Here is a 119,145-nt window from a genome sequence, read left to right as displayed (position 1 = left end):
GAGGAGCCCTGGCCTAAATAGTGAGTTCAAGTTCAGCCTGAGTTTTTAAAGATATTTGCCTTGCAAATGGGAGGACTGGAGTTTGGATCCCAGAACCCACATGACTTGCCTGTAGTTCCAGCTGACATTACATAGTGAGACCCTGTCTCAACAACAAAAATGAAGCAAAAAGGTTAAGGATGAAATGGGATCTCCTGAGCAAGCTGGCTTGTAAGGCTAGCCATATTGGTGAGCTCTGGGTTTGACTGGGAGAACCTGCCTCAGTGAATAAAGGTGAAAGGGCTATACAGGATGGTTCCTGACAACCACCTCAGGCCTCCACGTACATGTGCACATACATGCACTTGCAACCACAAACTTGTGTGCCTACACAATATGAACAATACACATAAACACCAAAAAAAACCAAAACCAAAAACAAAAAATCATTCTTTTTTTCATTGTAAAGCTTTACTTTCAAAATGGGGTTGGGGTGTTCATATTTCTTCAGGAGCCCTTATGCTCAGCAACATAGACCAATGGGATGCTCTGTATATTGAGAAGGAGAAGGCAGACATTTGATAGGCAAGACTGAGCTTCCCAGTTTGTCTGATCTTAGTGTCTTGACCATGGGACAGGGCATAGGCTTCAAGTACAAGGGTCAGAATTTGAGCATTGGAAATACAAAGGATTTTTTTTTTCTGATAAGCCAGGCATAGTGGATCACACCTTCAATTCTAGCGCTCAGGAGGAAGAGTCAGGCAGCTCAATGGGAGTTCAAGGCTAGCCTGGTCTACATTACAAGTTCTAGGCCAGCCAAGGCTACACAATGAAACCCTGTCTCAACATTAAAACAATCTAAGTTCTAAAGTAATTCTTGAGTGTAATTGAATGCTTGGAAAACAGAAGTTTGAGATTATGCTGCTTCTTGACTTAAGTTGAGGCATTAAAGCCCCTAGAGCAGATTGTATCATAAGTAAGGCTGAGGATGGCAGTTCATGTCTATGATCCCAGGATGTGCCAGGCTGAGGCAAGAGAATCAGGAGCTCAAGGTTATCTTCAGCTACATAGTGAATTTGAGATCAGCCTGGGATTATAGGAGACCCTGCCTCAACACACGCACGCACGCACGCACGCACGCACGCACGCACAGAGAGAGAGACAGAGAGAGAGAGAGAGAGAGAGAGAGAAAGAGAGAGAGAGAGAGAGAGAGAGAGAGAGAGAGAGAGAGAGAGAAGACAGACAGACACACAGAGAGTGTGTTAGTTCATGGGAGGAGTAATAACAAGTTGCCTTCAGGTTCCTACCTTGAATTCCTACCTTGAGTTCCTGCCCTGACTTCCCTCATTAATTGATTGTGATCTGAACATTTAGGCAAATACCACCCCACCCCTGTTGTTTTGGTTGGAGTGTTGTATCACAGCGACAGAATGAAACTAGAACACTCAGGAAAGTTAGCATGAGCCATGGATAATAAGTTGTCAATACCTGTTAATTGAGGATTGATTATGATACATCTCAGCAATGTGTAAAGTGGGTTGTATCTGGCAACTAAGATGTTTTTCATTTATTTTATTTTTATTTGAGTGAGTGGAGGGCCCACATTTGTGTAGTGGTCAGAGGACAACTTGTGGTACTCTCCTTCCATCATGGGATTCCTGGGGATGGAACTCAGTTTATTAGGCCTGGTGGCAAGTGCTTTTACCCATGGAACTGTTTCTCCCTGACCAAAGATTTTTGGCTTTGATTTTTTTCCTTTATTCTTATTCTATGTGTATGGGTGTTTTGGATGCGTGTCATGTCTGTGCACCACGTGTGCAATGCCCAGGGAGACCAGAAGAGGAGGTCAAATCCCCTGGTACTGGAGCTGCCATGTGGGTGCTGGGAATTGAACCCAGGTTCTGTGGAAGAGCAGCCAGTGTTCTTAACTGCTGAGTCATCTCTCCAGCCCCAAGATTTTTTGTTGTTGTTGTTATTTTATTTTATTTTTTAAGAATTTATTTATTATGTATACAACATTCTGCTGTCATGTATATCTGCACACCAGAAGAGGGCACCAGATCTCATAACGGATGGGTGAGAGCCACCATGTGGTTTCTGGGAATTGAACTCAGCACCTCTGGAAGAGCAGCCAGTGCTCTTAACCTCTGAGCCATCTCTCCAGCCCAAGATTTTGTTTTTAATTATATTTCCCCAACACACATGTGTGCTATAACCCAAAAGAACAACATCTGTGAAAACAGAAGAACTGATCTCTTCAAGTCTTCCCGGGGAGCTGACTTCTGATTGAGCCCCTCACCTACTCCAGACCTCTATCATCTATATGTCCTCACTCTATCCCACTTTCTTAGATCACCTCTCCCTCTCTTGTGTAGTTAAATGACAACTTTCCAAATAAGAGAAAGTTATGACCTTTATGCAAACATAAAAATGAACACCTAGTTGGACCGGGCATGCTGGCACATACCTGTAATGCTAAAACTTGGCAGACTGAGGTAGGAGGGTCAGAAGTTCAAATCTGGTCTGTGAGATGGCTCAACGGGTAAAGGTGCTTACTGCCAATCCTGATGACTTGAGTTCAACCCCCAGGATCCACATGGTGGAGGGAGAGAAAATTTTCTCTTAAAAGTTGTCCTCTGACTTTTCACACATGAGTGATGGTGAACATGCAATCTCAAGTGCCTGTGTGTGCATGCACACACACACATCTATTACTATTAATACTAACAAATGCTAATACTGCTATTACTAACAATTAAAGGATATAGTGTATAGCTTAATGACTACCTAGAAAAATGTGGAAACCCTGTCTGACACTTAACCTTCAGGCTGCTTTTTCTTCTTTAAGCAACTTGTGTGCACCTTCCTGAGACTCGCCTGACCTTGGAGAGACTGAGTTAGGAACTTGATTTGTGGGCATCTGTGTAGTAAATGACACGTTGCTTGGCAAACAATAGGCATTTTATATGGGCAAATTTGATCCCTTGCTAGGTCAATTATCCATGCGAGGGTGCTAAGAAAGAAGGTGGCGCCTCTCCATTTACTTACTGGAAGACTTGGGTGTGCGGGGTTATCAAGGTGAAAGAGGAATGCTGACCAGGCAGGGCCAACATGTCAGTTCTGCACATCGTGTGCAGCCTGCACTTGTGACCTCGCCACTCTTGGATCAGAAGGTATTGGCATTCTGTTTTCTATAGTAAATCTTTAACCATGAAAGATTCTGAGGCTACTAGCCAGTGATAAAGCCTAAGTCACAGATGTCACCTTCTGCCCCTCAACACAGACAATCTAGGCTCTTGACTAGAGACCTCAAGAATTCAGAGCTTTGGAGGCTTGTAAAATTTTACATTATATTTCATTTATTTATTTTATTGTCTATGTTTTCACACATGCTCATGTTACAAGGCAGAATAAGTAAGGGGAGGTCGCAGGAGTTGTTTCTTTTTCTCCAGCGTGTGGGTCCTGAGGATCAAACTCGGGTCCCAGGCCCTGAAGCAAGCTGCCATCTCACTAGCTCCCCATTTTTTCTTTTTTCTTCTTTTTATTTTCCCAAGAAAGGTTTCCTCTATCCCAGATTAGCTCTATACTTGCTATGTAGTTAAGGATGACTTTGAACCTCTGATCATCCTTCCTTCAGTCCCTCCCCATGTGCCTGTTTCACTCTAACTTGTACCAACAGTCTAGCCTTGGAACATTAAAGGACCCAAATGACCTGTAATTCTGAGACCAGTGATGTGGAATTACAGGTTGTGCAGGCTTAGCCACCTCCTGAAAAAGCAGGTCTGGGGCAGAGGTGGAAAGGGTCCAATGAGAGGTTCCCTGTTGAGTTCTAGGGATGAGGGAGGTCGACATCCCTCATGGCATTTATGAGACACAAAAACGGAGGGACCCATGTGCTGTCTTCTGACTAGAGCCCCAGTATAAGAGAAACGATTGGATAGCAGCCAAGACCTGACCTTCCTCAGTGCAGTCCTATAGATCCAGAAAGCCAGGATGTTCAGTGCTAAGGAGCATTCCCCTGGCTGCCTGGATTAGTTTACAAGCCCCCAATAACAGCTACAAAGGATCCCTTTAAGGTTAATAGCAGCTCAGTGTTAGGATCAGAGACAGGAGCTTCTAATAGCACTGGCTCCTCCACCTTCCCTGTGGGTGTTGGCCTCTCCTAAGGCTGGTTCTTTCCCTACTATTAGTACAAAATGATTTAATGTTAAGTAAATAATGACCACATCAGCTCCTGGCCTTACCCATGCCTGTTCAGAAAGGAATTTCTCTTCTCCCAACCATTGGAAAATACTCAACTTGGATTTGGACCAACAGCCTTTACACAGTCACCCTCAAAGGCCACTGTGAGTAAGGAAATGTCATCAAGACAAGGATAGGATGATGCCCAAGTGAATGGTGAATGGGACTCTGGGAGGCAAGAGAGTGGCTCTGTCAACCAACACCAATGTCCTGAGCAACAGGAATACAAGAATGTCAACCATGCAGGTGGAGACAGCCAAAATCCTAAAAGTGTTTCATGGACAGGAGTGACAATCTAAGTAGCAACTTTTTGAGCAGCTGGCCAGAGACCACAAGGGAATGATGTCTTAGCATATGTCCCAGTGGGTTGATAATAACGGAGCACTAGGTTCCCTACTCATCCCATCTCTAATACCTTGCTTGGTATTTCCCCTTAGAACTTAGATGTAACCATGGACAAAGGAGCACCCCCCCAAAAAAAAAATCTAAAATCTAGTCTCCATTACTTTCAGAATGGTGAGAATATGGAGAAGAAATTAAAATATAGAAAATGTTGTGTTCCTTTCCCACAGTCTATGGTTTAGGCCTCTGCTGTGTCAATTAGCACTCTGACCTCCACAGATACTTTCAAATGAGTCCCTTGTTCATAAGCAGGAAGACACCCTCTTCACATGTGTCTCTTAACATCTTTCTTGTTTAAGTGACATGTTTTCAGTGAAGGCTCACCTAGCAGTACTTTCTCCCTGCACTTTTTTGCCCATATATATATATATATATATATATATATATATATATATATTAAATTTTAATTGAGTTTCTTTTTTCTTAGACAAGGTCTCATGTAGCCAAAGTTTGCCTAAATATTTGCCTTAAATGTCGAGAATGACCTTAAATTTTATTCTTTTGCCTTTACCCCCAGAGTTCTGGGATTACAAGAGTATATCACAATGGTTTGTTTATGCAGTGCTGGGTATCCAACCCAGTACTTTGTGCAAACTTTAGGTTCTCCATTAATGTAGCTACATCTTAGCCGCCCCCCCCCCGCTTCTATGTTTGCTTATGGTGTTAATGTTTTTAATGATTTATTTTAAGTGTGTGTGTGAGTGTGTGTGAATGTGTGTGTGTGTGTGAGTGTGTGTGTGTGTGTGTGTGTGTGTGTGTACAGGTGCACAGAGAGAGGTCAGAAGTGGGTACTGATCCACTGGAGCTGGAGTTAACAGACAGTTGTGAGTTACCAGATGTGGGTACTTGTAGGGGACAGTGTAAGCCACACCTGCTAAAAGCTGGCTACAGGTGTGCCTGACCATGCCTGTCTGGGCGTGTGCCTATCTGGGCATGGTCAAGGTGAGGTCAGGATGACACATGATAGGATTTTAAGGGGGCAGCAAGGCACATGGAAGCCCCTTTACTCTGGCCTGCCTGTCTTGCTGCCCCTGGCATGCTCTGGCTTGCGTTTGGCTGGTGTTTTTCTAATAAAGGATATCTTTATTCCCAAGCTCCTTTTATTTCTTAATATCTGGCACACAACAGAAATCCACGACCCATTCTGGCTCATTGCAAGCCCACTGGGGCCTCTGCTTTTGGCCAGGAAAGGCTGCCCTGCCTCACCAAACCCAGACAGTTTTCCTTTCTGCAGAGCTACCATTGCACCTTCTATGGCTTGCAGCTGCTAGCAGAAAAACCGCAGTCCTCTGCACCACCCATGGCTGTGTTCCCCGACTGCCCTAACACTCCCAGCTCCCGGTCCTGAGCTGTGCTTGGTTCCCGCCCGGTACTATTTGCAAGTTTTTCCCATACCTAGTACACCCCCCCCCCAATCTGTTCTTAACACACTCTGTGAGGGTTTTTCAGGAAATTTCAGGTCCAACTCAAAACAACTGCAACTGAACACCTGCACCACCTTCTGGTCAAAAGTGGTTATTGCATCTGGAGTGGAAGCAGCCTGATTCATCTAGCTGAAAACCTCCTACTGTATCTGGAGTAGAAGCTAACTGGTAAATATGGCCGAATATTTATCGTTTGCCTCAATTGATAACATTTTCACTTCTTACGTGAATTCAATGTTTGAGGAAGGTGCTGATCTGCCAATAATTGGCCTGTATGCCTTACTAGCTGTTAGCGTGCTAATGCACACATTATCACTAGCCAGAGGTCTCAGGAACAGGGATAAAGTTAATTTCACCACCTGCCTACAGGACATACAAGCTTTATGTAATGAGGTTCTGGAGACCAGAACAGAAGCTAGATGATAGGCTTTGCTTTATGTCTTATACGATATGGGCAGAGCGGTCAGAGGACCGTGATGAACTAAAGAATATATGTAGCCAATTAGAAACTCAGATAGGCTCTCTGTCCTGTAATTTGGATACTAAGGTGCAAGATACCCAAGATAGGGTTAAATAATTAGATAATGCCATTAAATCAATGGCTGAAAAATACAAGAGGGTAGATGATAGAGTTGAATCTAGACTCGAATGTTTGGAAGATGGCCTACAGAACAGGGCAGATAGATTAAAGAGGTCCATCAGGTCGATTGCTGAGGAAAATCCTGACCTCGAGTCTAAACTTCAATTCCTGGATGGCAGTTTCCAAGCCACCCAGATGCTGGCTAGAGACGAATGTATTAAACACCTAGAAAACCATGTGGAAGAGTAGGTACATCAATTTACGAATTTGCTGTCATGCCTAGAATCTTTTATGATTAAGGAAATTGAAACTTTTCATGAGGATATCATTACTAGACTCAAGGATTGTTGGGATAACTCGGAGACAGAATCACTGCAATCCGAGGCACCTACTCCACCCAGGTATCTTGATCATTCTAAAGTCTTTACGCATACACAATTGGTCTACCCAGCAACAATGGTAGGGAAGCCACCTACTAAAAAACACCCCCAGGGACAGGTGGCTTATGTATGGCAACCTATACAGCTGAAGGATCTTAAGCATACCAAAGAATCAGTTGTTTCATATGGTCTTCATAGCCCATACATAAAACAGCTATTACATTCATGGGCAACCTTTAACAGGGTGATGCCCACAGATTGGGAAGGATTGGTATCAGTTGTACTTGAGAATTCTTGTCAAATCCAGTGGAAGGCATTGGTAAGAGAAAAGGGAAAGCTTCTTGAGCATCAGGGCATAAGAGATGGTGATGAAGCCACTTAGGGAAGCAAATGTACAATTTTTGGGAATTGGAACTCTATCTATAGTTCAACAGAGTGTTCACTCAGTGGTCTACATTGGACCGGATGGACAGAAAGGGAGACTAAAACCATACATGGCAAATAAAGTATAAATCTCTGGGGTTGTGATCTCTTACAGCAATGGAACACTAAGATTAATATCCCTCCAGTGTCAGATACGAATTATGTATAATCTCTGGATAGTTGAAAAGACCTGGTAAGATGCTATGGGGAAATGGTTACCAACCATCCAGGCTGTACAGAAACTAAATACAAATGATACACCTTCAGAGGAGCCAAAGGCCCTGCCATTAAAATGGCTTACAGTGAACCTGTCTGGGTAGGAAAATGGCCTTTGACTCTGAGAAGCTAGAGGCTCTAGAAAAATTAGTACAGGAACAGCTAGAGGTGGACACATAGAGGAGTCTACCAGCCCTTGGAATTCTCCTGTATTTGTTATCAAAAAGAAGTCAGGGAACTGGAGAATGCTGACAGACCTGAGAGCCATAAATAAGGTAATTCAGCCTATGGGCTCTCTACAGCTTGGAATGCCATTGCCTTCCTTAATACCTAAAGGATGGCCGATCACACTGGTGTGGTCCAGGTGAGGTCAGGATGATGCGTGATAGGGTTTTAAGGGGCAGCAAGGCACATGGGAGCCCCTTCTCTCTGGCCTGCCTGCCTTGCTGCCCCTGGTACGCTTTGGCTTACGTTTGGCTGGTGTTTTTCTAATAAAGGATATCTTTATCCCAAGCTCCTTTTATTTCTTAATAGGTACTGAGAACTGAACTCAGGTCCTCTGGAAGAGCAGGAAGCAATGTTAAGTTCGGAGTCATTTCTCATAGCCCCTGATATTAAAAATATTGTGTGCTTCTGATACTAAACATATTGTGGGGGCTGGAAAGATGGCTCAGCACTTAAGGGTTCTTCCTGCTCTTGCAGAGAACTGAAGTTCAGTTCCAAGCACCCATATCAGGTGGCTCACAACTGCCTGTGACTCCGGCTCCATAGGATCTGACTCTCTCCTCTGGTCTCCATGGGCACTGTACTCACATGTACACCCCCCCATGCATGCACATATATTAGAAATTAAAATGAAATCTTCAAAGTATTTTGTGTTCAGAGTGTGCCCTCTGAGAGGTTCCTGGGAAAAAATCCCAATTTTTTAAATCAAAAAGCTACAGAGAAGTGAATTGATGATTCTGAAAGCATCTTGCAGACTGCCCTTCAGTGAAAGATCCTGTGATGGCTGTTCTTGGTTGTCAACTTGACTACATCTGGAATTAACAAAACCCCAAGTGGTTGGGTACACCTGTGAGGAAATTTTCTTAATTACATTTGAAAGTGGGAAAGACCTATTTTTAATTCAGATATTTTGAGATGGGAAGACATACCTTAATCCAGATATTTTGGGTTGGGAAGACCCAACTTTAATCTGGGTCACACCTTCTAGTGGCAGCCTCTATAAAAGACATGGAAGACAGAAGCTTGCTGTCTTTTGCCTGGTCACCCTCACTCTTGCTTGTAAGTCCATTTCTTCTTCACTGGCATTAGAGTCTATTTTGGTATTGTATGAGTAGTAAAGACTCGCTGAGACATCCAACATTGCGGATTGAACAACTTCTGGATTCTTGGACTTGCTTGGACCACAGACTATTAGCCACTGTAATAAGTCCTGTGTGTGTGTGTGTGTGTGTGTGTGTGTGTGTGTTGTATATGTATATGTTTATTTTATTCTGTCAGTTTTGTTCTTCTAGAAAACCTGACTACTACAGAATACAAAGAAAGAAAGCATTCCAAAGAAAGGGGAAAAAACAATGGGGGTGGAGACAAGGAGGGAGAAATGCCTCCATCGTATATCTGCTTTAGGCAGAGTGAGCCTCATGGTCTCATGTCTCAAGCTTTATGTTTCCAGTGGCATGCCATTGGTTGTGTTGCTTTTACTTTCTAGTTTTCAGACCTGAGCTCTGTGGAATACACTGAATTTAGATCCAGACAAAAACAAAATAAACAAACAAAAAACACCAGTCCACCATGAGAGTGGGAGGCCTAGACATGAACCAACCTCAGACACCACTGGAGGAAAAAACAAACAAACAAACAAAAAAACAAAGGCCAAATTTTGAGGCTGTTTGAAGCTGTGACTACAGCCCAGCCAGCTGTGTAGGTTTCGGACAACTGTTAGTACATTAACAAGATTTCCAATTGTGAGTAGCTATTTTCTATGCACTAGGTTAAATTAGAATTCTCTTGTACAGTACAATCAAGGCCTTGAAAGTTGAAAAAACCTAACAAGGAAAATGGACCAGGCTTTTATGAGCTAACTTTAAGTTCTAAAGTTAAATTATAACTTTTCTCTTTAAGTTATAACTTTCAAGTTATAAAGCCCATGTGTTGAGAGAAGATAGGAAGAAAAAAAAAGCAATATATGTCTAAGAGCCAGGAAAAAGAACAGAAGGCAATGAAGTGCTGTTTCTTCCGAGGAGAATGGAAGAGAAACGACCCAAAGTGTCACGTGGGGGTGGAATGTGTAGTTCCTGTGGGAGTCAAAGGCCTCATGTCTGAGCTGTGATATGTGAGTGACAAGCTGAGGTGGAAGTGGGTGGTGGACACTTGGAGAAGGGTAAAGCTCTCCAGCGCTGTGTGCCACTAAGATCTTTAGCTAATGTGAGGTATACAGCTACTCCATGGAAGAGGTTTTCTGTTGTATCCATTGTATATGTCTGGCCTCTGAGTCCCCAGAAAGACTATATCCATGTCTATATCTCTTGTTCATTTTTATTCCTATGTTATGGAACCAGATTCAAAAATGAGGTTGCCTGACCCCGAAATCCAGTCTCTACCACATCACTCTACCCCCACTCTTTAAGCATCAGCTGTCAGAAGAGAAGGGGGAGAGAACAAAACTGCCCAGAAAACTTACGGTGGTGCCTGCATATAAACCCTGCACTGGGGGGTCAAGGCAGGAGGACTGAATTCAAGGCATTAGGGAGATTTGGTCTCAAAGAAATGATAGAAAGAAAGCAAACAGGGCAGAATTCAGTCCTTCTGTTTTCTAACTCCAAACAGACTGGAGAGCTCTGGCCAGGGATAATAAAATAAAGTTGCTGTCTGATGTGTTCTGTGCTTAGATTTTATTTCTGTGTGTGTGTGTGTGTGTGTGTGTGTGTGTGTGTGTGTGTGTGTGTGTATGTGTGTATGTGTGTATGTGTGTATGTGTGTGAGTGAGTGAGAGTGCCCATGGAGACCAGAAGAAGGTGTCAGGGCTGCTGGAGCTAGGGTCATAGTCAGTGTGAACAAATAAACAAATAGTGTTTATTTGCTTAAACTTTTCACAGAGAAATGAAAATTATAATGGCTAAGATAGCACATAACGTAGTCAGCAAGATGACTCAACAGATAAAGACACTTGCTATGCAAGCCTGTTGATCTGAGTTTGATTCCTAGAACCTGAAACCCACACAAATATAGGAGGATAGAAGTGACTCTACTCACTCAGTGTGGCATGTGCATACCCCCATCATATACACATGAGTCCTCTGGAAGAGTAGCAAATGCTCTTAACCACTGTGTTGTCTTTCCACCCCATAAGTGCTATGTTAAAAAATTACCATACAATTATTATTATACGTTAATGACATGTTGAAGACATTATTGGTATTTATTTCACTGCCACAGAATAGATTTGCTATGATGCATGTGCTGGAAACTTGACCTGCAGTATAACTGTATTGAGGTAGTGAGATATTTAAGAGGTGGGAGGGAGATGAATAGATTATGAGGGCTCCAGCATTGGGAAGAACTAATGCCTCTCTCAAGAATGAGTTGCTATGAAGCGAGGCTCATTCATGTGCTAATTCACATGCAGCTAATTCCTTTCCCTTTGTCTTCCATGTTGTAATGCAGCCAGGGCCATTTACCAGAGAGTAGGAATTGGGCTAGACACAGGAGATAAATGAACCTGTTTGCTTTATAAATTATGCAGCCTCGGGTGTTTCATATGGCAACACAGAATGGCTTATCATAAGGCTCATGCATTCTAATCATCTTTCTGGAACACAAACATACTTGATACCTAACTGTGAGGTAAGGTAGCAACAGTGAACATTACAGATTTATCCCCATTTTCATCCTTTTCTTTCAAAATGAGTCTGAAAACATCATCCTCCTTTTCACAAGCTAGAAAGTGTCCTTTGTACAGTGAAGATTCAAATTGCATCTTGTTATGTCCTGGAACACCTCTCTCAAAGAATATGATATCACTTTTTGTATCATCGATATATTCAGGTGGATCCATTTCCTGTGGAGAAAACACATGTTACATAATTTTTGTAGCTGTTTGTTTTTTTGAGACAGGGTTTCTCTGTGTAATAGTCCTGGCTGTCCTTGAACTCATTTGTAGATCAGGCTGGCCTCGAGCTTACAAAGATCCACCTGCCTCTGCCTCCCAAGTGCTGGGATTAAAGGTGTGCACCACCCCCGCCTGGCCAGACATTACACAACTTTTGAGGATATAAACAATTGGGGCTGGAGCAATGGCTTGCTGCTATGGCCTCTCAGAATCTGGAATTTGGCTTCTAGTACCCACATGGGGTACAGCTCACAAATGTGCAAACTCCAGCGCCATGAGATCCAACTCCCCCTCTGGCCTCTGAAGAAGCACACATATATACAGGCATGAATACAGAAAATGAAATACTTTTTTTTAAAAAAGGATTTTAACAATTTGAATATGTGCAGTTTATTTAGAAGTATATTACTAAATATACCTAAAGCAGTTTTACTTTTTTCAGGGGTTAAGAAAACAAAAAAACCCTCTGAATATGGGAGTAATAAGAGTACTGACTGACCCTCTTTAATTCCTAACTTGCTATTTTCTCATCCGGTCCGACCTTTCCCACCATGGCATGCTTATCAACACACAGGCCTTCTGGTTCCCCTAGGCCCAGAGAGCTTCCTTCTGTTCTTTTCCACCAAGTGGAGTCCAGGTCTGCTAATGATGAAGTAAAGTTCTAGCAGAGACATCTCTTCCGGATGGTTGCAATTCTTGTCTTCAATCATCCTTAGCTAAATACACTAATATGAAGAAGACTCTGCAGGTGTGCTTTCAACTAAACTAGTTAAGTTGACATCCTTAGTTACTGGCCATTTCCCAAACTAGTGTGGGCTGTGAATTGATGGTAGTATAAAGTTCTCTCTTATTAGCATCTCCTTCTGAAGCTGTGCCTGGTTAACCACAACGCAGGGAGATACTTTTTATTTTTTTATTTTTTTTTTATTGGTTCAAATTAGGACCAAGCTTGTTTCACATATGAATCCCTTCTTCCTCTCCCTCCCCTCACCCCGACCCCTCCTCCCCTACCCCTGACCAATCTCCCACCCCATCCACTCTCCACTCCTCAGGCAGGGTAGGGCCCCCAACGAGGGCTCCCCAAAGTCCACCACATCATCCTGGGCTGGGCCTAGGCCCTTCCCCATGTATCCAGGCCAAGAGTGCATCCCTTCATGTGGGATGGGCTCTCAAAATCCCTTCTTACACCAGGGGAAAATACTAATCCACTACCAGGGGCCCCCTAGAGTGCAGAGGCCTCCTCTTTGACATCCATGTTCAGGGGTCTGGATCAGTCCTGTAGATACTTTTTTTTTTAAAGATTTTATTTATTTATTATGTATACAGCATTCTGCTTCCATGTATATCTGCACACCAGAAGAGGGCACCAGATCTCATAACGGATGGTTGTGAGCCACCATGTGGTTGCTGGGAATTGAACTCAGGACCTATGGAAGAGCAGCCAGTTCTCTTAACCTCTGAACCATCTCTCCAGCCCTCAGGGAGATACTTTAAGCTGCAGGAGATGATCTCGGACCAAGCTGAATCTTAAAGTCTAAATGAGAAGTAATCATTGGCCACAAATGAAAGGGAAATGAAGTTGGGTCTTACCCGAACCCAGTCTATGGCAATGAGGAATAAGATCGGCATTAGTGGGAGACCCTGAGCATGACACCCGGCACAGTGATATACACCTGTAATCCTACTACCTGGGAGTAGAGATGGAAGGGTTAAAAGTTCCAGGTCACCCTCAACTATATACTGAGTTTGAATACAAGAAATCCTGTTTAAATAAAAGCATTCAGCTGTTTCTTCCTGTCTGATAGGCTCAGAGACAAAATTAGACAACTGAGTATCATCACTAGGCCAAAGCCTTGAGGATTCCCTGAACTCATCCATTCTAGTGGTTGTCTCTGTTCTTTGGGATCTAGATAAAAAGTTGGTCTGAGGATATCTGGCTTTTATAATTGGGTCCATTAATATGACTAAAACCAAAGTGAAGGTGTCTCTTACCTGAAAGGAGATGACTTTGTTCTTACAGGAGAGAGTAAACATTTTTTGATCCTCCACAGAGAGGGTTACAGCCATTCCCCCTGCATCAGAATCTTTATACATATATATTATCAGTCTGGTATGGGGTTTATTAGCTGAAACAAATATTAATAAGTGAGGCCATTAATTAGCATAGTTCCCCCCTACAAGAAATTGGTATCTGTAGAAATTTAACAAAGGATAGATCCACCTTAATAGATCAGTCACAACCCTTACTCAGGTTTGGCCAGACAGTTAACAGATATGAGGTCCAGCTAGCCATACACTCTTAAAACACACTTACAGGGAGTTATAAACCATTGGGTGGGTAGCATGAGTGTGTCAATGTATTCTGACTGTGGTAAAGATATTCTGATTTTTTTTTTGATTTCTGATATTTTTCTTGAGTGTTAAAGATACCCTGCTAGGTGTTATACACCTTTAATTCCATCACTCTGAAGGCAGAGGCAGGCTGATCTCTGTGAGTTTTAAGCCAGCCTAGTCTACAAAGTGAGTTCCAGGACAGCCAGGGCTACATAATGAGATTCTGTCTCAAATAAAAAATAAAGCTAGCTCCAAAACAGAATGTTATTCTGAGTCTAAAGACTACATTTAACTGTTGGATGTCCAACAGAGTGTTAAAAACATTTGTTAAGGCAAAAATCTTAGGGTAGGATTTTTTTCAAGAATATACATTCCGCTAGGTCCAAAACTGTGGTATTTGGAACTTATATCCAGAGAGGTACAGTAAACTTGTTTATCTTGAGAGGCACTCTCATGTTCTGGAGGAAGACAGATTTATTTAAAATGCTGTGTTTCACTTTTCATTTGAGTTTTGATGGTGTCAGCAGTTTGTTCAGCTATAACCAATGGGGATGAATGATCAAACTTGAAAATTGAAAAGGTTCTTCTATCGAGAATGCAATTGATATGGGGGACTTTAATACATACATAGACTCAGAGTGTTGTGACTTCTACCAGTGTCTTTACTGCATCACACTCCTCACTCCAGCTAATAAAGGGGTGTTCTCTAAAGTGAAATTATATTTACTACTGTGACTTTCCATCTAAGGATGGGATCTGACATTTGAAAATGTGGACAGTAAATGGAGTGGGAAGAATTCGTGGTCACCTTTGTATTTTTAAGTAAGTAGAGAAAAGTACCCCATATGTCAGCATCAGTCATATCCTCAAACACAGGTGACTTTCTTCTGTCAACGAAGAGAACTTGGTCATTCATATTACGTACTACTGTGCTTACACGGTCAAGCCTGCCAAAGTGGTCTGATTCCAGGTCTCCTATAATATACATTGAATCATTAATGGTAAGTTGTTTTATAAGATCAACAAACAGACCTAATAATACTGTTTCCAGAGTCAGCACAACCCTCTGTTTTAGAAGCAGCAGTGAGCAAGCTGCCTTTTGTGTTTCAGTCTGCTTCTAACAGCACACCAAAGTGTTTCCTGTTTGCACTCAGAACTACTCTCCCTCCACAGGTTCAGATATTTTAGTTTCTGGCCAGTCTCCTTTATTTTCCTACACTTTTATTCTTGCTGTCCGTTTTTAGACATCACGAAGCCTTCCTCTATTCTCCTGTCTCTGGAACCTCTTCCATAGCTGATCTTCTGCCTGCTTTTCCCTTCAGAACTGCACCTGGTGGTGTTTCATTAGAGCAGTTTTTTAGTACCTTAAGTCTTTAACCAGCTGCAAGGTGGTGGTGCCCCTCTTTAATGCCAGCACTCTTGAGGCAGAGGCAGGCAGATCTCTATGAGTTTGGGTCTGGTCAACAGACTGAGTTCCAGGACAGCAAGGGCTACACAGAGAAACCCTGTATTGAAAAATCCAAAACAAAACAACAAAAAAAAACCCAAATCCTTTTTTTATGTAAATTTGAGAACTGTGCCACCACAGGCTCATCAATTGTCAGTACTTTGTTTTCCAATTGAGCTCTGTGTCTCACAGTTCACAGATGTAGTTTCTTCTTTCTCTCAGGAACTTTACCTAGCATCTCTATTTTCCCTTTCAGGGAATACGTCTCTCTTCCCCCCTTATCCCCCCCATCTCTGCTTTTCTCTCTTATTGCAGAATATTCCTTTACAGTGTGAAGATGTGTCACTGTGATTGGTTTAATAAAATCTAAATGGCCAATAGCTAGGCAGGATTTCTGGACAGAGAGCTCGGGAACAAGAAAGGAGGAGTCAACAGCCAGACACAGAAGGAACAGACATGAAGGAGAAGAGGTAAAAGTCATGAGTCACATGGCAACACATAGATGAATAGACGTGGGTTAATTTAAGTTATAAGAACTAGTTAGCAACAAGCCTAAGCAAAGGCTTAGCTTTCATAATTACTAATGAGGATCCATGTCGAAAAATCCATCCTCTCTCTCTCTCTCTCTCTCTCTCTCTCTCTCTCTCTCTCTCTATCTCTCTCTACACACACACACACACACACACACACACACACACACACACACACACACACACACACTTCAGTACAGGGTTTCTCTTTATAGTTTTGACTGTCCTGGGACTTGCTCTGTAGATCAGGCTGGCCTCAAACTCAGAACTCTGCCTGTCTCAGCCTCCCAAAGTGCTGGGATCAAAGGTGTGTGCCACCACACCAGACTAGGGAATTATCTCTTACTAGTACACTTATAAACTCAATGGAGGGAACATTTCTTTTCCTCTAACAAAGAAAAATACAGGAAAAAAGTGCCCTCCAATGTCTAAGGCAGAGCCACTTGCACTCTGTGTGTAATGGACTGAAGCTTTGATTTGCCAGTTATCCCCTTTCTTCTACCAACCTGGCATTTCTACTCCCTGGATTTTATCCTGAACAAACAGTGAGACACGTGTGCTTACACTGTACAAGAATGCTGCTGAGTGTGCTGCTGCTCACTTGTGGCCCTAGCACTGGAGAGGCTAAGGCAGGAGGATCACAAATTTGAGGCCAACCCAGTAGTTAAGGTGACATCTGGGCTAGTCTAGGCTATATAATAACAACCAGTGTCAAGTCAAACCAGACAACAGAAATCTCCAAGAACCCTGCATGGGTGGTGTAAACAACAGTAGTAAGATGAAAATAACCCAAGTCCATTAGCCGAGGAACTGAAGTTTTTATTATGTTCTCACCATAGAATAATCTGAATTTAATATAACTGTGATTATTAACTACCAAGGAAACATCTCTATGGACAGTTTCTCCCAGCAGACAATGGATGTGTCAAGTGCCTTCTAATTTGCAAAGAGAGAAAAATAAATTTATACTTTACCGTCATCATCTTCAGCTAAAGGGAGGAAAAGAGAAACACAATATATTAATTTACATAGTACAGCTCAACACGTCCCCTCCTTGCCCGTTAGCAACTCTATTCTTCTTCCACCACCGCACCCAGGGTTTTAATATTTAATCTCTGTCTGTCCTGGAACTCATTTTGTAACCCAGGCTGTCCTTCAACTCACAGAACTCCGCTTACCTCTTTCTCCTAACTGCTGAGATTAAAGGCATGTGTCACCATGTCTGGCCCCACTCCTTACTCCCTAACCTCTGTGATAGTGATGGCTCTATTGGCCTCCATTAGGGATATCACATGACAAGCATTCTGGAGCCCTTAAAATTAAGCGCATTAGGGTTTTTGTGTTTGGTATAAAACTTAAATCCTGGGCTGAGGAGATGGCTCAGTGGTTAAAAACACTGTCTGCTCTTCCAAAGGACCCAGGTTCAGCTCCCAACACACACATGGCAGCCCATAACCCTCTGTAACTCTAGTTCCAGGGGACCTGACACCCTTTCATGGCCTCTAAGGGGACTTCCTGCACCTAATGCTCAGGTAAGCATGCAAGAGAAACACTCATGCACATAAAATAAAATAGTAATAATTAAAACATTTAAATCCAGGATTTCTAAATCTCAATACATAGCTAAAGTATTTTTTAGTGAAGTGGAAAACTTTCCTTTTAAAATTATTGTTTAAATGACAAGCCATCTAAGGATTTTCCAGGAAGCTGCCAAAGAAAGCTGAACTTTGAGTGAAGTCAAATCACCCATGGAATCTTAGAAGGTTTTTTTTTTTTTTTTCCAAATATATTCACATGAATGGTGTATACAGAATTCTAGGTCTAGAATATCATGAATTGCATTTCTTTTGGGAAGCAGTGTTTTCTCAATGATACATTTTCAGGATGGGCACCAGATATCATCTTGGTAAGCTACTACTGCTGGAGTGCCTCCCCATGAGGTGGGGCAGGGCACTGAGACCTTGGGAATCTGTTTTTGTTTTTGTTTTGTTTTGTTTTGTTTTGTTTTTAAGCGAGGGGGTTCATTAGCATTACAGTAGAATTTGTTGACAAGCAAGAATCCAAGCTCATTTCATGATTTCCTTTCTAGCTGAATACCTGTAACCGAGCCTTGCATTTGTCTCATTGGTTTAGACTTACGTGTAAAGTAAAGTGTGTTGTCAATAAATGCCATTTCCCTGAAGTTGATGCAAGAGCCTTCTTCTTGTACGGCAGCCATCATTATTCCTAATGAAAGTAAAGAGTCACTCATGAAGAGGCAAAGACTGCAGTTTGTACACATAAAATGAACAAAGCCCTTACCTTCTAATTTTTTTAAGATTTATTTTTGTCTTATATGTTTGGTATTTTGCTTGCTTGTATGTCTGTGTACCACATACATGCAGTTCTCATGGAGGCCAGAAGAGGACATTGGATCCCCTTGAACTGAAGTTACAAATGGTTGTGAGGCACCATGTGGTTGCTGGAAACTGAACCCCAGTTCTCTGGAAGAGTAGCCTGTGCTCTTAATTGCCAACCCATCTCTCCTGCTCCTTAATACTACCTTTTAAACTTCTGCATTTAGCCGGGCGTTGGTGGCACATGCCTTTAATTCCAGCACTCGGGAGGCAGAGGCAGGTGGATCTCTGTGAGTTTGAGACCAGCCTGGTCTACAGGAGCTAGTTCCAGGACAGCCTCCAAAGCCACAGAGAAACCCTGTCTCAAAATAAATAAATAAATAAATAAATAAATAAATAAATAAACCTCCATATTTGAAAGTCATTTATTACTCAATATGCTGATAAATCTGTGGTGTTTAGTAAAAGTGAAGCATCCATCAATAATACTCACATTTATGTCCTTTTACAAACTGTTAGTTGTTTGTGGTCAGGAGAGTGCTGTTTCATAATATTTTAAAGGATGAATATATGGCTCACTATTGAATGATTGGTTTCCTGTTCACTGGTGATGCTAGAAATACATCCTCAACTGGGGACCAGTTCGATCTGAACTTAAAGCCCAGTGACCTCCTGTAGATGAAATGCTGAAGGTTCATGTTCTCTCTGATACAGTGGTAAAGGAGAGATAGAAAGTGGTATTTCCACCTGGCGTCTGGGGCAGGGTGGGAGAAGTCTGAATGTCCCTGACAGTTGGTGGGTTTCCTCCGAAGGCAGCAACAGCTTTTGTTCTGAAGTTTGGCTTGTCTATGTTTGTGTTGAGTAATACATAAATATAATGTTTCTTCAAAAAACTCAATTGTGTTTGCCTTTTCCCTCTCCCTTACCCTACTCTGCACTTACATGTGCTGATCCTTCCAGAACTTTTTCATAGAGTAAGGGCTTGTTGTGGAGTTCTAAGTATGAGAAATCTGTGACTTTGGGTAGAAAAAAAATACACATTTATTCTTTTATTTCTAAGCTGAAATGTAGTACCCCTCCTGTTGTTATGTAGGAAACAAACTATAGTGCCCTGGCCCTGCTACTAATGCTCACGTATTATCAGCTACCGTTGCTACCAGGCATCTTGAAACATTGTTTAAGATATGGCTGTTTATCATTTTGAAATTACCCTAATAGATCTTGTTGCTTAATGTATAATAATGAATAAAAACCACTATTTAAATTGTTAGATTTCTTTGGCAGCACTTGTCAGGTTGAGCCAGAAGGATCCAGAGTTGGAGGCTATGTAGTAAGATTTCTACCTAAGGCTCTGTCTCAGCAGCCACCTCCTCAGCTTTTAATAACTATTCTAATTTAATGAGATTCCTCCATGTACTTTAATGTGAAAATAATGGGTCAGACGAAAGCAGCATCCTTAGGGGCTCTCTGCTCCCTTCCACTGTCACTGGCAGGTTCTTTTGATCCCTTTTTCTCCTAAAGGAGGAAAGAGACTTCTCTGTTCACTGTCTCCTGAAGGTGGGTCCACTGAAGAGTAACACAATTACCTTCAATTGTTTTGTTTTTTTTCTCTTTTGAGACAGGGTCCTGTTGAAATCATAATCCTCCTGCCTCAGCAGCTTGAGTGTTGAGATTCCAAGTGTGTGCCACTGAGTCCACATCTGACTCTGGGGTCATGCTCCCTCCCCCAACAGTAATTATCACTCTTTAAAGCCACCTTTAAAGTCACTGAGTATGGTTTACAAACCATACTCTACTTCCTCTCTTAGGAATGTATCCAAACTTAGCCTCTCCGGCTTTCAGTAAATTTTCATGTTTCATGTAGCTCAGGTGTTTGTGTTAATAATCTCTTGATTTTAGTCAAGATTTTTATTGATTTTGGTCAGTAAATCTTGATGGTAATGATCACAGTCAATCTCTTTTTAAAGAAAAAAAGGGGAATAGGATATAGAAGTGAATACTCTGTATTGGTATGGATTTTACTTATTGACACAACTTTAAGGTCAATCTTGTGATATGTACACTTGTTCAGGTATTGTATTTAAAGAGATCTCTTAAAATGTAATGCATAATTAAATACAGATTGTATATAGTCAGGTATAATGCAGTTAGGTTAGTTAGGTTTTCTAGATATACAGAGATGTATTTGAGATGGATGGATATTCTTTAAACCTTTCAAAGACCTACAGAAATATGGCATTTAAATAGTTTAGGGTTTTTCATGACAGTGAGACACAACTGCTCCTGGCAAACCAATTACATCAGAACGCAGGATAGGCATCGAAGAAACTCGTTATGGAGTTTGCCTTCAACATGGCAAAAATAGCCATTTGGGCAAAAAACTGCTCTTGCCTAGACTGTTTGATAAACTGGACATGCAGGACCCACAGGAAAGTGACTGCTGAACTTGCAAAACAAGACAGTCCTGAAGGGTTCCTGCTTCATGGAGAAGTCTGCCAGACACATTGTGGCCTATAGGCTGAAGATGGATGCCCCAACATTACAGAGGAACTTAAGTCTCTCCCTCTGTTTCATTTCTGTCACCCTCCCTTTCCTGTGCTGCCCTCCAACTGCCCCCATAAATTGTCTAGCTTTAGGTATTGTTACAGCTCTAGAAAACTGACAAAAATAGTAGTATTTAGACTGTGCTCTTAAGAACTCCCTAAATTTCTTTTAAAATAACCTGAGATCAAGTACTTACAGTAGAAGAAGGAAATTAAAACTCAGTTGAAAAACTTAATTTTAGTGAGGCTATCCTAAAGTATTTGTTATGTGGCAGACATTTTAACAATTAGACCTAGGTTCAGTTCCTTATATCCAAATGTGAATAGTTATTAAATGTATTTTATATTCCAATAAATAAATGGGTAAAGGAACTGAACATGCAGTTCCCAAAAGAAGTACAAATGACTGATAAATACATGAAAAAAGGCCCACACCTTCAGCTACCAGAGAAACGCAAATTAAAATACATTGAGGGGCTGGAGAGATGGATCATTGGTTGAGAGTATGCACTGCTCTTGCAGAGGATCTCAGTTCAGTTCCCAGCACCCACATCAGGCATCTCACAATTGCCTATAGTAGCCTATAATCACAAGCTGCAGGTGATCTGATGTCTCTGGCCTCCAAGGGACCTTACACTTACATGCTCATACCCCTCCACAGATGCACAAGCATACACGTATAAAACAATAAAAGAGAAATATTGTAAAAGTTACATCAAGTTTACATTTCACCCAAGTCAGAATACCTATCATCAAGAAAACACAAAAACAAAACAAAACAAAGAAGAAATTCCAAACAAAAGCCAGCAAGGATGTAGAGAAAAAGGAACCCTTCTACATTTCTGGTAGAAGTGTAGCTTAGTTTAGTCTCTACGGAAATAAAAATGGAGGTCCCTCAAAAAATAGAATTATCATATTATCCTGCTATATCACTCCTGGGTATATACCCAAATAAATCACAGCCATACATTGTGGGGACAGCTGCATATCTGTGTTACTCATGGCACTGTTCACAAGGGCCAAGTTATAGAATTAGTTGGTGTCCACCGGCAGGCAGATGAATAAACATATATACTTATACAAAGGACTATTATTCAGTCATACAGAAGGATGAATTACATTACTTGGTGGAAAAATGGTTGGAACTGGAAGTCGCCATCTTAAATGAAATAAGTCAGACTCAGAATGACAAGCATAACATATTTTCTCACAGATGCTGAATCTAGATTTAAAAACTATGAAAGTAGAAGGGAGATGATTTGAAGGAGGAAGGGGACCCGAAAAGTAAAGGGTGGGACTCTATTTTGATTTGCTATTAGTGAATTAATGGCTTATGTTGTCTTCTCTAATATTCTATAATGTACCCCCCCTCTCTCTCTCCAGGGTTTCTCTGTGTAGTCCTGGCTGTCCTGGAACTCACTCTGTAGACCAGGCTGGCCTTCAACTCACAAAGATCCACCCACCTCTGCCTCCTGAGTGCTGGGATTAAAGATATATGCCACCACTGCCCAGCTCATATTTTTCAAAAGCAATTTGCCTGAAATAGAGCAAACATTATGGATTTTAAAATTACTATTATTTACTGTAGTGAGTGAATGGTCTTAGAGAAGGACTCAGGTAACCTAAAAATACTACTCCTATGACTGGAGACACAGCTCAGTGGTTATGAGCACCGACTGCTCTTCAAGAGGACTCAGATCCATTTTCAGCACCCACATGGTGGCTCACAACCATCTGTATCTACAGGTCCAGGGAAGCTGATGTCCTCTCCTGGCCTCCACAGGCAACAGTGGTACATGCAGGCATAACATCCATATACATAAAATAAATTATTTATTAATTTACCACTCCTAAATGGGTCTGGTGGTCCAGGTCTGTATTCCCAACATTGAGAAGCCAAAGCTATAGGAACATGAGTTAGCAAGGTGCCTCCCTGGTCTACATAGTGGGGCCCTGTCTAAAAAAAAAAAAAAAAAAAAAAAGAGGTTAGGGATGTGGCCTCAGTGTTTGAGAGCTTGGCTGGAATGCTCAAGGCTCCCCCTTCAAAAATCACAATAACAACATCCAAACAAACAAAACACTCTTCCCCATACTTCTTGTACTTGTTTACCATTTAATCTCTCAACATCTAACATGAGTCAACTGTGGGACTAGAAGCTGAATGAAACTTTGGTCCCATCTTCCAGTGACTCAGACTCCAGTGGGTGGGACAAGGTGTGATGGGTGCTGTAGGAGCTGGAGTTGGAAGAGATTCCTCGTGGTGGTGTAGGAGTTAGTGTGGTGATGTTAATCTAATAAGGACAGAGGAGTAGCCTTGTCAAGTGCCAGGGAGCGGGGAGGCTGGGAGACCAAGGCTTGCTTGAGGTTTCATCATTTTACCATACAGAGTGTAAATGTAGTCAAAGCCTTCAGAAAGGATTCTCACATACTTCCAAGACTATTTTGTCCCTGGTAATAAGTGTGGCAGTGTGGAGGTACCATTCTTTGGGTGCACATGCTGACAGCCATCAAGGTGGACGCATGCCTTCGTCCCATGCACCTTCTCAGCATTAATAACAATGCTTTGTGGAGTGCCTTCTCTTCACACCTTATCATGGTGGTACTTTGGCCCTCTTAATACTGTAGTCTCCCATCTTGCTTGTACTAATATACTTAGAGATTGTTCATATCACAAATAGTAACATTGTTATCAGATCTGAAAATATTTAAACCTGGGTGTGTTGGTGTACACCAGTAATCACATTTGGTAGGTAAAAAGGGCTGGGGTTCAAGGTGGAGGCAGGAGGTTCAAGATTTTCTTCAGTGACACAGTGAATTAGAGTCCGGTCTGGGTTTTGTGAGATCCTGCCTCAAAAAGGCAAAAAAGAAAATAAAAATCATTTTGATGAAACATAGTATTATATGGCTGGTGAGATGGTTCTGGGCACTTGCCACCCATATCTGGAGATCTCAGTTCTATTCCCAGAACCTACATAAAGGTGGAGAGAACTGACTCCACAAAAATTGTCCTTTGTCACACACCTGTCTCATGCACACATTGTAATAAAATAATAACTTAATAATAGCATTATAATCCAGTGTGATGGCATAGACCTGTAACCCAACTACAAGTGTCGTTAAGACAGGAGGCCTGCTTGGGTAACTCAGAGTGAGTTTAAGCTTAGGTAATTTAGCTCCTGTCTCCAAACTTTAAAAAAAAAATGTAACAAAAGGAAGGTGGAAGGTTGGAACTAGGGCTCAGTGTGACAGCTTCTGAAATATGAAGGGAATAGGTTAATTTATACCATAGTGATGGAGGTGGATCATCCCACTAGGGTAAGGTCTTCTAGTTGGCAATAGTGCAAACAGCTTACAATCCCCTTGACCTAGCAGCTCTGAAATTATGCCAATCTAGACGCAGGATTTTATTTAATTCATTTATTTATCTATTTATTTATTTATTTTGGTTTTTTTCAAGACAGGTGTGTAGTCCTGGCTGTCCTGGAATTCTCTCTGTAGACCAGGCTGGCCTTGAACTCACAGAGATCTATCTGCTTCTGCCTCCGGAGTGCTGGGATTAAAGGTGTGCACCATACCTCCAACCTAGACCAACGTTTTAATTTGAAAATATTCAAATTATTTTCAATTATTTATAAAGTTAAACTGTTATTTTCCTATGTCATTATTTGGATTTTGCCTAATGTAATTTAGAGGAACTTGCAGTGAAGTTCCTTTGATGAAAACCAGGGAAGGAGAGCAGGTAGTAAGTCTTGTTTCCTCAGGCTGAAAAGGTCAGTCTCCTCAGGTAGGAGGAAGACAGGTTAAACCCGAGTTTTTAAAATGTCATTCTATTTGGGGACACACCTTAGAACTTTCCTCAAAACCCGGTGAAAGGAAGAAAACCAGGGAAGCCTGAAAACAAATTGATCAAATGGAAGACTTTCTCACTCTCATATTTCCTAATTTATATTGTTCTATGTATTTACTTTGAAGTTTTCACTTACATTGTTCCCACATCCATTAGCTCTAATGCATCATGATTGCAAGTATAATCTCTTCTTCACTCCTCTCCCCATTTTTCTCTGATTCCTTCTCATTCATGCTTCTTTGCTTACTCAGTTCTAATCTACGAAATACAGTTCCCAGTGGATAAGAATGTCATGAACATTTTATCTAATAGTTTATCTAATAGTCTCTTGCATATGTATTGTGTAACTGTTCATGCATGCATTCCTCTGTGTGTGTGTGTGTGTGTGTGTGTGTGTGTGTATGTGTGTGGTGTATAGATCAGAGGACAATTGTGGCTATTATTCATTAACTACCATCCATCCTTTTAGAAAGTGAAGAAACAATATTTATTTTTATGTATGTGTCCACATGTCTAAAGTCAGAAGACAACTTGGAGAAGTCATTTCTGCGGCCAGGCATCCTTATCCTCTGAGCCAATTTGCTGGCCACACCCTTTTTTCTTTTTTTGAAACAGGACCTCTCAGTGCCTTGGAACTTGCCTACTGGCTAGACTGGATGGTGAGCAAGCTCCAAGATGGATCCACCAGTTTCTGTCACCTTAGCACTGGGATTATGAGCTCACTGCATCTCTCAGTTTTGCTTGCTTTTTAAACTCGAATTCTGGGGATTGAACACAGCTCCTGGAGTACTTTTCCAGAGTTGTCATCTCTCCAGGCATCACCTGATATTCTCATAAAGAGTCTCCCAGGAGCATATAGCAAGAATTGAGTCTTCCAGCAATACCACTCTTGGGCATATACCCAAAGGAAGCTCATTCATATCAGAAGGGCATTTGCTCAATTATGTTCATAGCAGCATTATTCGTAATAGCCAGAACCTGGAAACAACCTAGATGCCCCTCACCCAAAGAATAAAGATGTGGTACATTTACACAATGGAGTATTACTCAGTGGTTAAAAAAAAGAATGACATCTTGAAATTTGCAGGCTAATGGATAGAACTAGAAAAAAGCATCCTGAGTGAGGTAACCCAGACCCAGAAAGACAAATATGGTATATGTATTTACTCATAAGTGGATATTAGATGTAAAACAAAGGATAACCAGGCTACAATCCACAGTCCCAGAGAAGCCAGGTAAAAAGGAGAATCCTAAGAGGGACACACAAGGAAGGCCCCTGGAAGAGGGAATAGTTAAGATCTCCTGGGTAAACTGGGAAGGGGTTGAAGGGAGGGGATGGGGGATGGGAGCATGAGGGATCCTGGAGATGGCCAAGTTGGGGGAGGAACAGAGAGGGAGAGCAATGAAAAAGATATCATGATAGAAGGAGCCATTATGGGGTTAGGGAGAAACCTGGTGCTAGGGAAACTCCTAGGAATCCACAAGGATGACCCCAGCTAAGACTCGTAGCAATAGTGGAGAGGATGCCTGGACTGGTCTAACACTGTAATCAGATTAGTAACCACTCTAGCTCCCATCATAGAATCTATATCCAGTAACTGATGGAAGAAGATGCAGTGATTCACAGCCAAGCACTGGGCTGAGCTCCTGGAGTTCCGTTAAAGAGAGGGAGGAGAGATCATATGAGCAAGGTTGGTCAAGATCATGAGGGGGAAAACCACAGAGACAGCTGATCAAAGCTAGTGGGAGCTCACGGACTGACACCTGGGGAACCTGCATGGAACTGAACTAGGCCCTCTAAATGTGGTGACAGTTATGTAGCTTGGTCTGTGGCGGGGGGTGGGGGTGGGTGGGGGGGGGGGGGGGATTGGGGGTGGGGAGGTGGGGGGAGGAGGGGTTAATAGTGGGACCAAGACTTATCCCAGGTGCATGAATTGGCCTTTTGGAGCCCATTACCTACGGTGGGATACCACCTTGCCCAGCCTGACTCAGGGGGAGGGGCTTGGTCCTGCCTCAACTTGGTATCCCAGACTTTAGTGACTCCCCATAGGAGGACTTAATCCCTCTGAGGAATGGATGCTTGGCGGGTAGGATGGGGAGAAGTGGGGAGCCAGGAGAACAGAAGGAAGGGGGAACTGGGGTTGGAATGTAAAATGAAAAAAAAAAAAACCTTAAATTAAAAAAAAAAAGAATTGGGTCTTCAAAACAAACAAACAAAAAAATTGGATAAATGTATGAAAACTAGCCCACAGAGTGAATGGCAGAATAGCATGATGAATATTAGGTCACATGAGGTCCAATTTTGCCTGGGGCAAGTTACTTAATTGGGGGAAGGGTCTCAGTTTCCTCATTTGGAAAACAAGGAAGCTGGAGGGCAAGGTTTTTTTTTTTTTTTTTTCCCCAGCCCCAGCATTCTGCAATTCTAGGCTATAGCTAAAGCTGCCAAGAAAGAGCCATTTATATGGGGCAAATGTCCTAGTAGCTGCTTCCTCCTATGGTGGTTCTTGACCCGTGGGTCTTAACTCTTTCACAGGGGTCACCTAAGACCATCAGAAAACACAGATTTTTACATTATGATACATAACAGTAGCAAAATTACAGTTATGAAGTAGCAACGAAAATAATTTTATGGTTGGGGGTCACCACAATATGAAGATCTGTATTAAAGGGTCCCAGCATTAGGAAAGTTGAGAATCTTTGGAAGGCAATACACAGCTATAGAATATTATTCAGGTAGAATTTTTAAATTGCTAGGAGCTTTAAATTTTAGTATTGTATTAAAAGTAAAATGCCTTGAACTTGAAAAGCAACTATGACCCCATTTACCCTGTCTGTGGAACTCCAGTTCTGTGGAATAGGTGGGCTGAACCGGGGGGCCTGCTACATGATTAAATCTCTACAATCAGGTGGGAAGTCATCTTGACAGCAGCAAGATCAACACTCAGCATTTCAATTCTTTAAAAAAACAAACAAACATGGGATTGACATGTAAAATAATCTTGTTTCTAATTTAAATAAAAATGGAGAGAAAGAAAAAACAAACACAAAAACAATCAAACAAAAACAAAGCAAAACAAAACAAAAAAAAGCCTTCATTGTAACCAGGTATAGCAACACAAGCCTATAATCCCAGCACTTGGGAGACAGAGGCAGATCTTTGTGAGTTCAAGTCTACTCTAGTTTACATAGTGAGTTTAAGGACAGCCAGTGCTACAAAATGAGGTCCTGTCTCAAAAACAAACAAACAAAACAAAAACAAAACACCTGTATTTTGTGTGTGTGTATGAGTGTATAATGGCATATGTGTGGAGGACAGGGACAACTTTGTGGAGTCGATTCTTTCCTTCCATCTTGATATGAGTTTCATGAATCAATTGCAGGTCAGCAGGTTTTGAGGCAGTACTTTTATCTGTTGAGCCACCTCACTGGCCAGGTGACATTTCAGTTCAATAAGTCAGTTAGCACTTGACAATCATGCTATCTTACAAATGTGTGTACGTGGGATGTGGAAGCAATGGGGGGCAGAATACAACAGGAAATTAGATCATTAATAATAGGTATATTTAATCAACTGTTAAGTATAGGCTTGACAAAAAGAAAAAAAAAGTTCAAATGAAACTGAGATACTTGGATACTTGGAATGAGTATGTGTGAAAGGAAAGTCAATGTTAATTTTGAAGACTGCTCCATATTTGAACAGAGGGACAAGGACATTGGGGAAGAGTACTTGTGTGATGGGGAACAGTGATGTGGTGGGGGTGGGACGGCGGGTGGAGCAGTTCTCTCCTGCAGTGAACAGAAGAATATGAAGGGTTTTGAGAGTCTCGTGGAAGAGTCAGACCCTGGTTAACAGCATAGGGAAAGCGCTGCAGGTAAGAGGTAAGGCACTCTGCAGGAGTGTGTCAGAATTTGGTCGGCTGAAAATAGGCAAAAAGTAAAGAGATTAAAGACATCTTGGTTGGTTTTATTATTTGACTTCAAAATAGAGATAATTTTATTCGGCCCTTCCCATGTGAAATAGTCTTCCTGGGGAATGCTATATTATCCAAGTACAGACCTGCCCAAGACTTCTGCTGCAGATCTTATGATTATCAGCCTTGTGTTCCCTTTTACTTTGACAGAAGTGGTCTGGGGTTGAGACTTCCTTTATCGCTCCAAAAGCAGAGGTTCTGAGCGGTTCCTAGGGTAGCTGAACCTGATTCCAGTAATCCCAGGGTGCCACTTGCCTTTTAGAGCTCATATTCTTAGAAGTGGACCAGAGAGTATCAGAGGTGAAGTCAGTGTACCATCGAAACAGTCTGAAAACAAAGCAAGAAGAACTCTGCCCTCTTCCTTTGGGCTGAACAGTAAAGAGGTTTGTAAAAATACGAAAGGCTGTCTCTAAGAATGTTATTGAAGAATACATGTGATGTACTTTACAATAAACCACTAGGTGACTACTTGAAATTTTTTCAGCTTTCAATTTTTTTCTAGCACAGTGCATTACAGTAATATGGAAAATAGTCAAGAGAAAGAAAGGCTCTCCAGGGTCCTTAATAATCTTCACAAGATAACAGAGACTCTGTGCCCTGAAGTGACACTTTCCCACATCTAGTAGAGAAAAACAACCTGTTCCCCACTTCTGTTCCTTATGTGATTACTGACTTCCTGTCTTGGTGATTGAGGAGACGAAATTCTCTCAATAGCATTTTTAGCTTATTTACCCCTAGTTGTTATGCCAGTGTTTCCAAGTAGAGAGAGACATGTCTTACCTGGGCTAAATAGTTGGCTCCAAGAAGAAGTGATCTGGAAGCTGAGGCCTCTTTCCTCTTCCTGATACTGGAGTTGTAGAAAGGAGGTGGCAGTCCTGTCAGCCGCTGGAGGAGGCAGCCAGGAATACAGAGAGCATGGAGGCACAGAGAGCTTGCAGTCTGGGTGTGGATCCAGCAGTCTGAGAAGAGGACTGAGGCGTGAGGAAGGAGGAAGGAGGTAGCAAAGGGAGGAGACTGCCTGGCACGCCTCAGACCCGCCTCCAAGCTTGCCTTTTCCCAAGGCACACTTGCAGCAAAGTGTTAGAAAACATTCCTTTAATGTAAACATCACTATTGGGTGAATCATCTCTTCTGAAAAGCTGGGGTATGGCCCTTCCCAGGTCCTTGCCTCCTTCAGAAGCTTAGGAAAGCGACACAAGGAAATGAACCTGCTTGGTTAATTAGAGCATCCTTTTTCACATCGGCCTCTGTTCTGAGGCTCTTGTCACACATGAAATGCTTTTGCCTTAACACACTGTAGAATTTCTGTAATCTAGTCATTATACCTAAAATGCCCGTAAAATATATTTTTGGGGAAATACGTAATTTGTATAGTATTTTCTTTCTTTCCCTTTAAGACTTTATTCAGGATTTTTCCTTCCCATGCTCAATGTGGTATCACATGACACATGATAGGGGCTGTTCAGAGTTACTTCTCAATGGCCTGGAAACAGCCCAAAGATATTCATAAAGCCTTTTTTTTTTTTTTTTTTTTTTTTTTTTTACAGTCACATCAAATGCCAGCCCAAATCTATATCATAGAATTTTTCCTGTGTGTGCATATGTGGGAGTTGTACATTCATGTAGAGACAGAACTGTCCATAATGATTTTTGAGACAGGGTCTCTTACTAAGACCTAAAGTACACATGGGATTTGGCTAGCTAAGCTAATATGCTAGTGAGACCCAGAGACCTGACTGTCCCCACCTTCCCAGTGTTGGGGTTACAAGTGTGTGCCATCATGCTAATAGGCTTTTTAAAAAGTTTTTTTTTCCTGTGTGTATATGTGTGTGGGGGTTGGGAAGGTAATTCATGTGCCATAAGTATATAGATGGTCAGAGGACATCTTGCAGGAGCAGGTTTTCTCCTTCCAGCATGAGGGCCCATGGATTGAACTCAGGCTTTAGGCTTGGCAGTAAGTGCTTTTATGTGCTGAGCCATCACACTGGCCCTATGTCAGGCATTATTATTATTTTTTTTTTAATGTGAGTTAGTTGGGGGTTGAACACAGGTCCTCACACTTGTGTGGCTAGAACTTTACGCTGAGTGGCCTCCTCTGTCCCACCATTTGATTTTTTTTTAATAAAAAACTTGAGTAAAAATAGACTAAAAGCTGGGCACAGTAGCTCCAGTGTCTAATCCCAGTGCACCTACAGGAAATGAGAAGTGTGGACAAGAGAGTCCCCAGAAGCTCCAGGGCCAGCTAGCCCGGGTAATTCAGTAGCAAGGACACCCTAGGACTGACATCAGAAGCCTGTCTTCTCACTGCCACATGCATACTGTGGCATGTTAGCACTTGCAGGCTTCCTGTCCCCAAGACAAAGGCAAACCAGAATCATCTATTCCTAGGATGAAATATGACTTAGGGAGATTATTTTGTAAAGTTTATCTTTAACTCATCAATACAGCTTTCTAATTAACTCATTGATATAGTCTTCTAAAATGTTACTTCTAAAGACAAGAGTGCAAATATATCTGTGAAATAAAAGCTAAATTGTTGCTTTGTTAGCAATGGAATCAGAAAGTGACTTTTTTTTTCCAGTACAGAAATGGAAAGAGGGCTTCTAAAGTTAGGAAACAAAATGCTGTGTAAGCAGGTAGTTTTGAAAGAAAAAAAAAAAACAGGGTAGAGTTTTAATTTCCTAAAGTCATGAAAACATCATGTCCATAGCCATGATTACAGAGGAAGTTGGTGGTGAGATATTTGGAGGGACTTGGTGTGATACAAGGTTCTTTTTTCTATGATATAGAGTAAGCTATATTTCTGCATCCTATATATTTTATCGACCTGTTGCCAGTCCTTGGAAGATTCTAAGGCTCTGGCTAACCAGAACCATCCACATCTTCTCATTACCCATACAATGAGGGAAACGTTAAAACCAGAAAAGAATATAATATGGTTTTCTTTTAATATGATGAAAACATTTATGCATTAGGATAGAATCCTTTTTTTCCCTTGAAATATTTTAAGAACCAAACGAATAATTATGTTTAGATATAATACAATGTGAAGGTTGGGAGAGGAATAGACCAGCATCACTCAGACTTTTTGATTTAATGGACTTTAAAAAATAACAGTGCTAATAAAAAAAGAACAGTGCTAATGATAATGATATAGGATAGTTAAGACTTAAGTAGGAGGATTGATTACAAGTTACAGTTTGTCTCAAAAACAAACAAAACCAAATAAATAGTGTAGAATATTATATTTGCTGGGAATGTCTAAAAAGTTCAAATCCTTACATTTTTATTTTGTGTTTATACAAAAAAATTAGAATAAAGTCATCGTCTTGCTTTTTGTTTGTTTTTCAAGACAGGGTTTTCTTTGTGTAGACCCAGCTGTCCTGGAATTCACTCTTTAGAACCGGCTGGCCTCGAACTCACAGAAATCTGCCTTCCTCTGCTTTCCAAGGGCTGGGACTAAAGGCATGGGCCTCCACTGCCTGGCTTTAGTCTTTCAATAAAAGATGGTCTTTAACTTTGATATAATGTCATATATCCCAGGATAGCCTCAAAATTAGCCAAGGATGACCTTTTAAATTCCCGATCCTCTAGCCTCCACCTTGCCAGTCCTGGAATTACAAGTATACACTGATTTATGGGTGCTAGAGATTGAACCCAAAGGCAGCAAAGTCCTGTAAAACGAACATATCCAGCTTTATAAAAAGTTTATTACTTATTGCAGGTAGTAAAAATTTCAGAAGAGACAACACACTTTCAAGTACCTGCAACCTCCCATATCGGGGAAGGAACTAGTTAGGCAAAATTAACAAAAGTAAAACAAAAACAAAAACAAAAACAAAAGACCACGTGTTAAATAATAGCATTTTAAAATGTAAAATTATGTGCTCAGGGTTCATTGGAGGCATGCCATTGACCTTTGTTTTAAGAGGGAATACTGTTTCTACACCAGGTTGACTAACCGGAAAGAATTTAGGAAGTTTGTCTGTGAAACCTCAGGTCAAAGTCAGCATGTACAAGCACCCAGTAAAGTTAAGCCTCGAGTGTGTGAACCATGCGGATTACTAAGTACTTTTTGAACGCTAATTAGGTCAGCTACACTTAACTGACATATCCATAAAGTCACTTTCTTTTTAAGGGTGTGATTCAGAGTTTGGTCACATCAAAGGGACGCAGATGGAGACTGTGCCAAACGTGCCCTTTTCCTGAGAGGAGCAGGTGGGAAATATTTAATGCTCATCTGCTGAGTACCTCCCTCCTTCCTAGGGACCAGTTTCGAAGTTTAACTCTAACTTCTCCACAGCGTGGGAAGCGGGCTTTCTGTTTCTCGAAGGTTCCAAGTCAAGAGAAAAAGGCGGGAAATAAACGGAAGCCAGGCTCTAAGCGGACCCTGCCAGCGAGGCCGTCACGTGACTCACGCGCTGCCTGCTGGGAGCCGTGCACGGGGCGCCTGCGCAGAGGAGCACGAAGCCTTCGCTGTTGTGCCGCCGTTCTGAGGGAGGCAGGTCGTGGCCGAATCCCGGATCGCGAGTGGGACAAGAGGGTGAGCGAGCGCGCTGCGCGTGACGGGGAAGTGGAGTGGGAAGGAAAGCAGCGGGTGGGGGGCCTGGTGTGGGCCCCTGAAGGTGTGAGGGAGGCGAGGGAAAGAGGCGGGGAAATGGCGTGAGGAGACAATAGCGTTTGCGAAGAGAGCACAACAGAGCGCCGGAGCAGCAGTGGTGGCACACACTCGGAGCACGGTAACAGGAGGATTGCTGCGAGTTTGAGTCCAGCCTCGGCTATCCTGTGGGTTCCAGGCTAGCTTGGTTTATGTGGTGAGTTTCAGTTCCGGAAAATCTGAAACCAAACCAACCACCTCCCGCAGAAGAAAACCTAGACAAACAGCCGCAAACACTTGCACCAAGGTGCCGCCTTAGATGTGTATAGCCCCAAGTCACCGACATTTTCGTAGAGTGAGGACCTACCTGCCGGTAAACCCAGACTTTGGCTAGTTAGGAGTTTTAAATTATGACATAAATCACTTTTACAGGCACAGAATTGCCTAATTATACAAGTTTTATTGTGTGTGTGTGTGTGTGTGTGTGTGTGTGTGTGTGTGTGTACATTGTTAGTTTGAAAAAAGAAAACAGCAAAAAAGGGAAGAAGACTTTTCCCTTGTGTGGTTTCCCTGAAATACTTTCTAATTTTTAGGAAACTCAGTGCATCCACGCGTGCATTTTCTGCACGTTACTACACTAGCTTAATACCCTGAAGGTAATGATAGGCATTTGGAAGTACTGTGCTGAAGTTTGAAGTGTCTTTATAATCTGCTTTTTGATCTTGTTGCCATCATATGCATATTATAAGTATCTGGATTCTCTATAGTTTTAATCTAACTCGTGGTATTTAAAAGAAACATCTACGCGTGTGGCAAAGGCCTTTAATTCCAGCACTCTGGCCGCAGAGACAGGCAGAACTCGAGTTTGAGGTTAGCCTGGTCTACAAAGAGCGTTCCAGGACAGCCAGGGTTATACAGAGAACCCTGTCTCAAAAAACAAACAAAAGAAGAGAAGCAAATACTTTGAATGTATAAAGTTCTTCAACTCTAAGATATAAAGCCCATCCTTTAAAATTCCAATGCCTTTTCAAGTTTAAACCTTAACAGTTCAGAATTTATTTGGTGCCTTATTAAGGTACGGGTAGTGTAATGGAAACAATCTCAGACTAGAAGAACAAAGAGATCCTGTTTCTGGAATAACCTAGTTTTATTTTTTTTATTTTTTTATATATTTATTTTTTAATTTTTAAATTTTTTAATTTATTTTTTTTAGCTTTATTTGTTTAAATGTGATCAACCATCTCTAGAGTTCCCCTCTTTCTTCTTGAAAGAACAAAAGGAGGGGAGCTCTAACCTCTACATTTTAAGAATGTATTCTTCTTTCATATATTACATTCCAACTTAGTTTCTCACCCTCTACTACTCCAAACCTCTCTCTCCCACCTCCCCTCTCACCCAGATCCACTCGTCCTCCCATTTCCCTTCAGAAAAGATCAGGCCTTCTAGGGATCGAAACCTAATATGGCATAACAAATTACAATAAGACCACACACGGAGGAAAAGAGTCCCAAGAGCATCTAACCTCTACTTTTAACAGTAAAACTTTACAAAGAGAGAAGAATCTTAAATGTTCTGATGCTAAAACAAGATAGAATTGCTAATGAGGTTAGTTGAGCTCATTTTATATAGACAAGTAAGTTGAAAGTGGTCTCAGATAATGGATGACCTTGGATGCCATGTGATAAAACTTGAGTTTACTGACCCAGCAGGTTTTTGAATGAAAAATTTTGAAAGATAGTATGAAATAGAGAAGAGAGAAATTAAGTTTAGGTGGCAGATCAGGAGAGCAGAAATTAATTATGGTAGAAGTGGGAAAAAGACTTGGGTGAAGAAGACTATAGTGTGGAGCTCATACCTAAATTTGACAAATCTCTAAACTTTATAGCTTGTGCTTCCAGAGTATAATGGCAAACCACCTCGTAAAACCTGATTCTAGAAACTGTAAGAGATCAAGAGAATTGGAGGTAAGCTTTATCTTCCTGGAGCATTTTATTGTATTTTACCTATTTCTGGTTTCTTTTCTTCAAGAAAGTGCCTTTGATAAGTAAAACTTAGTGTTCTCATAATCCCAAGGGGGAGGACAGTACTAGCAGGAACTATGTTGACTCTACCTAACTTTTCCACTAAGAATAGACCTATAAAAATCTACTTAGGAATTTCTTCTTGGTAGTTTATGGCCTTAAAAGTAACCAAAGTGAGTCCATGTGTTTTTGATACATGGGACTTTACATGCATAATTATTTTGCTAAGATGAGTAAGATCCTTACTATGCTGTAGGCAGGTCTAGGGATTGTACTTAGATAATCAGATTTCAGTGGTTAGTGCTTTCTTTCACTGCTGGAGCCATCTCCACAGTCTTATATTGCAAAATTTTGCAACAATTTGGCTGTTGTCTGAGTTACAGTTATCATGTTATAAAAATATCCACTGGTGCAAGATACAAGACTGTTTTTTTATTAAGAGTTAAAAGCCGTTTTCAAAATCTCAAAACTGCACAAAATTCAGTATTTTGAGCAAGGTGTCTCTTGTGTCTAAAGGTTTCCTTGATGATAAAAATGTAAATAACTGGTATAGAATCTCTAGCAGTCGGCTTTTTAATTTTATTTATTTATCTTTTCAGTGCTTTCCGAGTCTAGTGCTTTCCTATTAACTAATCCCCAGCCCCAAGCCTAGAGTTTCATTTATAATTCTGAAATACTGGGAATTAAACCTACAGCCTTAAGGATGCTAGGCAAACACTGTAGTAAGAACCCTGTCCCCAATCCCTCTGAAAAGGTTTTGTTTGCTTTTTTAATGAACAGAATATATGTGTCTTAAAGATCTTACCATTGATCTGTTTTCTTTCTTTTCTTAGCCCCAGGTATCAGATAGTTCACAGGTACCCTCTCTTGGAAAATCGGATTCTTCTTTCTCTGAATGTTCTGGACTCCTTTATAAAGAGGATGCCCTGGAGAAGGATTTGAGTGGTAATGTATAAATAATGCTTGTATTTATGTGTCTTGACTATATCACGAAGAAACTTCGTTAGATTTTACAACCTACTCAATTTTTTGAACAGATATGAGCAAGGAAATTAATCTGATGTTGTCTACATATGCAAAGATTTTAAGGCAAGTAATTATGATACTTTGAGTATTTTTATTACAAATCCCTTTGTCCTGAAAAATCAGTAATGAAAATTTAATTTCATGGCTTAAAAATCTATCTGATAATTAGAAATTTGAAGTCACAATTTTATCTTAATTCCTTATAATAGATGAGTTGATTATTTTAAGGGAGTAATCCCCAACTTACCTATCATAATTTGTCATATTTCTATCGCTAATACCAGAATGAATGTATTTTGGTTTCTAGATGGTAGTATCTTTAAATTTTTATTCAGATTTATTCTCTGAGAATATTATTTTTTTGGTGAAATTTGTGTTAATGGGGTTGTATTAAAGATAAATATTTCATATATTTATATTTTATTAGTATACATTTCAAGGCTGAATTTAAATATTGGCCTGAGAATTTGAATTGTTACCAGGTGGTTTATAAGCTACTGGACAGTCACTATACCTGCAAATAGTTTGTTTAATTTTAATAATTTATATAATTTATAATTAAAGGTAACTATATAAGATGCACTTTCTGTGTGTCAGGAGACTTTTTAAATAGCCAAAAATATTTGCCGGACTGATTTAACTTTTTCTTGAAGAATGTTAGTAAATTAATTAAGCTCTATCATAGGCAAAGCCATGAAACTGAAATAGCTAACAGATACAGTATAAAGAACATGATAATGATGGCATGTCTAGACTATAACTCATTTTAATATCAAGCCTTTTTCCCTATTAGTGAGAGAGCAGCAGTAGATGCATCTTATATTGACGAATTAGATGGACTCTTCAAAGAAGCCAATATTATTGAAAACTTTCTGGTACAAAAAAGAGAATTCCTGAAGCAGAGGTTTACAGTAATTACCAACACCCTGCACAAGTAAAATACCTATACCAACTGAAAGTCGGTTCCTATTATTGCTGTATTCTACTTGTTAAAGAAAATATATGTAGTAAACTGTAACTTTTTCTAAATTTAAAAGAGGTTTTAAGGTGAACAGTAATATGAAATTTGTAATCTTTCTTTTGAGGGTCAAATATTTGGCACATTATATAAAAATGTAAATTAAAAATTATATATGTGTTCTTTTCTTTCTCCTTTACTCCTAAATTGTGTAAACCTTCTTAAACTGTGAAAGAGAACTCTGTTAATTTGATTATGCTTAACAATATTTGTTTAAATAGCAGCTAATTTTGGAGATAGTTTTAGAATGTTTTTCTTGGTTAGTATTATAAAACAACATTAAACATTAAATGTAATTTATGTCCAGTTTTTCAACATATAATAAAATATAACTATGTGCTACTGCTATTTAATATTACCATTTAATTATTTTTACTTATAATCATATATTTGACTAAAAAGTTTGGCTTGAAACAATTTCATGTGATAAAAGTAATAAAATAAAAATGGAAAGTTACTATAGCCTGACTATTTTTTAGGTGTCATGTTCTATGGAACCCAGGTGAGTTCATACATTTGCCTCAACCTCCTTAGCATCAGCACTAAGGTTATATACCACCAAGTCTGATTGTCTAAGTACTTATTACCTATTAACCACATTGATTTGTGAAGTTGATGAATTATATTTAGAAGCCTTAGCTGTAAGGTTGATGAGATGAAGATTAGTACTATGGAACTGAGGATGTCAGTTTATACATGGCTTTGGCAGACCACTTCAATCCTATGAAAATGTGAAGTTGAATTTGGTCTAGAAGATCTCTTATGAGACTAAATAACTCCTCTTTGTATACAAATAAAGTATGGCTATGATTTTATTCAAAATGGCTTATGTAATATATAACTACATTAGTTGGATCAAAAAAAGTCATAATCTCTACCTTCAATCATATAGACAATTTGGTTTTCCAATATGTATTTTCCAATATAAGGAATTAGAACTTGGGTACATTTGCATAGGGCACCACAAAGAATTTGTATTTTTAAATTAGGCAGAATCTTACCTTGCTGCCTGTAAACTTCAAAATAATTTTTTATTTCATCAGGTTTCCTGTTTGTTTGCTTGAGGCAGAATCTATGTAGCCTTGACTGACCTAGAACTCACTGGGTAGACCACTCTGACCTTGAACCCTCAGAGAGATCTAGCTGCCTCTGCCTCCAGAGTGTTAGAATTAGAAAGAAAGGAAAGAAAGAAAAGGAGTGGGGTCCTGAACCCTATTTCTTGGTAATTTTGCTTCCTAGCAGTGTTAGCTACTTAGATTCTCAAAGATACTTGTGAAAGTACTTCATGGTGTTCTGTCTGTGCTTTATTGTGAGAAAATGCTTTTTTATAAGATCAGTGAATGTAGAAGAAAAGGGATTAAATGAAAAGGAGAAGGGTGAGCTGTGGCCTACTCGTCTAAATTTGGACTTTATACTGTGTTTGAGTCATTCAGAAGGAGAGAAATTGTGTAATGAACCCCTGAATCTGGTTCCATGGACTTAAGTACAGGTGGGGACAGATTCCAGAAAGGGATGGCCAAGGAGGGAGAATATAATTGGTCTGATTTTAATGTCGAAACAAAGATTACTTACAGTTGGTTGGGATACATGCCGTGGAACTGAGACTAATTTTACCAGTGTTTTGAGGCCCCACCTCCTGCCTGCCCTTCCCCCAGTCCCATTTTGTTACAGAGCCAGAGACAATTCAGGCTCATTATTTACTTATTAAGGCCAGTGGCTTCGGATTTGGAAATTCTGAGACCTGCCTCCTGCCCCTGAACTGAGTGAGAAAGTTTCCTCAAATCTTTCTCCGTTTCCCCAGCGGCCTTCCTGCCACTGCAGTGCACCAGGTAGGGGACTCTCCCAACCACTCCCTTTCCTAGTCCCCTTCTTACCAATCTGCAGGTGGACTGCTGTGCCTGGCGTCCTGAAGATTATGGCAGGCTTCTGAAGTTATTCCCTCTGTGTGATGCAAACAGCAACTCCACAGAGGGAGAAGTGAAAGTAGGCTGACAGAATTGGTTTACTCATCGTAAACAGCTATTGTGTTCACTCAGTTAATGCAACACACTGGGCAGGAGTAGGTCTAGAGATTTTTCTTGGATGCCTCATCAGAAGGGGTTTTTCCTTTTCTAACATTTCCCAACTGAAAACCACTGCTTTGTATTCTGATGAAAATGTTTGGTTCTCCTGTTTGCATTCTCTGAACTGGTTTCAAACTCTGTTGTTTTCTTTTGTAGTTTTCTATTATAGCTAGTATTTCAAGAATTTATTTTCAGTAATCTTTTTGATGTAGAACTTCCAGAAGTTGCACTGATATACTCAGTAAATTATAAAATTGTCTAATCAGTTAGTGCTTGCAGTGTGTAAGGCAGTGTGTTAGGTGCTAGGACAGGGGAGACGTAAACTAGACTTTGTGTTCCAGGAGTACTGCTAGGAGAGGTCGTAAAGTATACTTACTTATCTTTATCACACAAGACAGCAAGCAAGATAAGGAGCACAGGAAAGCTATCAACAGCTGCAGTGAGGAAATGGGGATGTGGTGCTTAGGAAGCAGGTGACCCAGAAACTGGAGCTTGGAGGTTAAGTCACATATGCAAATTTCATGTAAAGGAAATGGGGGATATTCTGGGTGAAGAGAATAGAATGGTCATGAGAAGAGACTGGAGAGTAGCCCAGTTGGGCTGGAATAAACAGCTAGCTAAGTTGGGCTGAGACCCTACAAGGCTTTCAAGTGCATGGTCATGCAGATTCAACAATGACAAGTGACTTGTGAGTTATGGAGGGATAAATGATGCAGCCAGATTTGTATGTAGGAAATTTGATTTAGTAGTAGTGCATCTCTGCCTTTTTCTTATCATTGCACTGGTGGAAAACCATCTCCCCTGCTCAGCCAGATAGACTAGAATCTGTAGTCCTGATGAGATATTAGGAGCAATTGGCCTAATGTTTCCAACCCTTTAGATGCCAAGGGGTTCAAGCAACTCACTAAGTAGGATGTTGTGGTGTGAGGAAGACTTCATTCCTCACAGAGTTTCTCTTTCCAGTTTCTCCTCCAGCTGGGAGGCTATTAATCTAGTTAAGAGTCAAGGGCCTGAGTTAGGCAGTATGAAGGAAGTGACATATAAGAAAGAGAAGTTGAGGCATCTGTGCTGAGGAAGATGTGCTTAGGTTAGGAAAAAATGTGTAGTCCCAGGGAAGAGAGACTGGTGAAAATAAAGTTACCCATGCAGAATTTTGAGTTTGGGAAATTTATACATAAGCTACGGAAGTCTTCTTTTTCAGATTTCCCCTACTGGCCCTGTGCTGCTGTGGTCAGAAGAACTGTGTTGTAAGCTCAGGGAACAAAGATGAGTTCAGTGCCCACAGAGAAACTGAAGTGAGGTGTTTCAGCTGGTGGAAGAACTGATTCAGAAGAGAAGGTGAAGAGTTGAGAGTCATGTCTAAGAAATAACTGGAGAATTTAACAGCCAAGATGAGATTACTAAGGAGAATGCTGAAATTAAAGAGTAAAGGTCCAAGGTTATACCTTGACATTTAGGTGGTGATAAGAGGGAAAGGATCATTATACTTAATTATGATGATAGATATAAGCAGGAATCATTAACTTCTCTTAATCCTTATTTTACTTGGAAAAACTTGAGGTTTGATGGGGTTAAGATGTTTGCCTAAGGTTGCCAGCTAGTGATAAGGAAGCTGACAAAAAGCAGCACAGTTAGAGGGTAACAAAGTTAAAACAGCAATTAAATGTTAGAATAGCTGGTCTCCCAAGCTAAGAACAGAAACAGGTGTAAGGAGATGGTAACAGCCATATCAAATACTAGAATTTTGAAGAGTGTAAGATTGCCAGTAACATGGAGTATAGAACATACAGATATCTAAATATAATCTAAAATCAAGGGCCCAGAGAGATGGCTTAGTGGTTCAGAGTACTGGCTGCCTTTCCAGTTGGTCTGGGTTCGAGTCCCAGGATACACATGGTGTGGCTCATAACCATCCTTCATTCCAGTTCCAGGGCATCTAATACCCACTTCTGACCTCTGAGGGTACCAGGTATGCACATAATACAAAGACATGAAACATGAAATATTTATAATTCATGTGTATCTAGTGGACTGTTCAGTTTAACTCTATGTAAAATAGTTAATCTGCTTTTTATTGGGGAATTTTAATCTGAGAGAATAAGATAAATTCACCACTGTTTATAAAAGTAGAGTAGGAAAAAAAATCAAGATTTCTCTTTGCTTTTTTCAAAAGCATTTTCTTAATACCCCTAAATAGTATCTTTCCTTCCCATCATTTTGTATACCTGCTTGATTCACTCCAAAGACTATGTGTTGTTATGTGTGGAGTGGAGTCTAGGAATTTGGATTTTAGCTCCTGTACCCCTTAGGCAATGAGTTCCTCTTGTTGAGTTTGGAGGCTTTTTAGTCTTTCAGCAATGTCTAGCTCTTTGTTGAAAAACTAAAATAATTCAAAGCAAGAAAATCCGAAGTGCATCTTATTGTATTGAACATTAAAGGTTAAAGAAATAATACTAAATATTTGGGGGATATTCATTGTGTTTAAAGCTTCCCATAAACTTGCATGGCCACTTATTTTCTTAGGCATGATAAGAATTCTTATTTCTCTGTCTTAGAAAAGAAGAAAAGGCACAGAGAGGTTAAAAAAAACTTTAGAAACGACTTAAGAGTTGAACCTAGGCACTCTGACTATGTATGTTCTTTAAAGGAAGTAACATTTGAGTTAGACCTTGAAAAACAAGTAGAATTCTCTTTAATTTTTCTGGTGTGTGTGTATGTGTGTGTTTGCATGTATGTGTGCACAGGCAGAAGCTGGGGGTTGGTAGCAGGTGTCTTCCTCAGTTTCTCTCCACTTTTATTTTTTGAGATAAGATCTCTCTCTGACCGAGAAACTGATAACTAATTGAGCTAGACTGGCTGCCAGTCAAACCTTAGACTCTTCACTGTCCCAGAGCTAGTGTAACAAGGCTTGCTACTACACCCAATGTTATTGTCGTTCTTTATGTGGGTGTTGGAATTGAACCCATGCCCCATATTTGCACAGTAAGCAGTTTATTGACTGAGCTACCTTCCAGTCCTCCAGCTTCCCCTGCTCTCCTCCCACCCTTCTGAGACAGTGTCTTACTTTGTAGCCAAGGCTGGCCTCATATGCTTCTCCTTCTTTACTTTTCCAGTGCTGGGATTACAGTTGTGTGCCACCACAACTGCCCAACATTCTTCTTGTCTTTTTTATTTTATTTTTCAGTGATGGAATCCAACACTTCCCCTTGTGCATGTTGGGGAAGAAGCACTGACCTACATCCCCACCTGTAATTTTCTTAGGGAGAGGCTTTGGGAAGGGCATTCAGGGTGAAATAAATATTGTTTGGGAAAACAAGAAAGAGCTGAGCCTGACTGGATTGTTATATTTAGAAAAGGTCACATGTGCTTCAAACTTAATATTTCAAAGAATTGGACCATATATTATAAAATAAATTGCCAATTACATCTCAGATCTTTGGATGTTTATCTGTTATCTTTTTTCTAGTCTAGACTCCTGTACCTCTGACAAAAACCTCTAAGAAGTAAAGGATTATAGCCAGTATTATAAGTAACTTTGTTATATCTAAAGTTATATTTGACCACACCTCTCTGCATCTTGTGAAGTCTTGTAAGTATGAAATAAATAGGGATGATGTGAATGCCATCCTGATTTATAGGATAGGATTTTACTCTTGTAGCTTATTGATTTCATGTAATTTTATAGATTATAGTTTTATAGAGTATAATTCATGATACCTTTCTCATAGAGACCACAGTTCTATCTTTGGGGTTATGTTATGGCTTATCTAAGGTACCATGATCAGTGTAACTATGGTAATATTGAATGGCCACCATTTTTGCTCTAACAGCTAGATTGCTATTAGCACATCTGGGGTTAAAATGTGGGGTTAATCTAGAAAAAGAAAAGCATTGTTTCAACTATGAAAAATGACAATAGTAGTAAGTAAACTATTGAGTTAACACTTTGGTAGATTATTACTGAGAGAAATCTAAGGATTGTTATGGTTCGGAATGGAGAATCCGTGTTAACTTGAGAATAAGAAATGGAGAGAGGAATTCCTTGAACCAGACCAATGACTCATTGCAATGAACATTTGCTAGTAAAGCTAGTTGGACAAAAGGGTATATACTGTGTGACACACCTCTCCCAATGCCGCCAGGATGAATTCAGAGGTGTGGGAGAGGTGGGAAAGATGGAGAAAGGAAGAGGGTTTTGTTTTTTTTTCTTTTTGGATTTGTTCTTTTGTTTGTTTTGTTTTGTTTGGTTTGTTTTTTAAAAAAATTTTCATGCAGGGGACACTACAGGAGTGAGGGGGAGGATATGGAGAGACTGGAAGGTGAGCAGAATTAGGGTGCATGATGTGAAATTCCCAAAGAATCAATAAAGAAATTATGCTAAAAAGAAGAAAAAGAAAAGAGGAATTTGGAGACTATTTGGTTTAGGTTCACATTTCCCTCAAGCAACCAGTCCATAGAATTAACTGCAGGGAATAAACATGTTAACAAGAGATCCTGTAGCACTGTGTGTATGCACTCACCTGTGTGTGTGTTCACATGTGTGTGCTTGTGTCTATGGGGGGATAAACATGTTAACAAGAGATCATGTAACAATGTCTGTGAGCATGTGTACATATGTGTGTTCTGTTTTGCTTCTCTTTCACAGTTCTGAAGAAGTAGGTGGGATATACCAAAAGCCATGTTGAGACAGCGCAAGAGTCTGCCGTGCATTGCCCCATTGTTGACCACTGTAGAAGAGACTCTGGACACTGTGTCTGCTCGGGTCCGAGGACACATTCCTGAATGGCTCAATGGCTATCTACTTCGAGTTGGACCTGGGAAGTTTGAATTTGGAAAGGATAAGTAAGCCCAGATTTTGGAGGCCAATCTGGGCTTTGTGGTGTGGTTTGATTTTATGGAACATGCATTTAACTGTCTTTCTTCACTGTGGTGATTATTCTAGCCCTTTTATTATAGATACGGAAATTGTTGCCTAGAGGAGGAAGAAGGTTATTGGTTTTTTTTTTTTTAAATCATTGTGTTCCCTCACCCTAGCACAAATTGTGAATTTGAAGTTCTCTTTGGGTTTATACCCCAAGAGAGCCATGCAAAGGTCTCTGTGAGAGTACTGAGCTATTTCCCCATAAGGTCGTGAAGGAAGGGCACCACCTTCACCTCCTACCTCTTTTTCTTTGCCACCCAAACCTCCCAGACACAATGGCCTGTTTTAGTTCCTCATATTTTTGCACGGCATCTTGGCATCAATGCTTTCTTACCTGCCTTACCTCATCTCTCAGGTCTGATTTTTGCCTTTCTGATGTCAACTCCAATCTCACTTCCTTTAACTCATCCTGTGACTTCTTATTCTATAAACACCAGACTGACTGCATTACCAGTTTTATATACAGCACTATTGTTGCCAGTGTCTGATTACTCTGTTGGTTTGTTTTTTTAAATGACTTATTTATCATTTACTTTATTTGTATGACTGTTTTGCCTGTTTGTAAGTATATATATCCTATATATGCCTGGTGCCCACAGAGATCAGAAGAGGGTATTAGATGCCCCAGAAACTGGAGTTATGGATATTGTGAGCCACCATGTGAGTTCAGGGAACTGAACCTATATCCTCTGTAAGAGCAACAAGCACTATTAACCACTGAACCATTTCTCTAGCCTTGTTTGTTTTTCCTTGTTATGTATGTTTGCTGTGTTCCTCTGCTAGGATATAAATTCCATGAGGGCAGAAATGCTTCCTAATTTATCCAAACATTCCCAATATCAATAGCCTGTAACTATCTAGCTAGTATTCAGTAGGTAGATACACTGGGTGAAAACACAGTAAATCTTTAGGATATCATTTCTTTGAGATGATGGGCACATATGTCTATGGCTAGGAAGTAATATGCTTTGCAACATTTTTAAATGTTGGAAAATGTTGTATGAAAATTTGATGTTATTGGGGCAGTGTAGGGGTGGGCATGTATTACCTGATACATTCTCTCTTAGCAATTTGTGTTATTCTATGCCAGTATCTCCCACTATTTCTATAGACTTACTTTTTTTTAAATTGCAGTCATCTGGGGACCTGGAGAGATGGCTCAGTGGTTTAGAGCACTTGTTGCTTTTGCAGAGGACCTGTGTTCGAGCCCCAGCACCATATAGTAACTTACAACCATCTGTAACTTCAGTTCCAGAGCGTCTGATGCCCTCTGCTGACCTCCCAGGCATGCACGTGATACGCATATATACACACCAGCAAAACACTAATATACATGAAACAAAATATATAAATCAAAAACAAATTCAATAAGAAAAGAATTCTGTAAGGAGGTGGTGGCACATGCCTTTGATCCCAGCACTTGGGAGGCAGAGGCAAGTGGATCTCTGGGAGTTCGAGCCTGGTCTACAAAGTTACACAGAGAAACCCTGTCTCGAAAAATTCCCCCCAAAGGAAGACAACAATTGCAATCACTTTGCTTTTTAAAATTTATGCTATCATAGCAGCAAGATACCTTAGTGACTAAAGGTATTTGCTAACAAGCATGATGAACCAAGTACAGCCCACATGGTCAAAGGAGAGAACCAATTCCAACAAGTTGTCCTTTGACAGTCACATACATTCTGTGGTGTGTGTGTGTGTGTGTGTGTATGTGTGTGTGTGTGTGTGTGTGTGTAGACACACACTTAAAATTCACACTATGACAGCTTTATGTTGCTACAAAGTAGGGATAGTCATTAGTTTTAATGACTTGATATTTCAGAGCTTATTACCTTTTAAAAATTGAGCTATATGTGTGTATATATATCATAAACTTATTATCTTAACTACCTACAAGGGTACAAAGGGTACAGTTCAGCGGCTCTGAGTTCATTCATCCCATTGTGCCACTGTCATTACATCCATCCACAGAACTCATTTCACTTTACAGAACTGAGCACTCTACTGTAAGAGGTAATTCCTTCCGTTCCTCCCTTCCCCTGCCAACTACTATTCTGTGCCTGGCTATCACAGTCCATCACACCTCTCCATCTGTTTTTGGAAATAAGCCTAGGACCAAGAGACTGAGATATTCTCAGGATAATTTTAAGACATATGTTTCATACTTGCAGCTATTTTAATTTTCTGAGCCTTGTCTTCAGTGAATAGTATGCATGAAATGCAGTGGAGCTCCCCACCCAACTGCTACAAGAGACATTCAAATAGTTAGAGATCATTGCTGGTGGGCGAGAGAGGATAGAGACTGAGGTAGAGGTTGAAAGTGGAGAAAAATCGAAGTACACAAACCAATAGGTAACATAGTGACAAAGGACAAGTGGGAGAGCACAAATAGACAAAAGTGAGAGAGAGCAAAGAAGTAGCCATTGAAACAGAAAAACTGTAAGAGAGTTTGTAGGTCTCAATGCAATACATTTGAAAACCTTGAATAACTTTCTAGGGAATATGAATTAGTAGAATGGATAGAGATAGAAAATTTCGGCAGATTGACCTTTAGGCATGCTAAATACACTTATTATGGGTGTATTCTTAAAAAAAAAGACATAAGGTTTAGACTATTTCAAAGATGATTCTATCAAAAATTCACATATGAGGTAGATTGATACTGTTTTATAAATTATTTTAGGGCCCCAGAGATGGAAGGAAATATCCCAGTCGACTTTATGAGAAACGTTTCAATATATAAAAACAGTGCAAGAAAGGAAACATCAAACTATATTTATAAGTACATATGCAAAATAACAAAACATAAAACAGCAATTTGACACTAATGAATTGTTTATTAACCAACAGAATCTAATATCACATTACAAATGAAATTCACAAAGATCGAGTAGAATTAAGTCCAAGAAAGCAAAGTTGTCTCATCAATAAGAAATCTACCCATATCACATTAATAATTGGTCTCAGGAAAAATAGTTATAGGACTGGATTATTATCATAGGTACTGAGAAAACTTTTGTTGAAATTCATTGTTTATTTTTCATAAAATGTTCCAGGAAAATAAGAATTAACTGGTAGTTTCTTAATATGACTTCATAACATGTTAATATATGATACCTTATCTCTCTCTTCATGTCTATCTTTATTTGAAAATAGGCTAAATTGGGGACTGCTACAAGTGGGGTTTTTTTGTTGTTGTTTTGGTTTTGGTTTTGGGAGACAGTTTCTCTGTGTGTAGTGCTGCAAGTATTTGGTGGTTTTTTTTGTTTGTTTTTTGTTTTTTGTTTTTTACTATACCCAGGAAAGAAGTTCAGGGTTTCCACTGCTATGCAATAACACAGCATCAAACCAGATGTAAGTAACAGTTAGATTAAAGGTACTGATGATTTAGGGGCCTAAGTAAAGAAGTAAACCCTCCCCTTTAAGATGATAGGTTAGTAAACCTAAGAAACCAAAATAAATAAAAAGCACTAAACACAAGAGTAAAACACAAGGTAAGAGGATGTAGAACTATGCTGGTGAAGAGAACATCACTCATGGTAGCAGCAGATTAAATACTTAGAAAAGGGATTTGGCTCTTGGTGCTTGTTTGGAGAAATGGAAACGTGGTCTTGCTACATATTTTGAACTAGCTTTGAATTCCAGACAAGCTTCCTGCCTCAGTGTTGTGAACATGCAAATATAGATTTCCACAATGCATAATGTACTGAATGACAATATGTAGTAACTTAGAGTAGGGCGTAGCCTGGTTTCAAGTCTCTGCCATGAAGGTGCTGGGATGACAGGCTTGTACCACTGTGCTTAGAAACAAAAAACACATTTGGACCTCTTGTTCTTGAACAGAATGACAGCATTTTAAAGGTGCATTTTTCATTGTTTATAAATACATTATGATATTAATAAAAATCACAGAAAGTTATTTATAGGAATTTAGACTAATTAATATCAAAGTTCATATGGAGAAATAAATATGCAAGAATGATCAAGAACACACTGAAAATGGAAAGTGTTAGTGTTCTACAAGACATTAAGAACACTGCAAATTCACTCCAATTGAAACATAATGATGCTGTTCATGAACAGGGAGCAGATGACAGAACAGGATGCCCAGAAACAGAGCCACAACTTACCAAACTGAGCATCTGATGAAGATGGCATCTGAAATCATGGGGCTTTTTTCTCCTTTTCCCTACATTTAAAAAATGTGGTAAAATATGTAACATGTAAAATTTACATTTTAACCATTTTAATTGTACAGTTCTGTAGTAATGTCGTGAATATTCATATTGTGAAACATTTTCAGAATTTTCTCGTCTTGCAAAATTGGAACTAACCAGTTAAACAGCAATTTGTCATTTTCCCAGTCCTCCAAGTCCATTGGCCAACCTTATTTCTGTTTTTATAAACTTGATTATCTCACTTTTAATTTTAAAGTACATTTGTTTAGTATATGTAATTGTGTGCATGTGCATGAGTGTATATTTGCTCATATGCCATGACATGCATGTGGAGTCAGAGGACAACTTTCAGGAGCTTGTTCTTTCCTTTGGCCATGTGGTTTCTTGGATCAAAGTCAGATCATCCGGCTTGGCCACTGTGCTTTTACCCACTGAGCCAGCTCTCTGGCTCCTTGCCTACTTCTAATGTCGTATATAAGTAGATCATAGTGTCTGTACTTTTATGACTAGCTTATTTTACTTAGCATAATGATCCTCAAGTTTCATCTTCCTTTTTTGTGTGTATTTTGTTTTTTGAGACAGGTTTTCTCTGTGTAACAGCCCTAGCTGTTTTGGAACTCCCTCTGTAGAACAGGCTGGCCTCAAAACTCACAGAGATTCACCTGCCTCTGTCTCCGGAGCGCTGGGACTAAAGACGTGCACCACGTGCCTGGCTGGTTTTCTTCCTTTTTAGTGCTAGATAATAATATGTTAGGTACTGTGGAGGAGGTAAAATTTCTTCTCATCCTCTTGTGGGCTTCACTAGTCCCAAGAATTAAATTAGCAATTGAGAGAATTAATAGTGTGGGGGGATGTCATATAAATTCTGTTAGCTAATGTTTGTATGTACTTGGGAACCTGTGGAAGAAAATGAAGAGCCACTGAGTGTGGTGCAGGCCTATGATCTAGTAATTGGAAAGCTGGGGCAGGGAGATCACAAGTTCAAAGTTAGTGTCATCTACATAGCAAGTTCAAGGCCAGCCTAGGTTATGTAGGCAGACCCTGTCACAAACAACACACACACACACACACACACACACACACACAGAGGGCAGGGGGAAGAATCGTCTAGTGCTAAAGCCTGGGTAGTAGTTAGAACAAGAGTTGTGAGAATGTGACAAGGGTTGGAGCTAGGGCAGTTAAGTTGTGGGAAAGTGACTGTCAAAGTGAGTGTTTGTTTAGCCAGGTTACACTGTTTTCTCTTTGCTTCAACTCCCTGTCTCCAGGTCCAGGAATGTCTGTCTTCCTTCTGATACAGGGAGACAATCTTTCATGAGGGAGTTTTATTTCTTACCTTTGGAAAGAAAAATAGAAGGCCGTAGTGCTGTTGATCCTCAAGTGTTTCAAACTCAGAGTAGTGTGTCAGGGTGGTATATTTGGGGGTAACATACATGAACCTCTACAACTGGTTTATTTTTAGTCATCAGCAAATACTTTTATTCTGTCTTTTGGCTCTTGTGAGTTATGTTGACTTGAGCCTGAGTGAACAAAGACCAGCCCTGATTTCAGGAACCATTCTTTGCAGACAATGCACTAGAAATTACCCATTAAAGTGATAGAGCAGGATTGGCAAGATGGTGCAGAAGGTAAAGGTGCTTCCTTCTAAGGCTGATGACCTGATTACAATCCCCAAAAGGATGGAAGGAGAGAACAAACTTGTGCCCTCTGACCTCCACACATATGCCATGGCTCATGTAAAAATAAAATTGAATGCATGGAACATCAAAGGCCTGTAAACAAAAAAAAAATGTAGCCTTGTTTTGAAAAAAAATATCACAGATAATAATAATATAACTCTGATCTCAACACTGGAGTGGTAGATGCAGGAGGACTATGAGTTTGAAACCACCCTGAGCTAAAACCCTGTCTCAATAAACAAATTAATTAATTAATTAACAAAGAGCCATTATGTTATCCTTTCTTTCTTGTGTTTGACAGACTAAATGCTTGATGTCACCAGCATGAGCAAGGACGGTTACCATCATTGGCAGGGCCAGGAGGATGCAAGTTGCTCTTTCCTGTTGTAGCCCAGGGAATTCAGAACACAGGAATTCCTTAATTTCAAAACCTCTAAGTTATTGGTTGGTCTGGGGACACATGCCACTTGCTTCCCTTTATATTTGGATGGCAGAAATATCATTTTGACCCCATGCTTTCCTTACTCATAAGTTAGTTTCTATTGTTTCCTCCCTTTTGTAGATACAATCACTGGTTTGATGGAATGGCTTTACTTCACCAGTTCCGAATGGAGAAGGGCACAGTGACATACAGGAGCAGGTTTCTACAGAGTGACACATACAAGGCCAACAGTGCTGGAGATAGAATTGTGATTTCAGAATTTGGCACACTGGCTCTTCCTGACCCGTGCAAGAATATCTTTGAACGTTTCATGTCAAGGTTTGAGCCTCCTGGTAAGGATCCCTTAAAATGCCAGTGATTATCATTTAAATTAGTATCTATACAAATAGAAGTCTTGAAGTATATACATTTTAAAAATACATTTTTATTTATATGCATGGGTGTTCATGCAGGCCAGAAGAAGTTGCTGAATCCCCTGGAGATGGAGTTACTGAATCCCCTGGAGATGAAGTTACAGATGGTTGTGAGCTGCCCCAAGTGGGTGCTAGGAACAGAATTCAAGTCTTCTGGGAGAGCAGCATGTGCTCTTAAATTTTGAGGCATTTCTTTAGCCCTTGAAAAACACACTATGAGTGTGAGTGTGTGTGTGTGTGTGTGTGTGTGTGGAAGGGGGGGCATTGAAAATTTCTCCCTCAGAGCATGTACTTAATGTCTGCTACCTGATTTCAGTTATGACTGACAACACCAATGTCAACTTCGTACAGTACAAGGGTGATTACTACATGAGCACTGAGACCAATTTTATGAATAAAGTGGACATTGAAACTCTGGGAAGGATGGAAAAGGTAATGTGTAGGCTCAAAATGAATAAAAGAGATCCCAATTTTCCTTCTATTCAGAGTTCCTTGAGAATCTAGATAGCTAAGGGAGAAATCAGAGGTTCATCACCACAGAAACACAGGCATCAATTAATTTAGGCTGCCATCACCTTCTGCCAAGATTATAATACTGTGGGGTTGGTCTTCTTAGGGATAATCCCAAACTCCTACCTTAGTTTTAACATCACTAGGCCAGGATATAAAGGATATAGCCTTGACAGGCTCATGTTCTTCCTAGGCACAGTAACTACCAAACTAGAAGCTGTATAGATCCATATTGCTTTGGCACATTAATTAATGCATTTTCAGGACAATTTTGTTATTGATTCAGTGTCTTGATCTGTAGCCCAGCTTGGCCCAGACTCACCATGTATCTTAAGCTGGCTTTAAACTTGTGATCCTTCTGCCTCAGTCTCCCAAGTGCTGGAATTACATGTGTGTTCTACCACCTCAGACTAAAATTTTGATTTTAGTTTTGATTATAATTGCTATGCTTATTTTGAACTTTGCCATGACATTAGAAAAATCTGTACAGATGTTTTTGTTGGTGGCTGTGGTGCTGCTGGTTTTTATTGTTTTGCTTTTCATCTGTTTCTTTTAATTGAGCAGGAAAAATAATTTGATTTCTCAGAGGTTTCTCATATCATACTTTCATCATAGAAAACATGTTTCTATGCTCTATGCTAATTTATGTTAATAAGGATCTATTGTGTATTGTTTACAATTCTCAAATGGCCTTAAACCCTCAGGTAGACTGGAGCAAATTCATTGCTGTGAATGGAGCGACTGCACATCCTCATTATGATCCAGATGGAACAGCATACAATATGGGGAACACCTATGGACCAAGAGGTGAAGTGATGATGGAAGTATTTTTAGATATAATTAAGGGTAAACTGTTTCCCAAAGCTCCATTATGTTCAAAATATAAATAAGAAGTATCTCTTGGAGGGTTCCAAAGAGGCATTACTAAGGTTAAAATATATGATTTATCATTAAGTATGTATTCTGTGGTCCTTTTGTGCCTATGCTATGCAACTGATTTCCTTTATGTCTTTTTCAGCATAACTTACATCTTTATGTTCCATTATGAATTTTGGGTGTTATAAGCATTAAAATCACATATCTATTGAATGTGAACTTTAAAGACATACTGTATTGTAAAAACAAGAAATACAAAGTGCTTTAGAAAAGGGATGTGGGGAGGGTCCATTGTCTACCACACAGAAGTAATTAACAAAGTAAGTCAAGATCATAGTTGTATGGCATTTACAATTCTGTATACCATATGCTGGTCATCTACCCACTTCCAAATCTGCTGCCAATCTGCTCCAGAATGTTCCAGTAGCTAATAAGTACAGATAATGTTAATTGAGTGCCTAAGATGGGCCAGGGATAAGCATATTTCTCTGTTTTCTTCTTTAATCTGTACATACCAACTCTTGAAGTGTACAATCCTATTATTACTTCCATTTTACAAATGAGACTATTGAACTCCGAGGATGTTTAAGTCATTTGTTTGAGCCAGTATCCATGTCTCTAAAGCCAGACCTGAAACCAGGCCTGACTTTAAACACAAAGGCTTGCTGTGAGTCATTCTGTTGTGCCATTTTATTAGTTTTACATCACTGAGTCCAGAAGGCTATATTGATATTATTTAATATCCAGCCTCCACCCTGTAACCATTTCTCCCTCCACTTACTCAAGACCTTTAAAATTATACACCCACTCTCTCAGGGGAGGCAAATTTATGTTGCTGTTTTTGAGAACGTGTTCTCTGAACAAGAGTGTGTTAGTTGAGAATATTAGATATTTGTGACTATCTACCTTGACTATTAGTCTGACTATTGTCTGCAGTCAATGAAACCTATGTTATGGTTGTGATATACCTTTGGTGAATAGTCAGCTTTGTGGATTACTCCTCTGTAGGTCTGTATCTGCACATATGTAAGAGGGAGGCTGAAGCTTTAGTTTTATTGGCTTAGGTACAGATAGGATGTCCCCAACACTCTCCCATCCAGCTTGTTTTCTTTACTCTCAGAGATTGATTATTTAAACTGTTATAGGAAACAGTAGATATTCTTCTAATAGGTGTAGTGGTATGTGGAGACCAGAGGACAACCTGTGGGAGTCAGTTCTTGCCTTGTACCATGTGTGATCTGGGGAAGGAACTCACATCATCAGACTTGATGGCAAGTGCCTTTACTTTATGAGTTATCTCACCAGTCTTTGGTGACCTTTTCAAATTTAGCCATCTATTGGATTCACTGGTGAACCATACAGTTACCTGGGTTTTGCCCTCAAAGATCAGAATTTACTTAGTCTGAGCATCACCTAAATCTGCTAAATTGGGACCTTTTATCCTAAGAAGACCACTGATTTTTATGTACATTAAATCCTACTTTGTTTTGTTCCATCTATCACTTTTTAATCATTAAAAATCCACTTTTATGTGGATTTGGAAAATATCATTCTTAATTATGTATATTAAAATAGTCACTAGATCATCAATTTCAGCCTAAAGCATCTAAGAATCATCCAAAATGCTTGCCATCAGGATAGATCATGGGCTCCATCCGTCTTTAGGAATTCTGGTTCATCAGAACTGAAAAGAGGCCAAGAATCTGCACCTCAGGCACCAATCATGACTGCCCATGCTTATTACTTTACCTCAACTTCCTGTTTATACAAACTCCTGGGGACTTCCAGAATCAGACTCAAGGTGCTGAGCAAGGCAGCTCTCTTTCACATTCCTCATCGGATTAGGTCTTACATAATGCCTTCAGGAAGCCCTCAGCACCCTGTAGTTAGAATAGTTAATGACTTAAGTGCTTAAATTTGGTGAATTAGGTAATGCAGTTGCCAGCACTGGAAATTCTTGAGTATACTCTAATCCTAACTAACATCAGACCTGCTTCTGTTTTCTCATTTGATTATCTGGTTCAGTGATAAGGGTTTGAACTGGAACTCAATGTATTTCTGGTTGCAGGGAGCCTGAATTCCTGGGATACATTTGGATACATAATAATTCTGATTGTAATTTTTTAAATGCCTGTGATTATCTACTTTTAAGAACTGAAAGGTGTAGAAAGGTACTAAGGAATAAATGGGCAAACCATAGCAAAGTTTTAGCCTTTTCAGACATTTTAAGATTCTCTTTACAAATTAGCAAAAAATCTTACAACATTTTATCCATCACTGTTCTTATCAATTTTTTTTTCCATTACTGTTCAAAACATGAAAGTTTCCTATATATGAAGTGATTTCTCAAAACCTGTCCATATCTTCACCCTGGACATCTGTAGTAATTTGAACCTGTTGCTCATTCGGTGTTTTTACCAGGATGTCAACACACATTACAAAACCAAACCTTTGATCTTTTCTACTAAACTTTCTAAAAAGAGTCTTCCTCATTTCAGTTGATGGCAGCGCCATCCTTCCAATTGGCAATGACAACTTGGAATCATTCCTCATGTTTCTCTCTAACACCTACACCCAATTAATCAAAAGAGTCATGTGAGCAATGTCCTCAAAGTATCTTCAAAATCCAACCACCTCATGTCATCATTTCTATGACCACCCATCCGTTTTTGAACCACAGTGTTCTTACAATTAAAACATCTCTTACTTGATTTCTTCGATAGTTCCTTCACCTTACTTTTCTGTATTTTCAGCATTATGTGACCACAGTTGACCTCTTAATCCACTCACCTCTCTAGCCTCATCTTCCTTGCTTATCAGACAGGATTACACTGGCCTCGCCTCTGTTATTATTTGAACACTACAAACTGTTTCTGGCTGTGCTTGCACTTTCCTCTGTCTGGAACGCATTTCTCTTAGAAGTTCTCAAATCTCTTCCTCATCTTCTTCAGGTCTTCACTTAGGGAAGCCTTTCCAGACTACCATATTAAACACGGCAAACAGGAAATGCCCACCCATGTATAATCACCGGAGCCCCCATTCCTAGCTTGTTTTACATTATAGTTCATAGCACCTTTGGATGCCTTGAATTTTGCTTATATGTTTTATTAGAATTTGAGTTTTAGGGGTGAATAGATTTTATCTGTTCTGTGTACTGCTGTATACAAGAGTTTGAAATATAGTGTTTAGAATTCTTAGGACAGTATTTGGAATATGATTAAATGGCTGCAAAATAATTGAACCAAGAAAAAAGTGGTAGTTATTTTGTTCCTTAAGAACAGTGGATATTGTGACATTTCATATTATGCAAGATCATCATGTCTTACACTACAAATTATAATGTCAGGAAGATAATTCAGTATCCCCTAAATATTTATCCATTTACTGAGTAGCTACATAAACATGTGCTATTAGTTAATCCATCAATAATTATTTATAGCATGCTCACTAAATACCAAGCCCTTGCAAGGGCAAGGGTTATCTTTCATTCTAGAATGTATGTAAAAATGATAAAGGGAGAAATTTTTGTTGTTCAGGTTCTTGCTATAATATTATTCGAGTTCCTCCAGAGAAGACAGAGCCTGGGGAGACGATTCATGGAGCACAAGTGCTGTGTTCTATTGCTTCCACTGAGACCATGAAGCCTTCTTACTACCATAGCTTTGGTGAGTCTATGGATGGGGCCAGTTGCAGTGGACTCTGAGTTAATGTTGCTGTATCAGAAAGATTAGTTTTGACAAGTACCATGTCGATAATTTGTCAGAGTATTAAGATAATGAGATCAAAAGTGTATTAATACCAGTTAAGTTATTCTGTTTAGTCATGTACTCCTGTGCTAGCCTGCAGATTACTTGAAGAGACATGTCTGCTTAATGTAAACAGTTACTAGAAACACAAATTGATAATTAAACATTTTGGTCAATATCAAAACCCTAAAATAATAGTCATACATGAAAAGGTCTTATCTATTTCATGTGAATATGTGGCAGGGAGGACCTTATATCTTGTATAGATTGTTTCAGACTTTAAAAATAATGTGTTATTAACTTTTGAGATGTTTTAGCCTTTATTCAGAACATTTACTTTACATATCATAAATTGTGATAGCCAAAATATTGCTAGGTCCTCACTCCCAGGATTTACAGGAAAAGGGCTAAGGAATAAATACACTGAGCATAGATGGCACTTTAATATTGTTCTGCTTTCTGTATCCTTAAACCAAAAAAAAAAAAAAAAAGCTCAACTAAGGGCATTAACCCAAGTCTTCTTAACAGTTCTCTTTTCTATGTAGAAACAGGAACTATGTCCAGTCAAGCCGGGAAACAGTGAGGTATTTCTGGATGGTGTTTAGTTAGGTCAGCAGTAGCATGCCCAGTCATTCAGACAGGTCCCCTACTGCCACATTTCAGTTCACTCTAGTGTGCCAAGTAACGTTTGATTGTTCCCTGAAACCTTTTAGGAATGACAGAAAACTACATAATCTTCATTGAACAGCCTCTAAAGATGAAGCTGTGGAAAATGGCCACTTCTAAACTCCGGGGGAAGGCCTTTGCTGATGCGATAAGCTGGGAGCCCCAGTATAATACACGGTTTCATGTGGTGGATAAGCACACTGGACAGGCTGAGTATTTGAGCATATTTATCATGAAAATGTCTGCCTTGAGGGTGACTTTCTACAGGGCTGACTTTTCACCTTCACGTATTGTTTTTAAAGATGTTTCTAGTTAAGGGTATTATTTGCTTTTACTGGTTGGACTGGCTACTAATTAATTAGCACAGTGGATGTTGCATGTTGGGGAACCCCTGTAATTGACTGAATTAAAAGGGTACAGGAAGCTCTCATCACGGGTTTTCTCATGCCATAATAGTGCAGAGGGTTGCAGTTTATGCAGAGCTCTTTTGTCACTTCTACAAGGACACCTTGAAGCTACTTTAAGTAGCTGCTTCTGGGACTTGTTGGTGTGCCGATATCGTAAGCCCACTGAAGTCCAGTATGTTGGCTGAGTATCTTCTTATAGTCCCCATTAGTAATAGTGCTATTGTATTTGTCTATGTTTATCTCTAAGAAGATAACATCCTAAATTTAATTTTCTCTGATTTCATTGCAAAATTATTTGAATAATAGTGTATTTTTCAATTAGTCACTTAATTTATAATAAGCATCCTAAGTAATGTTAGACCCCCGGAAAACTCAGGTATCTGGGGTCCCAGGCCACGTTCGAGGTCACCCCAATCACCAGGCGGATTCGAGAGCTTGCTGCAAACTGCACGAGGCTTTATTGTAATTTAACGAGCTAACCCCATGTTAGCTCGGGTCTTTCACCCACCCGCCATGGCGGATGGCTAGCAAAAGACAGCTCCTAGGGCCTCCTAAGAGATCTTATAGGACAGCGTAAGGGGAGTGTCTAGGGGTACGAACAGGCTCACGATTGGTGTGCCTCCAGGCTTGGAGGGCTTGCCCTGTGTTGATTGGTCAACTGGTTGTTATGGCCCATAGGCCCTCTCAGGGTGGTTGCTATGCTTTCTACGTTATTGCTGTGCACTTGTCCGTAAAGCACACCCAGAGTCATAAAGCATAGCGCCACCAGCTAACTTCTGATTGGTTCCTTGTCACGAGGCAGGCATCTGATCTCTAAGTGACCAAGGCAAGTTTATGGCAAGCACGTGTTCGGCTGATATGGCTGCCGAAAAGGGAGCTGGTCCCTTCAGTAACAGTGTTTCCTATTAATCTTATAATTAAAGTCTAGAAACTATTTATCCTGTAAAACATTAGGCCACACATTTCGGGGTGCTTTAAATTAGTCACAATAGATTGGTTTGTGTCAAATAGCCTCAGTTCACTGCTTAACATGAAATGGGATGCTTAAGCAAGTGATTCTTGAATCATCTGCTTTTATATGCAGATTTTTCTTCCTTTTGTACCTACTGACAACAGCATTAAGTGGGGGGTGGGGGGTGGGAATCCTCCTGCTTTGAGCTATGTGGTTTATTCCTGAAAGGGGCCAGAAAGGAGGGGACAGGAAGGAAAAGGAAAGAAAACTGAGTGTCTTCCTAAATTGTTTGTGTGCCCTGCAGACTCTCCCAGGAGTGTATTACAGCAACCCTTTTATCACCTATCATCAAATCAACGCCTTTGAGGACCAGGGCTGTATTGTGATTGATCTGTGCTGTCAGGATGATGGGAGGAGCCTGGAAATTTACCATCTACAGAATCTAAGGAAAGCCGGGGAAGGGCTTGATCAGGTAAACGACTTTAAGTCCTCTGCCTTCTGAGTGCTGGGATTTAAAGTGTATATCACCATACCAGGCATTAACACTTTATTTTAAGGATGTTGCTTGCCGTTTATTAATTAATGCACTGTTAAAAAGCAGACTTAGGTTTAAAGAAAAAAATAAAAGCGGAAAGCATGGAGTATTTCCCCATATATTTCTCTTCCTTAGTTTCCTTAATAACAATATTGCAAATTTTGGTTTATTATCATTGTATGTGTGCATTTGTATGGTGTGTGTGTGTGTGTGTGTGTGTGTGTGTGTGTGTGTGTGTGTGTGTGTGTGAGTATGAGTATGGGTAACACAGCACACGAGTGAAAGTAGTGAAGGTAGAGACAACTCTCAGGAGTTGCTTCTCTCCTTTTACCGAGGGATCTGGGAATTGAACCCAGGCTGTGGGGCTTGAGCAGCAAACCATTTTACCCTTTTTTGTTGTTGTTTTGGTTTTTGTTGTTTCTCTGTGTATCCCTGGCTGTCCTGAAACTCTCTCTGGAGACCAGGCTGACCTCCAACTCAGAGATCCACCTACCTCTGCCTCCCAAGTACTGGCATCAAAGGAGTGTGCCACCACTGCCTGGCTCCATTTTACTCTTTGAACCATCCCAATATTAACATCTTGCATTGTTGTGAAAACATTTGTTATATTTGATGAGTCAGCACTGATATGTAATGCCTACAGTTCTTAGGGCTCACCCTTTGTGTCAAATAATACGTTGTCTCTACAGTTCTGCCTGTTTCACAATGTCTATAGTTCAGGCTGGCCTTGAACACGCATCATCTTCCTTCTTCACCCTCTTGAATGATGGAATTAGAGCTGTGCACCACCATACCCAATTTAGACAACCTTCCTTCCTTCCTTCCTTCCTTCCTTCCTTCCTTCCTTCCTTCCTTCTTTCCCTCCTCCCTTCCTCCTCCTTCTGTTTTAGTAGTATGAATTTGTAGTTCCTGCCTGTCTTTTATGTCTTGATAGTTTTATTATTATTGAGCAGTAGTGTCTTGTGTATACTAGTTGACCATCTATTTGCCTACTGAAGAATATCTTGCTAGCTTACAATTTTGGTGAATATGGCAAAAGTTGTTATAAACATTTGTGCACATGTAAACATAAATTATCAATAGATGCACTTTTTGAGACAGTCTCATGAAATGCAGACTAGCTTTGGACTCACTGTATAGTTAAGACTGGCCTTGAACCCTGGTCCTATTGCCTTTGTCTTCCAAGTTCTGGGGTTACAGTCTTGTGTCAATACACCAGACTTAGATTTTTTTTTCTTAAAAAAGTGTGTATTTTGTTGTATTAGGAAGTTACCTTTTTACTTCTATATTACTAAGAATTTTGGTCATGGATAAATGTAGCATTTCATATTTTTTTCTCACTTTTGAGAGTACCACATGGATTTTATCCCTCTTTTATTAATGTGACGAAGTATACTGGTTCCTTCTTTTTAAAATTGTTTAAACTAGGTACAGTGGCAGATACCTTTAATCCTGGCACTTGGGAGGTAGAGGCAATTGGGTCTCTATAAGTTCCAGCCACTCTGTTTACATAATGAGTTCCAGGCCAGCTGAGGATACATAGTGAGACCCTGCCTCAAAAGAAAAAAAAAAAGTTTAAACTGGGGCTGGTGGTTCAGGCCTGTATTTCCAACTTCTTGGGGGGCGGAGGCAGGGGATCACAATTTGTGGGAATTCACCTGTCTCTGCTTCTCATTTCCCAGTAGAAGCTGGGTCATTATAGATGTTTGTGCTATGCAAACATCTAACCTAGCTATTATATGGATTCTGGGAATTCAAACTCAGGCTCTCACACTGTGTGACAAGTGCTTTTACCCACTGAACCACTGTCCTGCATCAATAGTTGCTTTTTTTTTATTAAAAATAGTAACCATGCCAATGGGTGTGGAGTAGTGTCTGTGGCTTTGATTTACATTTCTCAAATGACTAACATTGTTGAGCATCTCATTAGGTCCTAAGTGGAAGAGTTGCTTCTAATACCTGGTCCATCTGCAGGTTTCCTTTCCCCCCTAAATCTCAGCCTCATTGTCCTTCTTGGCTTTTCTAGTTCATCATTGCCTCCAAATGTCTATTTTAAAACATTTTATCCAGATTTTTCTCTTTTTAGTTCTTCTCAAAGGAATGATTGGCTCACATCACCTGACCTAACCTTAAGAGTCTTTTTGTTTAGCTAAGGTTTTACAAAAGAAAGTAATGTTGATAAAAGGTAATTTTTATTTTTATTATTTTTTTTAAGACTGGGTTTCTCTGTGTAACAGTCCTGGCTGTCCTGGACCTCCCTGGCTGTCCTGGACCTCACTCTATAGACCAGACTGGCCTTGGACTCAGAGATCTACCTGCTTCTCTGCCTCCTGAGTGCTGGGGTTAAAGGCCTGTGCCAACACCACTCAGCTAAAAAGTAAATTTTAAAGAGCCAATCCTTTGTAAAGTTTAAGAATAATATTCTAGAGGTTTCAAATTTTTTTCAAAGGAAAAGCAGTAATGTATTTTAGTCAGTGAAAACATTTATGTGCAGGACAGAGGTGACATGGGATAGGTAGGTAAAGGGAATGACACAGTTTGTTCTCTATCTTACAACATTTCCAGAGAAAAGTATGGTGTTTTTTTTGTTTGTTTGTTTTTGTTTTTGTTTTGTTTTTCTCGAGACAGGGTTTCTCTGTGTAGCTTTGGAGCCTATCCTGGCACTCGCTCTAGAGACCAGGCTGGCCTCGAACTCACAGAGATCCACCTGCCTCTGCCTCCCCAGTGCTGGAATTAAAGGTGTGTGCCACCAACACCGGGCCGAGAAAAGTATGGTTAAAGCACAGGTTCACAGGAGCTGTGCGTGTTCCCTTTGCATTTCTGCTTAAACACCATCTCAGTATAGACTATTTTGGAGTTCCTTGGATCACCCATAGCATCAGCAGTTCACACATGAGGAGGACTCACAAGACTTAGTATGACAACACAGTGAGTACAAAAAGAAGGAAAAGAAGGACCTGGAGGAAGCCAGGTTCAAGCTAGCAGCAACTCTCTACTAGTATGGTTGCATAGGACACATATACAGAACTAGTTCCCAACACTACGTGTGACCTGATACCTTCCTGGTTGTCCAAGGACTTACTGGGGTCCAATCATGGAGGCGTCCAGCCAACATAACCAACTTTAGGTCCTGAAGTTCTAGACTCCTAGGTGAACTCAGAAGTTAATCTATTTTTCCCACTGAAGACTAAACCCTGTGTTTTGTACATGATAGGCAAGCACTGTAACATTGAGTTACATCCTTACCCCCCAGGTTTTCTTTTTAAATAACATCATTATCATGAACTATGTTTATTGACTACATAGTGTCATTCAAGGCTCCACATACTCTTATCAGATACAGCAGTCTAAGGACCCAGTTTCTAGGAACCAGTTTAGGGTTAGTCTTGGAAATTGACCTTGCTCAAGAATGTGTGGGGTTTGGGCAATCCTAGCCTGCTAAGCTGGCCTTTTTCTTAACAAGCAGACATGAAAAAGGGACCTTCTCTTGTTACTGTCTAGTTCCTGGGACCTTTGGCTACATACATATAATCATTTGTGGATTTGATGCTAATTAATAAACATTTAATTTAATAGTTATTATTCCACCACTAGATTACAAATTTCATAAAGTTCAGTGCTGCATTCCCAGTATCCAAAACAAGACTTAGTATTATTTGTACAACTCTAGTAATGACTGAATTTAAGTTACTGAGTTTTTATCCTAGGGTTGACATTTCCCTATCTCTCTTCTGAACAGGTCTATAATTCAGTGGCAAAATCTTTCCCTCGAAGATTTGTTTTGCCATTAGATGTCAGTGCAGATGCCCCCAAGGGAAGGAACCTCAGTTCACTCTCCTATTCTTCAGCTAGTGCTGTGAAACAGAGTGATGGGGAGGTAAGCTCCTAGTGAACATCAGACTAACAGTTTGGATTCTAGTGATATTACTTTGTTCTTTGGCTCTTCTCCAAATGTTTGGTGCTCAGCAGGTTTCATAACATTTGGCTGAGCCTGGGTGAGGTCATGGAAAGTTCTTTGCACAAGAGTCACAGAAACTGGGTGGGATGGACACCGTGTTTAACTATACCTTGTGTGCTTTGAGCCAGATATATGCAACTTGCTCATGCTGTGGAATGTGTGAGCTTTTGAGATTGACCCTCCCTTCCCCACTTCCTGGAGACACTGCTTTTCTCAAGAGAATTTATTGTGCAGCTCTGGATGCCTTACTTTTAGCAGACCACAGAAGCACTCTGCCTCTTGTGCCATTTGACATCTTAGCCACAAAGCTTGACAATGTTATCTACATACGCATGCCCTGTGGAAAGGGGAACAATATGAAACATGACGTAGAACTTTAGTTCTCAGATCCTGTCACAACTTTTACAGAGTAGTGTACCCAGACACTAAAGAAATGAAAGGGAATTGAGAGAAAATGAAGAGAATTAAGCAGCCACTTTTAGTCATTTGGGATCTCTCTTAGATCTGGTGCTCTCCTGAAAATCTACACCACGAGGACCTGGTAGAAGAAGGAGGGATTGAATTTCCTCAGATCAACTATGGCCGATTCAATGGCAAAAAATATAATTTCTTCTATGGCTGTGGTTTTCGGCATTTGGTGGGGGATTCTCTGATTAAGGTTGATGTGGTGAACAAGACACTGACGGTAATGAAAATCTCTTCTCTCACTTTTGCAAAGACCTGCTCTGCCCTTTGAATTGACTTCTGTTTTATTTAAAGTAGTTCCTCAGGTATATTATTTTTCTAAAAAATTTTAGTATCTATTTATATGTGTATGTGTTTGTGCCTGAGTGTATTATGTGCACCACATGTGTGCAGGAGTCTGTGGAGGTCATACAAAGGCATCTGATCCCCTGGAGCTTCGGTTACAGGAAATTGTGAGCTGTTGTGTGGGTGCTGGGAATTGAACCGGGGTCCTCTGGAAGAACAGCCAGTGTTCTTACTGCCTCTGCAGCCCAGTTCTTAGGGTTTTAAATATTACAACAGCTCAGCTATTTTCCTAAGTTTGAGAATCATGAATCACTTAAGCAAGGGGTTGATTTCCTGTGAGAACTCTAAAGGAAAGGCAAAGCTTGGAGAAAACAATGGTAAAATTGATGCCATTTTTTGGAGGGATTATGGGGTGAAGGCTGTAGTGACCCGTATATTTCAGGTTGATGGGCAACCATATTAGATGGTGATCTAGAGGCAGCAGAGGGCCCTCTTACCTATGTTCAACACAGTAAGCCTGGATTTGTGTACGATGTTGGAACATCCTGTTGACAGCCTAGTTTATGCTGTGAGTGACAAACACTGTGGAATGCCTCCCAGTCTGCTCTCACCTTTCATCAGATGCCTTTTGTGTGTGTTGGGGGGACTTGCAGGTTTGGAGAGAAGAAGGCTTTTATCCTTCAGAGCCCATTTTTGTTCCGGCACCAGGAGCCAATGAGGAAGATGGAGGGGTTATTCTTTCTGTTGTGATCACTCCCAACCAGGTAAGTTTATTTGCCTGTCATGATCATAACAACACAGCACTAATTCATTGGAGCATGATGATGTGGAGTGATACAGCCCTAATCTATTTTGACACCTTATGGCATCTTCTCTGTCCTCATCCCATATATATATATATATATATATATATATATATATATATATATATATATATTGAGGTATATATATATATATACTCCACTTTAAAAATCATAGTCCATAGTTTAATACATCTTAAAGTCATATTTGTAAAATCATAACAACATGTCTTCAGAGGCATTTGTTATATACTTTTATACATATTATGATAATTATTAAAAATTGTGGGATATCATTTCATTCTTGTGGAACTTGTAACTTCAAGAAGTTGCAGGTGACTTACATCTGATCTCACAGTGGTAAAGCCAGTGTTTAAATCATCTGGCTTCTGGCCTGATGTTCATACCACCATCTGTGTTTCTAATTTCAGTGAACTGACCTAAAAACTCCAATATCATAAGACCTGGCTAGCATCTCAATAATGCTACTTACTGACTTGTCTGGGCAATCTTACAGCAAATGTGTTCTCCTCTGGTACCAGTTTTGATCAATTATTAGTGACACCTGGGTATGAGGTTCTGAGCTCTTTAATGGTTTAGTTAAAAAAAAGTGCTGTGATCAATTATTAATGTTTGCTATGGGCTTATTCCATGTACTTAACACTCCAGTAATTAGGATGGCACAAATCTCAGTCTAACTTACAACACTGACCTTTGTACATCTCCTAAGTAACACAAAATGGAAGCATTTCTAACTTGGGAAAAAGAATTTCTGCATATTTTGCAAGATTAGAAAGGGCTGAGCAGAGGGCCGGGCGTTGGTGGTGCACACCTTTAATCCCAGCACTTGGGAGGCAGAGGCAGGTGGATCTCTGTGAGTTAGAGGCCAGCCTGGTCTCCAGAGCAAGTGCCAGGATAGGCTCCAAAGCTACACAGAGAAACCCTGTCTCGAAAAACCAGAAAAGAAAGAAAGAAAGAAAGAAAGAAAGAAAGAAAGAAAGAAAGGACTGAGCAAAAATATTGTTAGATGCAAAGCCGTCTTATGAAGAGAAATGGCACAAACAACTGTTTTTCTTTGCTTTGGGGTGTGGACAGTAACTGAACAAACATTAGGTGGGTGGTTAGGTGAGGTATAGGTGCCAGGAACCTATATATATGAACATGAGTAAGACAAGCTCTCTCCCTTAGCAAGGTCCTAGCCAGTAAGATGGATTTTCAAATGAAGAGGAAACTTTAGTGTTGCATTTCCTTTTCTAGAGTGAAAGTAACTTCCTCCTTGTCTTGGATGCTAAGAACTTAGTAGAACTGGGACGAGCGGAGGTACCTGTGCAGATGCCTTATGGGTTCCACGGCACATTTGTACCCATCTGATGGCACAACTACGAGGTCTGAGAATCAGGTTCCAATGAGTACATTCTGTACAGAAGAGAGAAAACAGTGGGTCTCACCGAAAACTATTGCAGTTTGGACCTGATTTGACCTCCTCGGGCTCATATTTTGAACACTTGGTTCCAGCTTATGGCACATTTTGGGAGGCTGTGGAAACTTTTGGAGGTCAGGCCCCAAAGACACCAGGGACCAGCCTTTGAAGCCCCTGGTTCTTTCATGCTCACTCTCTGATTCCTGATCCACTACAATGTGAATAGCCTTCACCCGTGCCTCCTACCTTGCCACTGATGGGCTGCTCCACCATGCCTCCCCAATATGGCAGACTGAATCTCCTGAAACTGTAAACCAAAGGAAATCTTTCCACCTTTAGTTGTTCTGTCAGTTTGGTTTTGTTTTGCAGCAGCAGTGAAGTAACTAATACAAAAACTGGATAAATTGTTTACATTTCCATTAAAAACATAAATTTGTGAGGTAATTATGGTCTTATATGTTTTTAATGTCATTTAAAAGGATTTATTTTATGTGTATGAATGTTTTACCTGCATATATGCATATGTACCACATGCATGTCTGGTACCTGAGGAGGTCAGAATGGAGGATCAGATCCCCTGGAACTGGAGTTACAGATGGTCTGTGAGCTGCCATGTGGGCACTGGGAACTGAACTCAGGACCCCTAGAAGAGAAACAAGCATTCTTATTGAGCCATCTCAATTGAGTCATTGAGCCATCTCTCCAGCCCCTTTATATATTTTAAAAAAGATGTATGTGTTTATGTGTGACTGTGTGTGTGGGTACATGTATGTGAGTACAGGTACCTGGTATGGGTGCTGGGGACCAAACTCAGGTCCCCTGCAAGAGCAGTGTGCATGCTCTCAACTGGTTGGTGATCTCTTCAGCCCTGGTTTTATATTATCTTAAGGCTATTCCTTGAAACCATCAAGCAAGCATCAGTATAATATTTAAAGTTCTTTATTGTTGTTACATATGTGTGTCTATGGACTATGTGTGTATATGTGCAGACCTGCTTAGGGAGGTCAGAGGACAGCTATCTACAGTGGGTTCTCTCCTTCCACCTGGGAACTTCTGGCCAAACCACCATCCTCTGTTTTTCCATCTCCACATCCAAGTGCTGGGATTATGGGCACAAGACTTTGCATCTGGCCTGTTGAGGATTGTGGATCAAATTCAGGTCATCAGGGTCATTCATTAAGCACATTTACCCACTGAGCCATCTTGTAAGCCTTGGGGGATATTTTTAAGATAGTCTACACTTATTGAACATGCTTTTCTCTAGCTAAAAGAATATATGAAAAGGGGCTGGCAAGATGGCTCAGCAGGTAAAGGTGCTTGCAGTGCAAGCCTGGTGACATGGGTTTGGTTCCTGCAACCCATGTAAAGATAGAGGGAGATAATCAACTCCACAAAGGTAACACACACACACACACACACACACACACACAGAGAGAGAGAGAGAGAGAGAGAGAGAGAGAGGAGAGAGAGAGTTTTTGAAAAAAGAATACACACAAAAAGAATAAAATTAGGTCATTACCACTACCACATGAGTGATCAGAGGCCCTGGGAGAAGAAATACAAATAGTCAAGGATAGTAGACTTAGAGCAGTGGTTCTTAACCTCCCTAATGCTTCAACCCTTTAATACAGTTCCGCATGTTATGACTACTTCATAACTGTCATTTTGCTACTGTTATAAACCATAACATACATACCTGTGTTTTCCAGTGGTCTTAGGTGACCCCTGTGAAAAGGTCATTCAGTCCAAAGGGGTCACAACCCACAAGTTGAGAACTGCTGGCTTAGAATCTAGACCAGCACCTTGCTGTCTCCAAGTCTGTAACAGGTCACAGTCTATCTGTTACAATTGAGTGCTGTCGTGTTTGGTGTCCTCTGGACTGGATATTTCTCTGATGTCTATAGCAGATGCTATGTCAGTTCACTTCAGTTTTTCTCTTACAGACCACCCACTACCATCCCCATCTCGTTCCCAGCTCAGTCTTCAGAGGTGGTGGTTTTGAGGGACATTGCTAAGTGTGTCATTTATTCAAATCTCCAGATAGATAATTTCCCAGAGATTGATGACAGTCAGAAGGTTTTTTATTTAATTGGGCAGCAGGTGGCAATAGAGACCATACAATCTTCACATTTCTAAGCTCTCAGTAAACCGCATGCCCTCAGAATGCATTGTTCCATTTTCCTTCAGTTGCCCTGTGGCTGAGCTTTAATCTTAAATCAGTCATACTGCCCAGGATCCTTCTGCCTGTTAACTCTTCCTGAAGACGTCCTTCAAGATGTGATCTGCACACCTGTTTACTTACAGTTAGATTCATGGAATGCCAGTTTCTTCTTTCAATTTCTGTAGGGGTTATTTCAAACCCCATTAACTCTTTCCTCCCCAGCGAAGTGTTCCTTATATATAAATGCCCTGTGTAGAGGTTTGCACCACATGACAGTAACTAATAAGGGCTATGTCCCATGTGAGGTTTTATGAAAGGCAGGTAGACAGAGCTAAGAGAGCAGATGTGGGGGTGTGGAAGCCAAGAACCTGGAGAGGGTAAGTCCCTTGATGGTCACACAAGTCTGGGGGGTGGGATGAGGAAGCATTCTTGCATTTCCACAGATTAAACATGGAGGGTTAATATATCCTACCTAGATGTGCAGGTTGATGGGGTCTCTGACTTCTGGGAAGCACACAGATCTGAAGACCCCATTCTTCTGCATAAGGACCTTTACTTCATCTCAGTATGCATGTGATGGTTGGTGTACAAGTAGAGGAAAGGAAGAATGAGAGGGCCTGCTCCTGGCTTAGCTTTCCACAGCCACAACAGAATGGAAGACAGCCAGGACTGGTGAGGTGGAGAGCTTGGGCTTTGAGTTTTCTTCTTTCATTTTCCTGTATGCATAGCTCCAGAGAGTAAGCCACCACTATCTGAACAAGCAGGACTCAGTTGTACAGGAAAATGTTATTCAAGCAGTTGGAAATTCCTTTCTCTTGGAGAGGAATTAGAGGGGAATAAAAAGGTGGGGCCTCTTTTCCTCTATATGTAGAAGAAGAAGAAGAAAACGAACACTCATAATGCTTCAACTAATTGGTCTGCAGTCAATATTTCCAGTATAGTTTCTTTCTTGCATGCCAAGGTAGCCAAGAATTTGTCATTATGCCTTAAGCAAGCCACACTTCCACATTTCATTTGCTTAAACTATTTCCTCCTGGAATTTATTATTTACCGATCTGTTGGACTCCATAAAACCCAGCTCAGAACAATTTGTTCTCAGAAGCTTTCTTTTACCCTCTGAGATAATTAGTAACCTTTCCCTTGTCATATTACTTGTTTGACTCCCCATTAAACTGAACTTTCAGAGGACAGGGACCATTTTGTTGTTCTGAGGTTCAGGTGACTGATACTTAAGGCATTTGGTATTTAGATCTTAGGTAAACACTTTTTAAATTTAAGTTTTTAATTTGATGAGTGGATGGTTGATGGCTGTGGGGGCTGCCTTGCCAAAGGTGTCCATTTGGATTAGTTACAGGATTTTATTCTTTTGAGATAGACTTTGAGCTCACCATCCTCCTGTCTCAAGCCCCAGTGCGAGAATTACAGATATATGTTGCATCTGATTCTCTGACAGCATTTAGTAGACGCTGATCTTCTGAGACAAAGATACACCTTAATGCCCTTTTCATTTCTAAGCACTGAAAACCATCGATCTAAAACCAGGACTGGCTGTTCCTTAAGGCTGAGGGAGGGTTCTGAAGGGTGACTCTGTTTTCAGGCCTGAGTCTGGTTTGAGAAGGTCGTTGCATGACATTCTCTCACCTGCCAATTGTAGTGTCAAACGTTTTCCTTTATTTTCCACTTGAGCTACTGTTTTACTATGCTGCCTAGAGTAGACCGGAACTCCTAAAATCAATCCTCCGGGCTCAGACACCAGAGTAATTCGGAGGACAATGCGCTGTTATCCTTGGCTAGGGTTTCCTTTAAGGACACTCTCAACGTGGTACTGGGCTGGAGCGCATCTGATAAGGGTGCCCAGCCACTGGCCTTTTCCAATTCTAACCCAGAGCTATCACAAATGTAGTGAAAGGGGAAGACACAACGATCGTGGGCAATTTAAAAATCCAGGCCTCTGGCTCCCATCCACTCACTGCTCCAGGGTATTTCTGATTGTCTAGCAAAGACTGAACAGCAGGAGGTGCAAGAGACTGCATCCATGCGGACTGACGTGCACCAAGCGCCGAAACCACCCCGGAGGAGCGCTTCCGGCGGGGAGGGCCGAGCTTGCACTGCGCAGCCGCGGAGGGAGGTGTTGGCCTCGGCCGGGGAAGCCGGAAGCGCTGGTCGCTCCCGGATAGCTGGCCTGAAGACATGAGCGTGGCGGGTGGCTTTCGCCGCCGTGCGCGACTGTCACGCCTCGTGTCCTTCAGTGCGAGCCACCGGCTGCACAGGTGGGGTGTGACCACGTGTGTCACCGCAAGTGCCGGGCTTTTCCCGCTACGTCCTCGGGGGCGTGGCCACACGCGTGGGTTTGAGCCGATCTGGGGCGGGCGGAAGAGGAAATGGTGAAGGTACGGAGCCGCAGTACTGGGCCTCACCCGGGAGAGGGCGGTAGAGCTCTGATCCCGCAGGCTCCACTCTGGAGAGGTCCCCTGGGGGCTGCCCCAAGTTCAGAGTCCTGCCACTCACCCAGAGCATCCTGAAGGCACAGTGACAGGAGCATGTTGCTATCGGGTGCAACACATGGTAGCTCCCCGCGACCCTTTTAAAAAATAAAATAAAGCGAAACAGCACGGTCGGGAATTGAATCCCACATACCCAACTCCGCACCTGAGTTTCGTTTTGAAGGGAGCTTCTCTGCTCACTAGAAGGTCTACTCTCTGAACCTCCATTTCCTTGTCTGTGAGAGAGAACAGTCATTTCTAACAGCACCCTTCCACTCCTTAATGGACAATGCTTTGTTCCGTGCTAGGAGACGGGTATATTGAAGGGAATACCAAATACTTGTCACTGCCCGGTATGTAGAGTTTAAAATGGTGGCCATGTTTTGTACAGTGAGATAATTTTCTGCAAAGCCTTGTGAACTGTAGTGCTTGGTAAGTGTAAGCAGAAGGAGAAAGTCAATGGGATAAGAAAGATCTTAAAGAATTTAATTTTTTTTAAAATTGTGTTTGTGTGTGCTTGTGTGTTATGTGAACAGCTTACATGAAGGAGCCTCTGGAAGCCAAAAGAGGGCATCAGATTCCTTGGAACTGGAGTTATAGGTAGTTGCGAACTGTCATGTGGGCACTGGGAGCTGAACCTTGGTCCTCTTCGATAGCAGTAAGCACTCTTAACTGCTAAGCCATCTCCAGCCCCTCAAAACGATTTTTATAGTGGGAAGCTTAAGCATGAGGTTAGTAAGGGTGCAGAAGATAAGGAGTTGGCTGAGTTGGGATAGATACACAAATTCATTGAGTACATTGTTTTCTGTCTGGAATGACAGCTATTGGAAATAATTTTGAAGTTTCACCTGATTTGAGTGTCCCTGAACATACTGGTAAGGTTTCCACTAGGCAATAGTTGAGACAGAGAAGAGTGAGCTTGTTAAAAGAAGAGCCTGGGGTCATTGTTTTCCAGGAGAAATTCGGTTTTTAAGCTGCTGGGGGGACAAGTATCTCTCCTGTTTATCATCGTTACTCCCTGCTTTGTTCTGCTCTTATCCCATAGCTAATACTCAGTGTTCCTTGAATTGAAAATTGGAAGTGGTATGTAACTCAGTGGGTAGAGTGCTTGTCTAGTGTGAGCCCAGGGCTCCATCCCCTGCCCTGCACAAGTCAGTATGTGTTACCAGGTCCCAGCACTTGTGAGGCAGAGGCAAGAGAATCAGAAGTTCAAAGCCATGCTAAGTTACATGGTGACTTTGAGGCCAGCCTAGGATACAGGAGACCTTGCCAAAAGAGAGAGAGAAAGCAGAGAGCAAGGGCTGACTGAGAGGATTTGTTGGATTCTTGCTGTGAAATAGGTGAGTTGAAATCAAAGTTTTTGATAATTTTATGTGGTACTTTGTTCGTTAGGGAGTGTGCATTGGTTCTTGATGGAAAGGTGGATAGATAGTGAAATTCAAGTGATCTCTTTGGTTGATCATCTAACGTGAAGTTAAGTTGTAGAGTTCTCAAAAGCCAGAGCAAAGCTAACAGAGGAATGTGGATGTCTTCCTGGCTCACAGTGACCTTCTGTCTTTCTTTCGTCAGCCCATCTCTGAGTGATGAAGAGAACTTGAAAGTGTTTGGGAAATGCAACAATCCGAATGGCCATGGACACAACTATAAAGGTGAGGGAAGAGCACAGTGACTTCTAACCTGTCTGTAAGAATGAAGTGTGTGTAATGTAGGTACAGGGGTCATGAATGAGAAGCCTTGTGGACAATGTCAGTGCTTTGAGCCCTCCAGTGGAAATTCAAGACAAAGAGCTATTGTCTTGGATGGGTAAGTGTATGGTTTGCCTCAGAGTTGTCTACTCTGTTAAAGATAGTAAAAAACAACAGCAACCAAAATGATTTAAAGCATTTTCTTTGACATTTGAATGCTTAATAAAACTGCTGTTAGCTGTTTCCTTTTAATTAGGCTAGGCTGAAACTAATGTTAAAATTTGATTATAATGACTGTTTGAGGAAACATAATGTTTAACTTGATTTAAACATCAAACTATGTATATATGGATTGAGACACCAAATAATATCCCTTTATATGTAGATTTTAAAAATATTTTTATTGTATCAGTTAAAATTTAAAATTAAAAACCCTTCATAGCAAAATAACTAAAAAATTTTATTTTGAGTAAAAAAATGACCAAATGAAAAGGGTCTGTTGCTTAGGGATGTACTGTGTGGCAGAAAATAGTTTATATATAAAATTTTGCAGGCAGTATTCTAAGACAGTAGTTTGTGGGAGGAAAAGGGACATTCTTCTTTGAGACATGCCTGGTGCCTCAAATCATGATACCTAAGCCCTAGAATGTAGTAGTGTGCCTTGAGTTAGGGTTACATAAGACTTTGGGAGGTCACGATTTCTGGTTTAGTTCCTGACTCTTCTTTTGTCTGAGATGCCTCCTAACCTCAGTGTACTTACCATGGACTCTCCAGTAGTGTTTGTGTGGCAAGGGAATACAAAAGTATAAAAGTCGTTCTTTTATGGAGGAAGGCACCAACCAAGTTTTCAAATGCTCTTCATGAGCACCTGCTATTTTTCAACAAAGCATTTCTGTGAGCTGAGGACACATCCTGGAAAGTAGAAGATAAGCACTTTTGCCTGCAGAGGGATTGGACACACACATACATCTTCCACTTTTCCGATCTCCCTCCTCCCAAGGACCTCACCCTTACAAGCAGAATTCACACCTTTTGGGATTTGGCTCATTTCCTCCTCTCAGCCAAAGTTCCTGCTAAACTCCTCTGGGCTTTGTCTTGCATTGATTGATAAAAAGATTTTAACAAAAAGAATAGATATTTGGAGAAAAATTGAAGTATAGCCTGGGGGGCCGAGGTCTAACAATTTATGTTGCTGACTTGTGCGTATATGCTGATCTGTTGAAAGTCATACTTTCTTTGTTGGTATTTTTGTTCTCTTTCCCCTAGTTGTGGTGACAGTACATGGAGAGGTACGTGCTGGAAATGGTGTGTGGATTTGTTCAGATTGCTGGGCCATCTTCCAGACACTGTGGTGAAATCTGTGTTGAAAGCTTGTGTTTCAGTTGCTTCATTGCTGGCCTTTCAGTGTGGTGAGCTGCTGCCATGCCAGGCCTCTCTGTTATATATGGATGGGCAGGAGATCCATCCAGTGAAAAGGGTGCTGGGAGTACCTGGTGCTTCAGCACCCAGAACACTAAGTGTCCCTCTGATAAAGAAAATGTGGGCACAATCTGCAAGTTGTACAGCCTTTAATAACTTGCAAAGTTATTTTACTTTTGAGACAGGATCGCATGTAGCCTACTAGGCTGGGCTTGAACTTATTGTGTATCCAAGAAAGGCTTTGAACTCCAGATCCTCCTGCTTCTGTTTTACATGTGCTGAGATTTCAGGCATGAGCCACCCCCCAGCTTTGTGAAATCATAAATACAGAGAGCCTACTAGAATGATAGACACCCTTTTTTCTTCCTTAGGTTGATCCTGTTACAGGAATGGTTATGAATTTGACTGACCTCAAAGAATACATGGAGGTAATGTCATATTGGGCACTTATTATGTGACACCCCCTTAGTATAATTTTTAGTACCCCCTGTTTGCTTTATCTCTTGAGATGCCATGACTATGAGTTGGGGTAGGTGGGAGATTGGAGAAGGTTTGTAGCAACTGCTTATTGGTCTTCTAAGGTCTTAATAGGAAGTAGTTTGAGTTGTGTTGTAGTGATGGAGAGAAATGTCACATGCTCATCTCCTACTTTTCATTGGCAGAGACTCATTTTTTCTTTTTATCAAATCTTCCCTTCTTTCATAACATAGCCTTTTTCTTTGAAGCTTTCGATAGTTGTACCTTTGATTATAAAATTTCTTAAATACCACACTTTTTTAAATGATTTTTTTCAAGACAGAGTTTCTCCTGGCTATCCTGGAACTTGCTCTTGTAGACCAGACTGACCTCAAACTCACAGAGATCCAGCTGTCTCTGCCTCCTGGGTGTTGGGATTAAAGGCATATGCCCAGCCTCTTTTTCTTTTTTTAAGATTTATTGTTAATTTTGTGAATCAGTTTTTAAAGCTTCAGTATTGTAAATTCAAAGATGAATGAAAGAGTCCTAGCTCCATAAATATACAAGTGCAGGCCACTGTAGAGGCCGGAAGCCTTGGATCTGTGTAAGCTGAAGTGACAGGTAGTTGTGAGCTGTTCCATGTGGGTTCTGGAAACTCAACCTAAGCATCAAGGGCTCTTTGCCATCTTGAACCATCTCTGCAGCCCCAAGACTACACTTACTTGACAACTGTGGCTTTATGCTAAGTTAAGGCAATTCATGATAGAGATAACACATCAGAATATAATCAGTAAAAGACTTCTTGATTGTATTATCATAAGATTCTTTCTTGTGTTGCAAGAGATTTTAGAGATTATTTATACCAATTTCTTATTCCATAGATTAAAGCTAAGAGATGCTAGACAGTTAACTTTATTGCCCCAGGTTATGTGGTCATTCTTGTTCACAAACTTGAGATTTTTTTCCCCTAGTTTCCATTTTCCCACCACTTCAACCTACTTGCTTAGTTCTTCGTTTTGGCTGACTTTTTATTCTCAAGGTTAACATATTTTATAAAACAATGTTACTAATAATTACTCTCTCATATTGTTCATATATTCAACAAATTTGTTTCTTTACATCATTTTTAAAAAGCTAATTATTGGAAATACAAAGATGAATGAATGAGACAGTCCATAGAACATATGCATTGTCTTTTCTAGGAGGTAAAGAATACTAAGTGGTCAAAAGTATTGAGTAAAGGAATAAGGGACTGAATGAGTGAATGAGTGAGTGAATGAATGAATGAGTGAATAGCTCTGTGCTTATTAGTTTAGAGAACTTCTAAAGACAGGGGCTTTGCATTATAGGGGCACATTAGTACTGTGCACTATAAGACAACAGCACAAGAAGCCTCAGAGGTCAAGGATTGAATACTTAGGTAGAGCTTGGGGTTTTCTTCCTTCTTTGGTTTCCTAAATTATTACACATTCCCACCAGTAAAAGTGGCTTCCTGTGGCCATAGAGTGAAGTTAGAGTCCTGTAGAAACTGCAGTGGAGAAGTTGGGGCCAGAATTGGGGTCCAAGATAGAGTAAAGATATTTATTTTCTTGGTATTCACATCTCTTCATTTGATTTATTTTTAAAAATCAAGTGGTTTAGAAGTTGATTTAGGAATCACTCTTTTTGTATGACTCCAGTTCTGTTTAAGAAAACGAGTTATTAGGTACCTTCAGACCAGGTAGGAAATTAGTTTGTTTCACATATGCTTAAACTTTTGTAGAAGAGCTAATGATAAAAATTTGGAAAGAATAAGGCAATTACAATCTTTACTAATGACAAGAAGAAACATTATGTCAATATATGTAAACATCAGGGAGTGATAGGGAAATGTTTTTTTTTTTTTCTTCTAAGACAGAAGCTTATTGTTAAATTATTCTTTGGGACAGAAATTTAGAGAATGTCCATCATTTTAGATCAGGCCTTAATGGCACAGGGTACTGTATAAAAGAGTTTCTAGTAACTTTTTAGAAGTGCTAACCTGAACTGTGTGTGAATCACAAGGGCTCTGTTTCTAGGAAGTCCCAGGAACTCTGTTTTTGTGGTTTCTTCCCTCTGCATCAGGAGCAAGAATACACAGTCATTACAGGGAGCTGGGCCTAACTTTGTTTCACAGCATTGTCGGACTGCTTCCCAATGTTGAGTCTTGACTAAATGAGAGAGTGAGACTCTGAGACTTGAGGGAAGGAACCCTTTGTTGCTGAGTTATAAACACTCAGTGGTGTCCTCTCTCCTGTCTGTAGGAGGCCATCATGAAGCCACTTGATCACAAGAACCTGGATCTGGATGTGCCCTACTTTGCAGGTGTTGTAAGGTGTGTGTCACTGTCTCTCCTTGAGCAGGAGAAATGAAACAAGTTAACATTCTATGTGATTATCATGTTATTTCTAAAATATTGATGCAGTGGTAGATGTTACTGGAATTCCTGTTTTCTCTATATATGAAAATGAAATTTTGTTCATTATTTGTATTTTGAACTTCTTTCCTTTTTTTTCTTCAGCACAACAGAAAATGTAGCTGTCTATATCTGGGAAAGCCTCCAGAAACTTCTTCCTACAGGAGTTCTTTACAAAGTAAAAGTTTATGAAACTGACAACAACATTGTAGTATATAAGGGAGAATAGAGATTAGGGTTAATATTAGAGAAAGGCTTAATTGCTTTTAAAAAAGCTCTTTGTCCCTTTAGAATATCCAGCAGTCACCACATACTTGTGTTTCCACGTTGTACTCTAGAATGTCTGAGTGTTAAAATAACTGTAAGATCCACATCTAAATGTATTTAAAAATCAAACTTACAGCATATCCTGAATTTATTTTTGGTGAGGGAGCAGGGGAGAGCTGAGGATTGAAGCCAGGGCCTCACACATGCTAAGCATACCACACTGCATTCCAGTCCTCTCTGTGCCACTGAGAGTATCGTTTTTGTCCAGAGATTAAAAATTATTTCATTCTCAACAAAATATTTTTGTGTGGAATCATGTAAAGGAAAAATAAACACATTTCATAGTATGTATTCTCTGTTATCTATTTCATTTTAGCATTTGTTTTTTTTCTTAGTATAATATAAATAATAAAAATGTTTATGCAATTTATAGTATGTGAACCTTAGGAAAAAATTTTAGAGGGGCATAAAGTCTGGAGACTATATTTCTTTTTAAAGATTTAGTTATTTTTACTTGCATGTGTAATGATATGTACAGTTTATTTTTCATGATATATATAGCTTATTTTGGTCTCATGGCCCATTTGCAATTTATTTGTATAGCAATTTTAAACAAATAACTCAATTTTTTTCAATTTAAACTTCTGTAAGTAAAATGAGAAAAATGTCTACATGGTATTTGTAAGACCTGAAAGACAAAGTACCTTTCAAAGTAATAGCAGCAATCCTGCCTTTCAAGTAATCAATACAAAATACTGCACATGAATAAAACTTTAACAACTAGAGCATACTAAAATTTAACTAAGTGGGCATTGCATTGTCAAAATTTATAATAAAAGTCCTTTATTTATTCCCCATGGGTCTGTTTTTTTGCAGGTGTTCCTGGAATCATAATCAGTGTATAAGCATACTCAGTGTTCATTAGATGGCAATATTCTGAGAATCTAGTATATTCTAGTTGTGATGTGAAGAGAAATACAAAGCCTTATATTTAAGAAGTTTATAATACAAACTGAACACAATATAACAGCTATTTGTGCAGAGCAAGCAAGTTCATTCTTGAGAATTCAGTCATAATGATAGTGAAGAACACTAGGTATATAGTTCAACTTATATGGGTTAATTTAGTGATCAGAGCAAAGCAGGATCAGTCAGGAGAAGTGTACCTTACTGAGTAGCATAGGTCTTTTGTGTTGACTTATGTGGTTACTATGCAGTCTTCTAAGTTAAAATTATGCAGGTGTCCATGACATCTGGAATTCCACACATATATTAACAAGTAGTTTACTGATATCAATGGTATATTTGATGTGTTCCACAGTAGCAGCTCACATTTCAATAAGCAGGTTGAGCCTGTAGTGGATACTATAGTGGATAATGCATGTGAAGGCAGCATCTCCATCAGTCTTGGTATACACTGTCAATATATGTACCAATCTTTGCCTCACATCATGTAAGGTGTCCACTTTTCACTGAAGAAACTTGTGCCTTTCGCATAACTAGAAGTAACTAAGAGCACTCAATCTATTAAGAAATTTAGACTCTAGGGGCTGGAGAGGTAGCTCAAAGGTTAAGAGCACCTGCTGCTCTTCTAGAGGACCAGAGTTTGGTTCCCAGCACCTACATCAAGTGGCCCCCAGCATTTACATCAGGTGGCTCTCAACAACCTGTAATTCCAGCTCCATGGAATCCCATGCCCCTCTTGGTCTCCAGGGGCATCTACACTCATGTTGTCAGGCTTTGCACCAAGAACTTTTACCTACTTAGAGATCTTGTTGGCCCAAAGACTACATTTGCTTTGTATTTTGCTCTCCTATTAAAATCTGTCTGTCTGTCTGTCTGTCTGTCTGTCTGTCTGTCTGTCTATTATCTCTCTGTAAAGTGAATGAGGAAGTGGATTCGTGAATGTTCATTGAGAGGACCAAAGATACTATACTGTATCCTGGTGGCTTGTTTTTCCGTGGGGAGCCAGAGTGACCAAGACTTTCTCAGGCTCTGATGAAAGGAAAAGGGAACTCTAGCCCTGTGTCCTTGTCTAACTATGGACTTGAGTGTCTAGTGCTGGAGCATGGCTCAGCCATGATAAGGGCTAGACTCACAAACAAAAAGATAGGAGCCGGGATAGCTCAGTCAGTAGAGCATGAGACTTTTAAATCTCAGGGTTCTGGATTCAAGCCCCATGTTGGGCTCCACTTAACCCAAACCAGCAAGAATACCAGCCCTGAACTTTGAGTTCAGTGGGAGGACAAGAGATGGGAAATAAGACAAAAGCAGCAGCTGGGGCAGAAAGTCTTGTATAAGTTGATTTATGCCAAGCAAGTTTATTAAAAAATATACCATCATATATACTATTTGCAGGGGGAAATGGCTAAGGTCAGCAAAGACCTAAGTCAGACAGTGGTGGCAAAGAGAAAATGGGATACCTCATATAGAGCTGCCTGAGAACTGATAACCACAGCCCAGTGCAAAAGTCAGGTCCCCAGAAACCACAACTCTGATTCTTTCAAGGCACTAGCTCCAGCCCAATTCGTTCCTAAACTGGCCTTACCAAGTCCACTCCTGGGCAAGGACATAAGACTAAAGCTCTTCTGTCCTTTCATTGGGACCTTTGAGAAGGTGGTAGGTCAGTCTGGCTCCCCATATTTCTCTTTCAGAAGCAACATCAAACATACATTGTAATTACTGCTTTTGTTGTTTCTCGTTATACTCTTGCTAGTGGGAATTTCTTGTGGAGCAAAGCCTTTCTTCTAAGTAACATATCTAGTTAATAGCATTCAGTGACTTTTTTTGTTGTTCTTAAATAGGTAAGTGAATGGCAAATTGTTAACTATTGAAATCTTATCACACTTAGCATGTATTTTTAGAATTAATTAACTAGAACATTTTAGGGCTCAAATGCTGGTCCCAAAGTCGTTACTATTTAGAATCACACTCCTCTCTAGGTTTAGTTCTTTTACCTGCAAATGGAATCCTTAAACTAGATATTTTCTGAAGTTTCTTCTTCCTCCTCCTTTCTTCTTTTCTTCCTCTGTCCCCAAGCTCTTCCCAGACCTCCCCCACCTCCCCCGGCTTTGCATCTCCCTCCTCTGCCCCCTCAAGACCAATTTATGTTGCTTAAATACTCTTGGATGTGTTGTCTCCCACTGGAGCATAGTTGCCTGACTAGGGACTACTCTCTTAGAGAAAACTGTCTCTCCCTCTGCTAGCAACAATTGCCAATATCACTACAGTTAGTAGTGGGATTGTGTGACTACTCCCTCCTCTCTCCATGTTAGGATTTGGTCTGTCTTGGGCTTGCACAAGTTTTGTGCATACTGTTGCAATTGCTGTGAGTTCATATGTACAGCTGCCCAGATGTGTCCAGAAGACACTGTTTCCTTAGGGTCATCTACTACCTCTGGCTCTTAAATTCTTTCTACCTCCTCTTCTGTAATGATCTCTAAGCCGTGTATGTGTATATATGTGTGTGTGTGTGCGTGTGCACATGTGCGTGTGTGAGTGCGTGTATTCAAGTGCATGTATGTTATATATGTTCCCTTCAGGGCCGAACATTTTGCAGTCTCTTATTCTCTGTACTTTGGTCAGTTATGAATCTGTGTTAATCACCATGTACCATAAAGAGAAGCTTCTCAGATGAAGACTGAGAGATGCATTGGTTTATGGGTATAGCAGTAAGTCAGTAGGAGAGTTTAATACTGTCTATTTAGCAGACTACTACTAGTAAGTTCTCTCCTAGGGCCTATGACCTGTCTAGCTGTAGCCTGATAATGGTGCCAGGCGTTCGTTTTGTCTTGTGGAGCAGGACTTAAATCCAATTGGAAAGTGGTTGGTTATTGTCTTAGTCACTGTTCTATTGCTGTGAAGAGAAATCATGACCAAGGCAACACTTAGAAAAGAGAGCATTTAACCAGGGGCTTGCTTACATTTCAGAGAGTTAGACTGTGATCATCTAAGGGAAGGGAGAGGCCGAGAGACAGAGAGCTAGAATGTGAGAGGTGTATCTGAGATATAGGGAGATTGGTATTAGTAGAATGGGGTGTGTGATAGCACCATGGGATTCCAGCCTAGAAACACAGGATGGGGCAGCCTACAGAGCTTTGAATGCAGATTTAATCTTCACTTTCAGGAATAGGAAGTTGTTGAAGATTTTGTTTCCTTATTACAACTTAAAAAGACAACCAGATGACATGGAAGCAAAGAAAACCACTGCAAAGCAATGGCAGGAATCCAGCCGTGAAGCAGTGGGAGTCTGTAGTGTGGTTGTGGCAGGGTATACAGGTGGGGAAGAGAGTAGAGCCGGCACTGTGCTATGCCTTCTGTGGTGTCAGGTAATTTCCTAGATGATTCTATTTCTAGGTTTTAAGACCGTATTCCGAAATGAAAATTGAGAAAAGTGGCTGGGCCTCCCTGTGTAGCCAAGAATGACCTTGAATTTCAGATCCTCTCACCTCCTTCTCCCAAGTGTTGGGAGTCCAGGCTTGTGACTGTACCTGGTTGAGGTGCTTTGTATTATTCTATCCTTATAACCACTCTGTTGGGCTAGCAGCATAGTTATCTACTGTTGTGTAACAAATACCATAGCTTATATATGACTCAACACAGCACACTGCTGTTATCTCAGTTTCGGTGGGCCAGCAAGCCAGGGATGGTTTAGCCTGGGACTTATGGTTCAGGGTTGTGTACAGAACATCTCATGACTGTCTCAAGGCCTGACCAGGAGGGATCTACTTCCCATCTCACTTAGGCAATGGATCTCTGAATCCAGCTCCTCGGGGTAGTTGAACTTAGACCTCTTTTGAAGCATTTTCAACACGATGGCTGCTTCCTCAGAGTGAACAAGGTAGACTGCCCACAAAGCCAGAGGCACCATTTTGTGTATCTCACAACTACTTCTGTATTACATTCTTTAGAAGCAGATCACTAGGTCTAACCTACACTCAAGAGAAAGGGATTGCACATGCATTGTTAGCGTGAAAAGTAGCCCACAGAGGTCTCTAGGGATGAAGTTGGAAAGGTAGGGATTGTGGATTCTGACTTTTTGGACACCGGAGAGTACACTTCCTTTTATAGGAGTCTTGGCCACAGTGCTTGTTTAAAGAGAGGATTATGGGGGTTTTGAAGTAGAAAATCCTTGAAAGCACGGTTCTTAGAAATAAAAACAACTCTAAGTCTAGGCGTGGTGGCACACACCTTTAATCCCAACACTTGGGTCAGCAGAGGCAAGTGGATCTCTGAGTTCGAGTCTAGCCTGGCCTATAGAACAAGTTCCAGAACAACTACATAGAGAAACCCTGTCTCGGGGTGGGGGATAGAAAAATAAAACCCTCTAAGGGAAGAAATGGAGAAAAAGTAATCATTGTATCTTGAATTGGTTTTTTTGTTTGGGGGGTTGTGTGTGCACTTGAGTAATGTGGAAGCCAGAAGACAACCTCAACTGTTGTTTCTGAGACAAGGTTTCTCACTGACTGGGGCCTGCCAAGTAGCCTAGGCCTGTGAGCCCTAGGGATCTGCTTGTCTTTTCCTCCTCATTGCTGGAATTATAAATGTGTGCCACCACACCTGACCTTTTTCCTGTATGTATTCTGGGTTGGGTCTTCATGCTTGTGTGACAAGTGCCTTACAGACTGAGCTAGTTTTCCATGCCTCCCCAACCCCCACCCTCACCACCTTTAGACAGTGTCTTTCTTTGTAGCCCAGACCAGTCTCAAACTCATGGCATTCCTCCTGAGTGCTGAGAATACAGGTATGAGCCACCCTGACTGGCTTGTTACTGTATCTTGTGAGCGTAATGAATAAGATTAGCCGCCATTTGTATAGTTTAGAGCAACCATCAGAGAGTTATGAGAGTGGCCAGACAGGGGTTGGGCATGGTAGCAATATGCCTTTAATCCCAGCACTTGAGAAGCCAAGCAGATCTTTAGAGAGACCCCTGTCTCAAACAGCAAAACATAAATAAATAAATAAGATCAGACAGGTCTTGACCAATGGTGTATGTGTAACTACTAGTAGATAGTCTCTTGGGTTTTCAAACTCCTATCTTCTAAATTCCTCCTGGAACTAAAAGTGCCTCAGAAACAGACTGCTCAGTTTGCTGTTGTTATAATCAGACATTTCTAGCCTCCCTTTCACACAGAAGAGCCACTGTTAGTTTCACTTTACAGCAAGATTCTGCTGCAGTCAGAGAGGTGAGGGGCAGGTTTCTGCTCCCTTTACATGTCTTATGTACACACAGTTAGGAGATGCGCACAATTAAATGTTTCAGATCTTGCTTCCTGAAAACACTCTCTTACTTTCAGAATATGATACAAACTCAGTCTGTCCAGCATGTCATAGAACCTGACCATCCTCTCATAGACTTTAAGTCGTCTGTGGGCTTCTAACACCTAAAATGAAAGCGTTGGGAAGTAACTCTTACACTGTTTTGTTTGGTGAGCCTGTATATGTTCAAAACCGATGCAACCCCTTCCCCCAAGGTATTTTGATCAGTAGTTGGTCAAATCCATGACTGTGGAGCCTACAGACACAGGACCCTAACCACACTCATTTACTGAACACTGAACACACCTGCCATCTCTGAAAACCTGGCTGACCCTGGCTCGGCAGATGTTTGAGACACTGAAGCATTTGGAGCATGCATTAGATAACATCCTTTGATACTCTTTCTGTACTATAGAGAACACCCTCCGATTTCCCTCAAACCTGTTTTTCCTGCTCACTTTACCTTCCTAGGAATTTTCCATTCTGAGTAAACTCTTGTCTGGTCCTTAACTATCAATATAAACAGCAATGATCTGGGGTTTTCAGTTTCATCTTTCACAGCTCTCCTCACTCACACCCACACCAGCCTTAGCAGCTCTGACTCAGGACTCCTCTTCAAGCAGGATCCAGGGGAAAGGTTTCTGCAGTGGTCCCTGCAGGCTCTCCAGCTGTTCTTGGAGTTTTGCTCCAGGCTGAGCCTCCGATGATCTCTTTTTGGCTACAGAGTAGGCTGTCTTGTTGAATGCTGAACTGAAGGCAATGTGTTGTTTTCAGCAAAGAAGGGCCTGACTTGTTACATAATCTCAGTAATTCTCTAACACTAGTGAGAAACTGGAAGCTGCAGTCTTCTTTCTTTGTATGTGTATGGAGTATTTGCCTGCGAGTATTCATACACGTGCCTGGTGCCTGTGGAGGCCAGAAGAGGGCATCCGATTGCCTGGAACTGGAGTTACAGTTGTCTGTGAGCCCCCATGTGAGTGCTGAGAGCCAAACTCTTGTCATCTGAAAGAGCAGTCAGTGCAGTTAACCACTGAGCCATCCCTCCAGCCCAAGACTCTATTTTGGAGGAGAAGGAAGGGGAGGAAGAAAAGGAGGAGGAAGAAAAGCTGGGGTTAGGACTCTCCTTGCTGGGGCAGCCCGAGTGTAGAGTCTGAGCTGCAGTGGCACAAGTCATGGCTGGACAAGCTTTAGAAAATCTCTTCCACTCTTTGACAGAATATTGGTTGAAATTACTACTGAAACTGTAACCAAAGGTGGCATTCTGCTTCCAAAAACATCTGAAGGAAAAGCATTGTAATCATAGTAAGTGCTGTGGGATCAGGCACAAAAGAAAAGGGTGGAGAGATTCAACCAGTCAGTGTGAGAGCCGGAGACAAAGTTCTCCCGAGTATGGAGGCACCAAAGTAGTTCCAGACAACAAGGACTATTCCTTCTTGAGCGATGGTGACATTCTTGGAAAGCATGTGGCCTGAATCCACTGCTAAAATGGTGTCACATGAAGCTGTCCGTTCCGATGACCTTCTAAACTTCTCAGCATGTTAATAATGTCCATGCTTCCCTTTTATAACAAACTGATGATGCCTAAACTAATGACAGCCATTGCCTCTGAAGTTAGTTTCACTGTACGGTCACAAACATTTCCAAATAAAATAATGTAAATGAAAAAAAAAAAAAAGGTGGTGTCTAAGGTGGGGATGGCTCATTAGAGTATTTACCAGACAAGCTTGAGGACTGGATTTCAGGTTCCAGATCCCATGCTCAGTAGGGGAACTAGCCATATTGGTGAATGTGGGTTTGATTGTGAGGCCTTGCCTCAGTGGATAATACCTCAATGACTACGAGCAATCAGGAATGACTTCTGACTTCTTCCTCAGGCCTCCATAGACATGCACATGTGCTCACATGTGCCCCACCAGCAAACATGCTTACACATAGGTACTCATCAAACACATACGTGAGAAATGGAAAAAGAAAGAAAGGGGGGTTCCTGAGATGGCTCAGAGACCAAACCTGATGACCTGCGTTCCATACCCAGGACCAACATGGTAGGAACCATGTGGTTGTAGGAGAGAATGGACTACTGCAAGTTTTCCTTTGACCTGCCAAAGACTGCCTGCTACCATTCTGTGCTGGGTGGTTTTGACACAAGCTAGAGTCAGAGGAAGGAGCCTCAGCTGAGGAAAGGCCTCCTTGAGATCCAGCTGTGAGGCATTTTCTCATTTATTGATCAATGGGAGATGGCCCAGGCCATGGTGGGTGGTGCCATCTCTGGGCTGCTGGTCCTGGGTTCTATAAAAAGATGGGTTGAGCAAGCTGAGCCAGCCATGGGAAGCAAGTCAGTAAGCAGCTCTTCCCCATGGCCTCTGTATCAGCTCCTGTCTCAGGGATCTTGCCCTATTTGAGTTCCTGGTCTCACTTCCTTCAGTGATGAACAGCAATGCCAAAGTGTAAGCCAAATAAATCCTTTCCTCCCCAACTTGCTTTTTGGTCATGGTGTTTCGTCACAGCCATAGAAACCTTAACTAAGGTCTCTTGCTCAAGCTTCCCTCACTGTGATAGTCAGTTCCTGAAATGTGGTAGTTTGAATGTAATTGGCCCCCATAATCTCATAGGGAGTGGCACTGTTATCAGGAGGTGTGGCTTTGTTGAAGTGGGTATTATGGCCTTGTTGGAGGAAGTGTGTTGCTGTGGGAGCGGGCTTTGAGATTTCCTATGCTCAGGATACTGCCCAGTGTACCAGTCAACTTCCTGTTACCAGTAAGATGTGGGACTCTCAGCTACTTCTCCAGCACCACATCTACCTTCATGCTGCCATGTCCCCTGTCATGATGATAATGGACAGAACCTCTGAAACTGTAAGCACCCCCCCATCAATTAAATGTTCTTTTATGAGACTTGCTGTGGTCATGGTGTCTCTTCACAGCAATGAAAACCCTAAGACACATACATCTCCAGAATAAATGAAATGTAAAGAAAAAACAAAAAGAGAAGAAAATCAAGTTGTGAATTATAAAGGTATTTCATTCCCACTTGAGACTGTGAAGTTTGCATAGTTGCATATTTTAGGGTTTGGCACTTTCTGACTTGTGAATGAGTATTATGTCCTCCATGGTACGTTTGCTATGCTTCAGTTAATCAACTCTTTAGGGCATCAATTATCTCCAGTTTACTGATGAATCTGAGGCTCAAGGAGATTAAGAACCTCTTCTCTCTAGACAGGGTCTCCTGTAGCTGTGGACAGCTTTGAAGTCCTGAACCTCTTGCTTCTTACCTCCAAGCTGCTGGACTTACAGTGTACCTATACCTTGCCAAATTCAGAATCTTGCTGAAGGTCGTCCGGTAACTGAAGAACCAAGTTTGAACTTGGGTCTCTTTGGCTTAAAACATGAGTGAGCTTGCATATATGTGCATGGATGATCTCTCTCTCTCTCTCTCTCTCTCTCCCTCTCTCTCTCTCTCTCTCTCTCACACACACACACACACACATGCCCTCCAAGCACAATAGTTCAAATAACTATTTAAAAAGTTCCCAAGCTGTTTAAATTTGTATTATGTGCATTTTTTACTTTTTCAAAAGGCTGTTGGAGTTTGTTGGGCTCAAGCTTCTGCCCACAGTTATTTTTACATGAGTCATGTGTATAAAGAGATGAATATAGAGATTTTGCTTATATTAGTTTAATTCCTACTTATATAGAGATATATGTAATTTCATTATACCTATTTATATGGGCATAATGTACATAAAATCAGTGTGGGACAGTGCATATGTACTAGCTTTGCTGAGTCACATCCATGGAAATATAGTCTAGCAGTCAGAAGTCAAATAATTTTAATTTTCATTTGCACCTCTTGAAGGCCATCAAGGGAAACCCAGTCTGTAACCCAGAGTGGCATCTGAGAAGTCCCAGGGCTTTTCTTCTACTGACTCTAATTTCTGATCTATGTCCCCAGAGTACTCAGCCCAAGATTGCTTTTGCTCTTTCCCCCTGGCCCCATTTTCCCAACTCAGCTGTTAATTATATAGAACAATTTCATATTGCCTCCCCATTATCCATTCTTTGAATGCTCTGCAAAAAGGACAGCCAGCAGCTGACCCTGTCATCTAGAGGACATCTGCTTAGAAGAGGGAAGGGCAGAGGTGAAGCTGGAGTTGGAGGAAAGGAAGATGGGACACAGTCCTGCATTATCTCTTCTTTGAAAAGTTACAAGTTTGTAAATTTGGCCCTGTTCTAGACACCATTTTGTCCATATTTATATTGTTTGTAGTGCTTGTTCATATTGTCCATCAGTATCAATTTTGATATCATTTTAGGCTTTAAAATTTGGATGGTGTACACGTGGTGCCAGACACTGTCTCAGGTGCTTTTGTGTGTCAATTCACTTCACTTTCACAGATATGGCCAAGTCACGCAGAAACTAAGCCAAGTCCACAAGGTCCCACAGCTAATAAGAACCCAATGAGACTGAACCCAGGCATGTGGCTTTAGGAGTTTTAATTTAGCCATTTAGCATAACCACCCGTCCTGTGAAAGAGTAGGATTTCCCCTTAATTACTAGGATCTTAAAAATAGCCTGATATGGTGCTGCATTTAATCCCACACCATGAAGGAGGAGGAAGGCAAGTGTATCAGGAACTCAATGCCAGCCTTGGTTAGATGAGAAAACAAAAAAACAAAAAACAAAAAACAAAAAACAACTAAGGATTACTAATCCACCATTCTAGGTTTTCTACCTGCTTTGAATTATTGGTATAATAATTGGTCCGTTGAACCGGTGTGGGGCTCTTTCTGAAGCTCTTGGAAATAGTTGGGTTTGGAAGACATCTGTCCTTTTTCCTGCTTTCTCAGGAAGAAAGATCATATCCTTTAGGCGGGTAGATGCTTTTGTTCCTAATAACTGAAATACATTGATTTTATAAAGCATGAAGCTGTAAGCAAAGCACACATGGGAAAACAAGGTTGAGCAGCAAGTGACAACTGTCCACTTAGCAGTGAGTGCGTTTGCAGGGGGGTCACTTTCCTATGAATGAAGCTCAGAAGAAAGAATGCAAATAGGAAGCCAGAATCAGTGCTTCTTGAAACTGGGCTTGTGCAAGCTCTCTCTTAATCTGCTGCCTACTCTGCCTGCTGTGTGTGAACTCCTTTATGGAGCAACAGGCGTGGCTGTTGCCTAGCTCCTGTGCTGCTTCAGTTCTGCCTCCTGAGTCCACAGGGATGTCTCTTGTGGAGCTCTACATATTTCCGCTTCACTCCCCAGCCCCACCCCCCAGATCCCATCCTCCCCCACCCCACCCCACCTGGATCCTGCCTCCTGAGCCCACCCAGATGTGTTCTGTGGAGCACTGCACTCGCCCAAGCCTGGGTTGTGCTTCAGTCCTCCCTGTAGTGTTAACCACTCAGATGTAGCATAGGGAAACATCTACGCATCTTTCCTGACAAGATTCTTAGACTAGGACTGAGGGGCTGGAGAGAGAGCTCTCCCTGATTAAGAGCATTTGTTGTTCTTGCAGAGGAACCAGGGTCCAGTCCTCACCACCCACATTGTGGTTCACAGCCATCCATGATTTTAGTTCCAAGGGATCTGACGCCTTCTCCTGACCTCTATAGGTACCAGGCATGCATACGGTCCATGTCATTTGTTCAGGCAAACATTCATACACATAAAATAGAGCAAAACAAACAAAAGATTTTTAAAAATTAGGATTGGGTATGACAGAGAAACCCAAGTTGAGCCCTGGAAGGGAGTAAGACACTGGGGTTTGAGCACTGTCTAACAGACCAGGAAACAAGGCAGAAGTCGCACAACAGCTTTCTCTACGTTCACCTTCCTTCTTAATAGAAGGTCAGGCCTGTTGGGTGTCTGGCCTCCTAGTCTCATTTTCCTGCTCAGCTGACTATGTGCTGCCTGGCTGAATTCTGCTACCCAGATTTCTTCACATCTAAGAATCTTCTGAGAAGTGTTTTGCCAGGACTGCAACTTGTAGCAAAGTCAATATTTGTCACACCTTCCACACTGAACCTGAGACAAGGGACAGGCTGAGCCTTGAAAGATAAATATGAAACTGCTCCTAGCGTGTTGGGTCAGGATTCACCAGTGTTTACTTTGGAGATGGTGCCAAGGAGTGGAGCCCAGTGAAGCACTGCCAGAGAACACAGCTTGTGTGTCAGCCAGGGACACCCACACCCGCTCATCACATGAGCAGGTGAGCCAGTTTTTCCTGGGGAAATCCCTGGTAATTTCTGGAGCTATTTAAGAACCCCCAAGGTGTCCTGATTAAGGCAAAGGCTCAGAAGTGAGATAGAGCAGCCTTTAGAAGCCAGCTTCACTACTTTCTCAATGACTGGACAATATACTCTCTGTCTCTCTCTCTCATTTTTTTTTCTTCTTTGTTTTTGTTTTGAGACAAGGTTTTACACTGTAGCCCAGGGTGTTCCATGTAGTCTACACTGGCCTCAAATTCATGGCAACCCTCTTGTTTTAGTCTCTGGAGGGCTGGGAATATAGAGTTGAAACTCCATCCTGGGCTTTAAATTCTCCTCTTTAGCTGAGTCTTCATCTGTCTAAATGACCAACTTCTGTAGAGTTCGTGTAAGGATTAAATGAGATGATTTGTGCTTTGTGCAAGGGCTAGCAGGTGTTACCAGTAAGCACCTGATGATGTAAGAGAAAACCATCGAACAAAAGGTTTCAAGCATTGGTCTCTCCACCAGAGCAACCATTAAGATGGCAACACCTGTCAAAATTTTTAGAATTCTGTGATGTATTCAAAAGAAAATAAAATATCCAGCTATCATGGCAAAGATGCCAAATTTTGGCATTTAACTAAATCTGTAAGGTCATTAGTTAACTGCTGAGAGATCAGAAAAGAAATTCAGACCACACAAGGAATGCATTTTGCAGATATAAAGTCACCACAACTGGCGACAGCAAATGCCAGTTGTACATGTGAGAGAATCAGGTTTCCAGGGTCAACACATTACAATATTCAGGATACCCACTTTTTGACAAAAATTTACAAAAGCTACAAAAGGATTGAAAGGTGTGGTCAATCCAAAGGAAAAAGAAAGGCAGATGTTGTTCCCAAGAAAGCCCAGCCATTGGGCCTAAGAAACAGAGACTTGAAGTCTACCATTTAATTACACTAAAAGTGGAAAAAGAAACAGTGGCAAACAACTAAAATCAGTGAAATTTATTTCTGAACAGAGAATATTGGTGGGCAGAGAGAAATTATAGTAGGAAACCAAATAGAAATGTTGGAGCTAACAAGTATAACAGGTGAAATAAAAATTTCATTATTTAGCCGCAGACTTGAAGAGGCAGGAGAACTGGTGACCATGAAGCCGGGTCAGTTGAAACGATCTAGTTTGAGGAGCAGAAAGAAAAAGAACAAAGACAAGGAGAGGGCTGTGGGATGCAAATGCACTGACATACATAGCTGGCGTTCCAGGAGAGGAGGAAGCTGGAAGAACAAAGAAATAAGGGTTGAAAACTATCGAAGTTGGTGAAAGACATGGATGTCTGTCTCCACTCAGAAAACAAGGAACTGCAGGAAATTCAAAGAGTGTACTGAGATGCATTGTGATGACAGCTACAAATGATTCCTCAGTACTGCTTCTGCAGCCTACGCACAACACTGTCCTCATTACACACTCTCGAGAAGCAAGGGTGGCTTTTATTTTTCATCTCGGCCTTTTAAAGGACAGGGCCTATTCAGAACTTTGTGACTAAGTGGGAAGCTATGCATGTGGAGCAGTTCTGTATTTCTGTCCTGCCTTTCACCATCTCTGTGACCGCTCTCTCCTGTCCTGCCTCCCTCCCATCTGCTGGGGTCTTGCTATATATCCTTGACCATCCTTGAACTTACTAGGAGACCATACTGCCCCCACACTTACCAGTATTCCTCTGGCCTCTGCCTCCTGAATGCTGGGGTTACTGGGGAGTGCTGCCATGCCCCAGCTATACTAGCTCCGTGACTAGGGCTGCTTTCAGAAGTTCTCTGACCCCTGAATCTTTCTTCAAAAATGTACAGAACAAGCAGGTAATTTTCAGGCTAGCACATTTTTGTGACACTTGTGAAAGCAGCTAATAGAAGAGAATAATGTTATGAAGGAATCTCTTCATCTTGTATGCTGGTTAGTTTTCTGTCAGCTTGACCCAGGCCAGGGTCATCTAGGAAGAGAGATTGAGATTAATTTCTCAATTAATATTGAGAAAACTGCCTCCACTAGATCGGCCGGTAAGCCACAACTCTGTGAAACATTTTCTTTATTAATGATTGATGAGGGCAATGCCACCCCTGGGTGGGTGGTCCTGGAAGGTATAAGAAAGCAATTATTAAGGAAAACTTTATTTATTAACAGGCTTACTGCCGAAATATTTTTTGGTTTTACATTGTATGATAAATATTACAAGTATTTTTTTTCTCATTTCTTGGTTAAAATTACCATCAAGGAAGAAGTAACCAGTTTTGACTCGTTACAAAACAAAATTGAGATAAATTAACCCTTGAACACACACACACACACACACTATTTCATTCCTATTTTTAAAAACATAAACAAATTTGAGTAATACTTTATATTTTATCACTTATTTAAACCTTATCATTCAATTTAACACATTCATTGTTCTTGTTCAATGAATCGTTTATTTGACTTAGGGAAAAAAACCATGTGTCCTGTTATTGGCTCCTTAGACAGATTTCATATACTTCTGCTCTTCAAAACCTGCTGGTCCCGGCACAATGGGAATCTACTAACAGCCACGGGACTATCTATCACTCATTCCTTTTTTCCTTCAGTCACAGAAGTCACAGAAGTTCTTTGTAACCTGAGTAGATTTGGCCAGAAATCTGAAATCATCTTGAAAGCAAAGAAGGATCCCTCTCCCCACCACAAACCCAAGAGGCTCATGGGAATCCTTTGGCAATAAACAGAAGTTCAGATTGACTGTCAGCATGTAAAATTGAGAGTCAGAACTAGGCTGGCCTAAGTATTTACAAAAAGAAGAATTTGTGCCCTGAAAGATCCAGGCAAACGTTTGTGTCCCTCAAAGAGTGTCACAGGTACCTGTGGTCAGAGGTGGTGGAGTTGTACGCTGAGGACATAAAAACCTTCATTCACACGTTTAAGCACTGGCCTGGAATTAGCTTTGGGAGGGTGATCTGTAGGTTGGAGATTTGCTTCTCCCGTTTGCTCTAGAAGAGGAGTTTGCTGATGAGAAAAACAAGCAGGATGTGGAAGGCACCTGCGAGGGGGCTGCCGAGAGCATTGACAGCCAGGCTTTTGGCTGTGGTCCTGTCTGTAGTCATGGCTGTGGTTTGGTTGGTCTCAGAAATCTCAGGGGTGGGGTTAACGGTTACAGGTGTTTCTGGGGGGAAACAAAAATCAAAGAAACAATGTTATTAGAGCTTTGTTAGGAGGTGGGTAGGCACTAGAAAAAGGCTGGCAAGATGGCTCAGCAGGTAAAGGTACTTGTCATGAGTTTACTTTCTTGTGAAGGTGGAAGATGAGAACTGATCTTAAATTGTTATCCTCTGACCTTCACACACAATTGCACACCGTACACACACAATAATAATAGATTTTTTTTTCCAGAACAGTAAAGCCAGAGATCATGAGCAAAAACCAATCAATATTCCTTCAGTACCATGTGGGGGAGGGAGCTGTAGGCAGCTAGAAGGTTCAGACTGTTAAATAATAAAAATAGCTAAGCTTCGATCATTAAGGTCTGCATGGTCTTTTCTCCTTCATTTTATTTTGCATCTTTACTTTTTAAATGTGTACAGTTGTTTTGTCTGCATGTACGTATGTGTGTCACATGCATGCGGTGCCCTTGAGGCTAGAAGAAGGTGTCAGGTTTCTTAGGACTGGAGTCATGGATAGTTGTGAGGGCCATGTGGGTGCTGGGAATTGAACCTGGGTCTTCTGGGAGAGCATCCAGTGTTTTTAACTGCTGAGCTGAGCCATCTCTCTAGCACCTACATAGTCTGTTGAGATGAGAAGACCCACAGAATTTATAAAACATGAATTTTTCATTGGTTAGGTAGTGCGCCATCAAATATCTTCATACTCTTAACTCTAGTGCAAACATGGCCCAATATAGTACAATTTATAATTTTCTTCCTAATTCCAAGACATTGTGAGAACTCAGTGTTGTGTAGAACCAATAACAGTGACCTCTGTCTTCATATTAGTGAGAGATACCCTATCTAGATAGGTATATAGAGATACCCTATCCAAATCCTTGACTGTTTCTCGGGCTTGCCAGGCCATTTCTCTTGTAGGTTCTGGCCAGACACTGGTTCTCAGCCATTTTCTATTAGAGAAGCAAAGAGAGCCACGCCTCCACTCCCAGGGACTTATCTGATACCAGGAAACCTGGAGCTTGGAGCTCAGACACTTCAAAAGTGTCTCACCCTTAGCTGGGAGTGGGGCCTAGAACCCCAGCCCTGGGTAGAAGGGCACTTTCAGGGGAGGGCAGAGACAGGAGAATTGTTGGGGCTTGTTGGTCAACAGCATAACTGAAAATGGGAAGCTGTAGGCTCAGCGAGAGCCCCTATCTTTAGTCATAAGAAAGACAGCCATAGAGGAAGGTATAGGATGTCTTCCTTTGTTCTTCCCATGTATACCTGCATGTTTGTGCATGCTCATGTGCGCTCTCTCTCTCTCTCTCTCTCTCTCTCTCTCTCTCTCTCTCTCTCTTTCACACACACACACACACACACACACACACACACACACACACACACCCACCTTTCTTCTCCTTTAAAACTTGGCAACAAGAGAAGAAAGAAAATGTCCCAGGCCTGCTTGGGGGATACCCTCCTGCTCTGAGACCGTGTCTTTCCAGATTTTCTTCAGGACAACTGTTTCCCTGACAGTCCATGCAGCCAGGGAGCAGAGGAGAGCCATATTCTTCCCCTTTGCTTTCATTCTCTTGTTTGGTTTGAGAGAAGAGTCTTACTCTGTATATCCCAGGTTGGCCTTGAAATTGTGACCATCAGGTTTAGCTCCTAATTGCTGGGAACACAGGTGCACACTACCACTCTGGGCCTTTCCTTTGATTTTTAAACTGTATTTTGATAGGCTAGAGCTAAGGGGTCCTGATCAGAAATAAATATTTCCTGCTCCGTTAGACTTTCTGCAAGTGTTTTTCTCAAAAAATGTCCTTGAGGGAAAACATAACCTCACAGAGGGAAAGCCACCAAGGAAACAGCTGAGACTGTCGTGTAATAGTTTGATTAGGCATAAGCATGTTAAAACTTGTTGTTGGAAATAATTATTCTATTGGTGCATTTTGTAGTAGATAACTTACAGGAAAACCAGCAACATACTGCCTGTCTTTCCTGAGACTCCTGAGAGAAACTAATAGTTCTTGTTTCTCTCTCTCTCTCTCTCTCTCTCTCTCTCTCTCTCTCTCTCCCATGCTGGATTTGAATCCAAGGCCTCACACATGCTTTTGGCTGAATCTTACATTTAAAAACTGCATTAAAATGATCTCGTTAGTTTTAATGAAAGTCTAAGAAAAGTAGAAAGACATGTAAGATTCAGATTTGGAGTCCTCCCTCTGCTCCGGACATTCTCTGTGTCCTTAGGTTAAGTTGACTATCCTTTCTGAAGCTCAGTTTGGAATACTTTGGCTTCTTACAGAGAAATAAGAGAAAAGGGAATAGAGAAAGCATGGATGAGGAGTCCAGGGAAAGTGTGAGCCTGGGGTCTGTACCCCGTGGAAAGCTGGTGGAAATGCCTGGTGATGGTGAGAGTGGCTGCGGCTGTTAGGAACTCATGAAAGAGCTGTGGAGATGGCTTAGTTCGTGAAGTTCTTTTGCTCAGTTGTGAGGACCTGAGTTTGATATCCCCAAACCCCAAAATTCCAGGTGTGGTGGCACATGTTTGTAATCACAGCACCAGAGAGGCCAAGAAGGCAGATCCCTGGAATCACTGGCCAACCATCCTACTTTTAAGTCCCAGGCCGGTGAGAGACCCTGTGTTTTAAAACAAAGTGCAGTTTACAACTGACCTCCATAAGCTTGAATATATTCATATGCATGAACATATGTGAGTGTCTGTACACACTTGTGCTCACACACACACACACACACACACACACACACACACACACACACAAAATAGGAAGAAAACTCATGAAAGGGTCAGGATGCAGGCTAGAGACCATGCACTTTCTTAGCTTCTGCCAAGCTACTAAGGTCAATCTACCTTTTGCAAAAGAAAACAAAAAACAAAAAAGAACAAAAACCAAAAAAAAAACAGCTAACAAGAACTCATGACATTATTGACATTTCTGTGATACCAATTCTTTTTTTATAACTAGTGTCCTCCATCCCTCATGCTGCAAAATTCCCTAGAAAATTTTTTGGTTAAAGTTCACCCTATGAGAAAGCCTTGTGTGAGTTTCTGAGTGGAAACTGAGAGTAATGTTGCTTTTTCATATTGATGCCTATCTAGTACTGAACAGAAATAGTTCCCAATTGAAGCAGGTTTGGAGCCACAGGTGACCATAGGGATTTCTGAAAAGTTACACAAATCTTGGAGAGGGCTTTTGTTTTCCATATGGGATAAAACAAAAGATTGGGAAAATCTCACATTAGGTTCTAGGATGGTAGGGAACTTGGCTGATATGTAGGTAAAATAATTGTCCAGACTGCTTGAGTTTACTGGCAAAGAAATACACAAAGAGTTTGGAACAGAACTTACTTTGCTCTCCCAGGTTCACAGATGTCATTGCAGCTGTTCCATTGCCGGTAGCTAAGAAGACACTGCAGGGCAAATCAGTAAGAGAAATGGTGAGGACCTAATCTGTGGAACGCACAAGCTATGTCTTAGCCTTTTGGGACCACCCCTTCCCATTAATCCTTTTGAATTTACTTTTTATATGGCACAATAAGCTGATCATTAAATATCGACCTAGTTCATATTGACTTGACTAACTCCTCCAGGGTTCTTAATTCCAAACAGCTCTCTCGTCTCCCATCCCCACTAGCTTCTTCATTAGGAATTCCCCACAGGCTGGTACACATCTTTGTCCCTTGTTCAAGAGAGTCTCTTTGTCTGTAATAACTTCTCTGGTAATATCTGTCCAGAAATTCAACGATATCCTTCAAGTCCAGTCTCCCTATAGCTAACCCTGACAGATCTCCCACCTTTTGTGAAATTGAATTGCTATGGGCTTCTCTACCCACTAGAGGGCTGACTTCCGGAGGGCAGGCTCTGTTTTGAATAATGCCTGACATACTGTAGATATTTAATATTCATGAAATGATCCACAGATCTCATTCTGTTGTCACTAACTCAGTGGATCCATTATAACATTAGTCCCTCGTCTATACATCCAGCAAGTCACTCATGAAAGGACACAGTCTGTATGCCAGTCACTGTGCTTGGCAGTGAACCCAACAGTCATGGCATTTGTAGTGCCTTCAGAGACAGATTTCAATGAATATCCAGATAATTAGTTAATGAGTCAGCTGCAGTTGTGATGAGTGTGATGAAGCAGAGGAAGGCTGGAAAGCGTGCAGCAGAGCTCTTTCTGAATCTACATGTTGGGGAAAGCAGAGGAAGCATTTCACCTCATTCTTACATGTGTGGGTCCTGTTTCCCAAGCTCACTGTAAACCTGACAGGCCAAGACCTCTGGTATCCCTTTTGTATCCTACTCAGCACAATGGTATTCCTTGTGTCTCCCTTCCCTTGAGTCAGCCTTACTGATCAAGGCCATGTATACATTATGAACAAGCAAAGAGGCTAGTGTATCATAGTAAATGTGCAAGTGAGGATGGAGACTGCCCTGCTGATGGGATTGTGCTGTTTCCCCTGCAGATTGCTGTTGCTGTGTCACTGCAGACTGTACCTGCTAATACATCGAGTGTGGTCGACGTCCCTACTCTAAGTAGAACTAGCTGGCTTCTAAGCAACTGTTGCCATGGTAGGATTGGTAGTAGTAGTTCCCTTTGGGTTCTGCTTTCATTTATCACTCTATGGAAACAATAGTTCCTCCTCTAAAGTCAATGAAGGCTGGCTAGGTCCAGAGTGTGGCAAGAGAGGGAAGAATGGCTTGACAGCATCACCAGCTTCCACAGACAAGGATGCTACAGTGGACATGGCATGCCAGGGTTACCCTTTCAGGAGCGTTAAGTTTTTCACAACACTTGGTTTCTAAAGTCAATGTAGTATCGGGCCCTCAGAGTGAGAGGCATCTGTTGTGGAAGAATAATGCCGGCCTCCTCTAGGTGGTCTCTTCTCAGAACCTCAGGGCATCCATTTATTATGACAGAAGGAAACTACTGTGTGTGCTCACTGTCACACTTCCTCTTAGCTACCCGTTTCCAAAATGAGTGTATGTTTTACAGATGATTTTTCACTAGATTTACATATACTGTGTGTGTGTGTGTGTGTGTGTGTGTGTGTGTGTGTGTGTGTGTGTGTAAGTAGAAGGGGACTATTTACAAGAAGGAAGAAGATAACTGAAGGAAAGGGGGAACAAGAGGAGGTAGTGGGGTATGAAAATAAGAAAATCTATTATTTTGTATGATAACAAGTTTTTGTTTTTTTTTTTTTTAAAGATTCACCAGTTTGAATATGGGGAACTTGAAAGAATATCCCAGTCTTCCTGATTATGTTGAGCACTGTGTATTGAGGGGTGTGTGTGTGTGTGTGTGTGTGTGTGTGTGTGTGTGTGCAAGAAAAGTACAACAAAGGAAGGCAGGGTAGAAAAGAAGAGCAGCTGCTGGGTTCTCCACCCATAGTCTAGTTTTAGTCCTTGGTTAATGTGAAACTGTATAAACCTGTTATAAAAATTGAAATGCCCAAAGTGAAATACAATCAATCCTTACTGCAGGTTGACTTTAGTCATATCCTCAGAATTAGGAACTATCCACGTTGCCTGGAAGCCAGAACTGTCTGAGGGTGTCACGCGATATAGGACACTGCTGTCATTGCATTCCTGAGTTGCTCCAACCCAGGAACCCACGGGCTTGTTCTGGTTCACTGCTTTCAGAATCACGGCACTGACGGAACTGTTCACGTGAACCAACACTAGGAGGAAAGAACAAGGAAGCAGTTAGTGTGAGCCAAGCAGAACCAAAACGAAGTGTGAGCAGAGGAAGTCACAGAGTGTGGGCAGCATGGTCCTATTGCTGTAAAAGATATTGAAGATGACCTAGACGAAAGTACAAAGACACCAACTGGGGACCAACCCAGTGTGTCGCACACCTGTAGTTCCAGCATTTGGGAGGTGGGGATGGAGGATCATGAGTTCAGTGTCCTCTTCAGCTACGAAAAAGTTTAAAGCCAGCCTGGGCTTCAGATGATTTTAATATTCTTCTTCATGCTTGTATTTCATTTTCCAAATAGTCCACAGTGAAAGGCGGTGAAGAGTCCGATCACCTCCTGGCCCTGGTTCTGCTGCAGTCTAGGGGGCAAATTCTAAGAGCACATAGCTTAACCTCTCCTCAAAGATAAGTAACCCTGAAAAAGTTAGGAGGTCTCCTAGGAAGTACTTCATGGATACAGAAGAGTATTGTTGCTAAGTAAAAGCAAAGCCTTGCTCCTGACCCCAGAACAACTGCTCTCTTGGTCTCGGTTGTTGAAGGTGAGGATGGGGGTAGGACAGTGGTTGGGGTAGGGGTGTGACAATGAGGTCTGGGCCAAAATCCTATTCTAAGGACCAATCAACTAACCCCTTAGGGGTCTTCTCTAGTCAGCTGAGGACTGTGACCCAGCCTGTCTACCCTTACAGGGATCTTGCAAACCTTTGTTAATTTCAACATGAGGATATTTCATTTTCTCTGGTTTTCTCTCCTAGAAGAGCCAGCATGAGTAAATGCTTCAATACTGGGGTGTCTCAGTCATCTGAAACTCCTCCACAAAGCAAAGCAGGGGCTCATGTAGCATAGCAGTTCGATAGTCATAGATCTTCATCCTGGGTCTAGTACTTAGGAGCAAGGCAAGTCACCTGTGGGCCTTGGTTTCTTCTTGCTCAGTGGTCACTGTGTACAGTTTTTTTTTTTTTTTTTTGAAACAGGATCTTGTCCCAGGCAAAACTCAGGTATAGCTGAGGATGACCTTGAACTCCTGATTCTCCTGCTTCTATGTCTTGTGTACAGGCATTACAGGTGTGTACTGCCATGCCTAGTTTATGAAATACCAGAAGTTGTTATGTTCTAGGCAAGCACTGTACTGATTTTTTGTAAGTTCCCACTTTGTTGCTCTGGGTCTGGAGAACAATGACATTATCCCTCATTGTCTGGGATGATGCTACCTGTCAGTAAAGGCTCCTGAGAGGATTGAAGAAAAGATGCTAACACGTGGTTCATATTGGACAAATTGTGAGTGTTATTACTAATTATATTTCAGCACATTATAATTCATTGGCCTAGTTGCTTGCCAAGAAGGTCAGCTGACCCAAATCCCATAAGTCCTGACTCATTCAGAGAGGTGCTGGCTTTTGTCCTACATTTTTGCACCCTGGTGGGGCAGAAGGTGATGCACAACAGTGTCATTTAGTAGATAAGAGAGTCATCAATCCTCTTAGCTCTCCAAGGATGTTTTCTTGACTGTTCCTTTTTCTGCTTTTCCCCTTTTGCTGTGGGTTTATGCCTTCCTTTCTTTCTTCCTAAGCACAGGCATTCTCTGGAATTGTGACCTCAGTCTCTCCCTCAGCAGTGACCAGACCAGACTTCCTCACATAACAAGTGGGAAGTGCGCCCTCCTATCTAGAGAATCGAAACATTTCCACTTTCACATTCCTGCCTCTTCCTTGTCAGTGACAGTATTCAGGACCCCAAGAGCCTAGCCTCCCTCTTCAGTCCACATTCCACTCTAGAGACAGCAGCTGGTTCCCTTCCCCCCTCCCCCTCCCCTTCTCCCACCCCCAGCTGCTCTGCAAGTGCACCTGGCTCCAGTCTGACCCGCACCTGGGCCTAGTGTTTGTTCGAATCTGGATGCTTGTCTGGAGCCTTCCTTTTCTTTTACCATTCACCCAGTCCCTATTTAGACACCCAGATCTTGCTCACATCCCTCCTCGGGACTAAGCCCTCTTTTCCCCTCATACCTGAGATATTGATACCTTGTTTATAGGTTTTTATATATTTTAGATTATATTTTATGGTTTCTTTGGTGTCAGTATCTAGGCAGCCCAGTGTTTGGCACGAAACAACTACTTTTGATTGATCCTAAGGCCCTGCATCAGGCAGGGAGGCGGATGTAAAGTTGGTGGTAGAGTGTTTGTCTAGTGTGTTTGAGGTCTTGGATTCTGTCTCTAGCACTTAAAAAAAAATCCTGTATTCAATGGAGTACAATGCCCTTAAAGCTGGAAAGTTCAGGGAGTAATAAATTACATCCTTCTTGTCCGTAGAAGTGAGCAATGAGGCAGGGGGTGGCCTAGTATAGTCAGTTGTAATGTAAATATTGCTTCTTCCCTGAGCAGGTCCAGGGAAGGTGCGCTGGGGTGTTGGCTACACTGAAGCTGTCTCTGGGGGTCTACCAAGCCATTTGTGCATAGATCATCAATGCTGACACAACGCTGAAGTGGAAAAAGATTTCAAGTCCACACGAGAAGGCAGCTGACCTGGTGTTTATTCGGGTCTCAGAAGGTCTGAGTCCTGGCCATGGCATTCTACAGTGGCACTGGTAAATGGTTCTTTGTAACTGTAGGGGTGGAATTCGGCCTCTCATCCCCAAGGACAGAGGATTTCTGACCTTCAATTTAAAGTATGACTCAGAGCTACCTCAGGGCTCGAACACTTTCTGGTTTGAAATGGAATCTGATGAAGAGCAAAGCAGGTATAGGCATTCAAGGAAGTGGAGTTCTTTTCCCTTTCCCCGAGGCTACAGGAACTGTTGTGGTTGCCCTTCCTCCCTTCTCCCCATTGTCTTGTGGTTTCCCCCTCCTGCCTCACTCTGCTAAGAAAGGCTCCCAACGTGTTCATCTCCTCTTCCCTCAGTAGACTTCTTGTTCTCCCATTTCAGCAGCAGACCTGTCTCCTGATTTGCCATTTTACATGAGAGGCCTGTAGTCACATTAATGAATTCACACACACACACACACACACACACACACACACACACACACACACACACACACACACCCCTAGTATTCATCTTGAATTACAGACTTATCTCCCCTGTTCTGGTATGAAAAGACCCACTTCTCAAGGGAGCAAGGCACAGTCCTGTTACAGCAGGAGCACTTGCTTAGGGACAGCCCCCAGGAAACATAAGAGACAAGCAGGATGCCTTTGGGAAGCCAGGGCATGGTTAAGGCTGGTTCCCGAGTACGGCTGGCCATAACCAAGGTGGTCTCTGCAAGATTTGCTTAGATTTTTTAAGAAAGAAAGGGCGACATCTGTGATAAGAAGGGTGACTCTTGGCTGAGTTCCTTAGGATCAAATATTAGTTCTGTTACATTCTAGTGATCTTGGTAAAGATTTTGACTTCTATATGCCTCCTTTTTCTCCCTCTGTAAAATGGAGGTTAATAATCGAATTTTCCCTTAGAGCAAAAGGTAGCTCACGGTAAGACTTAGCATTATAATGTGGCTGTACATCCAGATCCACTATTTCCATAGCTCTGTGACCGGAGCAAGTCACCCAGCATCAGTGTCTGTCTGCTCTGTGTGCACACACATACACACATCCTGAGAGAACATATGCTATAATAATAACAAATTTAAAAAATAAATTGAACATTAAAAAAAAGAATGAAGAAAGCTAGGTAGAAACCATTTCCCTTGACTAATAGGTTTGACTAATTAGAATGCTTACTCTTTAACTTGTAGGTTTGTTGAATCCCGAAAGCGATTATGAAATACTTTCCAGATCTCTCTTAAGAAAAACATTAGGTTAAGATTGAATAGCTAAGGGCCAGGGAGCGTCTGCCACTTGTGGCAGTGACTCCCCAGCAAGTCATTTAACATGTCTGCACTCTGGCTCCTCAAGTATAAGGTGGGCTACTACTGATGTTTTCCTCCAGCTCACATGCTCTTTCCCATGCACTAAATGCAGACCACCCTGGCTGGTGGCCTGCAGGGTGCAATCATTTTGTTAAGACCACAATGAAATTCCTCAAAATAACACAATATCCCTTTAACACAGCCCAGGTGTGATCTGGCTGGGGCTCAGTTAATCGGCGCACTGGGGCGCACTGGGGCACATTGGGGCTTTATACCATTCTCGGTTCAGTTATGGACAGGAAACTGCAGAAATAGTTCTTCCAATCCACTCTCATGTCTTAATCAGCCCTCCTCATTTCCTGTTCTGTTCACACACACATTGAGGGCAGGAAGGAGGGGTATGTTCTGAGAACAAAGGACAGCAGAGTGAATGGCTTAGACTCACCTGTGTAGGTTATGTTCTCACCAGAGCTCCCGGCCACCGTAATGCTGACTCCCAAGTTGTCGCTGGTGGAGATTGTATCAAAGACCATGCAGGGGTCATTATAACTTGCAGACAAGGCAGGAGAAAAGCACAGAGCCAGGCACAGAAACAGCCCCAGCTGTGGCAGCAAGGAACGGAGCACAGCCATTGTAGTGGTTGGCTTGTTGGCTGGGCCTTGCAGTAGTAAGACAGAGCAGGAGTGCCGACTCTCCGGTTTATATGCTGTGGGGCCGGAGCTTCTGGGTGAGGTCATGTATGCAAATCTTCCCCCTCCCTCCTGAAATTACTGTCTTCTGGAATTTGGCCCAAGACATCACCAGGAATGAATCACCAGCCTCCACCAATTCCAGTTTTGCTCAAGAAGAGGACTAGACAAACTCTTGTGCATGTCCCTCACCTCAACACCTGACAGCTGAAGCAGTAGAGAAGTGGTAAGCTTTGAAGTGGAAGTCCACAGTTGAATAATTCTCACATAAGTGGTCTGTTTGGAAGCTCTGCCTTTCTCTGCAGAAACTCAGGCACGGGTGCCATTCTTATCGCAGAACACCGCATAGACTTCCCTGATGCTCCTCCAATTTCCAGTTCATCTCATTACTAGCCTAGAGCTGGAAGGACTGTCTAGATATTTGCTTACTTGTTTTTTAATTACATTTGTTGATTTGTGTTGGGGTTGGAGAGATAGGAGGATGCACAGGCCACAGTGTATATATAGGGGTCAGAGAACAACTTTTGGGGGTCATTTCTTTCCTTCCATTTCATGGGTCATTAGGATTGAACTCAGGTTTGGTGGCAGATGCCGTTAGCCATTAATGCATTCCAGGCTTGCTTTGAGTTCTCTGTGCATGAAGATGACCTTGAATTTCTTCAAAAATATAATCTTTATTTTACTTATTTAATTTTTGAGGCAGGGCCTCATTGTGTAGCCTCAGCTGGCATGGAACTTGCAACATAGATCAGGCTGCCCTCTGACTCCGAGAGAACTGCCTGCCTCTGCTTCCTAAATGCTGGGATTAAAAGGTCTGTATGACCACACCCAAGATTGATTTTATTTTTAATTACTTGTTTGTGTGAGTGCCTGTGGGTCTGTGCTTGTCAGTGCAGTTACCCTGGGAGGCCAGAGGTCTCAGATCTCCTGGAACTGGAGTTATAGGCAGTTATAGCATGGGTTCTGGGCATGGACTGCCCTTCTACTGCAAGAGCAGTATGAGCTCTTAACCACCAAATCATTACTGCAGCCCAGAGCCTTGAATTTCATCATGCTTCAACATTCCAAGTTTTGGGAGTAGGGGGTGCACAATCACACCCAGTTTATATAGACACTGGGGATTGAATCCAGAGCTTCTTGCAGGCTAGGCAGGCACTCTACCAACCCAGGCACATCCCTTTTATTTTTATTTTATTTATTTGGAAAGGAACATATTAGGCCCTCATTGCTCCTGAAACTTCCCTCCACAATGCCAGAGCAGAGGGAAATTATTTGTAAAAGTTGAAAATTGTTTTTCATAGCCCCAGAACCCCCTAGAACTTTGTTATTTACTCACTGAAAGAAATGAGGGAGAAGTAGGTCACTTTGTGAGTAGAAAGGAAATAAAAATACTGTTGAACCAAGGCAACAGTTTTAAATTTTTTAGTTAGCTAATTTGTGAATGTACCCCCTTCCCTCTGTATGTAGATCCCAGGAGGATTTGTGGGATCTGTTATTTCCTTCCACCATGTGGGTTCTGGGTCTGGAACAAGGCCATCAAACTTGGCATCCAATCACCCTTTACCTGCTGAAGTGTCTAACAGGACCTGAACCACAATAACGGTTTTAAGTGTTCCTTCTAGAGAAACTTGTCGTCTTGGGGCAAGGACCTCCAAAATACCTGTTTAACATCAGCTGTGAGAATATTGGCAATAATGGTCAAAATGTGCTTTTTACAAACCTCTAGAAATTAACCAAAAGTTTTCCAATAATCCAGAAACATGTATTTAAAGAAAAAGAATGGCTTAATATTGTTGAAAACAGTGATGCTGAGGCACTTTAGCTTGTCTGGACCCACTCTCTAACCTCATCCCCATGGTGGCCACAGAAATTCACAATTTTACTATGTTGATTGTGGAGACCAGAAAACTAGTAGCTGATAGAAGGAGCCAGCATGGGATTGGGGTCTTCCAAAATAATTGAATCTCTGGTGTGATTATTGTCTGTGTGACCTCTCTGGAATCTGCTTGTAAAATTGCGTTCTTAGAACTTAAAATTATTTTGACTGGATTCAGAACTTTCTTGATGGACAGCTTTATTAATAGGGTGCTGGTCAAAGATAGTCGGGTTTTTTATAAGCATTGTCTTGAGGCAGTGATCCCATTTGGGATCAAGAGATTGAATTAAGAAAATAAAACCATAAAAAGATAATCATAGAGAGTTTTGAACGCTCCAACAAGTTCTTGGGAAGCTAAGTTGTTTGGGCGTGGTGCTGCATGTGACTAGGAAAGGACCAGAAAACCCCTCTCACCTTTGACACATGCTGACTCTCACAAACAGGAAGAGAAGGCTAATATTAGAGTCATAAAACTGCCCAGCTGACCACAGAAGCCATGCCCCAAATGTGGATGGATGTAGGGCATTCATTCAGCGAAGCCTGGAGCCATTCTTGGTTAAAATACTGAAGGAAATTTCTGTCTGCTCATGAGTCGGCCAGTAGGTTAACTAACCGGGGCCAGGCATGCTAAGGATCAGACTGTACAGATGAATTCAAGAAACTCAGGAACCAATAACAACAACAGCAGCAATAGACAACAGCTGCCCGAAGGGGGAGGGAATCTAGGTCCGGAGATGCCACATTTTTTGAGTGTTCAGTCTTCAACAAAGAGTTACAAGATGGGGGCAGGGAGTGTAGCTTCCCTGACAGAATGCATGCCTAATATACGTGAGACCTTGAGTTCGATTCCCGGCACTGAAAACCAACCAAACAAACAAACAGAACTACAGTACATATAACAAAAACAAAACCCCAAAATATGGCCCATAAAAAAGGAAAAATCGCTCAGTAAACTGAAACTGTAATTGAGGGAATCCAATTATTCTATTTAGTAGATAATATATTACTATATTGAAAGAATTAGGAAATGTGTCTAAAGAATTAAAGGAAGGTACATAAAATTGTGTCTCATCAGAGAGTAACAATAAAGAAACAGATATATTTTTTTAAATAGAGATCCAAAAATAAATTCTGCAGTTAAAATCCCAATAATAAATTAAATTAAATTAGTTTATTTTGAGATAGGATCTCACTTTATCGCCCTGGCTGCCCTCAACTTGCTATGTAGACCATGCTGGCCTCGAACTCATAGAGAGATCTACCTGTTTCTGCCTCCTGAGTGGTGGTGGTGGGGTTAAAGACATGCACCACCACAGGTAGTCCCTGTGCTGATTTGAATAGGAGTGGTCCCTGTTAGCTCCTGTATTTGAATGCTTGCTCATTAGACAGTGATTAGGAGGTATGGCCTTGTTGGAGGAAATGTACCACTGCGGGTACACAGCTTTGAGGTTTCAAATACTCAAGCCAGGCCCAGTGTCTCTCTCTTGCTGCCTGTCAATATGGATGTAGAATTCTCAGCTAATCTCCAGCCCCTGCCTGCCACCATGCTCCCCACCATGATGATAATGAACTAAACCTCTGAAACTGTAAGCCAGCCCCAATTAAATGCTTTCCTTTATAAGAGTTGGTCATGGTGTCTCTTTACAGCAATAGAACATTGACTAAGACAGCCTCTAATAATAAATTGTTTAAAAACTACTAAAATTGGACAACAGGTTTCAACTGGCTATACAAAGCATCAGTAAACTTTAAGATTGCTCAACTGAGTAAAGTTAACAAGAGGGATGCAAGTTAATAAGAGGAACAAAATAGTGTGCATATTCACACTTTCTGATTTTAAAACTTACTACAAAGCTATGATGAAACAGGATGGTAATGGCCTATGTTCAGCCATATAGATCAGTGGAATAGAAGTAATCCCCTGTGTTTATGAGCAGATGAGCTATTTAGTGTTTTCTGGTTCTTAAACTTATATCCAGGTTTTACACATGCTGGGCAAGTGCTATACCACTGAGTTAACCCTACCCAGCCCTGACCAATTGTTGTTCTAACAAAGGTAGCAATACAGTTCAATGGGGAAAAACAACTATTTCAACAAATATTAATAACTGGATATCCATATGCAGAAGAATGAGATTGAACCATATATAAATATTAACTCTTGATGGATCAAAGATTTAAATGTAACTATGAAACTTGTAGTACATGTATAACCTTCTGGCCTTGGTTGGAACAATGCCTCCTTAGATGTTCTGCCCAAGACAAAAGTAGGAAAAACAAAACAGAGCCCTATAAAAGAAAGTAAAAACATAGTTCACATGACTGGAGAAAATATTTATAAATCTTATGCCTGATAGAAATTGTGTGTGTGTGTGTGTGTGTGTGTGTGTGTGTGTGTGTGTGTGTGTGTGTTGATGGGCAAAGAGTTTGAATACTTTCTTCAAAGAGATAGCTGTGTTCAATATGCATGTGGAAGGACCCTCAGCAGCATTAGAGAAAGGCAAATGAAAACCACACTATCATCCCACACTACAGACACTACAATCAATGGTGCTGCCGAACTTGGGGGGTCACAACCTGTGCCCCAGGTCAGATCTGGCCATCCACCCTTGATGAGCCAATTAAAAAAGCTTGATTGACGTGGAGAACAGGAAAAGGAGATTGACTCAGTGTAGCCACGTTGGGAAGAGGGACAAGGAGATTCACCGACTCCTCAAATCTGTCCCCAGTGGGATCACAGTGACTAAACATCCCTTTCTGCTTTGTGCTTTTAAATTGTCTTACTGAGGAATCGGTGACTGGACCTGGATTTGGGCACAGATTGTAACCCCAAAATGGGTAACAATGTCTTGCTTGTTGGCATGGTATAGAGACTCTCCCCGGAACATTCATGCATTTCCAGCAGAAATATCAAATGGTGTGGCTGACATTCAAAAATGTTTGGCATTTAACCAGTTAAACTACTGTTTGGCCCAGGAACTCCAATCATGGGTATTCATCTAAAGGAATAAAAATGGCAACTCCCCACAAAAATCTCTGCAGGAGTGTTCATGGAAGCATTAATCCCAGTAGCCCCAAATCAACTCTGAATAAATAAACAAAATGCAGAATATTTTTACAATAGACTATTACTTAAAAGCAGGAATGAAGTATTGATCCACCCACTGTCAGTGGAGAAACCTTGGATAGGTCACACTTTGTAAAGTAAGCCGGACACAGAAGACCACATACTATATGATCTCACTTATGTGAAATGTCCAGAATAGGAAGTCTGCAGATACAGGAAGTGGTTGCCAGGGCCTGGGGGAAGGTGTGAAAGGGAAGTGAGTGCTAATTGGTTTGAGGCTTCTTTGGAAGTGATTTGGAAGTGTTCTGGAAACAGTGGTGATGATGTTGAAACCCTGAGAATGAAATAAAGATCATCGGAGTGAATTTTATGACCTGTGAATTTCAACTCAATATGCATTTTTATTTATAATGTGTGCTCTGTAGGTGAGCTGGGGCCAGGGGCCACAGTGTTGCTTCATATCCAGCTCTGTTTGTAACACTGGCTTTTATCCAACCTATGTAAACTTTAGTCTTCATATTTTGGCAGGGAGGTGAGGTGAGGTAGGGACTAGGAATAAACCCAGGGCCTTGAGCTTGCTAAGGATGGGGCCCTACCCTGAGCTACCCCTCCAGCTCAAGTCTCCTCTTCTGAGAATTGGGGTGATAAAACCAATTTTTATGAATACTAGATGAAAGTTATGTGTGATTTGTTTTGGAGAGTGGGGTAGGCTGTTAGAACAGTATTTTAAGCATTTTAAACAAGCTAATTTGATTTTTCTCGCTTTCCCACCTTCCCTTCCTTTCTCCTTTCTTCCCCCTCTTCCCCTCCCTCTTCCTTCTATAGAAAGTTTACCAATTGCTGCAGGCCTTCATCGGTCCCTCTGGGAAAGACCACTATCAAGGGACAGAAAGCATCTATCCTTTCAAGATCAAAGCCTAAAGTCTCTTAAATTCACCAGAAGTGGTCTGAAGCAGTCATTGCTGGTCCGAGGAGCCCTGGGGTTTTGACCTTGTCTCCTAAGTAAGTCAAAAGTGTGATCATGATGTGGCTAAGAGCACAGGCCTAAGCCAAGAGGCTGGAGTTAACCTGCCTGAATCTTTTGTCTGATTCCTACTAGAACACCGCATTTTCAGGAGGATGATAGATAGCCAGGTTTAAAGGAAATGATATAATATACTTGCTACAAAGTGAGGCCCTTTCTATGGTAGGGTTTTTTTTGCTTGCTTTTTATTTATATTTTTATTTTTTAACACCTTCGCAGGACACTGTGCTCACTCTAGGGAGAAGGGCTAAAGAGGAAGGGACCAGAGAGCCTCTTCTTTCAAGTCCATAGATGCTGATGCCTTACAGTGGTACATTAATGGTCTTGAGGACAACCTCTGTGCTTCAGGGGTAACAGTGGCAGCATTTTAGAAGATGCAGACTCTCCTTTTCATTGCCCAACAGAGTTCACTGTTAGATAACACATTAGGAAGTTCAACTTCGTCTTCCCCTGAGAAATAATTTTCATGTTGCTCCTTCATATCTGATTGAGGAGACAGGACAGAAAGATGAAAGAACTTGCCCTAAGCATAGACAAGTACATGGACCCTGGCCTCTTCCTAGTGGCCAGAGTTGTTCTACTGTGTAGCTCCCATACCATATAGCTCCTCTGGTGTATACCTCCCATACTGTATAGCTTCTTTATGATATAGCTGCATTGCTGTATAGATCCCGTATTATATATCCTATCTATGGTATAGCTTCCATATTATGTAGCTCCCATGTTGTATGGTATGGTTTCCATATTATGTAACTTCCATACTATATAGCTTCCTTACTGTATAGCATGACCATGATATAGTTCCATTACTGTATAGATTCCATATTGAATATGGTATAGCTTCCATATTATATAGCTCCCATATTTTATAGCTCCCTATGGTATAGTTCCCATATTATATAGCTTCCATACTATACAGCTTCTACAATGTGTAGCTTTCATACTGTTCAGCTTTCTTGGTTAGTTAGCATGAGTTTGCTCTGCTTAGCATTTTCTATTCAGATGTATCCAAAATGCAGCATATTTTAATTTGCCATGTGTGTGCTCTTGCCTAGCCTACTTGCTATTTGTGGGTCTTAAAGTTTACAGTTACCACAGTCAGTTGTTACATCTTTTCTCTAGGAATTCACTGGTCACTCTGCGCCTTCATTTTATGTGACTGTGCTTTAAGTGCACAGTGGGATGTACCTGATGCTGTACTTGGATGGTTGGGTATGTGCCAATGGTCCCTGGTTTGGTGTTGGGTGTTCGGTGAGCTATAGTGTCTATAGTCAATTATTGAATTCCAGGCTGGCCATACCTCCCAGAGACAGTCTGGAAAATTCTTCACTTGTCTTTGGGGAATGATAGAAACAAGAACAAAAATGGTAAGATTTAAAAGAGAAAACAAAATGTATTCTGTTAATTTGGAACTGACAACTTTTGACTGCCTTTAATTCTGGTCCCCTCCACCTTAACTTATCTGTATTTACCTTATAATAAATGGGATGTAATGTGGACAAGATATTCACACTCATAAGCCTGGTTTAGTCACTTCTCATCGAGCTTTACAGCATGGGGGAAGTTAGGGTTTTGTTCCCCAATACTTTACTGTGGAAAAAGCTGTGGGGAATTCCTCCCACCAACTTGTTTCAGCTTAACTTATTCTCAGAGTACTAATACATGCTAAAATAACCATGGGAGATGGAAGATTTAACAAGTGGATCCTCCAGGATGAAACTCAAGCCATTACATTTAATTTTTCTTATAAAAATTAAGATGTATCTCAGAACACATTGGTGACAAAAATAGTTGATCTACCAAGAAATCCATCTCTACCAAAACACTTTGGACTATGAGATAAACAAGACCTTACACTAAATTTTACAATAAAGGAGCTGGAAACCACATGGTGGCTCAAAACTACGTATAATTCCAGTTCTGGGTCTGATACCTTCTGACCTCTGCAGGCACCAGGCATCCATGTGGTGCACAGACATGTAAACATTCTCACAAAATAAAATAATTCTATAAGGAAGGTTTTACAACAAAGGAGGGGTTAAGGGAGGTGAGTGGATATGGTCAAATATATTGTATAAAATTCTAAAAAGAAGAAACTAAAGATATTTTAAAAATAAATTAAGTAAGCTAAGGCAAAACTGGAAAAGGTATTTCTAGCTTTGCTGTATTGCCTAATACAATATTGTATTTTATTGACAGTAGAAAGAAATCCTATCAGACCTGTACGGTAAGAATTTTGAGTCTCTAAAGAAAGAAATGAAAGAAGATACCAGAAAATGGAAAGATCTCCCATGCTCTCGGATAGGTAGGACCAACATAGTAAAAATGGCAATCTTGCCAAAAGCAATCTACCGATTCAATGTAATCCCCATCAAAATCCCAACACAATTCTTCACAGACCTTAAAAGAACAATTCTTAACTTTATATGGAGAAACAAAAGACCCAGTAGAGCCAAAACAACCCTGTACAATAAAGGAATTTCTGGAGGCATCACTATCCCTGACTTCAAGCTCTATTACAGAGCTATAGTCCTGAAAACAGCTTGGTACTGGCACAAAAATAGACAGGTAGACCAATGGAATAAAGTTGAAAACCCTGATATTGTCTCACACACCTATGAACACCTGATTTTTGACAAACAATCCAAATTTATATGATGGAATCAAGAGAACATCTTCAAAACAGACAAGCCATGCATGTTATAGTGTTTTTATATAGTTTACTTGTTATCATTAATTCATGATGATGCCACGCATTAAACTCTCATGTTCTCAGCAAAAAGCAATAAAAATAAAAATAAATATGCTATTTGAAAACAAAGCAATCTGCTTATAATGATCTGGACCTGAAATTGAATTTCTTTATATAAATCAGCATGAAGTCTTTTTTTGTGCCAGATGCTGTGTATGAGTCAGATTTTAAAGTTTAAATTAAAATGTATCTTGGTATCATCAGCCAGGTTTGACATGTTAACATTTTTTCCATGCACTGTTTAGCTCTCTCTCTCTTTACAAAATAAAGCTCTACAAGCTGGTTGTGGTGGGCCAAATGCACGCCATGCATTCTGTGCTTGAATGCCTATTACTACTTGTCCACTGCATAGAATAATCCAGTGAATCTGGTGGATCTTCACTGCCTGTTTTCCTTTGAAATAAAATCTGTCTGTCAAAACATCAAAAAAAAAAAAAATCTTCAACAAATGGTGCTGGCATAAATGGTTGCAGACATGTAGAAGACTACAGATAGACCCAAGCCTTTCACCCTGCACAAAACTTAAGTCAAAATGGATCAAAGACCTCAACATAAACCCAGCCACACTAACCCTATTAGAAGACAAAGTGGGAAATACCCTTGAATTAATTGGTACAGGAGACCGCTTCCTGAACATTACACCAGTAGCACAGACACTGAGATCAACAATTAATAAATGGGACCTCCTGAAACTGAGAAGCTTCTGTAAGGCAAAGGACACAGTCAGCAAGACAAAACGGCAGCCCACAGACTGGGAAAAGATAATCACCAACCCCAAATCTGACAGAGGGCTGATCTCCAAAATATACAAAGAACTCAAGAAGCTAGTCTCCAAAACACCAAACAATCCAATTAAAAAGTGGGGTACAGAACTAAATAGACAATTCTCAATAGAGGAATCTAAAATGGCTGAAAGACACATAAGAAAGTGTTCAACATCCTTAGCCATCAGGGAAATGCAAATCAAAACAACTCTGAGATAGCATCTTACTCCTGTCAGAATGGCCAAAATCAAAAACACCAATGACAATTTATGCTGGAGAGGATGTGGAGAAAGGGGAACACTTCTCCACTGCTGGTGGGAGTGCCAACTTGTACAGCCACTTTGGAAATCAGTATGGTGACTCCTCAAGAAAATGGGAATCAGTCTACCACAAAATCCAACAATTCCACTCTTAGGCATATACCCAAAAGAAGCACATTTGTACAACAAGAACATCTGTTCAACGATGTTCATAGCAGCACTATTTGTAATAGCCAGAAACTGGAAGCAGCCTAAATGCTCCTCAACCATAGAATGGATAGAGAAAATGGATAGAGAAAATGTGGTACATTTACTCAGCAGAAAAAAACAATGGAATCTTGAAATTTGCAGGAAAATGGATGGAACTGGAAGAAACCATCCTGAGTGAGGTAACCCAATCACAAAAAGACAAACATGATATGTACTCACTCATATGTGGATTTTAGACATAGGGTAAAGGATTACCAGCCTACAATCCACACGGCCAGAGAAGCTAGGAAACAAGGAGGACCCTAAGAGAGACATACAAGGTCCCCTGGAGAAGGGGGAAGGGTCAAGATCCCCTGAGCAAATCGGGAAGAGGGGGGAGGGAGCTAGGAGAATGAGAAGGGGAGAAGAGGAGGGATGTGGAGGACATGAGGGAGCAGAAAGGTTGAGTCAGGGGAAGAACAGAAGATAACAAGAATGGAGATACCATAATAGAGGGAGACATTTTAGGTTTACAGAGAAATCAGGCACTAGGGAAATGTCTGGAGATCTACAAAGATGATACCAGCTAACAATATAAGCAACAGAGGAGAGGCTACCTTAAATGCCCTCCCCTGATAATGAGATTGATGACTGACTTATATGCCACCCGATAGCCCTCATCCAGCAGCTGGTGGAAGTAGAAGCAGACACCCACAACTAATCACTGAACTGAACTGGAATCCAGATGCAGAGAAGGATGCCTGAAGAGCAAAGGAGTCCATACCAGCCTGGTGAAACCCACAGAAACAGCTGACCTGAACATTGGGGAATTGTTGCTCCCCAGACTGATAGCTGGGATACCAGCACGGGACTGATCCAGACCCCAGGAACATGGGTTTCAGTGAGGAAACCTCGAAAATCTACGGGACCTTCTGTAATAGTTCAGTACTTATCCCTAGCATAGGTGTGGACTCTGGGAGCCCATTCCACATAGAGGAATACTCCTTGAGCCAAGACACACGGGGGTGGGCCTAGGCCCTATCCCAAAGGATACAATAGACTCTGATGGCCCCCTATGGAAGGCCTCACCATCCATGGGGAGCAGAAAGGATATGTGATAGATAGGGTTTTAGTTGGGGGGTGGTGGTAAGGGAGGACTGGAGGGAGAGGGAACTGGGATTGTCATGTAAAACAATCTTATTTCTAATTCAAATTAAAAAAAAAGGAAAAAAAAGAAAGAAATCCTATCTACATCTCAATTATCAGGCCTCAGAGAACCTTAGCATGCTAGCACAAAACAAAACAAAGCATCCTGGGAAATGTGTCATCAGGAGTGAGGGTAAGACCTGAACATGGGAATCTGTGTTTCTCCTGGTTAAACCTAGTATGATTCTTCATATATGATATATTGTCATCTCCTTCAAGGGTTGCTACCTCTTCAGTCATCCATAGTGAGGTCACCCTTGTCAATCTGACTGTCCTGTGGAGCCTGTTAGGAGAGATCTGGGGATTGTCCACACTGAAGCCTGCAGATGAGAGTTCAATTCCAGACAGCAAGATGACACAGTCTTTCACAGATTGTCCTTGTCAGCCTCTGCCTTTACCTTAAGGTCTCGATAATAGAGCAGTCAGGGTGCATCTCCAAGGCTCTCTCTGCTGTCTGGGTACCCATTGTTGCTATCTATCCATGCACATCTGTTACAATATAACATGGGAATGTCACCAACATGATCTCTGTTCCAACCTCCCCCACCCATGAGGTCTTTGACAATTGTGTAGAGGTTATCTCCTCTTCTCTGTTTTTTTTCTTAATTGCAATTCTGAGAAACTTTTTTTGACCTTTTGGATAAAAGTTATTCCTCAGGAAGGATGATTCCATTATAACTCCACTGGAACAAGCAGTTGGCCTCCTCTTTGCTGATTCTATGTTTGGCCCCAGAACAGCCTGTCCTGCACTTCTTGTGTTCAGTGCGGAAACCTGGCCTACCCAGCACCACTTAGAAATACAGGCTGTAGATCCCAATGCTCATGTCATATTTGATGCCCAGGTCAATGTGTTCTTAAATCCCCAAACCAAAATTTTTAGTATCTAAGAAGTTATTTTTCTATAACTCATACACCTGCACCTTCAGGCCTTTCTCCAGAAATCCATTGCTGTGGCTCACAGACTGTGCTGTGAACAGTAATCTTTTCATTTTTTCCTGATGCCAAAGGACCTGACAGTGTATCTAGCTTTGGAAATACAGTTGTCTGGCCTATGAGCTGTTCAACACCATGGCTGCCTGAGTCAGTCTGTTTCCACTCTTCCCCGTATAGATATTGAGGCCGAGCTTTTGGATTAGAAGTTCCCACCTGGCCTTCTCCTTTCACCTTGATCTTGTGCTATGACAGGAAGAGGTGTGGAGGTTTTTCACACTTTGTCTTCTTATCTCCCTTTTTCTTATTCTCTTCTTCCTCTTCTGGAAGTCCCAAGCCCTCTTTGGTGGCCGACTCTAAGGTATTCCCTTGAGATTTCTACAGCTGTTGAACACACTACTCACCATTGAGCCACAGATCACTTCTAAGCCATGGTGTGGGGGCCATTCTGCAGAGGCTGAGTTAGCCTTGAGATAAAGTAGGCATGTTTCTGATTTTCCTTCATTCTGTGCAATGGTCCTCCGGAGAAACCATCTCACAGTCAGGCTCAGGTGTGCAGCCAGAGGCAGGAACACAGCTCCCAAAGTGTCTGACTTTAGGAGTCTCCATGAATCCCATGCTTTAGAGAAATGCCCATAAAACTACCAGTCCTTTTTGTCTTCTCCAACTTCAATGGACAGTTCTAAGCACTTGTTTTTTCCATCAAATTCTTTCTGACAACTTTCAAAATTCTCCTTTTCTGCAATATTTCATAGGAATTCCTTAGAGGGGACTCCTTGGAAATCACCACTTCGCCATTAAAATTCAGGCACTGGGGGATTGGCTCCTCATGGCTACCCACAATGGAATTCTGTGACCACACAACTTAATGTTGTTCCTTTTTTAAAATTTAAGACAGGGTTTCTCTGTGTAGCTTTGGAATCTGTCCAGGAACTTGCTGTGTAGACCAGGCTGGCCTCGAACTCACAGAGATCCACCTGCCTCTACCTCCTGAGTGCTGGGATTAAAGGTGTGTACTACCACAGCTAGAGCTTAATGTTGTTCTTTTTTCTTCTGTTTTCAAATGGATCAAAAGGAGCACATCTTGAAACAAAAAGAAGAGCTCAGAATTCCAATAGTCGAAGAAGAAGAAGAAGAAGAAGAAGAAGAAGAAGAAGAAGAAGAAGAAGAAGAAGAAGAAGAAGAAGAAGAAGAAACAGCCGCCCCATCTCCAGGAGTTCTTCCCAACTATGGGTCAGGCTCTTGCAATTCACAGCATACTTAGTGTCAGCAAACTCCAGGCATCAGTTTTGGTGGCACTTAGCTCCACCTGCTGAACCATGACTTTCCTCCCTCCTGTATACCCCTCCACTTTCTCCAAATTCATGGCCTCTTTTTCAATCAATTGTTATTGTGTGGAAATATGTATTTATATATTTATATACATTCCTAAATATAACCTGTTCATGTAATTTTACTTGTATGTATGTTCAGGGTTGATTGACATAACCTCAGATTATATATATATATATATTTATATATATATATATATGTATATATATATATATTTGAATGTCCTTTTTAAATGGAATCCTATATATTGTAGATGAAAGATTTTCCCTGATTTCAACTGTTTTTTTTTAATGTCCTTATTTGGAAAAATAAAAAATTGGTGCCATATCTACTGTTTGATATACACAGTCTAGAAGCCAGGAGTCTAAAAGGTTTGCCTTGCATTGCAGTGTTTGGAAAATCCCTGTGCGATTTCATTCATTTTAGGCAGACAATGAAGTGTTGAAGACACTGGTGGCCTTGTGAGTGTGGGTTGGTGGATGAGGAAGTGAAATAAGACAAGAAGAGAAGTCACAGCTCCGTGTGTGCATCTCCAAACAGAAGAGGAAGGAGGAGAGCTGTCTCCCACAGGAGAATAAGAGTTAGGGTGGGGGTGGGTGCTTGGACACTTCAAGGCCAGTTAGGTATATGAGGCCTCCTCCCTGAGACACAAAAATGTAAGAAGGACCCATTGCAGTGCCTTGCCCAGAGCTAAGCAAACCTGTGCCAGGGACTGAAGAGCAAGGCTCCTCTATTTTCCCATTCAACTGTGCTGAAAGGTATCATGTTGAATATAGACACTCCGGAGTGTTGTCCCTACTGTTTAAGCAGACGATTCCATAGTGAGAAAAATACCTGGCAGATTGATCGGTGAGGGTGTGTTGGAACTCCCGGGATGAGCTGTGAGTTAGCAGGGTAGTCTGACAAGGTCATGATGGAGACCCCCCTCCAGTTGCAAAATCAAAAACTGTAGACTTCTTATGGGGTTTCCCTCATTCCAATTCTTGAAAAGTATATGGATTCTCTAATACCCCAGTCTATTCAGGCAATGTCCTGGTTAGTTTTGTGTCAACGTGACACAAGTTAGAGTCATTTGGGAAGAGGGACTCTCAAGAAAAGGCCTCTATGAAACTGGCCTATAGGCAAGTCTGTTATTTATTATTGTTTTTGCTTAAATTAGAAGAAGGTGCAAGATGAGACATGAGAACAAGAGATACATTAACAATAGTTTATTATATCACAGGAGAGCGAGTGAGAGAGAAATAGAACAGAGCAGGACAGAGAGTAAGAGAAGAGAGACAGAGAAGAAAGAGAGTTAATGGCTGACCACCATGGTCGATCACCAGAGAGAGAGAGAGAGAGAAGCCGGGAAGTTAAAACTTTTAAAGGGAAGACCCTGCACGCGCACTGAGGTTCCATGCATTCGAAGAGTCCTCACACAGGCCCTCACACAGGCCCGTAATGCGTGACGAGTGACGTAGTGATGTAGTGATGGCGAAGCAGTCTCTGTGAGTGCCCCGCCTGTCATCAGGGGGCGGGGTCAGCCCTATGTCCATCCTCACAAAGTCTATCTGGCATTTTCTTGACTAGTGAAGGACTGATGTGGGAGGGTCCTGTCCATCATGGGTGGTGCCACCCCTAAGCAGGTAGGCCTGAGTTATATAAGAAAGCTGGTTGAGCAAGCCATGAGAGTAAGCCAGTAAGCAGCATTCCTCCAGGGCTTCTACTTCAGTTCCTGCCCTGACTTCCCTAAGTGAATTGTAAGCTGAAATACACTCTTTCCTTCCCAAATTGCTTTTAGTCATGGTGGTTTATCACAGAAACCCTAACTAGGACAGGTGGTGTTTGAATATATTAGAGAAACACTAGGTTAAAAAATACCAAATTAAGGGTGTAGGTAGAAGAATGGTAAAAAGAATAAGGATACAAGTGAAGGATGGGATATACCCGTCAAATGTTCTCCAAGTGTCTCTGTGTTTGGTGCTGTTGTTGTCACAGGAAGAAGAGAGAGAAACCCTGGTCCTATGTGGTGAGTGATGTCATGTACACACATTTCCAAGTGGTGGTCCAGTTATTCACAACTTGGTTATGAAAATCAGCGCTGAGCCCAGCCCCACACCATCTCTGCTAAGTATCATTTGATGAACTGAACCACAGGAGGCCTCTGGAATTCATTTTATTGCCTTAAATGCTACTACAGATTGCTATTTATGGTCAACTGTGATTTTTTCCCTAATTGCTGATGTGATACTGTGTAGGAGCATTCAGATGTCCTCACAGGGTGTGGTTGCTTATCTCACCTGTGAGCCAGAACAAATGACAGAATCTACTTTCCTGATAACAAACAGAGCTGAGTTTAGGCACGTGCACAGCTGCAATTCTGCTGTCTGCTATTGATGCACTAACTTTGGGATTATTTGTAGGGCTATCTCCCCAAATATTGAGAAAGACAGACTTAAATTAAAAGTCATATTCTGAACATGTCCTTTGGTTGAAGACTACCATTTAAACAGTAAGTTTTTAAAATAAAATATAAAATATTTAATAATTTCTTCAAAATTACTATTTATTCAAAAGCAATCCTTTATAATTTTTTGATGCACTTAAAGCATTACTTTTTATAAACATTGCCACCAGGTGGTGGTGGCACATGCTTTAATCCCAGCACTCAGGAAGCAGAGGCAGGTGGAGCTCTTTGAGTTTGAGGCCAGCTTGGGCTACAGAGCAAGTTCCAGGATAGGCTCCAAAACTACAGAGAAACCCTGTCTTGAAACACCAAAGCCAAAACAACAAAATAAAACATCACTATATAACCCATGTCTCTCTTTACTCACTAAGATCATAGGTTTTTGTTTGTTTGTTTTTGTTTTTTTACTAATCATTAAACATTCTGCCTGAGGATATAGCTCAGTTGGTAGAGGGTTTCCTAAAGAAGCCCTAGGTTTGATCCTAAGCAAATAAATAAACTGACCATGGCATGCATGCCTATAATCCTAGCACTTCTTGGAAAGTAAGGCAGGAGGTTCATTATGTACATATAAGACCCTTTACTTATCTATCTATCTATCTATCTTTCTTTCTTTCTTTCTTTCTTTCTTTCTTTCTTTCTTTCTATTGCCACACAAGTATACAGATATTTTAATGAAATATTTTTATCTTGAGAATATAATAGATGCCATATGGAGATGTACTGATTTACATAGTTGATTTATAATTTGCTAATAGAAAATGACTCATGTTATATCACATTTAGAATTAACACAAAT

The 119,145-nt window shown here is 41.1% G+C and overlaps 5 protein-coding genes, 1 long non-coding RNA gene and 2 pseudogenes across 22 annotated transcripts; 5 read left to right on the top strand and 3 right to left on the bottom strand.

Moving 5' to 3' along the window:
• Positions 1-11,033: 11,033 nt before the first annotated feature.
• Il18 (interleukin 18) lies at positions 11,034-39,477 on the bottom strand. 9 transcript variants are annotated; one of them, XM_027412134.2, is made up of 9 exons: positions 39,302-39,477; positions 36,189-36,309; positions 29,546-29,724; positions 27,621-27,749; positions 18,208-18,294; positions 17,043-17,057; positions 14,932-15,066; positions 13,750-13,883; positions 11,034-11,706 (listed from the first exon to the last, which is right to left on the bottom strand). In XM_027412134.2, the coding sequence occupies exons 5-9, from the start codon at positions 18,287-18,289 to the stop codon at positions 11,482-11,484; spliced, it is 591 nt and encodes a 196-aa protein (XP_027267935.1). In that variant the 5' UTR covers positions 18,290-18,294; positions 27,621-27,749; positions 29,546-29,724; positions 36,189-36,309; positions 39,302-39,477; the 3' UTR covers positions 11,034-11,481. The 9 variants fall into 9 exon arrangements, with proteins under 9 accessions (XP_027267935.1, XP_027267933.1, XP_027267934.1 ...); XM_027412132.2 differs by lacking the exon at positions 27,621-27,749 and adding an exon at positions 24,931-25,052; XM_027412133.2 differs by lacking the exon at positions 27,621-27,749 and adding an exon at positions 22,793-22,904.
• On the top strand, positions 34,578-37,656 carry Tex12 (testis expressed 12). The gene is made up of 5 exons (XM_027412136.2): positions 34,578-34,967; positions 35,248-35,326; positions 36,217-36,328; positions 36,421-36,472; positions 37,203-37,656. The coding sequence occupies exons 1-5, from the start codon at positions 34,963-34,965 to the stop codon at positions 37,345-37,347; spliced, it is 393 nt and encodes a 130-aa protein (XP_027267937.1). The 5' UTR covers positions 34,578-34,962; the 3' UTR covers positions 37,348-37,656.
• Positions 39,053-66,184, top strand: Bco2 (beta-carotene oxygenase 2). 3 transcript variants are annotated; one of them, XM_027412127.2, is made up of 13 exons: positions 39,054-39,256; positions 42,957-43,079; positions 44,136-44,332; positions 50,828-51,039; positions 51,437-51,552; positions 52,335-52,437; positions 56,043-56,171; positions 56,966-57,126; positions 58,582-58,749; positions 62,552-62,689; positions 63,273-63,455; positions 64,174-64,284; positions 65,578-66,184. In XM_027412127.2, exons 3-13 carry the CDS (start codon positions 44,169-44,171, stop codon positions 65,689-65,691), a joined length of 1,599 nt encoding a protein of 532 aa, XP_027267928.1. In that variant the 5' UTR covers positions 39,054-39,256; positions 42,957-43,079; positions 44,136-44,168; the 3' UTR covers positions 65,692-66,184. The 3 variants fall into 3 exon arrangements, with proteins under 3 accessions (XP_027267929.1, XP_027267928.1, XP_027267927.1); XM_027412126.2 differs by lacking the exon at positions 42,957-43,079; XM_027412128.2 differs by lacking the exons at positions 42,957-43,079; positions 65,578-66,184 and having other exon boundaries at positions 39,053-39,256; positions 63,273-63,540.
• Positions 66,185-70,013: 3,829 nt separating this feature from the next.
• Positions 70,014-77,499, top strand: Pts (6-pyruvoyltetrahydropterin synthase). 6 transcript variants are annotated; one of them, XM_027412122.2, is made up of 6 exons: positions 70,014-70,171; positions 71,954-72,033; positions 73,336-73,358; positions 73,860-73,916; positions 76,227-76,297; positions 76,484-77,499. In XM_027412122.2, exons 1-6 carry the CDS (start codon positions 70,092-70,094, stop codon positions 76,605-76,607), a joined length of 435 nt encoding a protein of 144 aa, XP_027267923.1. In that variant the 5' UTR covers positions 70,014-70,091; the 3' UTR covers positions 76,608-77,499. The 6 variants fall into 6 exon arrangements, with proteins under 6 accessions (XP_027267923.1, XP_027267924.1, XP_027267925.1 ...); XM_027412123.2 differs by lacking the exon at positions 73,336-73,358 and having other exon boundaries at positions 70,033-70,171; XM_027412124.2 differs by lacking the exon at positions 73,336-73,358 and having other exon boundaries at positions 70,153-70,291.
• Positions 77,500-80,832: 3,333 nt separating this feature from the next.
• LOC103162213 lies at positions 80,833-85,253 on the top strand (annotated as a pseudogene).
• A 5,898-nt stretch (positions 85,254-91,151) lies between these two features.
• On the bottom strand, positions 91,152-102,533 carry LOC100751053 (placenta-expressed transcript 1 protein). Its single transcript, XM_027412121.2, has 4 exons — positions 102,257-102,533; positions 97,754-97,955; positions 95,620-95,681; positions 91,152-92,272 (listed from the first exon to the last, which is right to left on the bottom strand). Exons 1-4 carry the CDS (start codon positions 102,441-102,443, stop codon positions 92,100-92,102), a joined length of 624 nt encoding a protein of 207 aa, XP_027267922.1. The 5' UTR covers positions 102,444-102,533; the 3' UTR covers positions 91,152-92,099.
• Positions 94,918-110,766, top strand: LOC103160923. Of its 2 annotated transcripts, XR_004769613.1 has the most exons (6): positions 94,918-95,708; positions 96,741-100,550; positions 102,606-102,726; positions 108,269-108,445; positions 109,590-109,679; positions 109,757-110,766. It is a non-coding gene; the product is annotated as an uncharacterized LOC103160923 (long non-coding RNA). The 2 variants fall into 2 exon arrangements; XR_003484740.2 differs by having other exon boundaries at positions 109,590-110,766.
• Positions 110,767-114,285: 3,519 nt separating this feature from the next.
• LOC100773976 lies at positions 114,286-117,435 on the bottom strand (annotated as a pseudogene).
• Between the last annotated feature and the right edge of the window lie 1,710 nt (positions 117,436-119,145).

Source organism: Cricetulus griseus, chromosome 4, assembly GCF_003668045.3.
Source record: "Cricetulus griseus strain 17A/GY chromosome 4, alternate assembly CriGri-PICRH-1.0, whole genome shotgun sequence".
NCBI lineage: Eukaryota > Metazoa > Chordata > Mammalia > Rodentia > Cricetidae > Cricetulus > Cricetulus griseus.
This window is presented reverse-complemented; position numbering and strand designations above follow the sequence as displayed.

What these genes read in the sequence shown, in the direction of transcription:
- LOC100751053 (XM_027412121.2), bottom strand. Translation starts at nt 102,443, where the DNA reads ATGGCTGTGCTCCGTTCCTTGCTGCCACAGCTGGGGCTGTTTCTGTGC. An exon ending in TGAGAACATAACCTACACAG is followed by an intron (nt 97,956 to 102,256) that starts GTGAGTCTAAGC and finishes CTTTCCTCCTAG; the next exon opens with TGTTGGTTCACGTGAACAGT. An exon ending in TGTGAACCTGGGAGAGCAAA is followed by an intron (nt 92,273 to 95,619) that starts GTAAGTTCTGTT and finishes GTTTCCCCCCAG; the next exon opens with AAACACCTGTAACCGTTAAC.
- Il18 (XM_027412134.2), bottom strand. Translation starts at nt 18,289, where the DNA reads ATGATGGCTGCCGTACAAGAAGAAGGCTCTTGCATCAACTTCAGGGAA. An exon ending in GACTGATGCTGACATATGGG is followed by an intron (nt 13,884 to 14,931) that starts GTACTTTTCTCT and finishes TATTTGTTTCAG; the next exon opens with CTAATAAACCCCATACCAGA. An exon ending in ACAAAGTCATCTCCTTTCAG is followed by an intron (nt 11,707 to 13,749) that starts GTAAGAGACACC and finishes TTTTCTCCACAG; the next exon opens with GAAATGGATCCACCTGAATA.
- Bco2 (XM_027412126.2), top strand. Translation starts at nt 44,169, where the DNA reads ATGTTGAGACAGCGCAAGAGTCTGCCGTGCATTGCCCCATTGTTGACC. An exon ending in GTCAAGGTTTGAGCCTCCTG is followed by an intron (nt 51,040 to 51,436) that starts GTAAGGATCCCT and finishes ACCTGATTTCAG; the next exon opens with TTATGACTGACAACACCAAT. An exon ending in TTGTGATCACTCCCAACCAG is followed by an intron (nt 64,285 to 65,577) that starts GTAAGTTTATTT and finishes TTCCTTTTCTAG; the next exon opens with AGTGAAAGTAACTTCCTCCT.
- Pts (XM_027412122.2), top strand. Translation starts at nt 70,092, where the DNA reads ATGAGCGTGGCGGGTGGCTTTCGCCGCCGTGCGCGACTGTCACGCCTC. An exon ending in CCATGGACACAACTATAAAG is followed by an intron (nt 72,034 to 73,335) that starts GTGAGGGAAGAG and finishes TCTTTCCCCTAG; the next exon opens with TTGTGGTGACAGTACATGGA. An exon ending in TACTTTGCAGGTGTTGTAAG is followed by an intron (nt 76,298 to 76,483) that starts GTGTGTGTCACT and finishes TTTTTTCTTCAG; the next exon opens with CACAACAGAAAATGTAGCTG.
- Tex12 (XM_027412136.2), top strand. An exon ending in AGAGATCAAGAGAATTGGAG is followed by an intron (nt 35,327 to 36,216) that starts GTAAGCTTTATC and finishes TTCTTTTCTTAG; the next exon opens with CCCCAGGTATCAGATAGTTC. An exon ending in ACATATGCAAAGATTTTAAG is followed by an intron (nt 36,473 to 37,202) that starts GCAAGTAATTAT and finishes TTTCCCTATTAG; the next exon opens with TGAGAGAGCAGCAGTAGATG.